The sequence below is a fragment of the Lampris incognitus genome, chromosome 7 (genome assembly GCF_029633865.1).
Source record: "Lampris incognitus isolate fLamInc1 chromosome 7, fLamInc1.hap2, whole genome shotgun sequence".
In the NCBI taxonomy this organism is placed as follows: Eukaryota; Metazoa; Chordata; class Actinopteri; order Lampriformes; family Lampridae; genus Lampris; species Lampris incognitus.
The window spans coordinates 13238576-13360471 of record NC_079217.1 but is presented as its reverse complement, the minus strand read 5'-3'; the positions used below and the strand labels follow the sequence as shown (position 1 = coordinate 13360471).

At 45.1% G+C, this 121896-nt stretch overlaps 1 protein-coding gene across 1 annotated transcript; it reads right to left on the bottom strand.

The window, feature by feature from the left end:
• Nucleotides 1-15931: 15931 nt before the first annotated feature.
• LOC130115916 (protocadherin-16-like) lies at nucleotides 15932-106010 on the bottom strand. Its single transcript, XM_056283775.1, has 20 exons — nucleotides 104211-106010; nucleotides 37404-37592; nucleotides 36473-36704; nucleotides 34937-35173; nucleotides 33108-34136; nucleotides 30958-31145; nucleotides 30766-30862; nucleotides 30495-30652; nucleotides 27017-27863; nucleotides 24565-24804; nucleotides 23750-23875; nucleotides 23354-23563; nucleotides 22328-23194; nucleotides 22092-22205; nucleotides 21799-22010; nucleotides 21367-21518; nucleotides 20941-21071; nucleotides 20290-20576; nucleotides 19582-19723; nucleotides 15932-19014 (listed from the first exon to the last, which is right to left on the bottom strand). Exons 1-20 carry the CDS (start codon nucleotides 106008-106010, stop codon nucleotides 16415-16417), a joined length of 9858 nt encoding a protein of 3285 aa, XP_056139750.1. The 3' UTR covers nucleotides 15932-16414.
• Nucleotides 106011-121896: the final 15886 nt, after the last annotated feature.

Here is a 121896-nt window from a genome sequence, read left to right as displayed (position 1 = left end):
TTCCTACGACATAAATTAAACGTAGATAAATGCACCGCCATGCCTTTTTTTTCAAAGTATATACCACTGTGAGGGCGGCACAGTGGTGCAGTGGTTAGCCCAGTCGACTGCCTTACAGCAAGAAGGTCCTGGGTTCGAGCCCCGGTGCAGTCCAACCTTGGTGGGTCGTCCCGGGTCATCCTCTGTGTGGAGTTTGCATGTTCTCCCCGTGTCTGTGTGGGTTTCCTCCGGGGGCTCTGGTTTCCTCCCACAGTCCAAACACATGTAAGTCAGGCGAATCGGCCATACTACATTGTCCCTAGGTATGAATGGCTGTGTGTGTGTGCGTGTGTGTGTGTGTGTGTGTGTGTGTGTGTGTGTGTGTGTGTGTGTGTGTGTGTGTGTGTGTGTGTGTGTGTGTGCGCGCGCGCGCGCGTGTGTGTGTCGGCCCTGTGATGGCCTGGCGGCGTGTCCAGGGTGTCTCCCCGCCTGCTGTCCAATGACTGCTGGGATAGGCTCCAGCATCCTTTGACCCTGAGAGCAGGACAAGTGGTTAAGATAACGGATGGATGGCTGGATGGTCTATGGGGAAAATGCGTTTTGGGCTGCAGGGGATTTTTCGCTGCAATACCGCGAGTTAGTATCGTTGCAATAATGGAACAAAATTGGCTGCAAAGCTAAGCGGCGGCGCCGTACCCAGTTAGACATCCTCACACTGCTATGACATCCGGAAGTCCACACATGACCATTTTATCTCTAATTAATAGTCATGGCAATTTGCATATGAAACCGCAATTGTGCCGGTTTCAGTCGTTATACAGCTGTGCTGTTTATAAGGGTGGGGATACCTGCAGTCAGCTTAGACTGATGTAGTCACTTAGATGAGTGATGAAACGTTTCTCCCACTGAACTTTGTGTCCAGATGAACTGATTCAACTTTCTAGGATTTGTCAAATATGTTAATAACAACAAACAACGCAAATTTAAGTGTCTTTAAAGTGGCATTGCTAAAGCAAGCATTTTAATCACTAACTTCTGTTTGACTGTGCCCAAATGCATATTTACTGTATGAACCAATATCCCCAAACAATGTCAGAGAGCTCACCACTATTTACATCTCTCTGAGGATGGTGTGCCTTAGAAAACAAAAAGAAAAAAGGTCTTGGCAGCTGAGATCTTCCATATGTTCTCAATTCATTGAGTGCAGCATAATAAATTCTGAAAGCAGTAGTGTGTGTATATGATATAAACATCATCTGGGATCATGATAAATTATTATTGTTTTTTTGGCAGTAAATCTATTATTGTACCACAGCTTTCCCCACAGCCAACTATAATATGCAAATGAGACAAACTGTACATTGACTGATGACTCAGTAATTATGTCAGCCTACCACTTAAACCCCAAGACTGGTAGCCTCCCTCATTTTGTCTGCTGAGCTCAGGCTGGTATCACAAACATACTGGTTTTTGGCTGGACCAGACAAGTGGACCAGCCCTACAAACAAACGTCGCTAACTGACTGACTGAGTGATCGTGTTTGGAGTTACTGACTGAGTGATCATGTTTGACACCATTGGGCCGCTGGATCAGGTGACCAACAATGTCACTGAAGTTACATGATTGGTCGGCCGAGTGCCGACAGGCGCGAGGCCTAGCGCACAGTTAAAGCACCCCAAATAACAATCAATCTGACAAAACACTCACTGGCGAATTAACAGAAGGATTGCGTGGTTTTTGTGGCCACTAAAACTGCACAAACAAGACAAAAAGAAACCGTGTAATTCTCAAAGTACCTGCAAAGGGTGAAATGCACCCCTAACTGCGCTGCCCAGCAAATAACGGCTCCGGTGCTATTTGCACGTATTTACATGAGGTAGTAAGTATACATTTGCTGCAAAATTGGCCCCAATGAGCCCCATTGCAAAACGCCAGTGCTAGCAGCCACACACAGTGAAAATGATTAGCATCCACTGAGAGTTGGTGCTAACTGACACCCAGACTCTGCAGTGGTCATGCAGCAGTGATTGTAGCCAGGCGAAGGCGTCATCATGCCAGACGTGCTCATGAGCGGATATTTTGAAGGAGAGTATCACTTATTGATTTAACTGAGACCGAAATCATTTGCAGATACAGGTTGCCAGGTCAAACAATTCATGCTATACTTGATGACATCAAGGAAGATATTGAACCTGCCTACTGTGTTCTTGGCACAGAGCCAGCATTTATACTTTACCACATGGATAATCGCAATCAGACGCAAAACAAGGGCAAATTGCACTCGGCTGCAAAACTTTATGGGCATGTGTGTGTTGTAATATCTTTTGTGAATCGGACCTAAGATGGGGCAGATAGCGGTTGCAAGTGATGCACAATTCATGGTGCTATCAGCGGCCGCAATCCATTCTTTGTAAATTCGCTTGTCAATACAGAGAGTCTTAGAAAAATTAGTCATCCACAAATTGAAACAGATGAAAGAGGAGGGGGAGTTAACAGATAAATAGGTATGATTGCAATTAAATTTAGTTCTCTTTCAAATCAAACATCCCAATATACATAAGTGGAAAGTAGCTTGCAACTGCATTTATAACCTTTTTTTTTTCTTCAAAAGTAGCTTAACCATGTCATGTGATATGCTACTTCAGTACATGTTAACAAAAAATATCACTGGGACCACAACAGAAAATTGCAGATGGATATTTGATATCCAGGAATTCACATTATAAAGACCACCACTGACTATCCCTGTAACAAATTGGCCACAGTTTTGAACACTGAGCATACATGGTCCAGCCATATACTAGGTTTTGACCTGGTCTTGTTACTCTACTATCCCATCTGCTTCATGCTATCACTTTATAAAGAGGAGCCGGGCATTAATATCCAGGTCTTAAAAGGCAATACGTTTAAACTAACATTTACTGGAGGTCTGCTCAGCAGTCCTCAGATTAGCTCTAAATTGAAAATTTGCTTCAAAGTCACTTCAATATTTTGGATTTTTCCCAGTAGCGTTCTTAGTTTAAGGAGCTATAATGAGATATTAAAGAAGTGAGTTAGTTGTGATAGTGTTCGATCCTAACAGAATAATGTAATACAATGGCTTCAGGAGTCAGACATGTCTCTCTCTCTTTATATAAACAGAAGTCATTCAGCTGTGCCGTGGCATTGGATCATATTGACTGTCTTCCTTGAAAGCTTTTCTCCCCCAATGTATTCAGAGGGTCATCATTGTAAAATGGAGGTGCGATAGTGGAAAACAACAAAGGGCTCATTTCTTTATCAATCTTAATCTCTTCAAGGTTTGGACACCTTTAAACCACCCCTACATACTGTCGTTCAAGCTGTACCAATACATATCATTGGTACAGCTTGAATGACAGTATGACATGGACTTTCATTTGAGTATTTCCAAGACCAGTTCAGTTAACATAAAATCCTGATATTCCTATTGTACAACACAATTTAGCATCCATCCATCCATCCATCCATTATCCAAACCGCTTATCCTGCTCTCAAGGTCGCGGGGACGCTGGAGCCTATCCCGCATACTATGATCTAACCTAATTTTAAGAGATGAAAATGATTGCATTATTCATGTTTCTTGGCTATTTGCTTACATCTGTCAGTGTGTGTGCTTTAAATCCAGATTTATGTCCCTTTTATGTCTAGTATTAAAATGGTGAGATGCATCTGAGTTACCTATAGAAGTGTAAAATGCCCAAAACATGGCGAGGCATGGAAAGTATAATTGGCCAGAAAAGGTTGCTTTTACCGTTTGCGCAGCACTCACAGTATATCCTAGCAAGATATGGAATCAGTTATCTGCAGGCTGACAATAGTGACAGCCCCCTGGGATGCCGGTGTATCTAATTTGTAGTCAAATATTCTCTCCCTGACCTTGTCTGTGCCCCCCCCCCAAAAAAAGCACCAATGCAAATAACAATCTCCCCATTTCTGCAACTTACAATGCTGCTGAGGTAACTGGAAGTCGTCCGCATTCACTCCATCAATCTGGTTGTCAAGGGCGTTGCCTTATGCAGAGTCAGAGTCCCATGGAGATAGAGAACTAAAGAAAATAACTCCAACCCTCACTGGCAAGGTTAGATCAACATGGTAACGTCTCAAGAAAAGCACTATGACAATAAAATTATTTCTCTCTTAAGATTTCAAAAGCCTTGTGTACCACCATGAAGTTAAAGATTTGATGAGGTAAATATATTTGAGCATTTGGTCAGTTATGTCTGATTTGTTTTGGCCTTCCTCTGGGCTTGATAAGTATACAGAAGAAGTACAGACAATACAGCTCAACTGTTTCCCTTAACGTAAGCAAAGGTTATTTACATGCTAAGCTGGAGATTGTAAGTGCTTTTCTCAAATGCTACACGTGTACTCTGTGTTTGGCCCTCGTTCGAGCATTTAAATAACCAGTAGGGTTCAGACAGGAAAGTTCCAGTAAACAGGGATGATATTCAGCAGCTTTGCATAGTGGAAGGCAAAGAAAAGCAGCACTGGACTAGATGTGTGTTTTATCCCTCTCTTTTCTTATTCTTTACTTGCTGCTCTTTATTGTGCATGTGTTATCTTGGCCAAACTATGACATATGAGACGTCTCTCTCCCAACTTAAAGTGGAACTATGGGTTTCTTTTGTTTCAATTTAACAAAATTATTTGAGAGCAAGTGGTTTTGCAGGGTCTCAGAAAGAAAGTGCCTCCCATAGTATCAGCAACGTGGTTCTCACATCAGGGGAAACACTTCGTCATCAGGGCTGCAGCACACTGCTGTGAATCATTATACTCCACAACCGCAAGGCTCTCCATTTTCATTCATGCCATAATATTTTGGCCCATCAGTCTGACTGACTGCAGTCTCTTTAGTCTGACCGAGCATAATAACAACTGGTGTCAGTGGAAGCATTAATTAGTTGTCTGTGTTAAAAGCCCTTAAGTAAAATCTTCATCATTTAATCTTTTTTTTTTCCAGTTAAAATGCCGTGCTATTTGCAGCCTTTCCGAGAGCATGTATGAGCTCAGCTTGCAACATAGGCACACAAAAAAGGACAACACATGGGCCTCAGCGAATGTATGATACTTTCTTGCTGACAAATAAATTCAGAGTTGTATATTTCTCCTTGAAATATGAATTTTCAGAGAACCGGGGACATACTTTCTAGAAGTTTTAAATTAAACATGTTGGAGATAACAGCTGGTTTAATACACAAATTCCATTTGAAGTTAACAAGCAATGCAGACCTCAGAAATGTCATAATCTATACTGTATATATATATGTATACATATATATCAATACAGATACAGGAAAAAAAAACGATATTTTTTTCCTGTATTGATATTCCGCTCAATAGTTGAGCACTTATAACAACACCATTGACGGTTTTGGGAAAAAAACATTATTCATATATATATATATATGTATATTATATGTATGTGTATATGTATATTTAAGTATATAATAATAATCATAAATTAAACCTATATAGTGCTTTTCTATTACTCAAAGTTGCTTTACAATAAACGGGGTGAAACAAGACGACAGATAAACATAACACAGACATACAGAGGTGGATGGGAAGGGGGGCTACGAGAGGGAGAAGCGGCAGCCACACACGACGCCAGCAGTACTTTCCGACTTGGACAGATACAAAAGGGAAAGAAAAACAAACATCATAAATCACATAAATCACAGATGAAGTCTGAAGAGGTGAGTCCCGACCAATGACCTGAATGTGGGCAGACCGCAGCAGTGTCCGGTGCGCTTGGGGAGGGAGTTGAGGGAGGGGGCAGGTCGAGAACTCGGTCCCCAGCCTGCCCCAGACCAGGGGTGGGCGAGAGGACGGGGGGGGGGGGGCACAAGAAGGCAATGGAGAAAAGGTGTGTCTTGAGATGGGATTAGAAGAGTGGGAGGGATTCTGAGTCTCTAATGATTTGGGGGAGTGAGTTCCAGAGCCTGGGAGCTGCCCTGGAGAAGGCTTGGTCACCAAAGCCACGGAGGTTGGACCTGGGGGTAGAGAGAAAGGAGGCTGAAGTGGATCTGAGGGACCGAGAGGGTTGGTAGGGGGAGAGGAGGTCGGTGAGGTATGGGGGAGCCAGTTTGTGAAGGAACCAGGATTTTGTAAGCCAGTGGAGGTCTTTTAGGACTGAGGTGCCAGGATTTGGTGAAAGTTAAAAGTCGGGCGGATGTGTTCTGGACCAATTTGATTCTCTTGATAGAGCTAGCACTGATGCCATAGAGGAGTGAGTTGCAGTAATCAAGGTGGGAGGAGATGAAGGCATGGATCAGTATCTCAACAGCAGGGCGTGTGAGAGAGGATCTTATTTTCGCAATGTTGTGAAGGTGGTAGAAGGAGGATTTGACCATTTGGCGGATATGTGGCTCAAGGGAGAGGGTGGGATCAAGGATCACACCAAGGTTACATGCCTGGGAGGAAGGGGAGACAGTAGTGCCATCAATGGTGAGTGCAAGGTTGTTGATTTGGCTGAGAGTGGACTTGGAGCCAGTGAAGAGGAGTTCAGTTTTGTCACTGTTGAGTTTGAGAAGGTTTTGCTGCATCCAGACTTTAATTGCAGACAGACTTAAGTCGATGTGAGAGAGGGGTGGATTGTGAGGGGATTTGGTGCTGAGATATATCTGGGTGTCATCAGCATAACAGTGGAAGTCCAAGTTGAAATGGTGGAGAATCTGACCAAGAGGGAGGTTGTAGATGATGAAAAGGAGTGGACCGAGTACAGAACCTTGGGGAACACCTTGTGTGACTGTGGACGGAACCGAAGAGTGGTTGTGAAGTGAGATGAAGTGTGACCTGTTGGAGAGGTAGGACAGGAGCCAGCTGAGTACGGTGCCTTAAATACTGACATCTTTCAATCTGGTGAGCAGGATGTTGTGGCTCACAGTATCGAAGCTTGCACTCAGGTCAAGGAGGATGAGGATGTTAAGGGCTCCAGTATCAGCAGAGGTGAGGAGGTTATTAAGTACTTTAAGGAGTGCAGTTTCAGTGCTGTGGAGTGGGCGAAAACCGGACTGGAGGGGTTCGAGTAGGTTGTTGGAGTGAAGGTAGGTTTGGAGTTGTGTGGCGACAATGCGTTCCAGGGTTTTTAAGAGGAAGGGGAGGTTGGAGATTGGCCAATAGTGGTTGAGGCAGGATGGATCAAGACCGGGTTTCTTGAGAATTGGGGTGACAGCGGCAGTTTTGTAGGCAGAGGGGACAATTCCATGGGACAGTGAGGAATTGAAAAGGTTGGTAGGGTAGGGGCATAGGGCAGGGAAGCATTTCTTCAGTAGGGGGGTGGGGAGGGGATCAAGGGAGCAGGTTGTGGATTTTCATGAGTTCAGAGATAGTGGTAGGGGCACTGGAACAAACCGGGAGAGGCAGCAGAGATATGGGACAGGCCACAGAGGTTGAAGGTTAATAACCTAACCTCCCACCCTACAGGAGCTCCTCAGGGCTGTACTGTCTCCCCCTGGGTCCTCTCACTTTTCACCACTCACTTTACAGCCACACAGTTCTGTGAAAATTAAAATATGCAGATGACACAACCTTTGTAGGCCTCACCTCCAACAATGATGAAACCCAGTACTGCGCTGAAGTAGACCAAGCTGTCACTTCGTACGCAAACAACGACCTTCTACTTAATACAGCCAAAACTCAAGAACTCATTATTGACTAACGATGCATGCCGAATCCCACAACACCTGTACAAATGAACGGTGACCCCATCACCACCACCGACTCCTTTAAATACATCAGCAATAAACTGAAGTGGAAAATTAACAACGAACAACGAAAAGCTCAACAACTACTTTACTTTAGGCAGCTTAAAAAATACTGGATCAAACATCAACTTCTCTTTATGTTTAACTCAGCGATTATCGAGTCCATCATCACATCTTCTCTTATGGCATGGTATGGCAGCATGGACAGTCAAACATGGAAAAAACTGCAGCGGATTGTAAACAAGGCATCCAAAATCATAGGCAACCCACTCCTCTTAGTTGAATCTCTACATACTCACCGGGCTGTAAAGCGAGCAAAGAAGATCATCTCTGACCCCTCACATCCTGCTCATCAACTCTTATAGCTCCTTCCCTCTGGGAGACGCCACAGGTCACTGTCCACTAAGACTAAACATTGCACAGATAGTTTTGTTCTCCAGCTATCAGGACTCTGAATTCCTCCCTATAGTCCCCTCCTTACACACTACTGGCATGCATACTACCCTTCCCCTAATTGTTATATGTACAAGGCTCAGTGTTTTCGGTTTTTACCGATTTTCACCGAAAATACCCAGATTTTTTAAAAGGATTTTCACCCGGATTTTGTTTCCACGGATCCAAAAGTTGTTCCTGTTTGTGTGAGGTTATGTAACAGTGTACTGTTATGGTGAAATTCAGCATGCTTGATGGCTTTGAAAAATAAAAACCGAAAACGCTGAGCCTTGTATATGTAATATGTTTGTTTATGCTATTGTATGACTGTATTGTTCGTGATAATATGTGGAGTGTCTGCTGTTGTCCATGGTTGTATTGTGCTGCAGAGTTTAACATGCTGTACCGAAAACAAACTCCACTGGCCTTGGTTGTGTCACTAATAAATCTATGTATGTATGTATGTATGTATGTATGTATGTATGTATGTATGTATGTATGTATGTATGTATGTATGTATGTATGTATGTATGTATGTATGTATGTATGTATGTATGTATGTATGTATGTATATGTATATGTATGTGTGTTTATGTATATGTATCTGTTGGAAATGAACAAACAATATATGAGAAAAACCTACCAAAAAGCAACAATTTCATCACAGTGAATGTGAATCAAAAGTTATCAAAGAGGAGAAAGAAATCAAAACACAGTTCAAGCTGAAGCAGAGGCAGCCAGCCGAGTAATGGGAAGCAGGTTTGGCTTGTTGCGAAGTGACAGGGGCTGAGATGAGTGTCCATAGTTTTGGCCGTGATTATGCAGGAAAAACACTCTTGCTCTTTTCTTGTCTGAGCCACCCTCTTTCCCTACTGCTGTGGTTGTTCTGACGCTGGTGGGGCAGGACAGGAGGCAGGGCTGACCAAATGAGAAACAGACCCCCTTCACCCCACTATTGCCTTTTTCTCCTTGTGGCTTTTTTTGTTTTCAAAGGGAAAAAAAAGGACTCTCCAAAAATAGATTTGGGGCTCGCGTGCCAGTGGGTTCTGATTTTTTTTTTCACTCCCTCTAGTCACGCAAGTATCCTGGCAAGACCTCGAGGAGAGAGCAGGAAAAACACACCAGTAAGAGACAAGAAGATGGGGGAGGAAAAAAAAGAAGTCTCTCTTGGGTGTTTGGAGAAAGGATCGTGGTAAGCTAAGGATGGAGCATCCCTGGAGCCGGGTCCTCTGCAGAGGGAATAAGAATGGGAGACTTCCGTGCAAGCAGCAGGTATGAAGGGTTTATGGGTAATCCTTGTATGTGCTGAAAAACCTCTCTCTAACTTTGGCCTACTTTAAACTGGATAGGAGCCCTCACTCCACATAGTGGTCTGATCCTTACCAAAGTGTCTATCCAGCCAAGGAAATCGTCGAGTCAAAATGGTAACCGCAAAGTCTCACATTCCCCCCTCATCACAAGCCAATCATCCAATCCAATCATCTCTTGACTGATCTCAATAGCTGTTGTTCATCTTTTCATCTGCCACATCTACAAGCGCTGATAATGAATTGATGAATGAGACCATTGGCTAGGCTGTTAAAGAGAAGACCTTATCGAACCCAAGTTGATTACAGTCAAAGCACTGCCCATTTGGGTAGAATCATTACAGAAAGTACCTTTGGACATGAGACAGTGAAAAGGACACGTGGCACACACTCCTCTGTAAGAGCCATGTTAAAACCATTACATCCCCCAGTCGTTACAGTCATTAGGCTTTCAAGGCGATGCAGGCCATCTCCTGCTAAACAGGGAAAAAAAACTTCTCTGGAACATCTAAAGGTCAATTTACGTGCGGCTAAACATTTCTGACAACTGCTGCATGACAGAAATAAAACAATTTCGCAACATCTAGCATTTAGGCTTTGGCTAAGTGTTCAGTGGTAACCAGATGCTAACCAGTGTGGCAGTGATTTTGGCAATCCAAATCGGCAATCCATTCATCTGTGCAACAACATGTAATGGTGCGCACAACTTGGCAAAATTCTGGAAGTGTGAGACATTGTCGAGAGGCGTCACGGTACCCTTTGTTATGTCAGAAATGTGGCATCTCTGGTTAGCAACCGTCATACTTGTTTCTACAGCTGATGACACTTAAACGCCTTTAAAGTACGGAGCAGTATAATATTGTCTCCATGTGTCAAACTGTGGGGTTTTATATCACATCCTTGTCTGACTTTTGCACAGCTAGTTAGCATACCAATAGATTAATGCTAACCAAATAATATTGCATGGTGACATTGAAAGATAAAGAGTATGAAAAAAGTACAACAAAATATGAATGGCCTGTGGTTCCTATACATAACTGTAAGTACTGAAAGCTTACATGGTGTGTAGTGGTCTATTTGTGTTTAGATACCCAGCTCATCCGACAATCAAATAATTGACATTTGTAGGGGATTATTTTAGTGTAGTGCTGCTGGTACATTGTGGTCTCTGATCTACTAAGGAAGGCTGCTGGTAGCCAGAGAGTCGTCCATCTCATCAGTCTCTAAGTCTTTAATACAGTGGTGTTTGAAGCTAAAAATGGTTGTAATGTCAGTGTATTATTGATACGGTGTAATACCGAGGGGTATGTTGTAGTTTCTGGTGTTAAGTGGGGATTTTGAAAACAGTGCTTTTGGACTCCCTCCACGACTCGATTTAGAGGCTTCCAGAGATGCTGTGGGCTTAATTCGGTGAAACCTCTATGATTGGTGATGCTCAATAAATAACTTCAATGACATACCCACATGCGCCCACCTCGATTTTTCTAACATCCAAACCATTTTAATGTCAGAAATAATCCTCCACCTACCTTGGACTTTTTTCAATCAACCATTCCCGAGTTCAAAGAAATGCAATAGTCCCCCCCCCCTTTTTGGCCAAGGACGAAAAAACCTTTAGAGATTCATAGAATGTACACTGTACATTGTTTTTACTTTGAAACGTTTTGAGTTGTGGAGGAATCCCACAGCTGAAATATGTCTGTAACATTCCTCCCCATGCAACATGCATGCAAGCACAGTAATGATGTGTCTGTTGACGGGACAACTCTTAAGGATGATTTGTGAGGACGCAGATAAAAATGTAGTTGACTTGTGCAACTTTTCCAGCGTGCCACTGTCAGCAAAATTAAGAATCTTGCAATAACTGCGAAGGAACTTTTGTTCAGTTATCCGGCGCAGTAACTGGATCAAGTTCGCAAGCCCTGAATCGACACTAACAAGAAATGTCGCAAAATTCTTTATATACAAAACAATAAATAATGCTGTTGGATGAGGTAATGATTAGATTTTTAGCGTTTTCAAGTATTGCAATTGCCACACAGAACAAGCACCTTTAACACAAGTGTGCTACAACTTGACAGGCAACAAAGGGGAAAGAAAATTAACTATGCATGAATGTCTTCATAAGTGCACTCTTGGATCAAAGCCTGAGGCTGATCAGAATGTGGAGAGGTGCATTTGTTCTCAAGCAGATTTCAGGATTTCAAAGCCGATGCTCCTTTTCCTGTGAAGAAGCAGATGCGAGCGGTCCAACATTAACACAGATATGTCAGCGTGTTCAAAGAAAGAGAAGATATGATTGAGCTTTTAGATGTTTTAAACTAAACATTAGTATTACTATACTATTCTATTTAAAGTGTAAAAAGAAGGGATTCCAGTACCGTGCAGGCAGCACAATATTCGCATGTCAGAGCTGGGAGATGAAAATGCTGGGAGTATAAAAGGATACCCTGGTACTAACAATGTCAGTACTGCATGTTAATTAAGAGAGAGGCCTACTACGCACTCTCATTTGAGCTGATGTAAAAATGATGTGTTTCACATTTGGTTTACTGAAAAGCTCTAATTTGGGCTTGGTGCAGCGACTTGGATATTGTCCTCTCTGACTCACATCCTCTGAGCTGTGTCGTATGCGTTCTGCAGCCCTTTAATCTAAAACGCCGTATTTTGGTTACTTCACTTTCCTTTTAACCTGCCATGTCTGGGATGAATCTGCCCTGACACTTGTGATGAGTTCACTTTCACCTGGCGTATCATCACTGGCCTGTCGAGCTCACCCCTCTCCCATCTTCTCAGCGCCGGGCCAGAAATAACACATCACCTCACTTCTGTGACTTTCTATCAGTGTGTGTTTAAGGGTGTGTGTGAGTATGTGCAATTACTTAGATTGCCACGAGGTTTGGTTACGGCTCCGTGGCCAGTCGGAGGCGGGCTTTGGAATATCCATATGGACCTGGTCCGGTTTCAGTCTCTTTCATCAGGCAGCAAAAGTGTTTTCCATCTTTGGGCTTATGTGAGTGTGATGCAACGTATACTCTCGACAGGTAAGGCTGAATACTGAGGAATTCCACCTTTAAATTGTGCATAACTCCAGTCCAGGTGAAAAAAAAAAAAAAGTTCAGAGACGATTTTAGCAATTGAGCTTCTATATATCAGAAATGTTGATCACAGCAGAACATGTCCAATGATTCCCAGTTTTAAAAGTAAAAATAAATAAAAGCTCAGATTGCCCCTCATCTGACTCCTCATATGTGTATGCGGTAGGAAACAAGAACAATTAACTGAAAGAGAGTTGGAATGATATTAAGATCGTTAAATGTTAAATGCATTGGAATTTTGGCAGGATAATGGACAGCAAAGTTAAGCATTAAGGTCGGTTATACAGTACAAGCCTGAAAATAAAATAAGAGGTATACTTTGGGACTGGGTGTGGTCTGCGTAAAATGGAAACAGACTGCTGTTGTGAGTGGCTTCAGTGCTCTATGCTGCAAGTCTGGATGCCTTTCCAGGGCCTAATGGGATGATAACATTGATTTGTTTGTCTCCAACATATTGAAACCACTAGTTCTCCTCAATCCTGCCAACTAGTACAAATCCCAAGTAGAAGTTCTGTGAATGCTGATCTACAAAATAAATAAATAAATAAAAAAGAACCCCACTTAAAAACAGTAACTGTTAGCAAATGAAGCATTGAAGTATTGAACTCTGCCTTACTTTTTTTTTTATAAGTCCAAAGGTTGGTGCGAGTGCGCAAAAGCAGAAGAAAAGGGGAAACCTTAAAGCATTAACAAATAGAGTAAGGCAGAATAAAGAGTTTTATGAGAAGCTATTTCAAGTTTGGGGCTTATTTTATATCATTCCCATGTACTGTTACCTCTTGCAAGCCTCGTGTTCTGCACATGTATTTGATGGCGAGAGTTTGGCAGGAACCGTTCACTGGGAAGGAAATTTTCCTTGTTTATAGCTGGTTGGAGAAGAAATTGAGATATTTGGAAAGGAATTTCTTCAAATGCCTTATAATAAACCCCTTGATACATGTTTACCTCCCTTTGTGATGATAGGATATTGAATGCCATTCCCTAGTGTGGATTAACAGTGCCTTCGAAGCACAGAACGACTACAATAGTCTAGTTACAGACCGTACTTGTTACTTCCAGTGAGAACAGTGGCCAGTTCCTGTATAGCGCTCCCTAGAGCGGCAAGTGGATGACGTTTTAATACATGACCGGTTGTCTTTACTTGCTGAAACAATTACAATGTCTGTGCTCAACGGAAGCTTAGATATGTTATGGAAACAGTATGTCTTGTATTCGCTCACAGAGGAAGTAAGTTTTGGACTGGTCGTGTCCCAAAACTTTGACTCGGTGCTCTGTGATGTTTCTCTATGCAGGGTCACACACCATACCAAAGAATAACTCCGATTTCCTATATCCACCAAGTACCAAATGATCCTCAAATCTTTATTGTCAAATCAGTTGAGGTACTTGGGGGAGGGTGTTTTTCTGCCTTTCTCTTGCTTCATCCAACAACATATAGGTGATATACTCGCTGATATTGTCTTTTTTTTTACCCCCCCCCCCCCCATTTTCTCCCCAACTGTACCCGGTCACTGCTCCACCCCGTCTTGCCAAGCCGGGGAGGGCTGCAGACTACCACATGCCTCCTCTGATACATGTGGAGTCCGCTTCTTTTCACCTGACAGTAAGGAGTTTCGCCAGGGAGACGTAGCACGTGGGTGGATCACGCTATTCCCCCCAGTAACCCCTCCCCCCTGAACAGTCGCCCCAACTGACCAGAGGAGGCGCTAATGCAGCGACCAGAACACATACCCACATCCAGCCTCCCACCCGCAGACACGGCCAATTATGTCTGTAGGGACGCCCGACCAAGCCGGAGGTAACACGGAGATTCGAACTGGCGATCACCGTGTTGGTGGGCAACGGAATAGACTGCTACACTACGATATTCAGAGTCTTGTTATATGTTGTGACCATTATCACTGCAACTTTCAATATATAATCATCTTTTGACAGTGAGAAGAAGATGGTAAAGGCAGACTTTAATTCACTTAAGTACTTTAATCAGGCACTTTGCTCAAAGCATCTTTCCGGACCTGTCTAGAATGATATGTGTGAGCATTATGAAGAGTTTCTCTGTGGCACAGAATGAGAACTAACATGAGAAAACAAAATAATGAACAGTAGGTAACACTGTTCAATATCCAACAATACAAACAACATGGTACCTTCAATTCCAGGAAATAGGTAGTGTTCATGTGTTTTTGGCCATAGTCAAAATAACACATACAATTCTAAATAATTTATCTAGCTTCTCACTTGTTGAGGTCTACCCATAAAATAAATACAAGCAGTGATTAGTGTCTTTTCAACTGGCATATTCAAATATTAAAAGTTGAATCATGGCTGTAAACTCTCAAGGAAGAAAACCTGTTTCATGACAAGTGGTTGAAAAGTGATATTTCCAGATTCAAGCCATCCAGGCTCTAGGTAGTAATAAATGCAAATTTACAAAGGGTGTATTTTGTTAAGGCTGCCAAAACCTCAAGTATAATCATAAAGATCTCTCTGGGCTGGGCATTTCTGTAATAGCCTTACAAAATATGTATTATGGCTTTAATTGTAAATGGCAAAACTATCAATGACTAGTAAAAATACAGTCTGGTAGTGTTTCAACATTCATAAGTGCACAGCTATTTTCATAATTCCTTACATATTTTGTACAGTCAAAAGCATTAAGTCATGTGGTATTCTGTATGGTGCTACTGCAGAAGGAGAGGACAAATTGGTCCAAAATAACATTCATGTTGTTGTGCGCAACACAGCCTCCCCCCACATGAAATAAGAAAACCTGTGGCAACTTTCCGTGATCCATGAGTCCAGATGCTGAAGCCTAGCCTATTGATCTCAGGCTTAGATCCTTCTACTTTATGTTTGTCCAAGCCAACAGAGGATCATTCAAAAAAGAAGAGATATAAGCAGGACCTGCTTGAATTTGCTGGAATGGTTAGCTCAGTGGGATAACAGCCTCAACAGAGTCGATTTCAGACTGAGCATGTAAAACTTCCTTCATTGTTAGCTACATAGCTTCTGTGCACTCTCCTTCATTTGAACTACATTTAAAATAAAGTGAATCGCAAACACTCTTATAATGGTAAGGCTCAACGTGACAAACCAAAGCCAGGTCCTCTGAAAGACGGGGCTACTATTGGATTTCATGTTCAAAATTCCTTCAGGAGGACACACGATCATGTGTTGAGGAGTATGAGATCATCTCCAAATATCACTGTCATGGTTAATACTGTAATGAAGGCTCCGACAATGGATTTGTAGAAAGTCAACACTTCGACCATACTTATTAATGGGAATAATATTTCATTTGTTCCAGCAAGGACTTCTTTTGTGATAAATATTTACAAGAATATGTGACAAAATCCCAGATGATAAAACAGTAAGATTCATTCAGAACCACAGGAGGTTATAATTACTGTACAGGAGACAGAACCAACTTACAGTATGCAGAAGTATACAGTACCAAATACAAATATACAAACAAATATTCTGAGGTTATAGCAACCTTTTGACACAGTAATGCCATTTCTTGTCAGAAACCACAAGTCAGTATAAAAATATAGACAAAAATGTTTTTGTACAAAATATTGACATCATGTATGAATCCCCTTTTGTATGTGCAAATTGACACTGATCAACCGGAGAGAAAGGCATCATCCATTTTGGCCTGTAAAATATGAAGTTAGTTTAGTTTTTCTTCGCTGAGCACCACACTCAACTATTTGGACTATTAACTACAATTGTCCATTAGTCCACTTTTGCCAGAGTGCATAAAATTGACACATTTGGGGTCAGAGCCCCTGTTGTCATACAGTAGATCAATCCTAGGACAAGACTGACTCGCCTATGCAGTCTGGAGTTCAACTCAGAGCTATAGGACTTAAATACTCATCTCTGCCTCCTCGCTGTGCTCTAGATTGTGTTCAGTTGTGCTTATCATGGAAGCTGAGGGGCCTTGGGAGACATTGAAGGGGGTGATAGCTGGTGACCGGGCAGCCAGCGGTGAGAGGGAGGGGGAGAAACTTGGAGACATGGCAGTGGAGGAGATGGATCCCTCACTGCTGATAGGAGATCTCCGCAGTGAAGCCAGGTGGGGGAGTGTCCTCCCCACAGCGGGTTTAGGGGGTACAGTTTTGGCCCCCGGATGGGCTACAGAGGTGATAAGGGGTGGGGGGTCAATTCTTGGTTCAGCCTTTGCTTTGTGATGAAATGGCCTGCGAGGGTTTGGAGGAGCAGTCTCATCTTTTAATCGTGCTATTTCTGTGAATACATTAGCTAGGGGCTGAAACTGAGGGCACCAGTTCAATAGGTAGTCCCAGTTGTAGCTGCCCCTCAGTTCCTCATCGCCGGCCACTATGGCTGTTAGGGATGCGTCCACAGAGGGCTTTCCATCTTCAGGGAAAGCATAGTCTTTAGGGTGGGAGAGGTTCAGCCCCCTTCCCACACCTAGATATCCTCCTCCCTCATCCCTGTACACTGGCACCTGTCCAGCTAATAGGGTGCTGCTCAAACTGCCCAGTTTTTTCCCTTTGAACCATTGGTTGGCATCAATGGACGGCTCACAAGACACATCTGAGAGCTGGTCTGCATCCTGCTGGATTCCCGAATCTGGACCTCGGGCTGAGATGCGCTCCTGCATGGAGGATGAGATGCTGGACACTCGTGGATATTCATTGATCATTCGGATCTCATCATCTTCTGCTGCCTCCGCTTCAGCTGAGCCTCGCCCACTGGAGTGAGAGGGATCCAGGGAACCCCCACGAGTGTATGGACCACTGCTGTTCCCTCTCTGATCAGGTGCATATCCGGGAAGGGCCTGGTGGTAGATCATGTTGTTTCCTGCCAATTTGGTTTCTTCAAACTTGTGTAGCATTGTGCCCAATGCAGGTGATCTGCCTTGGGCTTTTTGCTCCTTCCTCCGGCGCCTTCGTTTGACAAAGAAGAGTGCCACAGCAATTACAATTAGGATGACTATGATTCCAAGTGAAACTGCAATCACACTAATAAGCAGTGTGTTTATGTCAGTGGCCAGACCAAAGGAAGTATGCGTCACGTCTATTGTGACCTGAGCCGTTGCGACACGGGAGCTCTTCAGAGGGCTGTGGGCGGTCAAGTCCAGAGTCATCAGACGAACCTCTCTCTTTGAGCGGCTTACATGTCTGCTGTAACTGTCCATCTTCAGGGAAATCTCACCTGTTGACTTGTTGACTTCAAAGTAAGGCGAGGTGTTCACTAAAGAATAGAGGACAATGCCATCTACACCTTCGTCCTCATCTCTAGCCTGCACCTGGCCAATACTCTGCCCTTTCTCCGCTCCCTCAGGCACTTGGAAGAAGAACTCTGAGGAGGTAAAGACAGGATCATATTCATCCTCACCTGTCACATATACCTGCACTGTAACGGTGGCAGAATAGTTACCGACATCCACCGCGGCAGCTACAAAATGAAAAGAGTTCACTTTTTCAAAGTCAAAAGTGGAGCGTGTACGCACTTCACCCGAAGTTTGGTTGATCAGAAAAGCCTCTTTTCCCTCCCTGGAATTATCGAACATGTAATATCTCAACTGTCCAAATATACCTCTGTCATGGTCAATGGCATGCAGCATGGTGACTAAGGCATTCTGGGGTTGGTTTTCCCTGATGCTAGCAGTTAGCAGTTTGAGGGGGAAGTAGGGCTTGTGATCGTTGATGTCCTTCACCTCCACACGAACAGGAGCAAGGGCATAATGACCTTGACCATCTGAGGCCTGAACAACGATTACATGGGAGGACTGCCTCTCAGAGTCAAGGGGTCTCTGCAACCTCAAGGCCCCTGTCCACCGGTCCACCTGGAACAGGCTGGTGTCGTCTCCTGAGCTTATGGAGTACTGGACCTCTCCATTGGGGGCAGAGTCTGGGTCAGTGGCAGACAGGTGTAGGATCTCTGTCCCAGCTGCTGCTCCTTCATTCAGCATCACACTGTACTCTGCCCGACTGAAGGCTGGAGGGTTGTCATTGGCATCTATAATGCTGATGAGGATAGGCACACTGGAGCTACGCTGGGGTATGCCGCGATCTGACACTACAATGGTCAGATTATAGCTCGGCACTGTTTCAAAGTCCAGGCTGTCAACCAAGATCAGGCTACCCACTGTCTGGAAGCCCCGCCCCTCCAGAAAGCGCACACTGCTCTCAATCTGGAAGGCATTGCCTGTGTTGCCACTTGCAATGGCAAAATCAAAACCACTGTTGTCACGGGACAGGTCTCCATCTACAGCCTCCAAGGTAAGGATGGTGGATCCAGGAAGGCCATCTTCTGACACTGTGGCTCTGTACTCCGATTGATGGAAGATAGGTGCATTGTCATTGACGTCTGAGACCTGCACCTGAACTGTAGCAATAGAGGACAGGGATGGGGTGCCATGGTCCCGAGCTTCAATCATCACCAGAACTGAAGGGCTTTCAAAGTCAAACTCTGTCTTTTGGTTGATAAATAAGGTACCTGTTGGGAATCAGTGAGAGGTGTTGTTAAGCAATTTTATTGCAGGTCTTTACAGCAATTTCACAGAAATCCTCTTTTCAAAAAATAATCAACATTTCTGATATAAATCTACATTACATTAACTGGTCTACTATTAAGTAAATTATTGAAGATTATTCCATTAAAGCATTAAATGACACTTAAATTTTGCAATTACGTCTGTGTGTGTGTGTGTGTGTTAAGGAAGAGTTTAGAGGCTTAAGAAGAAAATCATTTGAAGCCAAGGCACCACGAAGGAGTATAAACAAGAACTTGAGATTATGGCCTGTAACATAATATTTTCTTTTAGATGTTATCTCTCTCCAACTATCTAATGTCAATAGCATTAAATCCAATTTTTAATAATTTTTCATCAAATAAATGATGAAATATTTTGAAATGCCCAGTGGGAAGATGTAGAACCCTAAAGTGCCTCTAACCTATTTGTGGAAGCACATTTCATAAGGTGTAATTAAGAGAAACCTTCACCACAAAACATTTTGCGGGCCCTTGCCGTTAACAAAAACAATGTATGTGCCATTATCTTACCATTGTTTGGATCGATGTAGAATATATTCCCACTTGATGGCACCACTCGATAGGTAATCTTTCCATTCTCTCCAGAGTCACGATCAGTGGCTGTTACTGTGATGACGGCACTACCCGCTGGGAGGTGCTCTGAAATGCTCACCTTAGGAAACGCCAGATTAACCTTTAAGTATAATTCATTGCAACAAGATATATCTCAAATACAATTCTCCGCTCCCCCCTTTTCTCCTCAGTTGTACCTGACCAATTACCACACTCTCTGAGCCATCCCGGTTGCTGCTCCACCCCGTCTGTTGATCCAGGGAGGGCTGCAGACTACCACATGCCTCCTCCAATACATGTGGAGTCGCCAGCCACTTCTTTTCACCTGACAGTGAGGAGTTTCACCAGGGGGACGTAGTGCATGGGAGGATCACGCTATTCCCTCCAGTTCCCCCTCCCCCTCGACAGGTGCCCCGACTGACCAGAGGAGGCGCTTAGTGCAGCGACCAGGACACATACCCACATCCGGCTTGCCACCCGCAAACACTGCCAATTGTGTCTGTAGGGATGCCTGACCAAGCCGAAGGTAACATGGGGATTCAAACCGGTGATCCCCATGTTGGTAGGCAATGGAATAGACTGCTAACCTACCCGGATGCCCCGTAAATACAATTCTAAACATGTGATGAGGTACGTAATAGAATTGAGGTGGCCTGGGGTCTGTACCTGATACAGGTCCTGGGTGAATGTTGGAGCATTATCATTCACGTCCTCCACCAACACAGTGAGGTTAGCCTCACTCTGATGTTTGGAGTCTGATGAGCGGACCGTCAGAGTGTACCAGGTCCGCTCCTCATAATCCAGCGGGCCAGTCAGTGATACGCCTCCCCCGTAGCTGAGGATGCCAAACATGCCTTGGCAATCTGCGTCCAGGTGCAGTGTGTAGGAGAGGGCTGGCCCAGAGTCCACGTCATTTCCTGTTACCCGGGTTATCACTGCGCCGATCATTGTATCTGTGCATGTTTTTGTGTGTCATGGGGAAGGGGGAAGGTTAGCGGGGACAAAAGAGAAGGTATTTAGGTTCTTGCTAAAACAAAGAACAAACACTTTTTCGTCTGGTATCACACTGCTACTTCAGAAAAAAACACAAGATTGTATAGAATTTGACTTTTCCTTATTTCATTTTTATTTATTCTGTTACCAAAACCCTTCACATCAAAGAGACAGGAAATGAACTCAAGAGAACTTGGCAATAGATTGTTTCATTAAAGGGTCAGTCTTTTTTCAATGAGCACTAGTGAGGGAGCTGCCAAGGAGTGTGATGGGAGGTTTGCTGATAGGATCGCTAGATTGACTTCCTCTGTGAAGTTGACTTACCCTCAGGCACTCGGATCTCCTGAGGCAGAGGAATTGTGGGACTGTTGTCATTGAGGTCGATGATGATAACGGTAAGGGTGGCAGAGCCGGCCAGCCGTGGGGTTCCCCGGTCCGTCGCTGTAACAACAAGCCTGGTGCCACAAAATGAATATTAACGTCTGGACCTTTTGGCCTTTTATGACTCAGGTTTCAAAATGTTTCATCCCCTGCAAAGCTCAGCTTTTCTTTTTTCTAGCTTAGCATTAAAAAAGAGATACATCATTTCAGTACAAGAAGACAAGGTGTTTTTGAGAGGATGTGAAAATGCACTATGGTGACAAAGATTATACTGCATAGAGCTGAGCTCAGGAAAACTACATGGCAGGCTACAAAATATACTCCCCTCAGAAAAAGGGTGTTGTACAGAAAATGTAGAGCAAAACTTACTTTGTTTGCGTCCAGATCTCTCTGTCCATGATGGCCGCCGTGGTGATGCTGCCGGTGAGCGGGTCAATCTTAAATAAACCACTCATGGATGATGATCTGATGGAGTAGGTCACTTGACCATTTTGACCCTGGTCCAGGTCATCCGCCACAACCTGAGAAAATTACCAGACCAAATTTCAGTGTAACATGAACTAGTGAGAAATGTTGGACGTAAAAGTTAACAGAGAATATATGGGTATATGGACCTTGTTTCATAGCACAACTAAATCTATATATTCAACAAGGACATTGAAAACAAACAAAATCACTTCTCAGCAGCAGCAAAACTTTCCAGACTCCTGTAGTCAGAAGCTGGATGCTTTCTATTCAACAGCTTCACACTTAAACAACAGCCAAAAACAATAAACATATGGGGGAGTCAGGCTACTGCACCTGGATAATGGGAAAATCATAACCCTGTGCCTCTCTAATGTAGGCTACATAATTCTGGAGCTGGAAGCGCGGCAAGTTGTCATTAACGTCCTGCAGGATCAAGTTGAGAGCCATGTATGAGCTTGAGGATGCTGTTTCGGCTTTCACCACTAGACGGAGTCTAGGGGTCTCCTCAAAGTCCAGCCCCTCAGAATCCTGGACCCAAATTTCACCTAGTTCAAAACAAATACTGAGTCAAACCATGTCACACTTTTATAATATAGAGATGTGCGTTTTACTATTACTGAACTTACCCGTCGTGGGGCTGATTCCAAAAGATTGCATCCGGTTTCCACTGAAGATACTATAGCTGATACCACTTCGGGAGCCATCTGGGTACTGGGCCTGAGTTTGTGTTACTGCTGTGCCTGAGAAAACAAAACAAAAATTCATACATGTTTTCACTCTGTATATGAGGCATTCTATATTCTGGATATACATTCATGTATTTCCAGTGAAAGGTATACTGTATGTCCATATCATACTGTACCTTTTGCAGCATTTTCCTGAAGGCTGACATCTCGTGCATTGCGGGAGAAGCGGATGCCACTGTAGCTTTGTTCTCTGATATAAATGACTACCACTCCAAGCGAGGACTGAGCCGGGCTACCTTGGTCCATCGCCTCCACTATCAGGGTCCTCTGGTTCTGAGTCAGAGCCTGCAGCTTCTCTGTGGCCTGGATGTCTCCAGTCAGGGAGTTGATGGTGAAGCCCCGCACAGGAATGGCAAAGCGATAAAACACAGAGCCGTTGGCCCCAAAGTCCTTGTCCTCTGCCCTCATGGTGGCCAGCACTCGGTGGTTGGACACGCTACTTGCAGAGATGTTTATGATAAGCGGATCTTGGATGAAGAAGGGAGCATTGTCATTCACATCCTGAATGTAGACAGTCACCTGAGCGGTGGAGTTGCGAGGGTTGGCTGGGGAGGAGTCAGTTGCACAGACCTCAAAGGTGTAGGAGGCAGTTTTCTCTCTATCTAGAGGTGCTGCTGTAATGATACGGCCCGTTTTCTGGTCTATGATGAACATGCTTTGGGATCCGCGGCTCAGGAAGTACAGCACCTGGCTGTTGGGGCCATAGTCCAGGTCTGTGGCCTTCACCTCTAGGACCAAAGAGCCAATGGGGACATCTTCAGACACGTCAGCTGTGTAGCTGCTGCTCTGAAATTGGGGGCTGTTGTCATTGATGTCCAGGATGGCCACCTCCACCGTAGCTGTGCTGCTGAGGGGAGGACTGCCCTGATCCTGGGCTGTGATTGTCAGCATGTACCTGGCCTTTTTCTCCCGATCCAGGCGCCTTGATGTTGACAGCCCACCAGAAAGCCTGTCCAAGTGAAAGTCTCCTGCTGGGTCCCCAGCTGCAAGGGCAGTAATAATAGATGACAGGAATAAGTGTAACATCAAGGACAGGGATGTTTCGAAGTCGGATATCAAGGCGATGTTTGAAATGTAAAAGCATGGTGGCAATCAAGATACCACATGCAAAACATGGATGGCACATCAAAATAAATGTTCACCTGTAATCCTGTAGTTTATCTCCCCGCTGTCACCTGTATCCTGGTCGGTGGCTCGAAGGGTAAAGAGAGCCAAAGGCTCCAGGTTCTCAGGCACCTCAATACTGTAGTACAGACGTCCAAAGGTGGGAGCATTGTCGTTTTCCTCCAGTACTCTGATCCTTACTGTGGCCTTAGCGTAGTTAGGTGGGAGGCCCCCATCCTTTGCATAGACTGTAAGAGGGAAGGAGAAAGACAGAGCAGCACTCAATTGTCTTTACTTAGAGACTGAAACCAACATGAGTGTGTTGTTGCTACAGGGCTCTTCACTGCTGGCATGTCATTTCGATGATTATGTGATGATACAGAGGTATTAAGTAATCATCAACATGACATGCCAGCAGTGGAAGAGGCCAGTACCTGTCAGAGTGTAGTACTCCTGGAGCTCCCTGTCCAGTATCTTCGTGTTTGTTATGACTCCTGTTGCTGGATTGATACTGAAACTCTCCTCTGAGATGATTCCATATGTCACATGACCATTGGTCCCTGCAGAAAGAGAAAGACCAAAAAAAGATAATGATGGTCCAGTTCAAAGGCGAACTGCAGAAAAAAGTTAACAAATGCACAGAAAAAACCCGTGTGTGAGTGGTAAAAGCTTGCATGAATTCACTATTTACCCTTCTCACGTAAACGCTGTAGTATTTATTTTTTCAAGCTGTTTGTAGTTTGTTCTGCTGTCTAAGCATTTGACAGCAGAACAATGGATGATGATGGCCCTCCCTCAGGTGTCTGGATGCCAGATTGCGTGCTAACGGAGAGCGCAGTCTGGCAACCTCACCTGTTTACTTGACTAATTGTGCTTGGAGAGAGAGTTTACAATCCTTCTGTTTTATGTGCTCCTGACTAAGACCAGGGGAATGTGCCCTTCCTCCACTCGCAACACACCCCTGTACAGTCCTCAATTAAAACCAACTGTTAATGTCTGTGGTGCGAACACGCATTCAGCACATGGGGCTGTGGAGATACCAGAAGAGAATTATAAACATTTGGCTAACACACTGTGGTAACTTAATTTCGTGAGTACCACAGTGATGTTTAACGGATAATGCATGTGGGTGTCAAAATGCACTGTTGATATAAATAGCCTGTTTACATGTAACATAAGAGGGCATCCGTTGCATACCATGGGACTGTGAATACTGTGGAAGTATTCCAGGTCACGTTGTATGACTCACCTTGGTCCAGATCAGAGGCGGAAACCGTCAACACAACGGATCCCGGGGGCTGGTTCTCCGCAATTTCGGCTTCGTAGTGGCTCTCCTCAAACCAGGGCACCTCATCGTTGACATCAATCACGTAAACACACAGCAGTTGGCTGGACGAGTGCTGAGGCATCCCGTGATCCTCGGCAATTATGGTGAGGTTAAAGACGTCTTGCTCCTCACGGTCCAGAGGTTTGAAAATAGACAGAGAGCCTGCAGAGAGACGAATTAAAGATGAAATATGAGTAGACATCTCCTCCATGTCTGTGCATTATGATGTCTCACGGGAGCGATTGCGCCGATGACAGATCTGCGAAAGCATTAGTAAATATCAAAGGCGATAACCGACGCCACTCTCTGCGGCACCATGTGCTTATGTGAGTATGAGTATGAACAAAAAAAAAAGTGTGAAGAGATGTCGTGTGAGCGCCAAATCAGAACTAATCTCCTCTGCGCAAAAGCTTTGCCTACCTGAGCGCTACCACCATGCAGTAACAGCCCAACGGTCTGGCCACAGTTTACGAGTTTTTCCATTGGAGAGCACCGCAGCCATCGAGAGCGAGGCAGTAAACACACGCTCTAGACACGCAACAGCCAGGCCTGCCGTGCACTGCAGAAATTAGGGGCACTCTTGCCTTTTCATTATCCTGCCCTAAGAGGGTAGAGCTCGCATTGATTCAATTTCAATTTCATGCTTTAAAATGAGCCGCAACTGCTGAGAAAAAAAAAGGGCCAGGACACTGGGACTGTTTTGGTTTTGTTTTAACTTTTTTTTTTTTTTTTTTGTCTCGTGTTTTCTTTTTGTATCTTGCTTGCTCTGAGATAACTTGCCCCTGAGCCTTTAATCTGGTAGGAGTTACTGGCTGGAATATTTTCAGCAAATCTGACTCCTCTGTGATCCTGCAGTAAGCCCGCTCACTGATAATATATGGGGGGGGGGGGCGGAAAATAAAAAAGAGAGGGAAATGTTTTTATTTTGGTTGTTTCCAATTTCAACATCTTCATCCTACGCGGGGGCTTCGGTCGGCAACACTTGGGTCCGAGGGTGAAATGAGGTGATCTCGCGAGCCGAAGATTCCTGTCAGAAGGAAAAAAAAAACTCATCTGTTTCTTCCCTCACATGTAGGAGTCGTTCATCAACACTTGATGTTTTAATCGGAGAATGGTGTTGCCTTTCGCGGAATAGTAATTCACCGTATCACAAACGAGGTTTTCCTTTTGCCCCCCTTCAGTGGAATTAAAAGCCTCCCCGCTGACGGTGAGTAATGGCAGCGTGTCGGTGACGGGGGGCAGAATAAAGACGGCAGAATTAAAGACGTCCATTCCTCGCGCAACGGCTTTGGGGAATCACCTTAATAACAGCTCTGCCGTTCCCTCTGTTGTGGTTGGGTGTAATGCCAAACTAATGAAAACAGAACAGGTAGCGAGGGTCCAAGTCCTCCTGTCGCTGACCCCGGAACGGGAGCAGACCAGGTGTTCAAAGGATTAACTCTGTCATTACGCTAACAAATGGCCAGTGTGGATAAAAACACTTCAAGATGGGCACATACTGTGAGCCGAAGCAGCAGTGACACGCATGACAGACTCTGACTGTTTCCATCCCCGTGCCGATGCAAGGTGGGAGCGGGGGTGGGGGGTGGGGTTGGGGGTGGGGGTGGGGGGATGGGCAAAGATCGACACGTGTCTCAAGTACCACAACAAAGCCCGCAGGACCAAATAGCCCGAGGTGGCCGCTGATTAAGTGACGGCGTCTCACGAAGGTACACAAGCATACAAAATGCATGCACATGCACTCTTGCGCACACGTATCCCTGCACACGTACACACATATGTGCTCACACACATAAACACACGTAACCGATCCTTTCTCTAATGGTTCCCAGAAGCCCGAGCAAGAGGTTCTTTGGTCTTCCATGGGAATAGATCCACAATAACAGATGATGGGCTGTATGTATGTATGTATGTATGTGTGTGTGTGTGTGTATGCATTAGCATGTATGTGTGTATGCATTAGCATGTATGTGTGTGTGTGTGTGTGTGTGTGTGTGTGTGCATTAGCATGTATGTGTGTGTGTGTGTGTGCATTAGCATGTATGTGTGTATGCATTAGCATGTATGTGTGTGTGTGTGTGTGCATTAGCATGTGTGTGTGTGTGTGTGTGTGTGTGTGTGTGTAACTTTTGGCAGGCTGATATGTCTGTCTAGCCTCCAACTGAGAGAAATAATTCAGGAAAGGTGAAGTGAGAGTTCTGCTGAGCTCAAATAAAAAAAGATACACATACATACTACATGACGTAGTATGTGTGTGTGTGTGTGTGTGTGTGTGCGTATGTATGGATGCGTGTAAGTGTAGAGGATATGGGATATTCTTGAAGAAGTTGCGTGTGCCGTTTGCCGGTGAACTCCTGGAGACGTGACGACTTACCGGTGTTTGGGTTAAGGTTGAACATCCCACCAGCATTGCCTGACTGGATGTGGTAAGTCACCCGGCTGTTCTCCCCTTGGTCAGCGTCTCTGGCCATGACGTACAACGCTACAAACCCCACCGGCTGGTCCTCCATCACACTAACCGCTGTGGGTGAGCTGAACACCGGGGCATTGTCATTCTCGTCTGTCACATACACCCTTGCTGTGACAGAACCCCAATGCCTCTGGCTGGCATTGAGGGCGGAGTCTGTTGCCTGGACAACTAGGATAATGGAGGAAGTGACCTCATGGTCGACTTCCTGTTCCAAAGAGAGAACCCCAGTGCCGGGGTCGAGGCTCAAAAGGCCAGGGGTGTTGGGCCACTGGTGTACAATGGAGTACTCCAGCTCACTGTTGGGCCCGCTGCCATCCTTGTCTATGGCCTGGAATGTATAGATGGACGACCCAGACTGCATGCTCTCAGGGATGACGATGGTGATGGGGTCCTCGGGGAATTCGGGGGCATGGTCATTACTGTCCTCCACATCAATCTCCAGCTGGACCAGGGTGCTGCTGGGAAGGGCCTGAGAGAAGTCATCCACCTCGATCTCCAGCGTGTACCTCGCATCTCGCTCGTAATCCAGAGCTCGAGCGAGGTACACGTCTCCAGTCAGACGGTCCACTACAAAGGTGCCGTCGCGGTCTGTACCGCCAACCACCGTGTAGATGATCTCCCCTGGGTCTGGGACTTCTCTGTCGTGGAGCCGCACAGAGCCAACGATGGAGCCGGGTTTGGTCTCCTCCACAGAGTTGAAGGATACGGAGAGCGAGTTGATCTGTGAGGTGGGTTTATTCAAACTGAGGACCTGTGGCGAAACAGAAACCGTTTTGTTATTCTCTCACATTCATAGAGGACGGGTAAAAACAACATGGCGGAGTATCTAATCCTGTTAACAAACAGCGGTGGGTTTTTTTTCCTTTTTTCGGGGTTTTGCCATGGCACGGATGCTTGATGTTTGTACAGTGCACATGCCTCATGGCAACTTCAGTTTACAATTTCCAATACAAAGAAGAAAAAAAAATCATTCGGTGCAATTTAACAAAGCAGAAACAGATTACAGTGACTCTGTGTGTGCACGCTGGTAATGAAAGAAACCCGTTTTGCCCGGGATGAAGTTTTTATAGATTCCCATAGCGGGCCCACTAGCATTAATCGGGGGGTAATAAGAAAAGGCTGTCACTGCCAGGGAAGGTAAGAGAATATAAATGTACCCTAATCAGTGAAGGAAATGGTAAAAAATGTTCGACTTTTTCACTGGGACGTTGTCCTGTATCGCATGCGGTTTAACACCGCCCTCGATGACCGGCACAGATCCCTTCAAAGACCCCGACTTTAATGTTTCTCCCCTTTCAGTGAGAGGGGGCGCCGTAAGTAACACATGACACATTGTTCTAATAAAGTGTTTCTCAGCTTTCTCTGTCAAGAGAGGCATGAAGTCTGAACATTCAAGTGGGAGTATGAAAGAGAGCAAGAGAGAGAGAGAGAGAGAGAGAGAGAGAGAGAGAGAGAGAGAGAGAGAAAGAGCGAAAGAATGTGCTGATTAATTCAGCAGTGTTTCCGAGTGTTTTTAAGCGTACAGGATGTTCATGATGTTGGGCATTACATCCAACGGCACACTACCAACACTTCAGCGGGCGGCCCGAAAATAAGCCACAGATTTGTTCCGTGTTCGGATGGAAAACTGCGGTTCCAGAAATTGAATCAAATCAAATAAATCAGTGTGGTCCCACATCCTATCACACATTTTGGAAGATCGGTCTGAAAAGGTGAACTTTTAGCGAAACGTGCCAAAGCGCATCTCACAGACAAGAGCGACACCGCTCTGCTTAATCCGATTAATCACTAATCATGGCATTTTTCCCTGTCGTTGGAACATAAAATAAGGAGGAAAGAACTCAGTGGAAGTTGTTGCTTGAGTCCTGCACAAATGAGCTCCGTTTTCCTGGAACCCAGAAGTCTGATTTCTGGACAACATTCCTCTTTTATGCGCACCCCACCCCTTGCATGTTGGTTTGTCGTATTAAATATTAATTACGTTAACTTCGTCGGCGTTCTCCGTGAGCACACTTCCATCCCCGGCTCTGATTGCACACGGGGCTACTGTATTAATAGCGCTAAAGCCAGCGACGATGACATTGATCAAGAGGGTCTGCAGCTGGCCTTCATCACTAGCCAGCTGGGAGCGTTTGATTCGGCCCTCCTTTTCCATTTCATGTAGAAATTTTTTCCTTTTGAAAAGTCGCAGAGGGAGAGAGCGGAGGGGAAGGGAGGGAAGCTTGTCAGACACCGGGGCTGATATGTCTGCAGCTAAAATGAAAGGCGTGAGACATGGATCGTTTCAAGCCCGGTAAAAGGCTCTCCACTAAGACGGCCAGCCGCCCCACTTTACATTGTACTGCAAAGCATTTTGACCTTTTATTCCACCCGTCCGACGGATTGAGACCGCGGCCTGCATTTGGAAGAGAAACGAGGGACGAACACATTTCTCTATTTAAAAATGAATAGCTCACTTTTGATTATTATCCGCTTATAATCTCTGGCGTTCTCTACTATGATGTCTTCATTCTTTCATATCGCAGTTTGACGTGTTGTAAATTAATGAGCAGTCAAAAAAACTGCAGTACAAAAAATACCAAGAAGGAACACAGTCAACAACTGCTCTCATGTATTATTTACTAGTGATTATGCCGACAGCAATTTGTGCTCGAATCCATTATCTCCGCATATTAAATAGTATTGTTATGGGCAAGAGGGTGGCCATAGACGGGATATAGAATTATCTATCCATCCATTATCCAAACCGCTTATCCTTGCCCAGGGTCGCGGGGATGCTGGAGCCTATCCCAGCAGTCATTGGGAGGCAGGCGGGGAGACACCCTGGACAGGCCGCCAGGCCATCACAGGGCTGACACACACACATTCACACCTAGCGACAATTTTAGCACAGCTGATTCACCTGACCCACATGTCTTTGGACTGTGGGAGGAAACCGGAGCACTCAGAGGAAACCCACGCGGACACGGGGAGAACGTGCAAGCTCAACACAGAGGACGACCCCAAAGGTTGGACTACCCCGGGGCTCGAACCCAGGACCTTCTTGCTGGGAGGCGACCGTGCTAACCACTACGCCACTGTGTCGCCCGTTATTCCAGCATATTATGTAGTATTGTTATGGACAAGAGTGTGGCCATAGATGGGATATAGATTTGTCTAATGAAGCCCAATACACATTATATCAAAGTTCAGTAGTTTTTTTTTTGCATTAGTAACCTATAAAATGTAGATATTAAAAATGTAGATCCCACACTGCCCTGCAACAATGTACTTTCTGACCAGCATTTGGACTGTTTACCCCTCGTCATCATATTATCTGCTGATATGAAACAGGAAAGTATGTTCACAGTTTGTTCTGGTGATAGTCCCAGTGAACTCTGACCTGTACGCTCAGGAAGCAGATGGAGCTTTTAGGTGGCTGTCCTCTGTCTGTGGCCGTCACAGTCAGGCTGTACTCGGCTCGCTCGGAGTTGCTAAGCGGAGAGGACGAGCACAGTTCACCTGTGTTAGGGTTGATGGAGAAACGCTCTGCCCTGGGGCCTGGGGGGAGACAAGGTGAGAAAACCTTAAACATGGCTGAATACTGGAAATCTTTCACAAACTGACGCACACACACACCATCTCATCCTTTGTTCTTGCTGAGGTTGGTGTACCTGACAAAGAGTAGAATATGGTGCCGTTCTCGCCCTCATCTGGGTCTTTGGCTTGTAATGTGCCAAGAAGATACCCGGAGGCCTGGCCTTCCTGTATCTGAGGGTGAAAGCCACAGAGATGTCAGTGAAGTCTTTAAATATACTTTTTTCCCCTGCTTGTTTGGATGATAATTCAGGGTTGTGTTGCATCACCTGCATGACAAGGACTTTTCCGGGTTGGCTGTGGGTGAAAGCGGGGGCATTGTCGTTCTCATCCAGAACGGTGATGAAGGCTGTGCCGGTGGCGCTGCGTGGGGGCGATCCTCCGTCCTGCACCACCACCACCAGCTGGTAGCTTGACTGCTGCTCTCTGTCAAGGGACGTTCTTGTGCTGATCTCACCTGGAAGCGGGAAGATGAGATGGACTTTACAATGAGGTGGACTTTACAAGGAGGGACTCATCCCAAGCACTGAAGAAGTGATGAGAGATTAAAGAGCCAGCCGGCTTTGATCAGACACAAACACCCGCACATACACGGCGAGCATCCACGACGCACACAGACACAGACACACACACACAGGAGAGGAACACAGAGACAGAGAGCAAGAGGGGGAACCACAGCAGATGCTGCAGAGACATACATTTTTAGGCTGGTCCAGGAGTCTCTACCCACACACGAAAAGGCTCAGCAGGCCTATTAAAGCCCAGCCAGACATTTACCACTGCAATCGCCACCAACTCACTTATTCATAGCAGTGGGGGGGGGGGGGTGCAGTCCAAATCTCAGTCAGTAAATGAATAACTTGAAGAGCTAAATGATCTATTTCTGACACAAGGAAATTAACGTTTAATGGACCTAAAAGGGCATCTGATTTTTTTTCCCTAACCATCGCAAAAACTGATTTTTTTAACGACAAAGCTTGAATAATGAAAAGATGAGCAAATAAGTACTTTAGACAGCTCCACCCTCACTCCTGACACCGTGTAAGCTTTACGGACTCTTGCAAGGGGATCGATGTAGGCATATGGCTATGAATCCCAAAACCAACCGAGTGCACAAACCTAACAGAGCTACAAATAATAACATCACCACAGCAGATCTGAATGACAGACTTCTGTCAAACCAGTTTTGTTATTCTAGTTTCATAGTTGTTGTTGTTTGGGAGGGGGGGGGGGTTCTCTTCCTTTTTCTCCCAAACTGTATCCAGCCAATTACCCCACTTTTCCGAGTTGTCCCAGTCGCTGCTCAATCCCCTCTGCCGATCCGGGGAGGGCTGCAGACTACTACATGCCTCCTCCTATACACGTGGAGTTGCCAGCCGCTTCTTTTCATCTGACAGTGAGGAGTTTCACCAGGGGGACGTAGTGCGTGGGAGGATCACGCTATTCCCCCAAGTCCCCCCCGAACAGTCGCCCCCAACCAACCAGAGGAGGCACTAGTGCAGCGATCAGGACACATACCCACATCCGGCTTCCCACCAGCAGACACGGCCAATTGTGTCTATAGGGATGCCCGACCAAGCCGGAGGTAACATGGGGATTCGAACCGGCGATCCCCGTGTGGGTAGGCAATGGAATAGACCGCCACACTACCGGGACGCCCCGAGGGCACCTCTTTTTAAAATGTAGTTTGATGTCGGTCTTGGATAATTACACTGCTTTAAAAGATTGAAGTTGTGAAGAGGCCTTCTATTTTTTTTCTTATTATTTTTCATGTGACTTTCTGCATGGAGACTTGCTTACATGCCATCTTTATATTTTCAATTGCTCTGGAGCCTACACGAGGACTAGCTTCACTTTATATATACTAAATATTTAAAGCTGCTATGAGGATTCTAGGATTCTGGTTGACTTGTTGAGCAACCCTATTAAAAAAAAACGGTTGTGTTTCATGGATGAACAATTTCATCTCTCATAAGCATTTCTTCTTGTTGCAAAAATCCACATTTGCCTGCTGGCTGCTCATGCATTTGTTCTGAAGAGAAGAGTGAGAGATGTAGGGATGTTTGCAAACAGATAATTGCAAAATGCACAGCTATAGAGTACTATATCTCTGACTGTGGCTCTGTATCTCTGTGTGTTGTGCAAGGTTTCATCAGATTTTGTGGGGAATCTAATCTGAGGCGTGCAATTGGAATCATGATATAAAAATATCTAATCTTCCCACTGATGGTCTCATTTGCATATGTTGGTCATATCAAAATTAAATTGAGAGTGAAAATTAATCAGTGAAAAAAAAACACAGAGAAGCCTTAAGACATTCGTTGGCACAAAATATTTTCCCCAACAGCCCAAACTGATATTCTAACACTCAGCCCAGCTATGATTCATGTCCCAACCGGTCATCCTGTTGTCTATTAACCTGTGAAGGAATTGATCTGGAAGTGTCGGTCAGGGTGGAGGAGGCGGTAGCTGAGGCGTCCGTTGTGGCCGCTATCCCGGTCCGTGGCCAACACACGACCAAATCCTGTTCCTGCTGGCAGGTTTTCTCTCACTGCCAGGAAGACCCTCTCTTGTGTGAGCCGGGGTGAGTTGTCGTTCTCGTCAGTTACGGATATCCGCACCGTGGCGCTGCCGGTCTTCTTCAGCTGCCCGTGGCCTGCACTGGCAAGAACCGTCAGGAGATACATATCCTTAACTTCTCTATCGAGGGCGCTCTTCACAAATAGCCAGCCACTGTCTGCAGCAATGCCAAACCCTGTCGCATCGCCATCTGGGCGCAGGTGATACGCTAGCGGACTGGAAGAACCAGAGCTTGGCGTCTCTCGATTGAGGGCCCTGACCTGCAGGAAGCGAGTGTTTAGGGGAGTACCCTCCTTCAGCTCGACTCGGTAGGTGAGGGTATCGAACACCGGTCCATGGTCATTTTCTGCTTGGACATGAACCACCAGCATGAGTGTGGCACTTAGCTGGGGTACTCCCCCATCTTTGGCTATCACTTGAAGGTCATAGCGGGGCATGCTCTCATAAGACAGGCTCCCCACCAGTCGGATCTCTCCACTAGCGCGCTCTATGCTGAAGGTCCTCTGGGCCCCAGTGGGCGATGACAGGTCAAAGGTCAGCTGGCCGTTAGCTCCCGAGTCACTATCCTCGGAGTGAATGCGGTACACCACCGTGCCCATTTCAGTGTGCTCTGGCAACAGCACGGACTCGGAAGACGAGGGCAGAAAAACCGGCGCGTTGTCGTTAACGTCCGCAATTGTGATGTGAACACGTGTCTGACCGAATGCTGGGGGTCTTCCGCTGCGGGCCTGGACCTCTAGTTCTAGAGTCGACTGGGCTTCATGATCAAGTGGCAGACTGGTCCTCAGGGCGCCGGTCTCAGGATTCACTGTAAAATAGCCTGCTGGGTCCCCAGAGCTGATGGTATAGGAGATATCCTTTGGGAAGCCTGCAGAGACAGAGGGATGACAAAAACCAGAGGCAGGTCAACACAGCCCAGACGACTATTCTGAAAGCACTTAAGAAACACGTAATATACTCAGAAGAGGCAATTTTTCAATTCTCAAGACTAAACTATAGTTCTAAATATCCATAGTAAAGGCTTATATAAACAGAAGTTTTGAAATGGTATTTTTTGATTAATGCGATTTCGGTTAGGTGTGTATTGTGGCCCAACGGCTATTTGTACAAGTGGTGCAGAAAAAAAAACCCATTTTCAGCACATTCTGTGTTGTGATCCTGTGTGACTGATAAATGTAGAGTATGATGAATGATTAAGTCTGGACCACAGCACTGAGGTGTGTGTGTGAGTGAGTGAGTGTGTGTGTGTGAGAGAGAGCGAGAGAGAGAGAGAGAGAGAGAGAGAGAGAGAGAGAGAGAGAGAGAGAGAGAGAGAGAGAGAGAGAGAGAGAGAGAGAGAGAGAGAGAGAGAGAGAGTACAATGGATCATTGCAGCAGCAGATGACAGGATACGGACCAGATAAAACAAAATATGGTATAACCATAAACAGAGCAAAGGGAACACAAAGTGCCACACATCCAACAAGCAACTCGAGAAACATGGTACAAAGATTATGTGAGTATATCAGTTGATATATATGGAGTGAAAATGCAAGCGGTAAGACCGCCAACATCCCGACACTGGAACATGTTATCCAAAACACAAGTAAACAGCAGACAAGAGCTTGCTTCTGCGTGAGTTTGTGGACATTTGTCAGTGAGGCAATGTTCTCAACAGAGTCCACCCACCGTTCTTACTGGTAGCACGGACGACGCCAACCACGGTCCCCCGCAAGACGTCCTCTGACACAGTGAAGAAGTACTGAGTCTGTTCAAAGACGGGCGGTGCCACCAGCCCCGCCACGATACTGATGTTGACCTTGGCGTTGACCGGGGCAACCAGGCCACCGCCGTCCTGGGCGGAAATCTCCATTGGGATGACAGAGTTGGCCTTCCCGTGAAGAGATCGAGACAGGGAGATCACACCTACGAGCACAGCCACAAACCAGAATTAATTTGCAGACAAAAAAAAAGACAACTGTATTTGCCCATGACCTTGTTTCGGAGATGAAAACAAGCTGGAAATTAAATCAAATAATTCATCTTTCATTCAAACTAGGATGCAGACAAAATGATGTTCAGCCGGGCACAATTTCCCTTTCCGTTTAATCAATGGCCACACAATAACTAAATCAACCCCCCCCCCCCCACCCATTTTTCTCCCCAGTTGTACTTGGCCAATCACCCAACTCTTCCGAGCCTTTCCGGTTGCTGCTCCACCCCCTCTGCTGATCCGGGGAGGGCTGCAGACTACCACATGCCTCCTCCGACACATGTGGCGTCGCCAGCCGCTTCTTTTCACCTGACAGTGAGGAGTTTCACCAGGGGGGCGTAGCACGTGGGAGGATCATGCTATTCCCCCCAGTTTCCCCTCCCCCACGAACAGGCGCCCCGACCGACCAGAGGAGGCGCTGCTAGTGAAGCGACCAGGACACATACCCAAATCCTGCTTCCCACCTGCAGACACGGCCAATTGTGTCTGTAGGGACGGCCGACCAAGCTGGAGGTAACACGGAGATTCGAACCTGCAACCCCCGTGTTAACATGGTACACAGTAAAATCCTGAGTGTTAATTTAACTTCCTGAGTATTAATTTAACTCTGACAGTGTACAAATGGACCCGACAGGATCCATTTGTACACTCGGAGTTAAATTAACACTCAGTTTTTTACTGTGTAGGCAACGGAATAGACCACTATCCTACCCGGACGCCCAATCAAAACTAATCTAAAGATACATTTTTATTTAGCTCTCTTATTTTTGGCACGGTCATTGCTGAATATGTTCCAGTATATTTTTTTCCCCCGACAAAATTATATCAGACAAACAAAAACATCACTCGGTAAGCGCTCACATACAACTATACCTCAAACAGCTACGTACATGACCGAAATGTGGAAAAATAATATTCACGGTAGCAACTGTTTATAAAAATAATAACATCACCAGACAAACCATTAGTGTTTATAGAGCATTTATCACAAGGAAGTCACAAAATCCCTTACAGGGTAAAAGCAAAACGTTAGCAAAGTTAAAAATGTGAACGATAAATCGAGAAGAATAACACTAAAATACACGAGGGGAGATGGTTGAGAACGAGCGAAGCAAGACTACATCAACACAAGCCGGGGGGTTCTTCAGGCAGACATTTTGATCACTATCAGATCTATAAGACGAGTAGTGCACAGCCGCACGGGGCGAGCTCTTCTAAGCGGCAATACCCACCGGTGTCTTTGTTGAGAGTGAAGTACGGGGAGGCTCCTCCGGGGACCGTGCGGTATGTAACTCTGCCGTTCTTCCCTGAATCGGGGTCATAGGCCATCACTCTGACAACCGATGTCCCAGGTGCGCTCTGTGTGCTCAAGCTGACGGCGTAGCTCACGGGGTAGAAGGTGGGTCGGTTGTCATTGATGTCGACCAGATCGACCTTCACGTAGGCTACTGAGCTGAGTCCGCCCTGAAGAAGGAAACAAAAAGCCCTTTTGTTGTATTATAACCTTCACGGAGACTGCAGTAAATCATGATCAACTTGTCGGGAGGGGAAAAAAAAATAATCTCAAAGCAAGTTTTAAGCCACATTTATGGCGCTAGTAAAAAACAGCAGTAACTCTGTTAAAATTGGATGTATGGTGAGGCCTTTACATTATGGTCCCTGCGGGTTTTTGTGGAGGGATACAGAGCGATAGATTCCCGAGGGAAACAGCAGTATGTCAGGACCTGTGGAGGGAGAATGGGCTTGCCACAGCCTAACAGTCTGTTTCCTAGGCCTTTCATTTGGAGAGAATACAGTGAAAGCTTTTCATTTGGACCAGGTGGCAAAAAGGAGGGAGGCGGCAGTCCAACTTGTTAAATATTACTGCCTGACAGCTGAAGCATTTCTCCATTTGATTACTTTAACATGGCTAAGGTAATTTCCTTTCATTTTTAACCTTTTACTTTCAAGTATTATTTGGCTCTCGGTGCAGGGGATGCTATACTAACTAGTGGCTAAGCCTGCCACGGAGAGCCATTCAACCTTTTATTATTATTTGGCTGAGCAAATAAAGGTCCGTCAGCACTGTTGGCCATGTCTTTGCTCTCCTGTCTCTGCGAAAAGCACTGCTGCTGTGTTTACGGGATTATACTTTGGGCATAGTGTCAAAACGCGGCAGCTCACCCCATCCACTGCAGTGACAGTGAAATCGTAGCTGGCTGGCCCCTGGTCTCTGTCTAATGCAACGCTAGTGCAGATTTGGCCCGTCTCCTTGCCAATGGTGAACTGAGAGGGAACAGCACTGCTAATGCCAGAGCCCAAGGAGTAGGAAACGGATCCAAAGGAGCCCCCGTCCACATCAGTCGCAGTCACCTGCAGAGAGGAAGACAACATCCAATTAGTTATTCAATTCCGAGCATGCATGCATTTCAAAAGAGACTGTGTAAAACAGGACTAGAAATCCCCACTTTTCAATTAATGCGATAATTCACACACACCCGTGATGTACACATTTTACTCCGAAATTTTATAACATGGCAGACGAAGTCTAAATTCTATTACAGGGAAGTGCAAGTCAGGCAGAACCTCCAAGCTGAAACCAGAGCACCATACCAGGTGGTGTTTAAAAGCATCTTTGGACCCCTTCTTTCTTGTTTATCTGAGCAAGAGCATGGGCCAAGCAGGCCCTTTGGCAGTAAGAGGCTCTGAGGGAGTGAAAGGGAGGGGAGATGAGAGAAGGAAAGGATGTCTTCTACAGGCTCTGGGAGGGCTGCCAGCGGAGAAAACGGCCAGCTTCAGGAGTGGCGTCTGTCTGCACGAGACAGTGACAAGGATGGCTGCAAGTAGAGTGGGATACCACACAGTATGCTTCAGCGCTGAACAGTATATACACTCTAATGTAAAGTCCCCCTTGTGGTCTGGTTTTAATAATGCCACACATCTACAGAGGGCTGCAACTGGTGGAGCTATAAAAGCAGCTCGCAAGCCATCAGCCAGGGAGCCGACTCAATTACTGAAGGAGCTCCCAAGACAGCACAAGGCAAACAGGCCAATCAGTTCGGGCCCATGGGTACCAGTGGGATAATTGTTTGCAAGTGTTGGCTCTGGATTGCAGCTTGAGAGAGATTACAGTGGGGTTAAGCCTCACAAGTTGATTAGTATTCTCCTTCCTTCCGTCTCTTTTATAAATGGGTCTTTTTAAGAAAATAGATATTGAAGGAAAAGGAGCTGGAGGCATGCTCTGAAGCACCAGAGCTCGGTGGAGGGTAGCCTTGTTCTGCGAATGAGAAGGGGTAGCCATCAGGAAGACTGCCAAAAAAAAAAAAGGGAAGAAGGAAAAACAAAAGGCAAGTCATGGTTATCATCAAAAGCAGACTATTTTTAAAGATGGCACTGGTATGAGTGTGTGTAGATGGAAATCATTCATTCGAGGTGATGAAGATTTGGCTGCGGTAATAGGGCCTCCACTTTCTGCGAGAGCAGATGGCAGACAGTGAGCGGGCCCCACACTTTTAACTGTAACTCCTACCAGAGGCTGAACGGTGTGTAGGAGTTGGGGAGCGCTGAAACTGGCAGAGACACAAGCCAAAGAGAATAATAATAAACCACATGAGGAAAGGGTAAACCAAGAGCAATACATGTGAGCTACTCAATCTTTAACAGTGCCTGTAGCTTGCTGTAATATTTTATCATCTTGCAGGGGACAAGTTATTTATTAATAACTACCGAACTGCTTTATGTGCTTGTTTTCTCCTTGGTGGTATGACAAAAATGTGGAAATATACTGTCCATATCCCCTTTGAGTATCAGTTTGACGGAATGTAAAAGGTTGTGAATGAGAGATTTAGGGGCAATATACTGCAATTAGAGATCTTTTTAGTGGACGGGAACGTTTTAGCATGAATACCAAGGGCATTTAAAGAAAGCACAGGGGCTTTTTAGGGGTCCAACATATTTCAGGAAGCTCAAAGGGAAGCATTAAGCAGCACTCAAAAAGCAGCACTGAGCACAGAATTCCCTGTTTTCTGACTGACTCAAATGTGGTAGGCACTGGATGTGCAAGCAATTTAAGGTAAGTCACTGTCACTTTCCATTTATGCCCCAACCAGCCATCACAGGGGTGATTTTGAAGGTATTTACGCAGACAAGAAACATCTTACCTGCATAGGAGGAAAAATGCAGCCAAAGTTTTCAAAAGGTCATTCCAGTTATTTTCAGGGTTGACGTAAAAGCTCTTTCACTGACTTACAATTGAAAACCTACGAGAACTTTTTATGAAAAAAAAGTTTTGTTTTGTTTTATTCCCCCCTCATTTTTTTCTCCCCAGTTGTACTTGGCCAATTACCCCACTCTTCCGAGCCACCCCGGCCGTTGCTTCACCCCTTCTGCCAATCCGGGGAGGGCTGCAGACTACCACATGTCTCCTCTGATACATGTGGAGTCGCCAGTCACTTCTTTTCACCTCACAGTGAGGAGTTTCACCAGGGGGACATAGCGCATGGGAGGATCACGCTATCCCCCCCCCCCCCGCAACAGGCGCCCCGACTGACCAGAGGAGGCGCTAGTGCAGCGACCAGGACACATACCCACATCCGGCTTCCCACCCGCAGACACGGCCAATTGTGTCTGTAGGGATGCCTGACCAAGCTGGAGGTAACACGGGGATTCGAACCGACGATCCACGTGTTGGTAGGCTACGGAATAGACCGCTATGCCCCCCGCACGCCCCCGTTTTATGAAACGTTGAAAAATAAGTTACCAGTGGTACTAAACAGAAATGGGGCACAGACAGAATTAAGGCTCGGGGACTCAGGCCAAATCTAAGAATATGGATCGATGACAACTCCTGGGAGGGCACGCAAAAGCAGAAAAATCGCCGCAATATGACATCGAGGACAAAAGGAGAAAGCACCTTTTTTTGGCAGATGAGCAGGATAATACATCACATGTTAAGAACATACCTCTCTTCTTGAGAAGAGGTACTGTAAAGGCAAGGGATTCAGCTATTTAGTCATGCACTGTATGGGAAGAAATCTGATTGACAGAAGAAAAGAGAAGGAGGCTGTTTTTTTTCTCTCTCGAGTAGGTTCAACCAAAGTTCAGCAGGGTTTTCAGCACCCTATTAGTGTTACAGTAGATGATCGGTTCGTCTCGAGCTAAGACAAACTTAAACATAAACTTCACACATTGGTTTATGTCCGTTGGAGAGCGCAAGCTCACACATTGGCAAACCTCAGACTAACTGCACACAGCTATAAAGCTCGGCGACGTGACGTGGATATCCTATGTATTACTACGCTGTGATTACGCAGCTCCCAGTGCATCCAAACCCGGCCATAAAGCGCACATAGAGGAGGGTACTTTCAGACCTGCGGTCTGAGAGTCCGTGAGTTATATTCTTAGTTAAAGGCAAAGCTATGTAAAGGAATATACCGCACGATCAATTTTGCGCAAATCCCAACCATTCAAAGTGGTATACCTGAAGCAATCAGTCTATTTTCAAACCGGCAGAGACGGAGATTTCGATTCCACTCTCATTTATAGGCTTAATGACAGCCTATCTGGAGCGCCGGCTGGAGCGGAGGGCGCGCTCAATGCGGGAGACTACCCTTCACCAGTCACCCATACGAAATACCGTCCTCACCGAAGCCTGATGAATAAAAAACGAGAGCAGGACAATTAGCCAAACCGCAAACCAGGAATCCTAAGAGATGAGGAAAGACGAATAAAGCCTGGCCTCTGGCATTAAAACATCTTCTATAAAAAAAAGAAGTCAGATGGAGAAGATTTGCAAAAATAAAAAAATCAACCTTAGAGGCAGGAAAGGACTTAAATCTCTCAGAATGTGACAAGACTCTAGCGAGGCCAATAATGAAGATCAACGCACATTGAGGATATTACATAATGGTATATAGTTCAGCAGCCGCGAGGAGACGGTTCATCATTTCACAGAAAGCTTGGCACTGGTCAGGTTTTCTTTTTCCGTTTCACGATGTATTTGCCTCAACTTTATTTCTCTCATTAAGACATTCTAGTGTACCTATGCGCCGTTATTAAGCAAGAATACTAAAATATGTTTTAATGACACAACGTGGACCACATTATATCAAAAATGATTTTAGTAAGAAGTTGCTTTATTGTCCGCCATTCGATTTGGAAAGTTTTCCTCTGGCCAGTTGTTTAACAAATGTGCTAAGAATTATGGGGCGGTTTTGGTTGATTGATACTAATTGCTTTTTGTCTATTCAGTATGCATATACATACTTTTCACATACAAAATTTGCATGTTAACATTACACATACTACAGTTTGCATACTATTAGTATGTAGTATGAACACCCCCCCCTCCCTTTCTCCCCAATTGTACCCATCCAAATACTCGACTTTTCCGAGCCATCCCGGTCACTCCTTCACCCCCTTTGCCGATCCGGGGAGGACATGTGGAGTCACCAGCCGCTTCTTTTCACTTGACGGTGAAGAGTTTCGCCAGGGGGATGTAACACATGGGAGGATCACGCTATTCCCCCCCAGTTCTCCCCCCTTCCCCTCCCCTCTGAACAGGCGCCCTGACTGACCGACTAGAGGAGGCGCTAGTGCAGCGACTAGGACACATACCCATACATACTACATCCGGCTTCCCACCCGCAGACACGACCCATTGTGTCTGTAGTGACACCCAACCAAGCTGGAGGTAACACAGGGATTCGAACCGGCAATCCCCGTGTTGGTAGGCAACGGAATAGACTGCTATGCTACCCAGATGCCCAGTATGAACAACTCTGACACAGCTTTAATCACATCAGATTTGGCACACCCAACATAAGTAAGTGCTATAGTATGATCAGCTCAGTTAGTATTAACAGGTCTACCTATGCAAGGTTAGAAAGGAAATCTGCAGGACAGGGGGTACAGGGTTGGGTAACACACATCAATCAACTTATTAGCAAGTAAGACAACCAAACAAGAAATGACAGTCAGAAACAGCACTTCTCTGCTCTGCAGCAGGAGGAAATTTACACTCACCACTCGCTCCTATGCATCTCCTAAAGTATCTCCTACGGGCCTCTTTGTCTCCTGCAGAGTCTTGACTCTGCCCACTAAACCGCGTAGATGTTATGCAAACTTTCTTTCTTTTTTTTTATTAGATTAAAAGTTCAAAAGGAGGAGGACTCTCAGATCATCATCGGCAGCCAGCAGTATTCTCGCTACACTCAGTGTGTGTGAGTGAGGCATGATGGAAACTGTCTTATCAGCAGGGTAAAGAGGACGTTTGGCTGAGCCCTTAGTAAAACAAGCTGGGGGAATCCAAAGATAACTGGGGCACTCTGTGGGTCTCCCATCAGATTCCAGGAGCCCTTCAGACGAGCGCTTTTGTCTGGCTCTCCAATGCAGAGGATGGGATTCATGACAGAGAGCATGTGCTTGTATTTTTTATTTTTTTCCACGGTGTATGTTCAGTCGGAGTAACGTTTTGGGAGTTTCGTGTGTGAGACAGTGTTCTGGCTGAGGTACTGACCATGCTCTGTGGGGTCTGAGCGAGCGAGAGAGAGAGAGACGAAGGAGGGGGAGAAGAAGGACAGGCTTTGATTTTCTTCTATTTTTGAGTCTTAATTCTTGAGACAGGTTTCCAGAGGAGACTGATTGAATCCTTATATAGGACTGACTATCAGATACTCATACATGTGCGTCAAATCATGAAAATGTTTGTGGATGCTAATCCAAAAGGACTGACATAAAGTCGTGCATAGCTTATATTTTTCCCACATTCACCGCGACAAAAAAGCTCAATTACTGTCATAATAAAACGGGGTTTCTATGTTTAGACAACACTGCTGACTCCAAAACTGTACACCAACTTGTCCGATGACTTTATTCCTACCTATGAGAGAATGTAATACGGCTTTGAATGTTTCCGATAGTCACTGGGCGGCAGGCGGGGAGACACCCTGAACACCCTGGACCCTGGCCCAATGACTGCTGGGATATGCTCCAGCATCCCTGCGACCCTGAGAGCAGGATAAGCGGTTTGGATAATGGATGGATGGATGGATGTTTCCGATATTCAGTGCACACAAATTACACTATTAACAGCCGGCGGCCTGATGTTTCTCACAATTTTTATGCAAAAAGTTGTAGGTAGCCTACAGCTTTGGACAAAGAAACGTATTTGGGGGGGAAAAAAAATAAAGTTCATGCATCGTATGTGTCTGATTTATTTCATTTGACGGCTGGTAACACAGCCAATCTCATTCGAATTCATGACAGACACCCGCATATTCAGCAGTGCCTTTTTCAGTTGGCTAAGCATATTCATTTTTTGTTTTGTTTCATTTTTGGAGGCCAGGATGGGTGGAGGGGGGCAATATTGGGGGGGGGGTTCTCAAGCTCGTCAGCACCCACAGAGCTGGCATGGTTTTCTTGTTCTTGTTCTTAGATTCATGACAGCGACCTTATTTACCCCGGCTTCTGCTTTACTCATTGCACGGCTGTGCTCAGAGCTCCGGTGCGAAGAGGGGCTGGGGCAAAAACCTGTGTGTAAATAAATAATGGAGACCTGGAATTGCCAAAGCCATCAAGGGGCTGAAATAAAGCCATCGGACTCCTTGTGTTTCAGAATGCCTGCTCCAAGAAATCTCTCTCACGCAGTCCACGCTGGAACCATCTAATCAGGGCTACACCTTTGCCAATCCAAACAGGCCACAAATGAGGGGGTGTGAGGGAACACACTAGCCAACTGGGAAATTATTAGCCAGATCAGTGAAGCGCTCCATGCATAAAATCTTTTGAGTATATAGTAGATGTGTAGATATTTTGTGTGTGTGTGTGTGTGTGTGTGTATATATATATATATATATATATATATATATATATATAGCCTCTTTTTTACAAAACCGTCAATGGTGTTGAGTGCTCGACTAATGAGGAGCGGGATATCAACACGGATACAGGAAGAAAGATACACAAACACACAGATGCACAAACAACCAAACAAACATACATATATAGACTTGCCAATGTGCCAATATATACAGACATCAAGGATATAATGAATTACACATCACAAGCTCGTGATGCGTGTGGAGCAAAAAGGGTGAGGCCAAGTCAATGCCGCACTGAGATCACTACAGAAATGCTGTTTGTAGTACATCTCTGGAAACAAACCAAGCACAGTTGGGCATGCAGCAACAGCAGCCTCAAGCTCGGGCAGCTGAGGTCCAAATGAAACACTGTTGCCGTCTTCCCGGCATCAAGATGTGCTAAGAGAGCGCGGGATGACATTTCTAAATCTCTTAAACTCAAATTTATGCCTGACCTCGTCGTTTCCACTTCAGCCCCCTTTTATCCGAGAGCTGTTTTGTTGTTGTTGTTGCTGTTGTTGTTTTGAAATAGCATATGTAAAACACTGGCCGGTAGATGTTTTGTGTGGCACAGATGGGTCTGGAATCGTGCCAAAATATCAGCGGATTGAATGTGGATGCTGGACCAGGGACAAGGCCCCCAATCTCTGGGGCTTCAGCTGAAAGAGTACTTAGTTTACAATGGAGTGGGGACAAAGTAAAAATAGTGGAAAGAGACAAGGATGCTGCCTATCACCACTCAGCATGTTTTGAACTGCGATAATGGACTCTTTCCTGACAGTTTGCTCCCCACAACGCATTCTTGATATTCCGTGTAATCTTAATGAGACAGTTTTAAGCGATGCAATCAATTAAGAATTGGACAACTCCCCGCGAGAACAATTCAAAACAGCGGTTGATGGATTGACGGATTGACACGGGGACCGCTGAGAGGTGGAGGAGGGGGAAAAGGAAAGCGTAGGCTCAAAGAAATTAAATGAGGGGGTGTGATGGAGAAATCTGGACTGAGAATTGCTATGAGCTTTTACAGCTGGTGTGAAGCCATGCACACTCCTCTCCCTAAATTGTCCTGGCATCACATCTGAGGAGAGAGGAGACGAGGGGAGAGAGGCGGAGACTTCGCAAAGGCCTCTCTTACTCAGCCCTCTGTGCAGAAGAGCAGGTCTCAGGTCAGGGGCTCTTTGACGTACCCACCACCACACTAAAGCCCCAAACAGAGACCACACCAGCCGGCTGGAAGGAAGAAGCCCACACACTGTTTGACGGATATCAAAACACAAAACATTTGCCACACAGGGCGCCCTGTTTGAAATCTATCCAACCATATGTGAAAGATTTGGATAGTTACAGCACCGGGGGAGACAAGAAAAATCAAAATCTTTGTTGCATAGTGGCAACAAGGCATGACTAAGGAACAATAAACGGTGACCAAAAAAAACAAAAAAAAACAACATACTAAGCTGTAGCCTGTAATGTCTGTCTGCTTCCTGCGACTGTACTGTAAGTGTGAAAAGAGCAACGTCTTGGCCGCCTCTCTGCTCCCCAGACGCCTCTCAGATAGGTGAACGAGGACGGGAATGAGAAAGACAGATAAGGAAGTTTCCCTGGTCAGATAGTAACGTGGCTGAAAAGCAAAACGACTCCCTCGTGTCCCCACAGGAAAAGCTCTGAGCATCACACGCAGTGCAGGGGCCCTGCGTCACTCACAGATCTGCAGGCCGGTAACGTGGCCGCTGTACTCCACTGCAGCACAGACCCGGCAGAACAATTTAAACGATTTCTTTCATTTTAGAAATAACTCAGTATGAATGACTGCAACCATTCAAGCACGCATTGTTTCTCTAGATATCAAACAACGCACACTCGGTCTCATATGATTGATGGATGATCCATATGATTTCTTCTGAAACACTGAGATTAATGTTACGCAAGCATCACTGGCACATCCACATATTGCTATTTAGATATATAAGATAAATAGCTATTGGGAGCTGTAGTCATTATTAGCAATAAACTCTCCTTGAGTAGCTCTGCGAGAGATTGAAAGGGCAATCTTTTCCAGATTGGTGAAGAGGATTTCTCTAACCAGATGTCCATTAAACATGGATTTGCTGTATTAGGCTATCCCTGTAAAACATCATATACATGTCAAAATCGGTAACCATCTTTACTTGGCCTCAATGCAGTGACATCTCCGTACCAAAAATATGTATTTTATCTTCCGCTAACCATAACACTATCACCAGAGATGGTCTTTTCGGTATGAAACTATTTCCAACTGTCCTTGCCAGTCTGGGAACAAAACCAGGTGAGAATTGTAGATAGATACTGAGGAACAACAACACAAAAAAAGCATTTTCTGCTATAGAGCAATTATGGTAACAGATAATATGTCACTGAAAAATGCATTGTATGATTCGATTTTAACAATATCCACTGGCCCGTTTTAAGCAAGCATGCATTCTTGGCTGCCAGAACACTACTAACAAGAGAGCAACAATTTGCCAAGTTAAGAGATCCTAGTTGGCTCAGTACACAGTTTGTGGGGATGGGGTTGTCTTCAACTTCTTCAGTGCATAAAAGAAACTAAAATTTCTGGCATCCACAGACAAAGCTAGGGGCATCTGGGTAGCACAGCAGTCTATTCTGTTGCCTACCAACACGGGGATCGCCGGTTCGAATGTCCGTGTTACCTCCGGCTTGGTCGGGCGTCCCTACAGACACAATTGGCCGTGTCTGCGAGTGGGAAGCCGGATGTGGGTATGTGTCCTGCTCGCTGCACTAGCGCCTCCTCTGGTCAGTCGGGGCACCTTTTTGGGGCAGAGGGGGAACTGGTGGGAAATGGCGTGATCCTACCATGTGCTATGTCCTCCTGGTGAAACTCCTCACTGTCAGGTGAAAAGAAGCAGCTGGCGACTCCACATGTATCAAAGGACACATGTGGTAGTCTGCAGCCCTCCCCGGATCAACAGAGGGGGTTGGAGCAGCGACCAGGACGGCTCAGAAAAATTGGGTGATTGGCCAAGTACAATTGGGGAGAAAAAGGGGGGAAAACCAAAAAGAAAGAAAAGACAAAGATGCATTCATTACCTAAACAACAGTTGTTTCAAGATCTGGACTTTCTCACCCTGCTCTGTGGAGCACTCGTGCACTGACACAACATTGGAGGGGCTGAGTTGAGGACAGAGGGTAGAGCGAGTATGGTCTAAGGTCCACATATTTGGCAATGGAAGAAAGAAGAGGATAGCAGAGGATATAATGATACCGGGAGCTGGAGTGCGGACACAACAGAGAATAATATTTCTGCACCACCCTAAACCCTACAACCACCAGAGAACACACAAACTCACAGCATTCATTAGCCAAGAATAGCTTCGACGGTCCTAATAAGTTTCACGGTCCGCCAAAAAGATGTAACGAAAACAAGGTTTTCTCATTGTATACAAATGCTGCTGCTCTGAAATGAACCAGCTATGTTGACCGACCAGTCAGAAATTAATCTAGTTTAGCAATCTTGTAGAATCAGTGACGCAAACCAAAAAAAAAGAGCGATTGTGTGTTTAATACTCTATCAAATCATAAGTTAGTGTTTCATTACATTCATTAATGATAAAGCTGCCCAAAGCGTAAGTACCCTCAACAACCCAGCTTCCTTGATCTCCTCTTGCTGGGGTCCAAATACTCTGCACGTGTTTCACAAGATTTCATGTTTTATTACCCAATTAAAACATCCCAACACACTCGGCGTACAATATCTGCTGACACTTGTTTGTTGTTGTGAACGCCGGCGATGTTGCATTGCTGTGACCACCTTCAGCTGTTGGACGTTAGCTTTGAGGAGTTTTTGCATTTCAGAATACATTTTTTTTAAAAAATGAAGTGTCTGTCTTTCATCTAGACCCTGCAGCTGGCAGTCATTATGCATCAAACCATTTAAGGAGAAAGGGGGCTCCAGGGAGGGCAAAACGAGTGCAGAGGAGGCACTGTGGAGCTAATAAGAAAGGTATTATGAGCACTGCAAGGCTAGAGGCTAGGCTATGTCAACTATACGTTTGAGATGTGACTCACGTTGTTGCTCTTCAATCCTTACATTTACCAAGAAGGTCAGTTAAGTACAGAGGTGGAAAGTAACAAATCTCTCATCACAGTAATCGAGTAAGTTTTTCCCTGTAACAGTACTCTTTTGAGTACCATAAATGTAATCAAAGTACTTTTACTTTAAGTTAATTTACAATAAAATGTTCTATTTCAGTATTCTTATTTTAACAACCATTGCAGAGTAAAAAAAAAGACTAAATGAAGAATTTGTTTGCATAAAGCTTCAGTTAGAAACTCATTTACTCTTTCTGAGGTGTCTTGATGCATGCTCAATAATCCAGGTAAGGAAATCAAAGAAGGTTGAATCATTTCACCTGGATACAATGTTTACTGACAGATAAATTTCATCACTCAACTAAGTGACCTCGTCAGTCTCTAAACGTTGTATCCAGATGAACCGATTCAACCTTCTTTGATCTGACTGAGGTAATTTGCTTAATCAATACCTTTACTTGTACTCAAGTAATATTAAGTGCAAATCCTTACAACAATTCTGTTCTGGCAAAAACAAAATGTTGGGAGCGAAAAACGTTGGATTTAGACACAACACCACAATTTTTCCTGCTTTAAAAAAAAATACAATAAAATAAACATCACAGAAGTTTGAATCAGTTCATCTGGACACAACGTTTATTGACCGATACATTTCATCACTCATCTAAGTGACATCTTCAGTCTCAACTGACTGCAGGTATCCCCACCCTTAAAATCTAGTTAATGGTCACGCCTATATTTGCATATGAAACTGATCCTTGGTTTCGGGTGTTATGCCACTGTATTGTTTATAAGGGTGGGGATGCCTGCAGTCAGTTGAAGATGTCCCTTAGTTGAGCGATGAAACGTATCTGTCAGTAAACGTTGGGTCCAGATGAACTGATTAAACCTTTGATTTTCTTGCCTGGATTATTCAGCATGCATAAAGACAAAAAACAAACAGCGTAGATTCAATATACAATCCTGCAGTTTTGTCTTTAATGGTAAAACTTCATAATCAAGGGGGAATTAAAAACAACACATTGAAAACAGCTTAAAAGTGTTTATAATGTTCCTGCAGTGAAAGCTAACCTGGTCACCACTTGATATGAGCCCTAATCCCAGAAGGTAAAGTTAGACTATTTGATTTGTAGCACTTACTTAAAATGTAATTTAGATGGATGAAATAAAATCTTTTGCAATTTTACTGAGAAAAGGGCATGAGTAGAAAGGCTGGCAGGGGGTCCTGGGAAAGACCTGAATACCAAACACGAAATGTGGAGCACTTAGCCACTGCCAACAAGGTCTTTGCAGATATTAAGACTACTTCTCAAGGAAGGTTTTACTTTGGCTAGACAAATAAATATGACCAAAACTCCAATGGAAAGGAAAGCATGCTGGTGTGCGGCGTTAACCCCTGCCCAGCTGGAGTGACAGAGACGGCTCAGTAACCCGACTGATGGTCCTCTGCTCCAGGCATTTAGTCTGTTTATTTTCCAAGGGTCATATGGGAGAGACAAACTTGCCACTATTTTCTTATGCATGCTGCTCACTGGCTGAGTCAATGGAAAGAAAACAAAGAAAATTACTATCTGGAGTTATTAGCATTGAAGGCCAGTCATTTTGAATGACACACCTTCAACAAGATATGGAGGTTGGGATTCAAAACAAACACGGGGTCTATGGGAGCTTGTCTTCTACCAAGGTTTATTATTTGCACTGGTTGTAGACCTTTACATTTGGTATAAGTTATCCATCTCAAAGTTTATCTCTGAAATATAAAGGGAGATCTGAAGCGTATGTACTTTTCAGCGTAGGTTTTATTATAAGATATTATATTTTGATCATACTTGAAACATTATAAAGAAAAGTGAAGTAAATGAGATGGATGGACTTCTGACTTCCACTTAAAATTGACACACGATACAGCTAATTTTACCATCAGACATAGAACAATTGTAACAAAATCAGGACATGGAACAATCCCCATGCAGAGACATAAGCCTGACATGGTCTTTCCTCTTACATCTTCCAGCATAACAATGCAATGAGGGGTGTAGACAGAAAGCTGGCGTGATTTTGCATCATTGCAGACGGCTGATGTTTGCAACACACCTATTAAGTAACGTCCCCCAAAGCTAAACCACCAAAATCACTAGCAGACCCTGTGAGAAGCCTCGAAGGCCAGCCCCAGGTCCATTGTGGGAGATGAACCGATGACGGAGGGCTTGCTGAGTAGACCCACACGGTCTGGACATTTCCTGGGGGATATGGCCTGGCCATGGCTCCCCAGAAGGCAGGTCCTGAGCTCGGCCATATCTTGGCTTAGTTTCAGCCTGTCGTCCCCCTCACCTCACACGACCGTCCAATAGCTGTGCTGGACCCTGATCAGCCGAGGCAGGCTAGGATGTGGATTCTGGGGTCAGGATGGGTGGGAGGGGAGCTAATGTGAACCATACACAGCGTGTGGGGGTGCAGAAGCCCTGATGTGGCCTAGCGTAGCACTACAGCTGCCTGCAGTGGGTGGGAGAGTGCCCACTGAGCATGGCATGCACAAACATAGCACAGATGCAATACCGGGCCAGATAGGATCCTGGTTCCCACAGATCCACAAGCCTGTTTGATGAGGTTGAGGAGAGGCAGCCACAGAGAAAGACGCCGACAACGCCAGGGTTTTTCCTCTCACCTCTCCCGGAGCCAGTCCTAGCATACAAACTGGAGGAGATAAAGTCTTGTGATCTAGTAATAATCCTCACTGCTGACAACAGCAGGGTACTGCCTTCACCAAAAAAAACAAAACAAAAAAAAAGTGGCGTGCCATCTATGCTGTCACTTAAAGAGACTAAACACACTGGGCATCGTCAGTATGAATTATTTTTTTCCAACAGGATCATGCAAAGCAAGCACCTTGAAATCAGATGCTAGTTTTATCTTCTGGTTGTCGACTACAAGCAGGACACATAACCTGTGGTCATATATGAAGCATCGCAGATTTCAATGATAATTTGACTCATCAAAAGAACAAATTTTTCAACTCCATCACAACAAATTACTTTTGCCCCTAATGATTTTAAAGAGTTAGGGTTAGGTTTAGCAGAGTTATGGTTAGAAAACTCTCCTCTACACACAGATTTACGGCACTGTGTGTGCAGCATCCCCCAGAGATAGACAACAGACACCAATAAACACAAATATAGACACACTGCATTTAAACTGTACATTTAGTATCCCCAAAATGTGAGATCAGCGGTGCGAGTAATGGGGTGGCTTGATCAGGTTCCCTAACACAGTAGAGGGAGCCAGATCTGTGGTGTGGCAGGGACCCTGTTCTCACAAAGCTTCCACTCCAACACTTGAGGCACCAGACAGGGCCTAATGAAATACTATTGCTCCATCTCTCAGCTGCCTTCATTTTTCAGAGGGGCGGAAACAAGAAAATCTTACTGCGGCTTCGAATAAACATTAACATTTTTGGAGGGTTTAGTTTTAGGAGAGCGAGCTGCACGCTTTGAGGGATGCGTTGATTGACAGTCATGCAGCCATTGCGATGTCATTCCAGTTTGAAGGAAAACAGCAATTAAAGAGGACATTTTGAAAGCCACGCAGACTATTGTTTTGTCATTGTGATTCATGGGTTGCCGCTTGTGCTACAGTGTCTGAGCCTCAAAGGACGATTACAACAACCAACAGCAGTGAAGAGGAAGGGCCATTTGACACAAGCCAACCTTGATTTATTTTAACCACACACTTCACGAGTTAATATGCAGGATTTTTTTTTAAATTTCCCCCCCAATTCCGGCTAATTACCCCCCACTCTTCCGGGCCGTCCCGATCTCTGCTCCACCCCCTCCGCCGATCCGGGGAGGGCTGCAGACTACCACATGCCTCCTCCGATACACGTGGAGTCGCCGGCCACTTCTTTTCACCTGACAATGAGGAGTTTCGCCAGGGGGACGTAGCGCGTGGGAGGATCATGCTATTCCCCGCAGTCCCCCCTTCCCCGCGAATAGGCGCCCCGACCGACCAGAGGAGGTGCCAGTGCAGCGACCAGGACACATACCCACATCCGGCTTCCCACCCGCAGACACGGCCCATTGTGTCTGTAGGGTCGCCCGACTAAGCCGGAGGCAACACGGGGGCTCAAAGCGGCGATCCCCGTGTTGATAGGCAACGGCATGGACCGCTACGCAACGTGGTCGTCCCCAGTGTGCATTGATTTTTGATAAAATGTATGACTTGCATGGGAAGTAAAAAATGTCCTACATATCTTTGTTTCAAGCTGGCAGGGAGAACCACAAACAAGACGTGGCAGCCATTGCTGCCTGTGTGCCGTCAGCTCAGCGGTAAACACTTCCCGCCCTTGTCCTCAGACCAAAGCTAACATGGCCAACCCAATGTATCACAAACCACACCGAACTGTATGGGAGTTGTTCTGCCGTGATACTGACCGTAGAACCGGTGCGTTGTCGGTCCAACAGACGCGCTGGCAGATCGCCATCACATTTCAGTCCTTTTCCCTGTTTGAGTGGGAACGTGTTTGCCGCTGCACCAGTGTTCGTCACATCCGGTCAAATATGGCGTATCGCGCGACCTGACTCCATGGCGCAGAAGGATAAACTAACTATTAATCCCAGATTTCAGCTTTAAATGGTATTCAAAACTGAACTTTGAAGTTGAGCCTTGCAGCCCGGTGCCCACAGTTAAACCATACTGCTGTAAAATGTGAATAAATCTGAGGATCCTCGGTATGCGCACTGACAATAATGGCATAATGTCCTGGTTCCTCTGGTAGACTGCTGAAGTCATTACTCTGCTTGCTGTCTTACTCCAGGCACTGCAGGCTTTACAAGGGGGCAACTAATGAAAAGTGGGAGAGCTTACTGCTATTATGGGGGGCGTTGAGACAGAATAATTTGAGCACACGTCTGCTACAATGCTTTAAGAGCTTTTCAATCAGTGTATAATTGCTGTCTTAGCAGCTCCAGGGCTTCTTTTTAACCTAATGGTTAAATGGCTCCTTCTCTCTCTGAAAAGAGAGAGAAGGAGCCCCCCCCCTCCCATTTTTTTGTGTTTGCTTTTTTTTGGGAGGGGGGGTGGATTTTCCCCCCTTTTTCTCCCCAATTGTATTCGGCCAATTACCCCACCCTTTCGAGCCGTCCCGGTCTGCCGACTACCACATGCCTCTTCCAATACACGTGGAGTCGCAAGCCGCTTCTTTTCACCTGACAGTGAGGAGTTTCGCCAGGCGGACGTAGCGCGTGGGAGGATCACGCTACCCCCCCCCGTTCCCCCTCCCCCCGAACAGGCGTTCTGACCGACCAGAGGAGGCGCTAGTGCAGCGAGCAGGACACATACCCACATCCGGCTTCCCATCCGCAGACACGGCCCATTGTGTCTGTAGGGACGCCCGACCAAGCTGGAGGTAACGCGGGGATTCGAACCGGCGATCCCCGTGTTGGTAGGCAACGGAATAGACTGCTATACATGCTACCCGGACGCCCAAGAGGAGCTCTTTTATGTGCAAAAAAAAGCACAAACTACATGTGATCTATGTTATATATGGTTTAGCTATAACATTAAAAAGAATCGGTTACCCCAATCATCATAATCAGTTTATCTCAAGAAAAAAGAAAACATTATGGGAGGGAATCAATTCTGAAGAGATGGCCATCAAATCCGAAAACTTAACATGGACTGTCCAAAATACTGTCCACAATAACTTTACTAGATTATGTGCTTGGGAAATGCATGGAAATATTGACAGCTAAAAGGTCAGTGTTTAGTCGTCATCATCGGCGATCACTCGTGGTTGAGTATGACCGTCCTCCCTCTGGGTCCCTCTGGGTCCTCAAGTGGGTGTAGAGGCCAATTTCAGGGCCATATAATGGCAGGACGCCTGCATGTGACAGCTTTTTCCATGGAGTGGCTGATGCGCCTGCAGCCACCAGACGGCCGTTGGCAGGCGGTGGCCAGAGTCCAACGGCATGGAGAACAAAGAGGATTGGGGACCACCCTCTGTCACAGCCTTCATCCGCCTTCACTGGCACCGTGACCTGGAGACATCTTCCGCCAGTCCCGCCGTTGAGGTCTTTGTCGGATCGTGCTTCGTCTGGAATCTCTCCCTTGACCTATCCACCTTGGGCGACCCTGCCAGGAGCCAAGCTCTTGGTACATGCAAGCCTCCCCGCCACGGCAAGGTGGCGATCCAGGAGAAGTCAGTCTAGGCCTTTTCAGCGAACTGATGTTGGAGAAAACCACCCAGGATGATGAAACAAGATTAACAAATTACCGAAAATTAACAGAGCACCGAAAATAAAAACAACGTGACATGAGATTTACATCTGTGATTTGGCCTCGATATAGCTGTAATTTCCTTCGTACCACACACACTTTATTAACGCATCTTAACAGTATACACAACAGTTAATCCTGGCTGGTCTTGCTTCAGGCTAGCGTATGTACCCGGGAGTTTTCCGACAAAGCGGCTCTCATTCAGACTCTGAATGAATTTCCTCTGTAAAGACTGCAGCCCGTTGGGCGCTCGGATGAGGTGGTGACAATTACAGTCCACCCCTACTACCACAGCAGCACGAGAGCCGTGCAGCCTCAGCTCCACTGCCCCGGTCTCTGGGCTGTAATCAGTCCTGAGGGGAGGGAACTTAATCACACCGTAATGTCTGCCTTCGCATCCTGCCGTGAGGACTCGCCTTCTTTAGCAAGGAAGGGAGAGAGAAGGTAGGCGGGAGGGATCGGGGCACCGGGGCTTAGGAAGGCCTACTGGAGCCGCACTCATAAACACACCCTGTCACTAGTTGATAAACACTACAAAGGGGGAGAAAAAATGGCTGCCTGGGCGGGTTTGCTGGCAGGCACACGGCTGCTCTTGTGAGTTTTGTTTAGCTGTGTAGGCCCGGCCCCAGAGGAGGTTCTTCCATCCCCCCGGTTCAGACCTGGAAAAACAGCACACTCTGGCAAGAGACAATATCGGAGACCCGAGTGTGTGTTTAGATCTCTTTCTTTTGTTTCACTGAGTCGCATAATTGCAACACAACAAACGTTAATTCTGACCTGACAGGGAAAAAACACGCACACACACACACACACACACACACACACACACACACACACACACACACACACACACACACATGCAAAAGATAGAAACAATATTGAACTTTCCAAGCGGTGCCTTGCAACAAGCAACAGCTGGACCTTCATATTAAATAAAGATTTCTCTCTCGCACATTTCATCATTAAACAAAAGTAAGACTACTCGGGCTCATCGGTTGTGATACTTTACGCCGAAGCGGCTTTTGAGCCATCATGGGAGTGTCCAGTGTTTACTACACTATCTGGCATTTCCACCGGTTATTATCTGATGTTTGCCATCTGTCAGCCATCTGAAATCTTTCCTCCGATTCACAAGCGCTCTTTTTTTTTTCTTCTTCTTTCACACAACTTCTTTTAAGCCTCCACGGAAATAAGCAGGCCTCATTTCCTCGCGAGAGTATTTATTTAGTTCTCGGCAAAATATTTAGGTGAGAGGATAATTTCATTTTATCTTGTATACATGTCTAGTCCCCTCCTTCAAGTGATTCATTTCAAACAAAGCCCTCAGAGTATACATAAGGTAGTCAGTGAGCACTTCAGATGGGGTTTTTTTTTGGGGGGGGGGGTTTTCGGAGCAAGAGGGGACTACGTCAGTTGTTCCTCGGCGAGGTCACACTCCGCCTCACCCAAAGTTTTAAGAGGAACATAAAACTCGGAATCAAACGCATCGAGGCTAATCTGTTTGAGAGCTAAAAACCTGCTACACATGGGGGGCTGCACACATGCGGGGCATCAGCCGGGACTTCCTGCTGATGATCCCATTGTACGCTCACGTCCACCTTAAATTCACTTCACACACTCTCCGAGAGCACTTAGGCCCGAGCCGGAGCGGGTTTAGTGATTACATTTCCTGCTTCTGCGAGGCAAAGGGAGTAAAAAAAAAGAAGAAGAATGAAGTTGTTATTATCTCCTGTCTGGTCCTGCAATATGCCGCAGTATTAATTGCTTGCCCAGCTGTGGCAGAGGAGCGCCCCGTGTGTGTGACTCTGCATCCAGAGAGGAGATGCCGGACCGGACAGTGTTAACACAATCGATACCTTGCGACTCGCATGCTGCCCCTCCTTGATACAAAGGGTCATGTCAGGTCAGTTTTTGCATTAATACAAGGCACATTTTTCTGAGGTTTAATGAGAAATCCATTTAAAACCCAATTATATTCAGCTTTAGGATACTGCCCCCATCTCCCCCCCCCCTTTTCTTCCAGTTGTACCTGGCCAATTACCCACACACTTCTGAGCCGTCCCGGTCGCTGCTCCACCCCCTCTGCCGATCCGGGGAGGGCTGCAGACTACCACACGTGCCTTCTCCGATACATGTGGAGTCTCCAGCCGCTTCTTTCCAGCTGACAGTGAGGAGTTTCGCCAGGGGGACGTAGCGTGTGTGTGTTCTGTGGTGGTTGTAGGGTTTAGGGTGGTGCAGAAATATTATTCTCTGTTTTGTCCACACTCCAGCTCCCTCCCAGTATCATTATATCCACTGCTGTCCTCTTCTTTCTTCCATTGCCAAATATGTGACCTTAAACCACACTAGCTCTACCCTCTGTCCTCAGCTCAGCCCCTCCAATGTTGTGTCAGTGCACGAGTGCTACACAGAGCAGGGTGAGGAGCTCCACATCTTGAAACAACTGTTGTTTAGGTAATCAATGTATCTTTGTCTTTTTTTCTCCCCTTTTTCTCCCCAATTGTACTTGGCCAATCACCCAATTTTTCCGAGCCATCCCGGTCGCTGCTCCACCCCCTCTGCCGATCTGATCCGGGGAGGGCTGCTGCCTACCACGTCTCCTCCGATACATGTGGAGTCTCCAGCCGCTTCTTTTCACCTGACAGTGAGGAGTTTCGCCAGGGGGTCGTAGCACATGGGAGGATCATGCTATTTCCCCCAGTCCCCCCCCCAACTGACAGGCACCCTGACCGACCAGAGGAGGCGCTAGTGCAGCGACCAGGACACATACCCACATCCGGCTTCCCACCCGCAGACACGGCTAATTGTGTCTGTAAGGACGTCCGACCAAGCTGGAGGTAACACGAGGATTCAAACCGGCCATCCCAGTGTTGGTAGGCAATGGACTAGACCACTATGCCACCCGGACACCCCTATATTACCCCATCTTTGTTACAGTTGCAACAATTCTGAAGAAAGTGTGTTTTGATAGGATCCCTGTATAGGATTACAAAAAAAAGGAAGTTGCCTGTGTGGAGTCTGAAGTGGGCAGGTGTAATAATAATGTCACACACCCAACACGTGAAGGCACGGCTCATAGTTTTCTCTCTGTTCATACGGATAAAGGTCTGCAGTCCATATTTGTTTTGCTGTTTAATGTTGTTTTCATAAAATTTTGATCTTGCTCACTCATGAGAAACACCCATCTATCCATTTCTTAGACTTGCATACTTTTTTTCCAAAGTCATGGGGGGCTGGTGCTTATCCAGCATATTATGAACAGAAGTCAATTTTACTTGTATAGCCCAATATCACCAATTATTTTTTATCTGGGCATTGAAGGCATGGAGACACCATGGGCAGGTTGCCAGATTATTGCAGGGCCAGCACACAGACCTTCAGTAACTCACGTTCTTATCCATTCCAAATTTAGAGTCTCCAATTCACCTGGCACACATGTCTTGGACTGTGAGAGGAAACCAGCACATACAAACGCCACACTGAAAGCTGGGGATTGAACCCACGAACCTCTTGCTGTACCAAAAATTGACTGGGCAAAGTTTTTACTTATGAAAGGTCAAGAGCACACTGCAGAGTTTTTGCCAACTGCCAACTTCAACATTGCATCCACTTGCCTGAGAATAACAACGAACAGTCCTGTGCTTCAGTGGGTTTCCCCTTAAATTTGCCCACAAGGTTTGTAAATTTCCAGCTTTGCTACATTCCCTTAATTTCCATCCAAAGGATTTCACTTATATATGCCCAAATGTAGTGAATTTAATTTAAGTCCAAGTGTGTTTTAATGATGCTAGCTGTTCGCTTGGGGAAAATGGTCGCTGGCTTCAGTAGTTGTTAAATCATTTTACATCATGTTCTTTCAAACATATTTTGCAGATCAAAAGTAAGTTTTGCAAAAATGTTTATTGCATTATTTTTGCAAAAACAAAAAACAAACGACCTCATGGATAAAAGACCACATGAGATTGGAAAAGACTAATCAGTATTCAAGTTTAATTTCAAGTTTAATTCAAGTTTAGATGGGAAATTGCACTCTTATAGTCAGGAGAATGCAATGGACACCCTTACCCACATCCATAAATACTCAGCAAAAACACGTTATGTCTCTGTGTGTGTTCATGTATTCTGTGTGTGTGTGTGTGTGTGTGTGTGTGTGTACACCCCAAGAAAAGCGAACGAAACCTACCTAATCTAATCCAATCAACCAGTGAGCTCTGACAAACATGCGAGGTCCTGGTTCATAGGTCAGCCAAATGTCCAGCTGCCCCTCTGCAACCTTTGACCTGACCACAATCTATTCTCTCTTTCATCTCACAGCCAGCCAGAGACCACTTGTGTACGAGAACAACATGTGAGGTGCTTCTACCATCATCAATAACCCTAACTCCGAGGCAAGAGGGTGAATTATAGTACAGGGAAAATGAAGGGTATTATATATCACAGATAAAATGGCACCTAAGCTCTCCCCAGAGCCTATTTGGTGTTTTTTTCTGTGATCAAACAAACTGCTGTTGTGACTTTGTAATTAAAGGCTGCTCTGATGTTCTGAGGTATGGTATTATAGAGGCTCCCGGACCAGCAAATGATCTTCAAATAAGCCACAGAGAGTAACCCATTTCTCAAACCGGCAACTCGAGCCAAAAAGACAACATTTAGTCTAATGCTTTAATACGCTGTGATACAACTTGCTGCTATTCAAAGTCTATCATTTAGACGTTAAAAGCCAACGATCCAACAGTTACACTGAAGCTCTTCCATATGCGCGCGGCTCCGTAACGACCGCTGCCGAGGCGTCCATTTTGTGACGCAACACTTCCGCTGCGCGGGAGTTCCGGTTTTACTGCGGTGACGGGTAGGCAGACGCTCGTGTGAGCCGTCGTCGCCAGCACGTGTAGTAATAATCCTCTTGGCGGTGCTGAGACCGTGACCTGTCTCACAGCAACGCCTGGCCTCCATAAAACTACTGCTGAGCTGTGGAGGTTCTTTGCCCGGTGTTCATCCATTATTCCAGTCTGCTGACTCCGCGGAGATCACCCCCCCCCCACCCCCCCAGTCTCCACAAGCCGTGCCGATAGTGTCCACATTTGAATCGTCTTAATTTGCGCAGCAGCTGCTGGCGCGGCTGTCGCAGTAATGAACATTGGATACCGGGAGAAGAAAATGAAGCGCCGAGCTCACGGCTGAACCGCTGCTGCCATTTGCCGTTTAGCAAACGTTTCCCCGAAATTGAACGCACTCATCACGGACGCGCGAGAGGTAAAGGAGTCCTCCCCCATCGTCCTCTTATCTGCAAACAGGCACCACGTTCAACCGGTGAACTCTTGCTATTATTTTGGTACTTGCAGAATAGTGTAACGTGCATGGATAAGTAGACACGTTGGTCCTTGGCTAACGGGTCTGACCCTTTAGTCTAGCGGTTAGCGATGTCTCCTGCGGTGCGGGCGATACGGGTTCGCTTCCCGGCCGCGGCAGTTCCTGTGGTTGCGTTGTCCCCCGAATTCGCTACATTGGTGTCAGAAGTGGGATGGAGCGACCGTAAGGCCATTGGAAGCGTAGGCGCCCTGAGGCGTGAAGGAGCTGATATGCTTAAGCGCAGGGACGCGCTTCCCGAAGGAGGGGGGGTAGTTTAACGTCCATGGATAAGTAGACACGTTGGTCCTTGACTAACGGGTCGGACTCTTTAGTCGACTGGTTAACGTTGTCGCTTGCGGTGCGGAAGATACGGGTTCGCGTCCCGGCTGTGGCGACGGTATCTCGGACTGCCCCCCGAATTCGCTACAATACTGTAGCGTGCATGGATAAGTAGACACGATGGCCCTTGGCGAACGGGTCGGACCCTTTAGTCGACTGGTTAACGTTGTCGCTTGCGGTGAGGGAGCCACGGGTTCGCGTCCCAGATGCGGCGTCCCGAGCTGCCCCCTGAATTCGCTGCAATACGTTCAAACAGAAACACACGAATCTTAATCTTCTGTGTAATGCTGGACCGGATGACCAACCGCATTGCTTAGCGTCATTTCTCAGTGGATTTCTCTGGGAATCGTACATCTTCGGTCGGGCACCGAGAGATTTCTGGCTGCTGATGTCAATTGATGCATCTCTTCACCCTTCTCTTATTCAGCCCGCCGGAGAATACTCTAGACCAGTGTTTCTCAACCGGGGGTCCGCGGACCCCTAGTGGTCCGTGGTGTAATTGCAAGGGGTCCGTGAAAATAAAATATCTTTTTAAAAAAAAAGATCCTATGACATTTATAGAAATAGGATTATTTTACTCAAATGTGACTGAGACCTTTATCTACCTAAACTATAAAGGGTAACATGACTTTTTTCTCTAATTACATCTGTTTCACAAGTGTAATTTATTGTACACTGCTCAAAAAAATAAAGGGAACACATAAGCAATGCAATGTAGCTCCAAGTCAATCACACTTTTGAGATATCAACCTGTCCAGTTAGGAAGCAACACTGATTTGTGACTCAATTTCACCTGTTGGTAAATTGTCTAATTTCCACCTGGTGGAAATTAGACAATTTGCAAGACAACCCCTATAAAAGGAATGGATTTGCAGGTGGTGGCCACAGACCATTTGCCTGTCCTCATCTTTTCTGGCCGATCTTTGGTTAGTTTTTCATTTTGCTAGTGCCCTCACCACTAGAGGTGGCATGAGGCGGTATCTGCAACCTACAGAAGTTGCTCAGGTAGTGCAGCTCATCCAGGATGGCACATCAATGCGTGCTGTGGCAAGAAGATTTGATGTGTCTCCCAGCACAGTGTCCAGAGCATGGAGGAGGTACCAGGAGACAGGCCAGTACACCAGGAGACGTCGAGGGGGCCGCAGGAGGACAACAACCCCGCAGCAGGACCGCTATCTGGTCCTTTGTGCAAGGAGGAACAGGAGGAGCACTGCCGGAGCCCTACAAAACGACCTTCAACAGGCCACTAATGTGCAGGTTTCTGCTCAAACAGTGAGAATCAGAATGCATGAGGATGGTATGAGGGCCCGACGTCCACAATTGGGGCCTGTGCTCACAGCCCAACACCGTGCAGCCCGATTGACCTTTGCCAGAGAACATCTTGGTTGGCAGATTCGCCATTGGCGCCCTGTGCTCTTCACAGATGAGAGCAGGTTCACACTGAACACATGTGACAGACGTGAGAGAGTCTGGAGAAGCTGTGGAGAACGTTCTGCTGCCTGCAACATCCTCCAGCATGACCGGTTTGGCGGTGGGTCAGTGATGGTCTGGGGAGGCATATCCTTGGAGGGCCGCACAGACCTCTACGTGCTAGCCAGAGGTACCATGACTGCCATTAGGTACCGGGATGAGATCCTCAGACCCATTGTCAGACCATATGCTGGTGCAGTGGGCCCTGGGTTCCTGCTCATGCATGACAATGCTCGTCCTCATGTGGCCAGAGTGTGTCAGCAGTTCCTGTATGTCGAGGGCATTGATGCTATGGACTGGCCTGCACGTTCCCCAGACCTGAATCCAATCGAGCACCTCTGGGACATCATGTCTCGTACCATCCGCCAACGCGATGTCGCACCACAGACTGTCCAGGAGTTGACTGATGCCCTGATCCAGGTCTGGGAGGAGATCCCTCAGGAGACCATCCGTCGTCTCATCAGGAGCATGCCCAGACGTTGTAGGGAGTGCATACAGGCACGTGGAGGCCACACACACTACTGAGCCTCATTTTGAATCGTCTTGAAGAATTTCCACAGAAGTTGGATCAGCCTATGTTCTCATTTTCCACTTTGATTTTGAGTATGATTCCGAATCCAGACCTTAATGGGCTAATGATTTTGATTTCCATTGATCATTCTTAGGTTATTTTGCTCTAAACACATTCCTCTGTCTAATAAATAAAGATTTTCAGCTGAAATATTTCATTCATCGAGGTCTATATTGTGTTTTTAGGTGTTCCCTTTATTTTTTTGAGCAGTGTATTTTAATAAGAGATCTCGCTCCCGTTTGCATTGTTAAAAGTTACTGCATAAAAATTCTGTTGTTACATATATCTGAAAGTTACTGAATAAGAATTCTGTTTTGTTAACTATATCTAAGTTACAACTGAAAGCTCTTATTTTTGCCCCAAAGAGTGAATAAATGCTATAATGCAATTTAAAATGCAGTTTCTACTGTTTCTATCAAATTGCAACCCCCCTCCCCCAAGATCAGGTGGAGGGGTCCTCAGGGTAGATCAAAAATACGCAGGGGGTCCAGGACCCCAAAAAGGTTGAGAACCACTGCTCTAGACCTCTTCCAGCTCCGCGGATGCTGACAGACTCAAACCCCAGAGTTCGAGAACGCCTTTGAAGCGGCAAGTAACAACTGCTTCTTTCACGCCAAACACTCTGACAATTTGTTTTTGCATGGAAATAAAGAAGATGAAGCAGGCGTGAAAATGACTGCAGTGCAATTATCACAGATTCTCTATGCGTGAACTGCAGAGCTGAACCACCAGCCCGGGTTTGCTTTGGAGGACATTTACATTTATGAGGCCAAAGATTGAAAAAAAAAAGAGAAAAAGATTTAGCACATAAAAAAATGTCTGTATTTCTTGAAGATTTTGGTTAACATGGTTTACAGGTAATCCTATTTAAGGATCTACACGCACCTTGTCTTAGAAAGGCGAGAGTAGAGGTACAAAACGCTTTATGAATTTAAAGTCGATATCCTGCAATAGGAGTGGAGTTCATCAGCTGTTTGTTAATCAGTGTGCGTTCAACAAAGCCTTATTTATAGGATACTTTGTCCATATTATTGGCTGGCTTTGCTTTGTTTCAGTTCTGATTGCTACACAGTCATGACATTGTATTTTTAAAATATCAAATCAAACACACACACTTGCACACATGCACGCACACACGCATGCATGCACGCACACTTCCAAAGGACTTAGTCGACCGTACATGATGCCCTCCCTCAGCATCACCAATCTGTCTAATGGTATCTTTATTTAATTACAGAGCCAACATGAGGCCAAGACTGTTAATAACCATTCCACAATGGTGTCAGGCCCAGCGGAGAGAAAAAGACAAAAATAATAAAAAGGATCTGTCTTGCGAAGGGAAATTGTTCCATTTAACAAATTATCCATTGTGATGCATATCAGTCATTCAAATGTCCACGTAGCAGTTTAACAAACGAGCCCTTTAAAGCATTGTTAGAGGTCATTACATGATTGTTGAATGGGTTAATGTAAAATATCCCACTGAGCGACTCTGAGGCACAACCTCTGACTTTCTGCCGGGCACTTAAACACTAGACCTGTGGGACAATAGCATAAATAAGCCAAAGTTTGTGTCCAGAGGAAGGATTTATCAGTGGGAAGGGAAAGTGTCTGGGCAGTTTGTAAAGGTCACATGACCCCGCAGACACGCTGACAGTCAAAGGTCACCGTATTTCAACCCAGGATATCTGACACGGGAGAGGCTGAAGGCCAGTATTGTCATCACGGTGTAGTCAATGTTTTAGAGATGAGGGATTGAACACAACTGATGATTTTTTGACTTTTATGATGTTGTTTACCCATCCGGTGTATCTCGTGGGAGAAACACCCTCAAGTCAAGCTTCGTGCTTTGGAAAGAAAAACAGACTGATCCTGATTCTGAGCTGTCCAGGCTTTATATTCTGTGTCACACAGTTGCAGTGTTACCTTGAGTGATGCTCACTCTTCTTCTATTATGAAATGACTAATGGGTAGCACGGTGGCCCAGTGGTTAGCACTGTTGCCTCACAGCAATAAGGTCCTGGGTTCGAACCCAAGGCTGTCCCAGGTCCTTTCTGTGTGAGTTTGCATGTCCTCCCCATGTCTGCGGTGGGTTTCCTCCGGGTGCTCCGGTTTCCTCCCACCATCAAAAAGACATGCATGTTCGGTTTAATACTCCTGTCTGTGCCCCTGAGCACATTGGAAAGAAGAGCTGGAGTTGGTCCCCGGGCGCTGCAGCAGCTCACTGCTGCTATACAATAAGATGGGTTAAATGCAGAGAACACATTCATTGTATGTGTATACAATGACAAATAACAGTGCCTTCTTTACACTCCTGTTCGAGCTTCCACATGTGCAAATGGGACTTCATATGGTCTTCATGTTAAAGGTGGAAATATGAAGAGATCCTCCGAGGCACCTGTTGCATGGAAAATGCTTTGTACTATGGACTTTGGAGGGCCTTTTCAGAGCTCTATTCCTAGTATAAAACTGTCAGTAAGTTTCTTAAAGCCGGATGGTAGCGACACAGCCAAGGACACTCCTCCATTTGGAGATACTATCAAAGCAGCCGTGCAGATCTTTCATTATGAGCACAGGGCAGAGGTCGGAGCAGTTGTGCGGTGAAAACCGAAGACGTAGACAGACCTTGACCAGATCAAAGAGGAGTGAAGGCGGCGCAACGCAGAGGGCTAATAAGTACGTTAAGTCCTGTAGTGGCCAGGATAAGCCCCATGACAGACACTTACCCCCGTTCTCCTCGTACGTTTCTTGTGCCAGTCTTATCTAAAGTGGGAAAGGTGCCAAGACAAACACGGCGAGGCTGCGCGGGGGTCACTGGTTTCGGGGCAGCAGATGAGTGGCTGCAAGTGGGAGAGCTGCTCTGATTCAGTCAGGCAAAAGAAGAGGTGCTGAAGGATTAACTAAATAAACAGCCGCATGAAAATAAACACCCCGCAGAGATTTTGCTGAAACGAAAATAAGTATAGTCCCCCCCCCCCCATTTTGACACCAAAGGGACAAGGTCATTAAGACGTTTTTCGACATACACCTTTTTCCAGCAAACTGAATCGGGCATTATTTTACGTCTCTATCTCGAGTGCGTTTTTTTTTTTTGGGAAGAAAAGCAAAGCCTGGTCGGGTACCAGAGATCAAATGTGTAGGGAGAACAGATTGAAATAGATGGTACTGATTATCCACGCCGTATAATGCAACCGTCGTCCTAAACTGATTAACAGCATCTTATAACGTAGCTGTCATCGTAAACACATTAAGACAAATCCCCCCCCTGATTGATTACATCTTGTAGAATATTGTTGGGGGTATCAAAGCTGCAGCATTAGCCCCATCTGATGTTATTGTGCTCCCCGCTGTCGGTTTTCACCAGGAAATCATCAAATTGGGCCACGGGCAATGCCGGATTACATGTGGCATGGAAAAATTCCACGATTCTCTCAAATTGAAGGCCTCAAAACTCATAAGGCTTTTGCTCACTGGCAGCATAGCAATATTATGGTTTGAGCCCTATTATAGTTTTGAAAAAAAAACTGCTGATGCATTCTCTTTATTGGAAGCACTAGCAATAGAAAAAACAAAACAAAACCCACATTAAAGAACACCAACAACACCCGGGAAAATAACATTACCATTACTTGGCTAACGCTTGTGTTTTCAGGCTGCCTGATTTTGACATTTGAGTTTACTTACTGTGGCTTTGTGTGCTGCTGATGGCGTCCTTCTCTACGTGTGTTGCATTGACACGGGTACGGAAAGCGCACAGCGAAAGCCGAGTGAAGTCAAACCCGCGACGTCTAAACCTGATCTTAACGCGAATTCAGGATAGAAGCACAACTCATCCCTGAAAATCGCTAAACCGGGTTGTATGATGGGGGGGGGGGGGGTGATTGCCTTTCGCAATGCAGGTAAAAACGGGAAGGACAAAGAATAGTTTGAAGAAAAGCAGAATTCAGGGGAAAATCCTGTCCTTGTACCCCCCCCCCCCCATGCTCCATCTTTCCTGAGATGCTGCGGCCTTCCCGGACTCATTCAGCAGCAGCAGCAGCTATACGATGTTTCCCTTCCCTTTAACAGACTACATCAGTACACCAGTCTCTGTTCCCTTCACAGAAATACACATCACCCACCGTTGCCGTGAGGGGCTCAGACCGAGAAGGATGAGCATGGCAGCAGTGACATACTGGGATCTGAAACGCTGTATAGATTAATGAAACTCGGCATCCGGGTGGCGTTGCGGTCTATTCCGTTGCCCGCTAACACGGGGGATCGCCGGTTTGAATCCCCGTGTTGCCTATGGCTTGGCCTGGCATCCCTACAGACACAATCGGCCGTGTCTGCGGGTGGGAAGCCGGATGAGGGTGTGTGTCCTGGTCACTGCACTAGCGTTTCCTCTGGTCGGTCGGGGCGCCTGTTTGGGGGGGGGGGACTGGGGGGAATAGCGTGATCCTCACACATGCTAACTCCCCCTGGTGAAACGCCTCACTGTCAGGTGAAAAGAAGCGGCTGGCGACTCCACATGTATCAGAGGAGGCATGTGGTAGTCTGCAGCCCTCCCCGGATCGGCAGAGGGGGTGGAGCAGCGACCAGGACGGCTCGAAAGGGTGGGGTAATTGGCCGGGTGCAAGTGAGGAGAAAAAGGGGAGGGGGGATTAATAAAACTAAATCTATACAAAGAACTGCCGAACGACACGTTATACGATCATTGCATCTGAAAAGTGCAGCCATTGTGCCGAGTCCACTAATCTAGTGGGGCCACATGCAAGGCCAGCAAACATTACAATAAATGGCAACATGTGGGCTAATGAGGGATTAGGCCTTTCAGAAAGAAACTGAAGGTTTGTTTGGGCTGTGTGAGTGTTAATAGCAGGAACGCAAAACGGCACAGTGAAAACACGCCGTAATCCAACAGGCTAGTGGGAAAGGGGGATTGCGGATTATTGGCAAGTCATGGGATCTCCAAAAAACTTTGCTTCGCCAGTAAGCTTAAGCTCATTTGACGGGTTAAACATCGAACATTCAGATGTCACATGACAGATTCTTCGGGGAGCGAGCCGGTCCTGATTGTGTGTAGTGAAATTATAAGTAGATCAGCAGTCCCTCGAAGGGATTTCGTTAAAAAAAAAAAAAGGCTGGTGAAGGGGACCTTGTCAAATCGAGATTACCAGGTGCGCGGCCTGACTCCGAATGGGCGATTTTCGGCTGCACATTATATACAAAAGGCGGCAGAGTACGTCAGTGCCCCTTTGACATGATTACGAGTGTGATGAGGAAAACTGTGGCACGATGTCAAATTACTATGCGGTATGAACGCAGGGCAACGGGGTTTTTTCCCCTAATCTGCGAGGATAAGGATAGAAAAGAGATATCATGAAATATTCAAACAGGGCCTTGATCTTTCATCTGGCTACTCGCTGATCAAAACCACTCATAGCAGCAACATCTCCCCTGTCTCCGAACATCCCAGTGCCGGAAAGTGCAAATGATGACCCAGAAATATCAACTCTGTGGAACTTCTCCGATATGTAATCAATAATTAATCGGAGACGCTGATAGCAGCCTACACTCCATCCACGTGATTTCAACACAACGCAATATTGTGTAATATTTAATTATGGGTGATGACTGTCTTTTCGTTAGACCCGTCAATCGGACACATTTGTTGTTCTCTGCAAACTGTGGAGCGTTAATGCATGAGAGAGAGAGAAAAAAAGCCCATTTTGGGGACATTCTACCATATTCTTCACGCTGTGTGGCCTTCTTCCACAAGTTGGAAAACACATCTCACAAACTCTTCTCCAATCGTATTATTTCGAGTTGACTTAAGTCCTTTCAGCTGACCAGAGACAGATTTCTTTGTGGGCTTTTTTTCTTTGTCGGATATTCAAATGGTGCTTTTTGGCGAAGGCGGGATTGTGCTTCGACATTCCAGGAAATCTTTAATGACAGAATTAATCTCCATTTGTCTGCATAGCGCTGCCTGGTACCTAGGAGTCCCGAGCTAGAATACCAGGGCAGTCGGTTGTGATTTATGTGGAAGTGACGGGTGAACAGATAGTACAGAGCCCTTCAAGCAAAGTTTCAGGGGGAAAACTAATTTTATAATCTCCTCATACATTTTCCATCTTATGCTCATCACTCATGTTCCCCTATACGCCGTAAACCCCGAGACAATGCAGGGGAGGGTGGAGGGGGTGTCTATAAGCTTCCCCAGCCCCGACCTCAGCCGATGACTACGCGTTTATTAGGTGCCTTTGAAACGTCATGATGTCACGCACCGGCTGTGAAAACACGTTAGCCTGGAATTCCACAGGCCCTAATGAGAATATTAGCAATGAACTAGTTTAAGGGTGGAGGGCAGGGAGGAAATGTGCTGCAGGAGCAGGCGGTGGGGATCTACGTGCATGGCCTGTTATCACTTCCCCTCTGCACAGATGCACAGTGGTGCCAGACACTTTCGGTCCCAGTCCAAGACTGAACGTGAGCAATTTGATTTAGTGAACAAATCAGGCGATGATGGTGCTCTCCACATCCATGCACACAACTCTAACACTGCAGACAAGACACATTAAGGATGTCCTGTTGGTTTGCTAAAGCAATCAATCATCTATTCACAAATTTTAATGTCCCAAATCCAGTCCAAATGGGCTTGTTGTCTGCAAGTTTGAAACAAAGGCTAACAGCCATTTACTGTTGATTGGAAATAATCAGGAATCAGGAACATTTATGAAATGAAATATCGTTTCCCCCAGCCCATATCAGTGCAACACAAAGACAAAAACACATATCCAAACTACATGAACACATATATCAAAACTACAAAAACACATATATCCAACATATAAACAACAACAAAAAAATTCACTGCCCTAGAGAGCGAACGCCAGCCAGGATGGCTGTCAGAACCGCCGGTCTGCACGGGCTAGCAGTTAGCTTAGCCCGCCCCGCTTCTGCGTCCTGTCAGACTCCGGGTGCCCTGCTGTCTACCGACGGAAAAAAATACAACATCCACTGCAGTTCACACACCTCTGGCTGATCTCACTGCTGTTTGCAAGAGACAAAGAGTAGAAGCACCCCCTCCCTGCTGGAACTGCATGGCAGTTCATTAGGCGAGAGTGGGCCTTTAACTCAAATAAAGCCCCAAAATAACAGAAAATAAATATACTGACTGAAGGTAGACATGGCATTTCCTTTAATAAATTCCACGGTTGAGTCCATGAGAGAATAACAAGAGAGTTTGTTGAATCTGGGTCCGACAAGGGAAGTGAAGAGTAAGAAATATTTCTGTTAATCCTTACGCTACCCTTTGTCAGTGATAAAGGATGAGGATGTGAGAGGATCAGATGAAAAGGGAGATGAGGGGAAACTAATGATCCCGGCAGGGAAACTGGGTTTCACCCCAAATATTATATAGTTCATATACCAAACGGTGAAGTATGGACTATGTTGGATCCATATAAGATACACAACAGGTTCATTTATGTTGGCAAAAAAAAAAGTTCATGTATACAGCATTTGGACGGCTTACGTGATGATTACAGATAGGTAAAGTTTACATTCGGCCTGTTCTGTTTAGAAAAGTGCAGTAAACCAGACATACTGCTTGCTGAATTGAACCTACGACTGTTTATGTTCAAATGACTTTGACGCATCACAATGAGGAAAAGTGTTCACGCTGAATTTGACCCGGCAAGTTTACAGGATGTTGTCTTAAACTCCTAATTCGAGCGGGATCCGTTTTACTGGGGGGGGGGTAATATCATAACTACAGAGTTTGTAATTTTAGTTCTGTTTGGGTTTGTCTTGTCAGAAAGATTTATAGATTGTGCGGCTATCTTGATCATCTTTGCAGACGAATACATAATCGTTTTGGAACTTTTTTTTTTTTTTTTGCACATCCTCCTGAGGGACTGAAGCTATCACGGCCATGTCACGCAGCTCTCACCTTATCGCGCTGGAGTTATTCTCCTGGACCGGTTACAGTTGTGCAACAAAGAATTACAAGACCGGCTCTCGAGCATCCATCTAACCAACATGTGAACAATGGCCTTGAACCAAGCCTGCCCTGTGAATACTTGCTGGAAAGCAAAGAAAAAAAAAAGCTTCATCCATATAAGCTTCACAACATCAGGAGATACCTCCCGGTGATTAATGCGAGTTTAATACACAGCTTATGAATAGTCAGACGCATGAGGATGAGGATGAGAAAGATGCTAAGCTCCAGTGATCCTGTTAAAAAGCACAAGGCATGACCTAGGAACCACACACTTCCTGACCATATGGTCACAAACCATTCTCCCCCAAAACAGACCTTTTGCTGCGCCCGGGGGGGATTAGGACCCGGCCCATCACCTAACGACAGTAGGGGAAGACCAAAGAAGGAAGAAGTCTCCCTGACCCACCAATCAAAGGGAAAATAAAGGACATTCCAGTATTAATGCTGACTTATCACAAGGTCAGATAGAGACGGAAAGAACCGTTCCAAGTTACGTATTGTTTTCCGACCTTTTCCTCTATTACTCACTCTCTCGGCCTCCGTGAATACAGAAAAAAGGTATTTGTATGCTCTTAATTGTTGAATTAAAAGACCTAAAAACTCTAATTCTTGAAGTTATTATTGTTTTTGGACACGCACATAATGTGTTGATGTGCAAATCCCCCGACCACCGCACTGACTCCAAATCCTGGACGTATAAACACACATAGACGCACACACAGAGATACAGACAAGTTACGAAACACATGTGTGCACACGTGCGCACACACACACACGCATGCACACACGCACACACGCACACACACCGAGCGCCTTGGAGCTGCTTGCACTGGGGGAACTAGACATTCACTTGTACGGGCAGGCTGCCCAGGAATCCTGGTCATAGTACTGTGGAGATCATTTGTCTTTGGGCTGTTGTTCACCTCCCCATAGAAAGTGAGAGGCCCAACTACACAAGTGGCTTCAGATTCAGAGTCTAAAGTCTAAAACAAAGAGCGCCAAAAATCCCCAACACAGCCAGAATGAGCACAGGGGGGGTTTCTAATTCATTTATTGCTACTGAGTAACTTCTCTTTCCTGTAAACGGGAATGCTACACTCTTTGTCTATGAAGCTGTAAATAAACCCTTTGTCCCGTTGCCTTGAGCTTAGCATCACTCCCCCCTCCCCCCATATCCTCATTCTCCCAAGAAAATGTTCGATCAAAAAATAGAATTTGAGGATAAAAGATGAAAAATATATATAAGATTTAATCAGTGTCAGCGCTGTGTGGTTAATGGACCGGGACCAGCTGTGATGACGCCATCATTAAGTTGGTCAAATCAAAACCCTCGTGCCAGACTGCACCAGCTACGACCGATGCGATCGTACGGAGACGCCGAGAGCCGAGAAATCTGACGCCGCGAAAAGAGGAATAACAAAAGGTCTGTGTGGAGAAGCGATGAAAAAGTTGGTTCTCGGGCTTTGCCAAAATTCAACTCGAGATTCTAAAACCTCAAATAGGCACTTTAAACACAAATTTATACATTAAGGGGCCTTTTTAAGAGTTCACGGGCCACAGTGTGGTCATAAGTGATTACGTTTACTTTGGCCGGCCACTTATTTGCACTTTACCTCTGTGATAACATAGAGAGACCACAGCTGGGCTGAGAACTGCAGGCACTAAAGTGATAATCACATCTGTTTATGGTGATACGGAATCGAGGGCATCCTCAACAAAGCACAGGACCCTCTCTACATCCACGTTCATAACTACAAGGGGGCCCCCCATCAATGCATCTTTCACTTAGACCCCTTGCCTCAGATCTTAATTGAGCCATTGCTCTGAAATAAGCCAGCCTTTCATGTAATAGCCGTCCTTTCAGAGGGAGTATTTCGTGCACACGTCCGTGCACAGGCACTGGACACAAAGCCCACCACTGTCTGCATCACATCTTTATAGACACGATGAGTGGGTCTACCGTTGGGGATATTTAGCCGCCGTCGGTAGGCGGTAGGGGCTGCTGAAACACGAGGCCGTGCGGAAAGACTGACAGGTGGGCCGTGGCGGTCGGCAGGGTGGACGAGGCGTCCACACAGGTAAATGTGTGTTGTTTAGAGAGGGCTTGCCCTGATTAAACAAAAACAGACGATTGCGTTATTATCTTTCGTCAAGATTACATCACACTGATGAAAGCAATCGACGCTCACTGCAACTACTTCTGAAATATATAGACAAAAATAATAATAAATAAACAAATTAAATACATGACGCTTCTTCAAGGTAAAGCGAACCAGTTTGATACCCATGCTTCTTATTTTCCCCTCAGCAAAACCATTTCTTAGAAATTATTCAGAACGAATTCTCGCCAGGATCGGCAATGTTATCTGGATTTGTAGGCCGGCGAATTGTTTTTGGCCGACTAATCCGCATGGAAAAAGACATTGGTTGTCTTGGAAATAGGTTTGTGGTGTTGTTATTCTAACATCCTAGCTGGCGATCACGATGCGGTTTTGCGTTTTCGACTGATCACAGCGAGATAATAAGATGAAGTCTTTGATTTGAGGTAATTCCAGGTAATAGTTTCCAGAGAGAGGCCTTCAGCGCCGTGGAATGCAAAGAGATCCTGGTCACATTGGTTATGCTGCACCCCTCGCAATACGCCGCGGGGTCTTCACCCTCACAAGGCCAGACCGAATCTACATCCCTCTTCTAAAGAGAATATAAAAATGAAGGGAAACGAAAGAGCGGGCGGGGGGGGGGCTGGAGGGGAGGGAGAGACTCACACATCATCAAGTAACCCATGACTACTGTTTTCATGCATGATAAACGCGCCGTGCTGTGCCATAATCTGCAGGTGTCCGTTTTTGGCCGCGCGGATGGAAATGGAGATTAAATCCCTGTACACAGAGTCCAAAGAAAAGGCAATGCCACTGACTAGTGAAAAGGCCCCACGACTGCTTGACCAAATCCAAACACGCCGCATCGACCGTGAATCCCTTTTGTTTTTGGTCCCATAATTCAACTCCCGTTTTATGATCCCGAATTAAGGCACTTGTGTTTGAGATTTTGCCATTGCAAATCGGAGGGAACGCCGCAGCCTGACTGCCAACATACCTCTGCGGCGTCCTGAGCCAAAGAGTTAAGAGCTCATTGGTAGAATTTGTGAAATCCTGTTAGGGATATTGTTGATGGGCAGGCACTTTGTCGCCGCGGATACAATGGCTTCACTCTCCGCTTCAGGGTCATTTTCATTAATTAAGCGACGAGGCGCTCAAAAGGCTAATCCAATCACACGGCAATCCTTTTCTCACGGTTCCGGCCGTGGCTTCTGGGATGGCTTTGACTCCACACAGGAGATGCCACGGTGTGTACTGCCAGAACGAGACAGAAGACAAGGATCTGAGGAGAGCCAAGGAGGCAGCCGAGGCAACAAGCCACTCGGCAAACCTACATACCTAAGTCAGAAATGTTGCCAAAACCTACTGTTGGTTGCAAATCCCGTTTAATGCTTCACATGACCGACTTTGGACTCGAGAGCAGAGATGAAAGTCTGCTATTAATCTGTTCTTTATTTATATTGTATCACCTATGTCATACAAAGTTATGAGTCAACGGGTTCACAAATGCCATTTATTGTGTTGGAAAGAACATCTCCCAAAGATCATTTCAATTTTATTGTAGTTTCTTTACCGCCTTCTTTCTTCTGTTTCTGGTAGAATCATTTGGACATCCAGGAATGCCTCTGGGTCAGTCAATTAATCTGCCATCCTCTCTCTCAGAACTGACTTCATGAACAGCGCACACGCTCCATGTATGACCTTGTCTGTAGCTATTTCAGTCCTCCATAAGGTTCCTCAACTCATCCACTGTGCACCGAAAACTTGAGTTTAGACCCCCATCTCCCATTTTAAAAGTTTACTTTTTTCTCTTTTTAAATAAACTGTAATTCATTGTAATTAGACAACTATGTTATTTTCATTGATTACTGATAGATCTAATAGTTATTTCATGGCACATTATTGTCGTGACCCAGTCTTGCGAAGAGATTCTGATGTTTCCCAGGCACTCGTCTCCCCGCTAAGTAAATTACCTTATTGATTTGCTGTTCTTTTAAACACTTAAGCTCTACCCGACGACTTATATAAACTCCCCTCTCATTTGCAAGTTTACATTTAGCCGTGTCTTTCTCTGTGAAGCTGTCCGGACTAAATAGCCACGCTGTGGGAAATACAATCTGCATGGTTGCTGGCTCGTGGAGAGTATTTTCCCCTGCCTTTCAGATGCCTTGTAAGGGTTTTCTTCATTGAAGTCCACGGCGAGCACCCCATCCCTGTTCTCCGTGTGCTGTTGTATGCCAATGCACCGGCCACTGCCAGAAGTTTGACATATCCCTTGAGATTAAGACCCAGACCTCCTCTGACTGATGGAGAAAACACACCAGGCCGGAGTTGGAGGGAAAGAAAGTGAGTAAGCGAGTGCAGTAGTGAGACAGTACAACAGCAGGCAAAGAGAGGAGCGACATGACCACCCTTATGTCATATCCTTTCTTCCTTTCGGTCAGAAAAAACTTGACAATTGTCATATAATGATTACTTAAACCTTTGAATAATGAATAACGCTCTAATTTACTGGGATTTCCGGACACCTACAGGGTCCTCGGACCTACTGCTGGCCGTTGTGTGACCCCTGACCTTTGGCCTTATCTATCCTGATAATCTATGGCAGAGATACTCAATCATGTGTCACGCAGGGCCATATGTTTGTGGGTTTTCTTACCAACCAAACAAAGCTCATCTCACTAACTCATCTCCCCCTCATCTCAATGAAGCTGGGCTAATTTGTGAAATCAACCAGTGTGTGGTGTCTGCTTGCAAAGAAAACCCGCATACACATAGCCCTTCGTGGTACACAATCAAGTAGCACTCTTCTACGGCGTGGATATTCAAAGCAACGTTTCTCTATCTTGACCCATGGCGCTCCGGCGGCTATCCACTACCAGCGACTTCTCTGGTCTGGCGAGGTGCAAAATGATTTCCGTCTCAACGGCGATTGTAATAAACACATTTTCTCACTCAAATTCGTGCATTGTGTGTGCGCCCTTAAACTATGGTGCACAAAAGGCTATCCAACACCAACGACCTCGCCATTTTAGTATGTTTCAAAACCATTTTACTAAATCTATGTAATGCATCTGGGATTTTCATCTAATTAGTAATTAGATAAATAAGAGTATAGATAAATAAGATACGATAATTATCCATCCATCCATCCATTATCTTGACCGCTTATCCTGCTCTCGGGGTCGCGGGGATGCTGGAGCCTAGCCCAGCAGTCATTGGGCGGCAGGCGGGGAGACACCCTGGACAGGCCGCCAGGCCATCACAGGGCATAAGATAATTAGTAATTAGATAAATAAGAGTATAGATACATATGATTAATTTATTAGTTTAAGATTAATTAATTATGACTTATTTGCCTAATTAATCAATTAATTATATAAGTAATTGCGAGAAGTACAGGTTTTCTCCCAGTGTGCCCTTGATTTACTTTGTCATTCGAGGCGGTCAGTGGTATCGAATTCATACGTTAGCGATGTCCACACAGGTAAGAGAATGGATCAATAGAACTGCCGAATAAAAAGCTTTGTTAACCGGTAGGGTTTTATGACAACAGTGATGAGGGATGCATTTGCTTTCAATCAAGGAAAACAACTGCCAGATTAGCCCAAGGGCCCCCCGGTCGGGATTGAGCTAGCGCAGGGGCGACCCACAATCCAATAGCTGGACCTATTTTTGCAACTGTTGCTTGAAACGAGTCCAGCTGACAGAGGAGGTGAGGGTGTTGATGGAATTTCTGCTAAAGCTGGAAAACCAAGTGTGCCAGGCACGCCACCCCCTGGTCACTGACACTCCAACAGCAGACAGCTGGTTGGGGAAACCCCACTGGCCAAACCGGCCCTGTAAACCAATGGGGACGTGTTTCATTGCCCGCAACGCCCTGCAGATACAAACCCAGAACTGAAGAATAAATTCATGAATTAAAAGATAAAAACTAATTTAACAAGTATGGGAGTTATTGGATTCCATCGCATGGCTGTGCAAATAAGTCGTCCTTCTTGCCACCTACTAATTTCGCATTCATTGTTTGTGCATGCCATTGTGTTCAATAAGGCAAGATGTTGGACATCCCAGATCTTTTGTGGGAACAAATTAGGCAGGGAAATTTCACTTGAATGAAACATTGCCTCATGCCTCGTCCAGGAAACTGTTTGGTTTATTATTATAAATGGACCCTTAATTTCTTCCAGAAAAGTGAAGCTGCTTCTATTTTTGATGAGCTCAAACAAGCCTGAGAAGCACTGGAGGCTCAGGACAGGGGGAGGAAAACTCAAATAGGGTGTAATATGAGAAACCTGAAGCACAACTGAAATCTATTACAAATCGTACCACAGAACTTATAGACACACCCAACCCATGGTGAACGTACTGCAGTCAAACCTTGTATTCCAGCAAGGTCTGACTGGTGCATCCTGCAGATAAGTGATAACAGTGTGCAAGTCCCACAGCAATTGACTGTGTTTAAAGGCTAAAGTGAAGGGATTATAGTCCACCACTGTTGATTTGTCCTTCAAGACGAGAGCGCGGTTTTATCTTTATTTTCAAACTCTGATGTATGGTTATAGGAAAGGATCAAATAGAGAACGTTACATTTAGGCACACATGGGGAACGCTCAGGAGCTCAGACAGCAGGATCTGTTCATTGTGGCTAGCCCACCAGGGCAATCTTGGAAAAATATTGTTCTGCAGTCTAGCCCGACGTGGTCAGATTGCTGGACTAACTCAATGTGACATCTACCTCTCGTGCAAAAAAAAAAAGCCAACCCTCAGCATCCACATGTGTTGACTTCTGTCTCTCTTTCCTGCATACTCTCTCTATGTCTCTCTTTCTTTCGCTTTCTGTTTCACTCTCTCCCTCTCTAAGACACACAAACACACATGCATGCATGCATGCAAGCGCACACACACACACACGCTCGCACACAGACACACACACACAAATACATGCAAGCCTAACTGACTAGTTTAGGAAAGTAAGCCCGCTGTTCGGTGAGCCTTTGGGGGATCCTGCAGCGTTGAGGCTGGCCGGAGTTGGGTGGTTGGGGAGGGGGTGGGGGGTGCAGACCTTCCCTTCTCTGTTACCTCCCAGAGGAGATCCCACTCTCCTTCCATTTCACAAACAACCTAAGGACTGTCGTGCAGGATGTGGGAATTGGGGGAGCGCAGACATACAGCGGCCAAAGCTGTGGCAAATCGAAGCCAAAATAAAGGGAGAGAGTTATCTTTAAAAAAAACGGGGGGGGGGAGGGGAGATCTAAACCTCTGGTTTGAAAGATATTAAACCTTTGAGCTTTTCAGTGACCTGGGATCACAGTATACTAACACATCACATTGAATGGTAGTTAAACAGTAGCATCTAACTTTACCTACAAATCTATCTAGCTAGCTATCTAGCTATCTGGACTGAGCACACTGTGAACACCATGCAGTTACATATCTAACTGCCTTTCAATGAAGCAACATGCTTCTTGACACATTTACCAGATACTGGATACAGATCAGGCAAGCATATGTATTTGTAAGTAAGTATTTTGGCCTTGTTTGAGATGCTGACACGTGCATGGCACAACAATGAAGCAGCCAATGTCGAGACCTTAGCCTCAACAGACTCTGAAAATCCAGGGGAGTTATCCGATACCCTACAAGAGCAGCCTACCATAACACACACGCCTGTTGAGAGAGATGAGAAGCAGCTGCGTGCTGCTGCCTACTTACTGGGCCTCACCTTACCCTGGTAAAACCACTCACAGTTATGTAAACGGTCAAACAAATGTATTGGGGGATAGGTTTAGGGGGTCAACCAGTTTCATTGGCATTAAAATACCTCTTAAGAGAACCCTTAGAGTTCTCTGCGAACACGCACCTCCCTCTGGTGACATGCGGCACTAATTGGACTGGTGCATGTAGAAGATGCTGGAGACCCGAGAGACCAGCTAAATCCAGCCGCTGTTCGACAGCATAGTGACAATCTTATGAGTCCAACAGCAAAGCACACTTGTAAATCCGTGTGGCTTGCAGAAATCAATATTAATGTAACACATAGGATCTGTCATGTATCTGTCAAATCTATCACAGGGGTGTACGTTCTCTCCTCCACAGGAAATATTCATTGACTTAAAGCAAACAGCCATTTGACTTCTGGTCCTGTCACTTAAAGCTCTCATCTGTAGCTCTATTCTCTCTCTCTCTCTCTCTCTCGCTCTCTCTCTCGCTCTCTCTCTCTCTCTCTCTCTCTCTCTCTCTCTCTCTCTCTCTCTCTCTCTCTCTCATCTCATCTCATGCTTGAGTGAGTGGATCGTTCGCTTTCTTTTTTCTTTTTCTTTTTTCTGATTCATTTTGACTGGCTTTATTTAGAAACTTCTCATTTCCTTCTCTCAGTCTAGAAAGGGCCGACATCCTGCATCCCATAATCCCAAGAGGCTGACCTCCGCCGACCTTCCTGACGGGACACGCCGCAACGCTGACCGCACGCTCGAGGCTCCGGGTTCCACAGAGTGAGGAAGCCGCATGCCTTAAAAGACTGCTTTTCATCTGTTTAGACAGACTGTTAATATTACCTTCAATCCCGAGTCTTTACATACTTTCTTTCCCCCCAGATATGATTTGTTTTGTGTGTGAGACACAGCCGAAGGGCATCTTGTCCTTCTTTGACCCGCTATCACCTATCCGTGCGCTCAGAGACAGAAAAGCATGGAACCGGTTAGCCAGGTGAGTAAATATGGCTGCATTGTGTGATGAATTCGGGGGACATTCAGAGGGAGGAAAAAAACCACTCCTATTTTCTTGAAGAGGTACGTATGGTGTGTGTAATTTGGCAACGGTCACCTATATTTCATGCACACAGCACCTATTTTCCCTGTTTGCATTGGGCCCTCGGCAATCTGCGGCTCATTTTCTCTTGCAAACCCAAACATTCTGTGGTGACAGTCTCATGAAACATGAAAGGGCAACCAATTAAAACCAGTCTTCAGTGTATGGATGAAATCAACATGTTTAACAGTAATCCCAGTGTTATCTTAGGAATAATGAGCAGGCAGCAATTTTGAAAGGAGAAATCATGTTTCGTTTAAAGGTCTGTGTTCATCTTAAAATAAATATGGGGAATTTTTCAAATTGATTTCCTTATTTTCTTGTTACTCCAAAAAGCAATTACTCGCAAATGAAGTTTGAACTGGTATTTTCCATTTTAAAAGAACATTATTCCTCACTGCGTTTACAATCCCCTTCACATTTCATTGCAGCAGATGACAGTAGCTGATGGATTGGGCTTTTGGTGGCTGAAACTGCTCACGGGGAGATTGCTACCAGATGAGGAGGTCTGAGAGTGCAAGCTGGGCGGTTCTGAATGAAGCTGTTACTCTTTACTCACTAGGAGCATTATCAAGGACCATACTAAATGAAGAACACGGGCGTCACATGGTCATAAATGAATCTTAATTTGCTCGAAAATGGTCCAGCGGGGATTGTTTTGACAGCAGGTACAGAACATTTTGGAGAGAGGAAAACCTCGGTCCTCTTTCCATCTGCCTACAAGGACACATTTTGTGATATATGAGCTGTTTCGAGATTGAGGCATGTGTGAAGAATTGAAAATTTAAGCCCAAGTATTGCAAAAACTGAATATCGGGACCGGCTTGACACTCACATTTGGTCGTAGTAGGAACGGGAAATATAATAGTAAGAGTTATTGCTTTTCAGTGCTAGCCTATAAAACACGCAAAGTCTGTTTTGTTTTGTGGCTCAGAAGCTGGGTGGATATTGAATAGCACCAACAGTAACGAGGTTTGGACCGCCGCTCCTGATGGAGCCACCTATGCTAAACTGCAAAGCATTTCTGCTGCTGTTTTATACTCTCTGAAGGCCCCAGTACTGAAGCACAGGTCTGAAGCACGAGTCACCTCTCACCTTTTACTGGCGTCGCCTCCTACTCCTCTGTCACTAAAAAAACTTGACACCTGAATCCATCAGTTTCAGTTATCGGTGAAGCGAGTTTCAACTTTCGATTGTTGCAGTGCTGGAAGCACGAAAGAGTCCAATTCATGCGTTGTAGGGGAAGAGGGCCGTTGAAGGACAAAAGCAGATATGGAGCAAAAATGAAAGAAGAATGCATGAGGTGTGAAGCAGAATTCGTGCTTCAAGTGGCATAGCTTTTGCTTGGGGGAAGTAGGTTCATTTGAGCATTGCAAATAATTTCACTGGTTTCAGTGCGTGGACCTTTTTGCACCACACCATTCGCCTTCCTCCAAATGAACAATAATACAGATGTTTTCATTTCTGTTGGCCACCTCAAACCTATCACTCACATCTACGGCAGCCTGTCCAGTAAGGGGATTTTTTTTTCTCTTACTACGATCATTTCAGATGATGCGAGAAACATTTTTAAAGTGTGTGTGTTCTTCCCTCACAATGAAAAAAAGCTAAAAAAAAAAGCCTTGACAGACTATAAAAAAATGCAATTTTACCTTGATGTCTCACAGTGAGTCAGTTTTTACTCTAACGTTTGCCAGTTGTTTCGGAGGAATGGGGAGGAGGGCAGAAGAAATCCCACTTGGGCTCAAAGAAGAAGAAGAAAAAAAAGAGGCTTCAATCCCTCGGCGCTTTAGTAACAATGAAAAGACTCAACTTACAAATCTCTGATATAGAGTAACCAAGAAATGTAATTACTCAGCAAATTTTCGAACCCTTGGTTGGTTTGAAAACTATAGGTTGCGTTTCCCGGCTGTCTAATTATACGTGCTGCCTTATTTCTTCGGGGAAGGGGAGATGCAGAAAACAATAAAATAACCCATCTTTGCACACGTTCTCAGTACACCACAAACTTTGATTCCAAAATGACAAATGCAGAAAAAAAACCCCGCTGTTCATAAAAAACTAACACAAGCCAGATGTTGTGTTTTTTTTCTCATTTCAATTGAAAGGAGGGAAGGAGCTGTGTACAGTTTCCTTAATCCACTTAATATATAAAAATTTAAACTGTTATCAAAATATTGTTTTTTTTTAAATACCCTGCAGAAAAAGACATGCAAGGGCTGTCTCGATCTCCTCCCTCCTCTCTTCAAATGTTTTCCCAGATGACGGTGCGTTCGTCCTGATTAACCAGACTCCCGCAGCAGCGTTCATATATAGAGCAAAAAAAGGTGTTTCTTCCCACTGAAACTGCAGGGTTGTTGTGAGCGATAGTATTTCTGAAGTGTGACAGCGATGACTGTGATGGCGTTGTAGTCGAGTCACGAAACCTCGAGTCCGAGTCGAGTCTCGGGTCCCCAGTGTTCCGAGTCCAAGTCTGAGTCCCCAAAGAAGAGTCCGAGTTGAGTCCGAGTCGAGTCGAGTCCCCAATACCTTAGTCCAAGTCATCAAGGTTGAGTCCGAGTCGAGTCCCAAGATGGGCTCCAGTGCTCCACTCTGGCACTGTAAAAAAGCTGACATACAAATAAAAAAGGTCAACATGAAACAAGATGACACAGCTGTCACCACTTCAAAGGGAGGTTAGTTACCTTTTAACACAACAGCCAAACAAAAAAACTATCAAAAACAAAAAAAGTCTTTATCAATTAACAAGTCCGAGTCCTCATCTCCAACGTCCGAGTCCGAATGCAGTCAATGCTCGAAGTCCGAGTCATCAGTGCTCAAGTCTAAGGCGAATCACGAGTCCTGAAAATCAGGACTCGAGTCGGACTCGAGTCCGAGTCCTGGACTTGAGTACCACAACACTGGACTGTGATACTGCCATGTGGTAAAATCCAGCTAATCTGCAATCCCCCACAACTCATGTCACTATTTGTGATCTACCTGTTGCACACTTACACTAAATGCACTCTTGGTTATGATTTGGATTTTTTTTTGGACCCCCCCCTTTCCTCCCCAATTGTATCGGGCCAATTACTCCACTCTTCCGAGCCTTCCCGGTCGTTGGTCCACCCCCCTCTGTCGATCTGGGGAGGGCTGCAGACTACCATATGCCTCCTCTGATATGTGGAGTCACCAGCCGCTTCTTTTCACCTGACAATGAGGAGTTTCGCCAGAGGGACGTAGCGTGTGGGAGGATCACGCCATTCCCCCCTCCCCAGTCCCCCCCCCCGCCCGAACAGGTGCCCCGACTGACCAGAGGAGGCGCTAGTGCAGCGACCACGACACATACCCACATCCGACTTCCCACTTGCACCGGCGATCCCCGTGTTGCTAGGCAACGGAATAAAGGATGGTGATTTGATTATTACTAAGCGATAAGATGCCTGCAGGTTGACACACAAACATATCTTCTAATTGCCAACGCTTTGATAAGTCAATTTGGATAATTCTGCTAAATGAGAATATGCCGAAAATATAAATGACTGAGGGCCGTCTCTGGCTGCATCAGGGGTTTGTTAACTTCTAAGAGGATAAAGTTTAACAGTAAAATATACTAATCACAGACACAGACCTACGCGTGATGTGATATAGGAGCAAGAGGCTAGACTGTGCTTTCATTTTTCAAAATGCAAAAATAAAATAGAATAAAAAAAAAAAACTTAAATGGCCAGGTGCATTACCCTTTTAAATTGTCAACAAGGTTTTATTCCCGCTCTCGTTTTCAGCTGCAATCTCTCTGCAAAACACGGAAAGACAGGAAGTGATGGTGATACTGTGGTATTCCACTCCCAGGTCAGTGATCTCCTGCCAGCTTTGTGTCTGCATCACTGGCTCCCACTTGCTGTGATTGATGTGACCTACACTGCAGTCCGCAGTAATACAAACCACACAGTTCAAATGTCAGCCTTCTGAGTCAGTAGCAACCGGCTCCAATGCTGGGTTAGTGGCTTTATTCGACCAACCAACACATTTGCTGTAGTTAAGACATTCGAACCGAGCGAAAACTGCAGGTATTTCGTGACAACCGGCAGCCGAGTGGTCACTGCAGTTTCATTGTCTGCTGGGGACGGCCTGCTCGCCAGGTGACGTGTGAGGGGTTGTCCTGCCTTCCAAGCGAACCAACATTTTGTCACCTTCCAGTGTCATTGATGCTTGCCCTCCCTTGTGACCACCGAGAAGGTTAGCCTGCCCAGTGCTGGGGCCCCTGGCAGACAGAGGGATCTGTGGTGTGGCCCCTCCTCACTAGGCTGGGATAAGCCAGGGAGTGTGGCGCCTCTGAGGTTAGCGGGCTGCCTCATTGAGACGCTAGCTCCATCATGAGCCTATTTTTATTCCATTCTCTCTCTCTCTCTCTCTCTCTCTCTCTCTCTCTCTCTCTCTCTCTCTCTCTTTCTCTCTCTCTCTCTCTCGCTCTCTCTCTCTCTCGCGCTCTCTCTCTCTCTCTCTCTCTCTCTCTCTCTCTCTCTCTCTCTCTTTCTCCTCCACTACTTAAACCTCTTTGACTCTTTTTTTCAACTCTATTTTTCCCTTCTGTCTTTAACACTCCCCCACCTTCTCTCTCTCTCTCTCTCTCTCTCTCTCTCTCTCTCTCTCTCTCTCTCTCTCTCTCTCTCTCTCTCTCTCTCTCTCTCTCTCTCTCTCTCTCTCTCTCTCCCCTGCTGTCATTTTCCTCCATGCTCATGAGATGTGTTTTAGTCTCTATGCGTGACAGAGGAAAATGAAAAAAAAAATCCTACAGCACTCGGTTTCTGGTTTGGATCCCAATATTCACTCTTTTTTCCCCCCTTTCTTTTAGCTGTATTTACTTTGCAGAAACGCTTGCCAAGACGGCGAGGGCTCCCTGTCACTGGTTTGGCAGCGTCCATTAAGTAAATGCACTCTTACTTCTTTGACCCTTATGCACACAAATGATTTTGCAATTTATTAGGATCACTGACAATGGCACTGTAAATCAAATAACCGTCCCGCTTCTCCGGTTAATCTCCTCCAAAACCCTGTTTTAATCTCAGCATGTAATCTTTCCCATGTAATGTAAGGGAGCGTAATTAACATGCAGGCTCCTCACCGTTTGCCTAAAGCACACAACAACAAAAAAAAAGAAGAGGAGAAAGCCCTGAGAAAGACTGAAAGGGTTTTGTTGGTATTCTAACACCCTAAATGTCATGACAGTACGTTTAAGAGAGAGCAGCACTGCATTTAACCAGATAATCCAACATGTTAAGTCAATTCACGTACAATGCAGTTGTGTTGGTGAGCTAGCAGGGGGTCCTCGGCTCTCGGGGGAAGGTGTTTACCATCATAAAGCAGCTGCCCCGCATCAACAGTCCACACAGACGCAGACAGTGCCGTGCTTGTGGCATAAGCCATTCTATGGAAGCGCATAGTGGTCACTCCTTCGGCATTTTAACAGCCTGGCAACAACAGCGTGAAAGGGGTCTAGACTGGTTCACGAAAGAGACCCTTGCATCACATTAGCAACTGGGGCCAAAAACAGCGAAACAATGGTCGTGACCTACTGTATCTTTGTGGCATGAAGATTGATTACCAGGACGCTGGGATTTGTAAACCAAATGTATTTGTGGACGTCCGCCACTATATGTTGATAGGTTTAAGAGGGTGCATAAGATGCCAGGCAATGGAAATATGATTATAAGTTTTGAGGTTCATCAATAAAAACAGAATTGAGAGTCATGATAAAATTGAAGTGGTTATAACAATATAGCTATACACTTTATTGTTGGCATTTGATTAAAAGACAAAGCCAGAGCGAGAGAAAGTCGTTTTGACCATCGGAGCAGGATTTTACATTTTGTTGAGGATTAATCGGCTATGCTCTCAGCATCACCCATCGCCCCTCCAACAGCCGCTGCTGAATGAGCTCTGCATCTTAAAAAGAGAATTCAGCTCAATGTATTCTGGGAGGTATCCTGTCTGAGCTGACTTCATTTGAATAATTTATTCTGTAGAAATGCATGAATATGGGAAATGGTTTATCCATCCATCTACCCTGGCATTTGGCTAAAGGAAATCACTTTGTCCTTCAACTCTATGTTATTGTAGATCTAAAGAGCAGATATTTTCAATAACCCGAAAACAAAGGTAGTAAATTCTTTTGTTAAAAAAAAAAGGATATCTATCAAAGAGCTTAGGAACAAGCTGAAACCGTGCATTAGATTGGTGCTGTAGGAGCTAGCAATTTCCTCTGTCATCCACAGCACACACCGCTGCCACAGTGCCTATTTCCACTGGCTTCCTGCAGTGCCCACATCAGAGGAGCCCCAGAATTCAGCAGGGATCGGAGAACCAACTTACTGTCCAGTCTGAGCACAGCTCTGGGAGCACATCGCGCAGCTCTTTCCAGTCGAGGACTCTGACGTCACACAGCTAATCCCTTTTACCATACCACCCAGACCTTGGGGAGACCACACCAAATCCCGCATGCCCCCCTTGAGCAGCGGTGCTCAAGAACCAATGGGCTCCCTTTAATGAGGATCATTACATAAACCAGCAATGAACTTTACAGACAGCAAAGCGGTGGAAAATAGGCATTCCTCCCTAAAGAGCCAAAGCAGTGCAGGAGAAATCATATCATAAGCCTCACTAAGACAGCTGCTGCTAAGGGGAGCTCACAAAAATCACTCGACTATCGCAAACAATTGGAAGAGTGAAAATAGTGGAAAGCACCTACAGAAAGCACCTACTGAAAAATGTTTTGATTCATAATCAGTGGTAAATCCCAACGCCCCAGTGCAGTGACGGGGACACTGTGCTGTAGGAGACGCCGTCCTTCAGATGAGATGTTAAACTGAGGTCCTGACTCACTGTGGTCATTAAAGATCCTGTGGCACTTATTGCAAAGAGTGGGGGGTTCCCTGCTGTCCTGGCAAAATTCCCAACCTGGCTGTCTCCATCTGGCCACCTAATCTTCCCCCCCATGCAATTCGCTCTATGATTCCTCCCTTTCCACCACAAGCGGATGTGTGGTGAGCGTTCTGGTGCAAAATGGCTGTCGTGCATCACCCAGGTGGGGTGCTACACATCGGTGGTAGGTGAAGTGCTTTGGGTGTAGAGATAAAGTGCTATATAAATGTAGTCCATTTTGACATCATTATCACTTTAAATATCAAGGAAAGTCTCACAGGAGTTACAAGACCACTGTAAGCTTCTTCTTTACGCAAAGTAAAGCCTTTTTTGAGGACCACTCAACAGTATCAGATCAAAGCAGGCTGTTAAAAGCATTACGAGCACGCTACAAGATGCCTTAAAGAAAGGTTTATCACTTCATCGTGGTTTATTACATTGCAAGAACCATTATTACAAAGTGGTATCTCGAGCACTTTCACATTACAAAGGTACAATTATGCATCAGCTCCTGCAGTTGAGGTCCACATCAACTATTGATTATGTTTAACTGTATGTTCACACCGAATGCACCATCACATCTGGTGTCGCTCTGATCACGTGAACAAAACAAGATTAGCATGAATATTGCAAAAGACACAGTTTGCTGACGTCAGTGGCTAAGTAAATATATACTACAGCACAACGTTTGATGCATGTATCTTTACTTGATGTTTGCAAAACAACGGCATGTCGACATTTTCAAAGTGAACATACGGAACTTACCGTAAACCCCACCTTCGTCTGCACTAGCTGTTTTGTTTCCATCCCGGCTGGACGTTAATGTTGCTTTGTGGGCTACAGTTTAGGGAAGGGGCTACAGTTTAGGGAAGGAGCACAGCAACAATTAATTCACCCTCAGTTTCTTAACAGCTCATGTTAACTTGGAGTGGGAGAGACTTTCTAGTGGCAATGCTGTAAAGCTGCGTTCAACGGTATATTTTTTTATATTTACAACGAATCAAATGACTCCATGTAATGTGAAAAGGGTTGCTAGTATTTCGGATCCCCAGTTTAGTTTCCCTTAAAACCCAAAATCACATACTAGCATACTATTTAGTACACCAAGATAGAATGTGGGTGTTTTTAGCATGACTGAAACCAAAGTATGCATCAAATAGTATGTGAAAAAATATACAGATGTTATACTGGCCTACACAAACAATGGACACTACCCTGGCATGATAATGCATTGCGATACCTGACAACAACCAACAATGGTGGAGGGCAATTCAAACCCAACTGGTAGGATCATTAAATTTTAAGCATCAACTTTCACTGTGCTAAGGGGAAAGTAGTTAAAATCAATGGCTATTTTTATGTTTTAAAAAAAGTTGTGGATCGCCCCACTGGTAAAAGTTTATACACAGTGTATCGCACGCAAAGCTCTAGACAAGCGGCACAAGTGCCACAGCTTTATGAGGAAGTATGTCCTAACGGCCATTGAACGTTTTACTCACATTATGTACAGGAGAAGATAGTACACACACACACGCACACGTTATATGTGATTTCAGACACAGCCCACGTGATAACTTGCCACAACAGCGACACCCTGGTCAGAAATGACAACTGCAGTCGCACTTGTGATGACGTCACATTTCCTGTTTCATCATTTCGAGAGGATCGTTGCATAAATCAAATTCACTTAAAAGTCTGAAAACATGGTTTGGGTTTTCCATCTTCTCTCCGGCTGGACATCTTTCAGCTCAAGTGAGTGAACGTTTCCCACATTTTGCATAGCCCAGGGGAAAGAAAGGGGGGGGGCAGCTACTTGCGGCTCCTTATCAACTTGTTCTATTGACTTATCATCGCGTCGCGTCGCGTTCGGGGTGAATGCGCAGTAAAAGCGCAGCTCTCTGCGCATCTCACAAAAGCCTCGCCGATAAACGATGAAATAAACGAAATTGAATGGATCCAAATGTTTTCGGGGAAAGCCTTAAAGCTGCAAAGCTAACGCCACGCCGGCTTCCATAACGACGAGAATCTACAAATTCTCTGGTCACATTCTAGAGCAGTGTTTCTCAACTGGGGGTCCGCGGACCCCTAGTGGTCCGTGGTGTAATTGCAAGGGGTCCGTGAAAATAAAATATCTTTAAAAAAAAAGATCCTATGACATTTATAGAAATAGGATTATTTTACTCAAATGTGACTGAGACCTTTATCTACCTAAACTATAAAGGGTAACAGGACTTTTTTCTCTAATTACATCTGTTTCACAAGTGTAATTTATTGTATTTTAATAAGAGATCTCGCTCCTGTTTGCATTGTTAAAAGTTACTGCATAAAAATTCTGTTTTGTTACATATATCTGAAAGTTACTGCATAAGAATTCTGTTTTGTTAACTATATCTAAGTTACAACTGAAAGCTCTTATTTTTGCCCCAAAGAGTGAATAAATTCTATAATGCAATTTAAAATGCAGTTTCTACTGTTTCTATCAAATTGCAACCCCCCTCCCCCAAGATCAGGTGGAGGGGTCCTCAGGGTAGATCAAAAATACGCAGGGGGTCCAGGACCCCAAAAAGGTTGAGAACCACTGTTCTAGAGGTCGTGCTTCTTTCCTCAACTATTTACTGCCGTCATCATGGTCTGCAATCTAAAGGAGGTCACCCCTCATTTCCCCTCCCCCAGAGCCCAGGCCAACCAGGAAGTGGACGGCACAAACCCTAAAGGACACAACCTCAACTCGTCTACCAGCAAACAGCCACTACAGCTGAATCACTTGGCAGGTTGGGTGAATGAAAATTCAGCTGTTTCGAGGATCCTTGGATCAGCGTGGCCAAATGAATGAAGTCATTATTCATCCGCTTATTTTTTCCTAAAATCTACTGTAACCTCTTTATTTCTTCCTGTCAAGATTTCTGCTATTGATTGATTACCCTGTGGTAAATACCTGTTTCAAAGAATTTCTGGAGAATATCTGAGTCTTAATTTTGGCACCGACAACTCTGATTTCAGCTGAGTTACTTCAAAAAATAACAACATTAAAAAAAGAAAGAAAAAACAATTAAGAAAGGATAGCGCTCAGATACTGTTGGCCCGCATTTATAGTTTTTTGCCATGGCCGAAGTAACATCCTTTGTAAGCCTGCGCCAAAAAATCTCAGCTTGTGTGCTTTGGCCCCATCCTGATGCACCCTTCTCCTGCAAAAACTCTTTTGCAGCGTTGTCCCACCTTCTCCAAAAAGGAGGGAAAAAAACACACACACTGGCACGCAAGCTGTTGCACAATCCAATCTCTCTCTCATCCCCTCCTAAGACGCCCTATCACTACAGATTTCACCGTCATTTCAAATTCATCACACCGATTTCCCTTGGCTGCTTTGTTTCAGCTGCCCACAGGATGAGTGACTACTGAAGGGGGAAAAAAATCAAGGCAAACACAACCTCTTTTCCTCAGAGACAATACTGAGAATAGGGTCAGCTCTCTTCTTGAGTGTTTACATCGTTGTCCACGATGCCCATACAGCCTTTGTCTGGTGTAAGATAATGGATATATATTTGTTGCTTTACGCAATCTGAGGGGCGGGTGACAAAGGGTGAATAGTAGCGGGAGTCAGGCAGCTCCAGGCAAAAGGGGGATATAGGTGTGGGATAAGGCTGTTTCTGGAGGGAAGTGTTTTTGGGATAGATAGCTCTTCCCTCTCTGATGGAAAATGGAGGGTAAATTGACTCTAATCATGCTCGCACTTTGTGACGATTCCCTGATTTCTTATCGGGACCCAAGAGAGATAGGATGGCGGAGTGAAGGGAAATCCCAACAGCCAGACACAACATAGGGAAAGGGACGACTGAACAGGATTGGAGGCTGGGAGAACATGGTGCTGGTGAACTCCTTTTCCATGTAATGCCCCTCCTGACAGATGCAGAGCCCAGGCCCCAGGCCCCTGACAGCATGGTGGAGGGGAGGGGAGGGGGGGGGGATCAGGCATGTTGAATAAACATCTTTAGTCCCCTGCTATCCTGACAACCGCCTTCAAATAAAAACCTCAGTTGAGATACAATATACAGGAGTCATCTGATAACTTAGTTTACATGGTATGTTTACACACCAGGATGAATGTGCCTTCTCGGGTACGGACATCCTGATGTGCGTATTTCCAAACAAACATCCACAGAGTCTGCTAAATGTTCCCGCTGTACTTAGGATGTGTTGATAGTGCTATAGCCCCAGAGACAGACCAGCAGAAGACAGCGATGAACTTTAAAACAAAACACACAAACAAAAAAAAGTGCCATCTCAGCTTTTTAACTTTCCAGTTTCCTTAGGATAGTCATAGAACTGCCTTTCCATGGGTGTTGCAGGAAGACAGGTGGTCGATGTGCATTCGAAGTTTCATGAGTTCACCTCTCTTAAGATCTAACATTGAACCTATCCAAAGCAGAGAACTCTTGGGGTGATTTATTTGTGTAGCTGGTCTACTGCAAGAATACTCCACCACATTTCCAACAGAAAATAAGGCACATTGGGACGCTGACTTGTCCTTGAAAATTGATGGAGTTTCTCTTCCGCACAGGTCCACTCCTCCCTCCGCTCTTGTCGCCCCCCCCACCTTCTTCCCCATCTCGCCATTGTAAGCAACCACCATTTCAGCTTCATCCACACACCACATGAGGTAAAATCTCCCCCTTTCTTCCTCTCTCCATCTGCTACCTCTATTTGTCTCAATCATTTTCCATTCTCATCATTGAGTCTTCATAAGAATCAATCCCCTCTCCGCTCTTTGTTCTCTTTGTTCCAGTTTTCCATATTGCATCTTCACTAGTCATTTTCCTCCTTTCTCTTTGGCCCAATTCACCCGAACATTCAAAGCCTTATCCTCCTTTTATTGAGAAATTGTGGATGTTTTAAAGGACACGCTACAGATCACACATTGCAGTACCATCTAGTCTGGCTGGAAAAATGTTCCCATTCACTTATTGTATTTCTTTCTTTTGTCCATCCTCACAAATACAAGTTACGAGCTCGTATTTGTACTTTCGGAGCGAGAGTAAGCCCTGTCCAATAAGAGCCGTGGCGCCCCCCCCCCCACACCCCCTCCCCCCAGCTCTTCAGAAACTACATTCAATATACATTGATGCATGTGTGTTAGCGTGATGAATAAAGAGCGGAAGCAACAGGGCACGGGGTGACTTCACACTTAAACAGCCTGTTTACAAGCCATTTGCAGAGCTGCAGGAGGTAGGGAGACGGAGAGAAGTCTCCGGCCCCGAAAGAAAGCCTCCCTTTCAGAAACACCGTGGAAGCAAAATACAGCTGTAGAAAACTCGAACTGACTTAATCTACAGGGAAGAGGGATTTCTTGGAAAACGCAACATTGTGTCTTGTTAGAACGGCGTAGAGGAACTAGTGGAGCCGAGAGTTTCTTCAAAAGTTATTTCAAATGGAGGGGAATGATCATCCTCAAATCCTCCTTGGTGAAAAGAGAATGAAAAATGTGTAGATCCTGCTAAGCCTATTGGAGACAGTAAAAGTAGTATGTTTGAGGTAATAAAAAAAAAGAAACGTGGAAAGGAAAACCCTTAAATAATAAATTGCGTTGTAGTAGTGACAGGAGCGATCACAGAGGAAGAGAGCCGGCCAAACCAATCTAAGACTCGAAGCAAACTGATTGGAGTAAAGAGAGACCGCCCCATTCTCTCGGCTTTCTCTGACATGTAATGCAACATGTGCATGTTCACGCAATCATATGTCACTACCAAGTCATGTGACCATGCCTTCGCATTACTGGCAGCTGCTGCCCAAAAGAGATGGTGGTAAAGTGACGGGATTGTATATTGGGTTGGATATCACAGTTTCTTTCTATATATCTTATACATCCATAAATCCATATAATTTTGTTATTCTGTTCCAATTTTATATCCTTCTCTCACTAAGATGTCACTTATTTATTTATTTATTTTTACATGGTGATGGTGGTTGCGTGGCTTGGGTCCTGGGCTGTTCCGGTGGTGTCTGGACACTGCTTGGCATCCTCTTCATCATATTCTTCATAAATTTTATAATTCCAGTATGATTCTGTTATCCTCTTTCAATGTTGTATTCTGTAAATTGTGTAAACACAACATCCATTGCATGTTGTCTGTCTTGGGAGAGAGATCCCTCCTTTGTTGCTGTCCTTGAGGTTTCTTCCTATTTTTCCTCCCTGTGAAAGGGTTTTTTTTTTCAGTGAGTTGTCCCTTATCCGATGTGAGGGTCTAAGGACAGGATGTTGTGTTACTGTAAAGCCCCTTGAGGCAAATTTGTAGTTGTGATATTGGGCTATATATATTGTATATTGTGTGTGTGTGTGTGTGTGTGTGTGTGTGTGTGTGTGTGTGTGTGTGTGTGTGTGTGTGTGTGTGTGTGTGTGTGTGTAAATATATATATAGTATGTGATATTGGGCAGCACAGTGGCACAGTGGTTAGCACAGTCGCCTCACAGCAAGAAGGTCCTGGGTTCAAGCCCTGGGGTAGTTCAACCTTGGGGGTCATCCCGGGTCGTCCTCTGTATGGAGTTTGCATATTCTCCCCGTGTCTGTGTGGGTTTCCTCCGGGGGCTCCAGTTTCCTCCCACAGTCCAGAGACATGTAGGTCAGGTGACTCGGCCATACTAACTTGTCCCTAGGTGTGTGTGTGTGTGTGTGTGAGATGGCCTGGCGGCCTGTCCAGGGTGTCTCCCCACCTACCGCCCAATGACTGCTGGAATAGGCTCCAGCATCCCCGCGGACCCTGAGAGCAGGATAAGCAGTTCGGATAATGGATGGGATATTGGGCTACACAAATAAAATTGACTTGACTTGACTTGATACCACCCATGGGGTCATATGGTAATACACACAACCATATTAGATATGATTTTGCATATAAAGAAGCATATAAAACCTGTAAAATCCAGATTATATTTTTTATCCAGTGCACACCAACGCCTCAAATAACCAACAAAGGAAAACTAGCGGAAAAAGAGACTATTGCTATGCAAGGGTCAACGCTCATGTTCAGAACAGTTAGACACACATGTCAGTCCTCTTCACTGGGAAGACAAGGCGAGGAATTGCTTCATGGATAATGCTGAAAATGTGTCCCAGTTCATAACTAACAACCCATAACTCTTCCGATGTTCACACCAAAACGCAATGTTTTCCGTCTTTGAGTTTCTTCAAGGCACTCATATGTGACACTTCTAAACTAGCAGAGTAAAGGAATATGCTCCCCATGATGACGGTCCCATTGGACTTTGGCAGCACTGATCTTGTTTTAAAGGTGTATTACAATCATGTTCAATATGAAAATCCTGTATGTAACAGTCTTAACTCCACTGTGACAACCAGCGTAGTATCTGCTCAAGACTACCAACACCCCGGCATCACAAGAAACCCAACACTCTACTTCTTTCTTCTCGAATATGTCATTAAATATGCCAGTCTCTCTGCAGACATTACATAAATACTATTCAGTAGACTTTGGAGATCTTTTTAAAACACATTAAAGTTTAAATGTTATTGAATGACATCCCCTGGCTTGAAAATACAATTTATATTTAATCAAAGCCCTTGCCGTATTGAGGGTAATGAAACTGGTTTTGTCCTGTTTCAACAATGCTGGCCTAGTTGTCAGCCAGTCAAATTCATTTCTTCTCCTTCGAATGACCCATTACTCCCACGTACATATTGATTTCAAACGCACAAGGAAAATTACAGCACTCATTAGTCTTCCTATCTGCTGTCTGGCCCAATCAGGGAGCCTGATGTTGACTGTGAAAATTGTCTCTTAGGGACTACTTAGTCTAACTACAGGGTCGTCTGACCAAAGATCTGGATGGGTCTGCAGGCTAAGTTCCTTCAGAGTGAGACCCCGTACTGCAGTCCCCCACTGGATAGTGAGTCTGTATGCCAGCCCCAATCTAAAACCATCATGCAAAAAAAAAAAAAAATAACACTGCTTTGGAAAGTGTGCTCAACCAGAGCCGCTGGGTGACTGAACTAAGCATCTGAGATGCATCTTGTGGGCTGCTTTATGGTGGAAAAATGTAAACAGATCTGAAATTACAGAATTTCAAATAACCAATGCAAGTGATTGATGCTGCACAGGGACTTGAGGGTCTTGTGATTCCATCAGACAAGAATATATCAGGCGTACGGGTAGTGTAGTGGTCTGTTCCATTGCCTACCAACCTGGGGATCGCCGGTTCGAATCCCTGCGTTACCTTCGGCTTGGGCAGGCGTTCCTACGGACACAATTGGCCGTGTCCGCAGGTGGGAAGCCGAATGTGGGTATGTCTCCCGGTCTCTGCACTAGTGACTCCTCTGGTCGGTCGGTGCACCTGTTCAGGGGGGGGGGAATAGCGTGATCCTCCCACGCGCTACGTCCCCCTGGTGAAACTCTTCACTGTCAGGTGAAAAGGAGCGGCTGGCGACTCCACGTGTATCGCAGGAGGCATGTGGTAGTTTGCAGCCCTGCCCCGGATCGGCAGAGGGGGTGGAGCAGCGACTGGGATGATTCAGAAAAGTGGGGTAATTGGCCGAATACAACTGGAGGTCGGTAAAAATAAATAATTAAATAGCACTTGTATGGAAAACGTGCTAAACCGGTGCTGCTGGGTGAACGAAATAAGCGTTTTGAGATGCATCCTGTGGGCTGATTTACGGTGAAAAGGTGTAAACGGATATGACATTACAGGATTTCAAATAACCATTAATGCAAGTGATTAATACCACACATGGACTTGAGGGTCTTGTAAGTCCATCAGACGAGACTATATCAAACATTGTGTCATGTGCACTTCACAGCAGTCAAACACATTAAGCTGTGATGAGAGATAGCCCCCTGGAACAAGCTTTCCCGGCTTTTCTTTGCGGGTCTTTTGTGGCCTGGAGAGTTCCAGTGAGTAAGATCCGATGATGTTGAGAAAGCCGAGTAATAGTTTTTATTACCCAATGCCCAGAAATGTCCCGTTTGAACATTATTCAAAACAACTTGACGGTGCAAAGTTCAGGCGACTCCACGTGGTCTGAGCCAAACAACATATTCAATACACTCTGATGTGTGTGAAGGGAAGGGCTCATAAAAAATAATCACATTTTAAACAGGCAGACGAGTGACTGAATGACATGCGGAATTTGATCTGAGAGGGAACTCTGGTCTGATGTAAGAGAGCACTGTGCCCTTGTTGCAGACTACGTGTTTAGACTACACTCCTTCGGCTTTGAAAGATAAGCCCAAGTGTTGGTGGAGTCAGACAGTATACAAGAACAAGCCTAAAAATGCAAAGTGGACGGAAAACCAAAAAAAAAAAAGGCGTTGATGAGCAGGTGATGGCGGTTTCGTTTCGGAGTCGACCGTCGTGATTGAGTCTGCGCTGTGAGTTTTCTTGCCCCGAATTGATTCCTCGGGTTTTACAAATGCACTCGAGTCAACCCAAACCTCTTCTCAAACACACACACACACACTCATAGACACTCACACGCACACAGAGTTCCCCTGCTGATACCACATCACACATCCAGAGGCCTGCACTCCTGCATACCGGCTCTGCCTAATTACAGCAGAGAGTCCCACTGCTCCCCACACAGCCTCCAGGCTCCTCGTAGCACCAGGCTCATACACAACAATCTAAACAAAGATTGGGTCTTTCAACACGCTAGTTAAAAGAAGCAGCACACCACTCTCAACGTAAACTCTGCAGCACCAGACCAAATGAACCCTATTGATGAAGCATGCCGAGGCCCGGGATAATTAGCTCCTCCTCGGCAAAGTAAATCTTTAAATCACCTCCGACAATTTACAGGAAATCAGTGTCGAGCCAAGCAGATGTCTGTCCGCATTAAAACAGATCTATAATGTACACAGATTACCTCCAAGCAGATAAAGCATGATATAGTTAGCTGGCGTCCAACATGACACATGAGGGAGCCTTACTGATGTATACCGGAAAGGCTTCAGTAAGATAGTGAACCAACAGTGTGATGTCGGACCACCATGGTGTAACTCTACACACAGACTGGGAGTGTGCAGAGACTGAGGGCTGGATCAGGCCAGGGTGCCTCTCTGTCTGAGGCCAAGAGAGACAGTGTTTGCTAGCCACAATGTAAAAGGGAGCGTCTCTTCCCACAGACCTCCCTCTCCGTCTGTCTCTCTCTCTCTCTCGCTCTCTCACACTCTCTCTATCTATCTCTCTCGCTCTCCCCAAATGCTGAAAAGACTGGAAAAATACAGTATCCCAGTACGGTGATAATAATAAACCAGAATGTGGTCTTCAGAAGCTGAGAGATTTCATGGCATCATTAATGTTAAGTAGCATCTACAAGAGGTCCCACTGTATAACGTTGTCCACAAACGGTACCACTTTACCATGACCACACAGAGAGGCGGCCTTGAATATAGACAGTTTACTAACTCCACATCTGACCTTGTTTGTAACTTTGCTCCCTCTCTTCATCCCATGTTTACCCTTTCCTTCCCAAAACCATGTCTCGCATCATGGAGGTCCAGGTTATTGACCAATTCCATTGTTCTCAGCCACCTTTACAGGCCTAATTAGAGCCAGTAGTAAACCCCCAGCTGATCTAATTGAGTGCAGAAACAGGATGATCTATGCACACTCCCTCTGGATAAATGGTCTGCTCTTTCCGTGGGCTCGTTGGACTCAGCAACATTCTCAGTCTTTATTTCAACTGGCAGTTTCTGCAGCCAGGCTGGAGCAAAGGGGGTTGAGGTTGCTGGCAGGGTAAAGGGATGCATTCTTTTTAACAGTCAAATTCTGGATGTGGAGACAATTTGCTCAGCGGTCAAGATATTTTAGGACTGTGTAAATATAGTGCTTTTCTAGGAAGGGGCAGGTTTTTTTTTTCTTCGTGAATGTAAAATAACAATATGCCACTGGCTGAGTTATATTACATGATACCCTTATGATACATGCTCCTCATCAACATCCCTAAAATGATTTGCTGTCATTTTGTGTACCTGGCAAGCAGTCAACCGGTATCTGTTTTCCAGTCTGGTGGACACTGATGGACAGCAGGGAACTGGATGGATGGTTTTGCACAGATTTGCCTTCGAGTGAATATCATGAGCAGATGATGCTTCCTCATGCCCAGCTTGCAGTGCCAACTGACATGTACATGTGCGAGGGGACCACGGACTGTGAAAACAGAAGGCGCAGCAGCCCACATCACAGCAAGACTCAGTCTGCTCTGTTACACACACTCGCTTGCTCTCTCTCTCCCTTTCTCCTCTTTTCCCTCTCATTCGAAGGAAAGCAAAGTAAATAATTGTCTCTATTTATCAAGGTTAAGCAAACATGCTCCTCTCTTTGAGTTTGGACACAGTACTGTGGGAAAGTGTTCCTGATCGCCGCTGAGGACATACACACCTGCGGTCTGATCTCACTCTGCATGTAATTTACACTCATATCTTCCCTGCATCATTTAATTGACTAAGCCTGGACCTGGCCTTATTGGGACCCACAGGGCAGCATGTGCTCTTCGTTCTGGGGAGGCCGGAGGGTCCCCGGGTCTGCAGATGTGCTGCTCTCACCTTCTCCAGTCCACATGTCGCCACTCGGGAGGGAAATGGAGGAAGTGAAGCGCTGTAACTAGATCATGGAGCAGACAGGACGATGGTGTGGGAAAAGGAAGTAAGTGGAAAGTGATAAGGAGCCCCACTGAGGAGAAGAGGAATGAGGATAAAGAGACAAAGAGTGAAGAGACATAACGGAGGTCTGTCTTCGGTACCGAGTCAAAGGATAGACGTAAAGGAAGGGAGAGTCTCACAGCTGGACCCAGCTGCTAAGTCGGAGCTTTGTCGCAGCTGCCAGAGGTTTACCAGCCCTCAACTGTTTTCTTCCTTTCCTCTGCCTCTTTTTCTCCTTTCAAAGTGCTCACACCCTTCCGTAGAAGTTCTGGCGGGAGTGCCGAGAGGCTCGCTTCACCTGTAGCAGACAGTTTGGCAGACAGACAGTTCTGTCTAATGAAATTCCTTGTCCCACGAGAGAAGTGTGAGGCCATCTTGCTTCCGTGCCAGATGTGAGCGGGGACGCCCAGCTGCCCCAACAGACCTCTGTGCCTCACATGGCTTCTCTTCACAGCTAGGCATTAGCATGACTGCACCATGGTCAACACTGACCCTTTGCAGCCTATGTACTAACTTTACACGTTGAACCTTAATATCAACAGCTACCAACATCAACTCTGATAGCAAGTAAACTCTTACGGTAAGTCCTCACTGTGGAATGAACGCTCTATTGATACAATTGGAAATAATGTAGTAATGTTTTTTTTATTATCAGCAAGTGATAAACTAAGCAGTTGACAGATGTAAAAATTGAGTTGTTTTTTTGCTTTAAAAAATGTTGCAAAAATATTGGCTCAAATTTTATGATTACACCGTTAACACTATATGTTGTTTCGCCCTTACTTTGCCGTAGTCTACCGTCTGAGGAGGACATCCACGAAGGCTTCAGTTTTCTGCTAATGAACGGCACTTTTCCGAGCTCTCAGCTAAGTAAACATTTTTCGATCAAAACTTTCTTCTCTTCTTGGATTGTTGGACAGCGGGCTGTAGGATTCACTGATGGACATCTAAGCACAATAAAAAGCACTCGGCCATCTCCATCCAGCACTGCAGATTTGACCTGCACACCCACACCCTATCCAGATGTACATCAGTGTTTATGTTCACTTCAGTGCCCCTGCTAAACCCAAGAGTAAGTGTTCGAGGAAGTATTACATTTGCGAACACTTTTAGTAGCACATCCCGTTTCCTGCAATTTTGCCATTCCCAGTAAATATTGTGTTAAAAACCACAGAGCCACAGAAAAGCTGGGTAGTTACCGAGGGAGAAGGAAACAGGCGAGACAAAAAGCAGAGTCAGCTAGCTAACCTCAGCTAGCCTCAAGCTAACCCCATCTCACATGGAGACAAGCAAGCTCGGTATTAAAACAGGCCAGAGAACATGTTGCTGGTCACAAACCCCCTTCAGAGAACGACCTGGTGAAAATGGATTACATGGTTTCCTATGAAAATGTCAGTCCAAAAACCTGGCCATTTCATTGGTCTCAGCAGTCAGCGTCACTGTATAATAAGTTAAAACGAACCCATTTTGGATCCCCTTAAAGTGAATTACTACAGTCGCTGGAAGTTAGCAAGGTTCACTGCAGAGAAAAACAAGAGGCTACAGAGCGGCAGAAGGACAGAGCAACCAGGTGTCCTTTTCAGTCACCAAGTCATTGCATTTTGCATGGTTGCTTTGAAGCACTGCCGTGTTTTGATGGGAAGTGAGGCGCTTTGTTTTGCACAATATGCTGGGAGCCAGCTGGGGAAATGCTTACCATTTGTCTACACTTGAGAGGCGTAACGTAGACCAAGAGTAATAGCGAGCTTGTGAAGGATCAGAAAGCTGCAAAAATCATAAAATCCGGGAAATGTTGCTTGATCAGATCTGACGAGGAACAAATTTGTTCGATCATGTCACTCTGCTTTCTACCGAGGAACCTATGAACACTTGAAAGATTGTTCCCTTTTTGTGTGTTTGTTTGTTTTTGTTTTGTTCTTTTGTTCTTATTTTGTAAAACTTCTCTACTAAATGTTACGATGCAAGCTTATTTTATAATGAGGATATTAATGCATTCTTAAATCTAATACATGATTTTGCATTCAACATGGGATTATTGATTGGTTGACTGATTGACTGACTGATTCATTCATTCATTCATTAATGAATCAACCTGTTCATTAGTGAACATCCCTGCTCAAACCTTACAGAATAAAAACATGAAACATTAACAGCAATTTTTATTTGAGCTGTGTTGGCTATCACAGGAGCTCTGCCATGTACATGGAAACTGCCCCAACAAAATATACTCCTTGGATACAAGAGGGCACCTCCAAGGGGTTTATCCTGACCCCATAACATGAAGCATTGTGGGCCTTTGAATGCTTGTCATGGGAAAGTATTAGCTTACACCACCTCTGCAGGCTCAAGCCCATGCTATGGTTTAAGGTGGATGAATCAAGGTTAGCATACATATGCCTGGTGGTTACCAGCAGTTATACAACAGTTAGTTCTGACCAAGTCATTTGATTGGACAAGAGGCATTCCATGAGTGCTGATTTCAGCATAACAGCACTGGGACTTTTAACTATATGTATCACTCCGCAGCACAGGTGTTCTATTAATAATCGTTAATTAGGCTACCCCTAACGCACATGCCACCCAAGTGACTGTCAGTGTCAACAGTGACTGTCAGTGTCAACAGACTCTTATTTCACTGGTTGCACAATAAATGGAAACGTCCAGATTAATGTGCATGATACAAAGTAGCTAGCCAGCGGTAACGTGTGTAGCCCTATACAGAGTAGCAAGCTGTGCAGGGAAATGTTTGTGTTCAGGTTGCCTGGCAACGATCCAAGTTCAAGAGCACAGTTGTGGAACTATTTGCTGGCGGAGCTAAATAAAGGATTAGATAAACAAACAAATCATAATCTGTTGTCGCTTATTACTGTTAACTAATAAACGGCGATTGTAGAACTGTTGTATAAAAGCAATACCACACTCGAGGTCGTGCTGTTATACTGAATATCAGCACGGCTGGGATTATCTTCGGTACAGCACTCCCTCTCGTGTGATATTGCTTAAATATGGTTACTATCAAACAGAAAGACCATGGAAACACTGGGAGAGAAGCATGACAGAGTTGTTGTTTTTCAATCATTCACGTTTTCTCCTCTCAGAGCAATCATGAGTACTCCTTTTCTCCCACAGGCTTTCTACTTTAATGTTGATAGGCATGGAGAAATGATTCGGAGCTCCAGCACACTGAAGTGCTATTCACATGCAAGTCTACCATTAAACATTTTCTGCAAAATAATGAAAGTTTTAGTTGCAGAGGGGATCCTGACAAAAATCTATTGGGTATTTTGTCCTTTTATACCACATAATATAGTCTGGCTAAACCATGAAAGACCCTACACATTGTTACATATGTTATTGTTCAAGGGCAATGATGTGTTCTTTCGAAAAGTTGCCAAGGCATGGCACAGACAGGACACATTATTGGCTGCAAAGGGACTGTAAATATGACCTTTGAGTTACAGCTTCAAGAAACAAAACGCCAAAAAAATGTTTGTTCTTTCTCTCACAGCAATCAGTGCTCTTCTCATGTTGCTAAGGGGGCTCCAGTGATGACAGGCTGTCTATTCTGCCCTAAATGAGGGGGTGGCAGGCTTAACTATGCTGTCCATGGAGTCCTCGCACCCAGCTAATGAGAAATGAAGTGAGATCAGATAAGAGTTTGGAGAGAGACAGACCAACAGACAGACGCGGAAGCCCCCCTACCCATGTCACCTCCGCCACCCATGCCAGTGCTTGATGGGTCTCATTTCCCCCTCAGCTGCTTGGAGACCCCCTCTCGCCTTTCCACCGGAGCCAGACCAACTGGCCAAAACAGACAGAGGGACAATTCTTAGCCCTAAAAAAAAGAGTCCCACTGTGGACCCACAAGATCAGCACAGTGAAGTGGCATTTCAACTACTCTCCGATGCAAGACAAGATGTGCAAGAAGATGCAAGAAGTGCAAATAAAAAATATGCCTAAAACCAAATACTGTTCTTTGGTGCTGAACTTTGAGATTCAAAGGAAGCCTCTTAAGTTTTGTCATGTGGACAAGACGCCTCGTTCCGTCGCTCTTGATCATTTACTGGGAGAGGGAACTGTAACTTGCTGCAACTTCCTCTGTTTGATCCTCAGAGAAAAATCCTACATGTATTTATTATCAGGCAGTGTATCAAAAATCTGTAGTTTAATGAGGACACCTTGTAGTTATGAATTACTACTCACGTTTTGAGGTCATCAAATTGTGGTCAGGTTTACACTCTTGTATAAAAATTAGAGAGCACGGTGGAGGTTGCAGTACATTCTTGTCAAAAAAAATTACACAACATGATGTAGCGTTCACTTATCCGGCTACAATCAGTCAGTGAATATGCAGGCTCTCATCCCAGATTGTGAATGGGAGGAATAGGCTAGATTTGTACAACAGAAAACTACGTCTGTCAAGGCCCATAATACAAATTATGGATTAAATCGGTGTTATGTAAAAAAGGTAGTATTATAAGGCTCTGTTTCCAGCATAACGCTAAAGCCTGTCGTGATTATGCATGAATTATTTTCACACTTTCCAACAGACTTGTAAAATTGGATATAGTATAGACAATAACCCTAATAAATGAAAAAACTATGATAGGAGTATAAAATTTGCAGTGAATTATATAAACCACACCAAAGTGCATCTTATGTTGTAATGAGATATTTTTCATATCATTTTTTGATTTCTCCACTTAAGGATGACCTATTTTCTTTTTTTTTTGAAGATCACATCTATTAGATTATAAGATTGTGTGCTGCTAAGCTCAAGGCCGTATTTTGAGTTTTGCTTTTTTCCATAATATATATATATCCATCCATCCATCCACCCATTATCTTAACCGCTTATCCTGCTCTCAGGGTTGCGGGGATGCTGGAGCCTATCCCAGCAGTCATATATATATATAACCCCCCCCCCCCCGACAAACCAATAGGGCAGTGACAAACTGTCACATGCAGAGAAGTGCAGCGTCAGACTGCATCAGAATACAGTGAACCACTGCGCAAGTGGCTTGGGGAGAAAAGAAAATGTAGCCTCCTCAAAGTTTGAAATAATGATCACAATCCCCATACTGTTATTGCTTTTTGGACAGTACTGTATCTCGGGGGGGGGGGAGCAGTGGGATTTTCATTTGCAGTGTGAAAAAGTCTGTCCTCAGATGTCTTGCTGAGATGATTGGATGTAGAACTGGCACCCTGAGCAACAGCAGTCTGTTCTCACGTGGCCCGCCAAGCAAATGTCTGCAGACCCAAGAGAGGCCAGAGAACACTGGCTTTGAAGAAATACCTCATGCTTGGAAGCTGTCGGTCAACTGGTGAATCGTAGTATATTGCAAGAAATGTATGAAGGCCGGTAGAAATGCATCAATAGCACAGCAGAGCAAAGAAAAAGACTTCCCAAGTTAATATTTACATATAGTTGGCTAATTTCTTAAGGTGAACTTCCGCACATTGGAAAGTAGGATAGAAAGGATTAATGTGCTCCAGAAACATGCACTTTTAAAACCTGTCTTCCTGTTTTGACTTCCTTTGCCGTACTCCACATATTTTCAGCAAACTCCCCTTCAGTTTATCCTATGTTGTTTACCAGTTGTAAATTGGAGGGCCAATTACAAAAGAAGTGCACATAGTTTCTATTTCCGCAGTCAAGCCGAGAGCCACGGCGAGCCCCGCATCCCTCTTCACCCCTCCCTTTTCCTAAGGGCCAAAACCATGGGCCAAGAACTCTGGGGCCTGCTGTCAGGACGACACCATTCATTCAAGCCCTTGATCCATGCAATCCTGCTGCAGACACTTGTGAGACAGGGATTATATGAACCCATCGCCTTACGAAATACCTGTGTCTAGAAACTGATCTCCCAAAGCGCGGGCTAGCGCAGCTGACTGGAAATATGCAAATGAACATTTCAAAATCAGCGAGAGAAAAATTAGCAGAAATGAAAACAAGCCCTGTTTTCAAACAGGACAAGCCAAAAACAACTTGAGAAAACAGCGTCGTTTAATGAAATGTGACACCAGTCTAATGCGGCGCAGACTGGAGGGAGCTGCAGTTTGTCTGAACTTCGGTTCCTCTTGTCGTCTGTAGGCATTTTTTTTTCTCACGCTAAACTAGCCTAATTAAAGTGCCTTTTGTTGGGTGAAGTGACATCTATGTCTTTAGATAAAGCCCTGAATTTGTCTCTGCCTGTGAATATGTGGAAAAAAACCTTTTGTGCCTGGGCTGACAGAAGACTTAACACTGGCTGTTACCCTGGAAACCTTTGAGAGGTGAAGGGAAGGACAGCCAAAAAAAGAAATCCTCTTGGCTGTAAAAACTGCAGGTGAAGACCCCTCTACGGCTGTCCAATTTAAACAGCTTTACAATTTAAAAGGTTGACTCTTGATACCATAATGAGAGAAAACAGCGAAATGTAACAAATTTCTCCTTTGTTTACGCAATAAATCTCCATAGGCAACAGTCTCCCCTGTTTCCTCAGGAGGAGTTCGAAACCTTTGCATAAGAATTATAGGGGTGAATACGTACATAAAACTAATCCATTTCGCCAACTTTTAGTGGAGTAATAAATCTCAGAGAGAATGTCCTACCTCAAGAATGCACGTTCCTGCAGCTGTGTTCTCCTTGATCGATACGTTATAGAAGTTCCTTTCAAAAACAGGCTCGTTGTCATTTACATCCTGCAGTATGATGTTTACCACGACAGTGGAGGACAGGGGGGGTTTCCCTCCATCAGTGGCCACTACAGTCACACTGGGCACGGGATCCTTTTCATAATCCAGTTGGGATAGTGTGGTGATGATCCCCGTCACAGAGTCTATGCTGAACCAGTCCGAGTGGGTCCCTCGATCCTGCAAGATGCTGTAGCTGATGTCCCCATTTGGCCCCTGGTCTTTGTCTCTGGCTGTCACCTGCAGCACAAAGCTCCCCGGAAACACCACTTCAGGGATGACCTGTCTATACACTGGCTGGTCAAACAAAGGAGGGTTATCGTTGACGTCAATCACCTGGATAGTAAAGGAGGACTCTGCCCTGAGAGGAGGTGTGCCTGAGTCAGTCGCCATCACTCTCAGCTCATAAGTGTCCCTCTCCTCCCTGTCCAGAATTTGGTCCACGCAGATTAAATAAATAATGTTATCCTTGGTGGTGAGGGCAAACTTCCCATCGCCTCCCTCCAGTGACACATTGACATTGGCATATTCTCCATAGTCTGGGTCAGTGACTGAGATCCTGGCTACGTACTGGCCTGGCTGGGCCCCCTCAGAGATACGGGGAGAGCCATCCTCACTGAGGAAGATGATGGTCATGGTTGGCTGGTTGTCATTGTAGTCTCTTACATGAATGGTGACAAAGGCGTTGGTGACCTCTGGCTGAGTCGAGTTGTCTTGGGCTTGAATCACCAGCTCATGGACTCTCCTCATTTCAAAGTCCAATGGCTTATTAAGAGTGATGATCCCTGTGCGAGAATCAATGACAAAGTAGCGGTCAGGGTCACTCTGTCTCCTGTTGATCTCATACAGCACCAGCCCATTGTCTCCTTCATCAGCGTCAGTGGCAAACACCTGCAGGATATTGCTTCCCGGTTGAAGGTTCTCAGATATTATGGCGTGATAGCGACTCTGGTTGAAAACAGGAGCGTTGTCATTGATATCCTGTACAGTAATATCCAATGTCATCTGATCTGTCCTTTTAGGAGAACCACCATCAAAGGCCTCCAAAGATAAAGTGTAGGTGGATCGTTTCTCTCTGTCTAGAATGGCATTGATCACCAGGTCCAGATAGAGAACTTCATTGCTTCCCCTTCTGGTCTCCAAAGTGAAGGCCTGTCCAACATTACCATCCTTGATAAGGTAGCCCTGGGTAGTCAGATGGTCTTTATCGGCATCCACTGCTGGCTCCAGAGGAAACCTGGTGCCAATGGCTGTCTGCTCAGGTATTTTAAATGTGGCCCATTTTTTAGGAAACTTTGGGGCGTGATCATTTATGTCATTCACCTTTATGGTCACCTCCACTGTCACACCTGTCATGGTGACGGCAATGAAGTTGTATCTGTCTCTTAGTTCCCTGTCTAGAACTTTAGCGGTCTTAATAATGCCTGTGCTCTCGTCTATGTCCAGATCACTGCCCACGCCTGTACCCTCGTGGTCAGAGATGAAGTAGAGGGATGCTGTGATGCCAGGGGGCAGTCCAGCACTGATGTCACCCACAATTGTTCCAGCTGGCTGTTCCTCATCTAGCTGTAGCTCAAGAGTGCCCAGCACCATGGATGAATGGATGGTTAGGAGTTCCAAGGCCACATACACCATCAACATAATCCTTCTGTTCCTGTGGCCCTCACGCTGCAACGGGTCCATTACCGAGTATCCCAAACCAGCTGCCACTGTCTTCATTTTGACTCTTTCTTTTTAAACCTAGAAACATACAAAGAGGCAAAGTGTGTGTCAAAGTGCAAAGCAATGTCAAAACCTGACAGCGGCTGAAACACACACACAAAAAAGCATGATTTCTGTGCAAAATACAGTAAGCTAGTTGAAGCAAAAATAAGTAAAATGTCTAAAGACTTTCCCAAATGTTTTGTAGGCTCCATTCCAAACCACAGTTCTTACAAAAGGTCTTTGCACATAACATTTTCCTACATTTCTTTCACCTAATAAGTCAACACCTTTTTCTTTAGACATACCAGAAAGCCCTCTTTTGCAAAGTAAAATCATAACCACAGAGCCGAGCATACTACTTCAGAGGTGGGGGTAGTGTGAGCATTTGAGAAGGCTTTCTTTTTCTTTCTTGAGAGGGGGGGGGGGGTGGGTGTCCTTAAAAGTTTTTCCATTCAATTCTGATTAAAAAGACATAAGTTGCACCAATGCAGGCGGTCCTGTGTGCTGACCCTGTAAACGAACCCCCTGATGTCTGGGTATATGTCTGGGAAGAGTGCAGATTGTGGAATGAATATTGATGCACACACTACCATAAGTGTTTTAAGCTCCGTTGGAGAGAACAGTTTAAAAAAAAAAAGATCCATTGGAAGACTCTGTTATGGTTAGTACTCCCTAACCACATATTTCTATTATTTGTGAGAGTGTTGAGTTCTCATTTTACACAAATGAAAATAACAACATTCTAATATGCATATTTAAAACTGCTGAGTGGGTTGTATGTGTTCTGCATAAAATCGAGATTGCTCTGTCTGGCAATCGACTCGCTCAACTGCAGAGAATTTGTCTTTAGTAGTGAAATAATGTGGGAGTTGTTGAACAAGCTTGCCACCATCTGCAATATAAACCAAAACCACAAAGAATCTGGCACATGAGAGATGATTGTCTTATTCATTGTAAAAGAAGAATGGCTTCCAATTGTCCGTGGTTTTGTCTAAGTAAGTTTAACTCACATGTAATTTGTTTCCTTTATTTAAATTCCATCTCATTTCATTTTTTTTTCTCTTTTCTGTAGAGACCATGAACACAGCCTCGTTTATTAAATATTCAAGAATTGGACTTCTGCAGATCTCGTCAATGCTCCCCCTAGTGGCCTAACCGATAACTGCAGGGACGCATTAACTCAGCATCTGTGTTTATATGTGTGGACGTGTGCGAATATGGGCAGTACATGTGTGCTTACTATCTCTTCAGTCCCCTGAAACACTGTGTGGTGGTGTGTCTGGGCCATGGTGGTGACAGTGAGTTTGAGTGACAGAGCAGGAGAGAGCAGCACTGCAGAGTTAAAGGGCTCCATGCAGTCTACCGCTCTCTCTTTTTCTGGCTCTGCAGCATTGTAATTGAGGTCTGCTGGAAGACGGCCATAAGTATAAGGGATTCCAAGGCTAATTTCAGACAGCTATGATTCCGACCCAAAAGCAGTGAAGATGCTAACTTTTACAGTGACAAATTGGCTCGAGCTGGACTTAGTATGAGCAGTTAAACCCGGAGCAATTCTGCTTCACTTATGAAACCGTTCACAATACGACAATCAGAATGGTGTCATCCACATAAAGGTCTTCGCTCAGTATTTATATCATTTCCCTGCCTGTTATTAAAACTGCTGGGCTGGGTTCTGCCTACTAAAGGTGAACATTAGGTTAACTTTCTGTATTTGTCCCCAAGTTCAGTTGATTATATGGAGGCCATAGTGGTTAGGATGCCCGTAAGAGTGGCCAAGAAAACTACTAATTCATCAGAAATTATTGTTTTTTGGGTTCCTTTTAAGTTTTGTTCTCTGATACAAATGTCCATATATCCACGACAGTGTAAAACGTAAAACCTTGAGAATAGGTACATTATCCAAGCTCAAAAATGGAATAACTGTACTTAACTGTAAAATGACACTCAAATACAAGAGAAAGCTTGTATTTGAGTGTCATTTAAGTATGCAAAAATAGTTCTTTATGCATTAAATACACTATTAAACTACAGTGCATTATTATGACACACACTGTCACATATTACCATAAACCTACCCCCCCCCCCATATTATTCATGGCTTATGGGTAGAAAAGGCTAAATTGTCGAATCAAAAACTATTTTATCTCTATTCAGGTACATAGAAGTGAACAATCTACGCTGTTGCTAGGAAATGTAAATGTGCCAGCTGGGATTACAGAACGTTTTAAGGTGTCAAGAAAGGGCCATCTGTACAGCAGAGCTGTTGATGGCTGAAAACTTTTGAGTTCAGCAAGCCAATCCTATTGTGCATGGAAGTTAAAGATGTCCCTCTGGCACCATTGTCCTACATTGTGATAATTCTCCCTCACTGGTAGTTATTCATCTATGAAAAGCGTCTTTTTTTAAGATAATATAGCATGCACAAAGCCCCGTGCACCATTAACAAATATCACAACATGTTTTAACTTAAGCACAATCTTTAGGAGGGTTGTATTTCCAAAGATTCTTGTACACATTTGGTGCATAATGTATGCATGATTGTTACCAGTAAGGACAGGAATGACCCAGTTTCCCTCGAATCCTTTAAACTAAGTCAAGCGACTACGTTCGAGGCTTCCAGGATTTACATGCAGAATGAAACCTCTGTTTGAATTCAGCGGTGATCATTTCAGGTACTTAGCAAGCATGACTGGAATCAGCAGCAAAATCCCTGGCAGCAGGGAATGCTGTCATCACACGAGGACAGCACAAATAGAACTGTAATCCAGTTCACGCTCCACATGAGCAGCCATCAGTTTTAAATCGAAGGATGACGTTCATTTATTCACTTATTTTGAGTTGGGCTTTGTTGATTTGTTATGTGTTGGGCTTTGTTGGTTTGCTATCTTTTTTCTTTTTCTTTCTGGGACGAAGCATTTGGTTTTAGTTGTGCAGCTAGCAAGTTGAGCGGGCCTTCGTGTTCGCAGATCCTTAGATACACAATACCTCTGAACGAATGCTGCTGCCATCTTGCATTAGCCAGCTCTTAAATTATACGAAGGGTTGCCAAAGTTCTTACATATTAGAAATGTGAATTAACAAACTGCAATAAAGCATATTGTCAAACATTATAACCATTACACTGCGTTTGAGATGGATCAAACACAAGGAAGGCCAACTCGGGATGTTTCATTGGTGAGGTCATATTCTGGAACTGTCCCCCCCGTATCAGGTGGTCATCAATGCCTTAATCATCTCAAGCTATCATAACACACTGCAAGTTAGATTCTCCTGTGTGAATTAGAAATTAGGCCTGGAACATTTATTCCAATTTAGTCAATGTGATTCTAACCATATTTCTTTTATTGTGGGACAGCGAAACATTAAGAATGACTTTGCTTCACGGATCCAAATCAATATCAATACTTAAATGAAAATACGTGCGTCCTTCCAAATGATTTTTACCACCAAAAAGCACAAGAGGGAGGTCTAGGGTGTCCGGGTAGCGTGGCGGACTATTCCGATGCCTACTAACACGGGGATCGCTGGTTCGAATCCCTGTGTTACCTCCGGCTTGGGCGGGCATCCCTACATACATAATTGGCTGTGTCTGCGGGTGGGAAGCTGGATGTGGGTATGTGGGTATGGCACCTGTTCAGGGGGAGGGGGGATAGCGTGATCCTCCCATGTGCTATGTCCCCCTGGGGAAACTCCTCACTGCCAGGTGAAAAGAAGCAGCTGGCAACTCCACATGTATCGGAGGAGGCATCTGGTAGTCTGCAGCCCTCCCCGGATCGACAGAGGGGGTGGAGCAGTAACTGGAACAGCTCGGAAGAGTGGGGTAGTGGGCCATGTACAATTGGGGAGGGGGAAAAAAATCCAATAAATAAATAAAAAGAGGGGAAGTCTAGACTTTAGTTGACGCAAGTACCCAAAGCTAGTGACTGACTTGGCGCTTTAACCGCAGAGCTTGAAAATGAGCTACAAACGCGATGTCATGATTCACACTAATTCAAATAAAACTTCTGAGTTTTGCAGCAATGCAGTCACTTAGACCAGAGAACATGCCAGGCGGCCTGAGACTCAATAATGGAAAAAAAAGAAAAAAGATTGAATTTCAGACTGCCTGGACATGAGGACGACAAGCATAGCACAAACTGAAATAAAAGCCGCTAAATATTTGGCCCACCGTTACTTCTTCTTCTAAGTGCTGCATTTCTGTGCCCTGCATTAGGACTTTGGGAGCTTCAGTCGCTGGGTATGTTAAGGGCCAGGAAAAGCCATTACAGATTTCAGATGTGCATGCCCTGCGAGACCATAACAAACAGCATATTGGGAAAACACACCGTCTCTTCTTTAGAGTGAGCTGATGGCTTTTGAGGGTCCCGGACAAGCTGGATCATCCATTTCCCATACCACGACCAGCGTGGGTTAGTTCAGCTGTTTGTGTAAGATGTTCCGGATTAAAAAAAAGAAAAGAAATCGCACACCTTTCGCCTTTGAAGATGACACCATCTGATAGTGGGTTGGCCGTACTAGCGGTTGCATCATTAAAAACACATGTGCATTAGGTTACAGTAACAGGGGAGGTGAAGAATGTTTTGACAGCGTGGTTATAAGTGAGGTCAACACTGAACTTCTAAGGTGCACAATCCCACACGCTCTCCTACACAGGGCAGTGTGTAGCGTTATAACTTCTCAAATTATAGTGTGTTTCAAAGAGGTTTCTGCTTTGGGCAGTTATTTTCGAGTTAGTGTCGTCTTCTATGTGAAGAGAAAGTCATTTCCGGGCGGTATATAGGATATTTCTGGCGTTGAATTGGCAGGACAGAAGGGGGGGTATTGGGATCATATGCCACAGTCCTACATGCAGCATGCAAGCAAACGCTCTGCTTTGCTCTTTAGTGTTCATTCTTTTCTCTGAAACGCTAGCTTCATCAACAGCATATGCAAACTACAAAGACAAGACTAGTCAAATGATTACTTCATCACACACTGTGCCAAGGCCTTATGAAATAATCCTTGGACTGTCATAAAAGCTCCAGGGGCCAGACTATGGTTCCATCCATCAATTTTGCATTACTCTCTCTTGTTGTTTTTTTTCTTGGTGAATTATAAGGGACTCTATACTCTACCCGAGAGTGAACATTATGACATACTCTGGAGCGACACTTTGGATCAGAGCTGATTTTATTCGGTGTCTTAATCCGTACCGGTGTCGTGCAAATTAGTGGCAATACCATCCAAATAAACATCTAATCAGTTTGTTGTACTCAAAGCAGCACTTATGAAGACTGTAGTGTTTGTATAACTTATAGATAACTATGATGATTCTGGTAATTGCGCTGGTATTCGGCCATTCTTAATTCCATTTGAAGTGAGCAGAGTCAACAGTGCTGCACTTTAACCACCACTGGACAAAAAAAAACCCCAAAAAAAACCCATGATTAAACCTGAGTTTTGGCTACTGATGTTCTTCCATCTTGCTGCCACCGGCCTCATTTATATTCATTGCATGGATGGATTGATAGCTCACCGTGCACTCAATTTCTTTTACTTTTTAAAAACCTTTCAAAACTTTTTCTTTTCAAGTCCGGCAACAAATGATTGTGTACCAATTTTGGCAGCATTTTAACCCAAATCAGGAGAATATCTGGAGTTAATTAATTTTGCACATTATGAAATGAAGTGATGGACTTCCTAGTTTACCACAGGCGGTGAGGCAAAGTTTCTTCACTTACTGATGTTTTTTTTTAATTCAACTCTCTTTGATTTTAATGCGGAGAGCTATCTGTGTGATGAACCTCACCTGCTTTCACTGCAACCAAATTTTGTGAGTTGACTTGAAAACTAACCTCAAGAATATATGTTAAATGAATCATACAAATCTTTATGGTGAGGGTCAATTACAAGACATAAACTGTGCACTTGTAGCCTCCCCTGGGGGTAGAATGCAAAGCACTCTTGTGAGTGTCCTCAACACAGCTGCTAAAAGAGTTTTTCACTGAGTATTTGTCATTCTTATTTTCATCTTGATGCCTCTTTACGATCAACATAAGTAAATGAGACCAACAGCAAGAAGATTAGATATTGCTATAAAAGATTCTAAATGCTTCTCTCCTGGTCAGATTTCCCACAAAATCTGGCGACATATTTCATGGCACTCAGACAGGATAAATAGCCACAATTAGAGGCTGCATGGCTCTTTATGGCTGTATATTCTGAAAACATCTGTTTAAAAAAAACCCAAAAATAACAGCTGCATTACAAACTAAATCTCTCACTCTTCTCTTGGCAATGCTTATGCAAATTTTGGTCATTCTTCGACGAAACACTACCGCTTTTGTCCACAGGGGGGGCATGTTTACTTATCAACGATCCAAAACTCCTCGTAGGAACGTTAAAATACTGGTTTGATTGGATGAATGGTCAGTATGTTGTAGTCAGTGAGCATTAGTGTTAGACTGTGTTTTGCTAAAAGTTCAGAGGTTGATAACACTGGTCAACACAATTTTTCTTGCATGGGGTTTTTCAACGGATTCTAGCTCACTTTTGGGTGCTGAATCCAAATCTGGCATTAGTTTTTGCCTATCACATCAGGGTTTTGAACTATGAAAAATAATTATTTTTGAGAAAACAGCAATTTTACACTCGGAAGTTAAAAAACACTGTTACATTAGAAGATCGATAGATGCAAAATGATTACAATGAATAAATAAACTCAGCCAAGCGTGAAATTACTTAGGAAATTAATAGGGGTCATTTTTATCCCCACCAAGATTGCCAGGCTAGATGGTCAACTTTTGTAAAATTCTGAATAAGGAGCATACAGATAGCACAAAAACTTGATGTGATAGAGCAAATCTGAGCTCAGATTTGGATTCAGCAGCCCAAAATTAGCCAAAAACAGTTTCCAAAAAAAAAACGATATTTTTGTAGACCAGTGTAATAACCCATTCTCCTATCAATTATCTACTGACACCTTTTGCGGAGATCAGTCCCAAAATGGTCCACACCAAGGTTTGGGTAAATCGAACCAATGGCTCAACACCAAAAAAAAACAAAAACAAAAAAACAGCTGATTTAAATAAAAAAAAGTCAATTTGACAGAACCTCAAACATACGAGAAACTGAAAGGGACATATGGTCAGAAGGTATTAGCCAAAACATAACAATTCTTGTTATAGCGCCATTATGTGGCTGATCGAGCAAACATCGGCTTTGTCACCTGAGTCGAGGGTGGCGCTTAAAGCCAACGTATCCTTTCGCGTAGCGTCTACGCCATAGGTATGACGTTTGTGTGGCGTAGCCGCGAACGCTACGCCGTAGGCTAGGCGTGACGCGCACCTCCCCCGGAAATGCAACTACGCGTCGCGGTGACGTAGACCGCAACAAACTGTGATTGGTCCGCTTGGTCGCATGGCATTTCCTTCTACGTGTTTCCAGCCGCTTCTTCTCTTCGCCTACTCCAGGGGTGGCTAACCGTGGTGCGGAGTCGGTTCTGAATGAAAACGTGCATACGCATGGCTCTCCATGGCAGATGGTTAGCCACCGCTGGTCTGCTCCAATATGATCTGCTCAGTTTCAGTCGCCATTGTTTGAAGTACACGAAGAAACTCTTTCTACTGTCTTCGAGAAACCTCACCGCCAATTCGCATTTTGGCGGTTAATTGCAGAGCGACGCAGGCACACCAGCGCACAAGTATGGACGCTCACAGCGGCGTAAGCCACTTGCGTAGATTCTACGCAGAAGGATAACTCGAGCTTTACAACCCATCTGTCAAGTTTAGCTGCTGTAGCTCTTCCTGTTTCTGAGATCTCTGCACTTTGGGGGCAGGAGGAGGAGAAGAAGAAGAAGAGGAATCCTACCAATTCCAAGTAGGTTACTGCTCATCGTGCTTGTTGGGCCCTAATAATTGGGAACTTTACTGGTGTAATGATTCACATATTGGTTGACTCATAAAACAACAAAACACAATTAATGAAACGATTGTTGGATGGGGCGCACAGATGTGGCTCTTTTCAAGAGAGCGAAGAAGAATAGAGGGGCCTCTGCTGTGTGTAAAGTGGAACCTGCTGGAAGCTGCGTAATTACGCTGTGGTATCATGGCAACCATCAAACTCCTGCTAGAAGGACCCCGGTGGAGGAGTCTAAATCAATTCATTAGGATGAAGGAAAGGGACACATTCACGGTCATTGAACACACTTTTACCACCACAATGAAAATCGAATAGACTCTCACAAGTGCGTTTGGTATGTCAGAGGGAAAGTAAATTCCTGTCACAAAGGCGCACAGTGGAATGCCATAGACCACCAATTTAACAGGAATGTTACGGAGGGGCCAAGGTGTGACATGACATTAGATCAGAAAAGAAAAAAAACTTACTGCGGAATTCCTTCCACAAATTATTCCCATTGCCGAAGCACTGCTCCTTCAAAGGATCAACTTTTAATGTGCACGGGGAACGTTTAAGATTAGTGACGTTTCGTGTCTTTTAAAGGGTGCTGATAATGGAGCCGTTTACCGAAATGATCAACAGCGTTACCCTGCATCTATAGCACCATGCGAGAGACTGGCAGATTGTGGGATTCATGAAAGACTTGCACGATGTTTTCTGTGCCAGAGCATCCAGCGTCAATATAAGCGGAGGGTGGACAATCCAGTACTGGTCACAAAGATGTTAGGGTTTGATTTTGTTTGTTTTTTAGGGTCCTACCCTGTTATGTAGCAGACATAAGTGCATGTTTACTTTGATATAAAATACTACTCTGTGAAGTGTGCAGCAAAACGGCAACGTGTGATCCTGCGTGCATGTGAATGTTGTGAGTGAAGCTCTATAAGTGCGTGCGTGCGTGCGTGCGTGCGTGTGCATGCAGGCAAAGAGTGAAATGGAAAAGCAGCGGTTGAGCGTAATAACCCTCCTCTCTTTGCATGCATTTGCACCGGCGCTTAACTTTAGCGCATCAAGTGAGAGTACTTCTGACACGCTGCCGTGTAGTATGCACCATACTTACATTCATCTGTTCGTTCTTTGTTTGGGAGTCGACAAGCCGCGCAGCAGATATCAGTATTTTACCTGTTAGTCCTTTTCACAGTCCCATGCAACCCGCGTAACACAAGGCAGTTAAATCGTATCCGTGACATCCATAGCGAATGTTTTGCAGGGGTTTTTGTTTTTTGTTTTTGTTTTTTGGTTTGAAAATCTCCCACGTTACACCGAAACTTTTCTCCTGGCAAATCCCGGTTCCAGTGCTGAGTCCGGCTCCGGCTCCCTCCCGCGCGGCTGATGGGGACGGGGGGGAAAAGTTGAGTCAAAACTTGCGACTTCTGTGAACTTGCGCCTTCACTGACTGACGTCGTCCTCCTCGGCCAGACGGTATCAACCGCTCGGCATCACCAGGCGCATCCACTGTGTCTGCACGCACACGCACACGCACGCCTGCGCGCGCAAACACACACACGTAAACACACACCGCACTGCCGCACGCGGAGTGAAATCTAACGCTGAGGGCTACGAGATGGACGTCCCTCTTGCAGATTTGACTAATTTATTCAAAACGGAGGGAAAAAAAGGAAAGAAAGAAAACGCGAAGCCTCCTCTCAGGAAGAAAAAAAAGAAAAAGAAATCTTCCTCGGGCTGTGCAGGAGAGAGCCATTGAGGAGAGTGCATTATTTTTGAACTTTGGTGCCACCATCCTCTGCAAACGGGAAGTGAAAGAAGGTGGACCATATAAGAATTCATACTTTCTTATACTTCTTATAAGTTCCTCAACTTTAACACACTAGGATAAGGTGTCCTCTCTGACTTTGTCACACTATGGCGTGAATATGTGTGAAACCTAAACACTGTAGTCTTTAAGTGTTTACTTAATAGTGCATTACTGTTAACATTATCATTCAGAACAGATAATCCGCATCACTTTTCAGGTGTTCTTATTTGGTACTTGTTTGCCTTACTGCTACTGTCGTTGGTCGGGACTGGACTGGCGTAGAGGTGCGTGTGGGTCAATATAAAGGCAGATAAAGCAGATTTTATTATATCTTATTCTAATGCAACATCTAAATTTTTCTCCAAAAACAATCCAAAATGCAGCCGCACGGAGGTCTCCCCCCCCCCCCCCCCCGCATTTCAAAACCATCCCTCCACAGAAAACCAGAGCGTCAGCCGGATTCTCAGTGTGAGTCTGGATATGACTGGATAGGTAATGTGATTTTACATTCAGAGCCAGTCCAGATCATATCTCACCTCATGAAAATAGGAATTTTCACTAATGCAAACATAGGCCTGTGTGATGTACACACAGGAATAAATCCCCCCCTCCCCCGTGTCAACTTTATAGGGTGGGCTACCTCATCATCTGGCCCACCCAAGCCCCTCTTACAATCAGGCCAGAGTATAGATATGGAAGAATGAAAGCCCCTTTGACCTTGTATTCTTACAATGAAGTGTGTTCTCTGCATTTAACTCATCCTATTGTATAGGAGCAGTGGGCAGCTGCAGCGCCCGGGGACCAACTCCAGTTCTTCCTTCCATTGCCTTGCTCAGGGACACAGACAGGAGGATTAACCGGAGCACCTGGAGGACACCCACGCAGACACGGGGAGAACATGCAAACTCCACACACAAAGGACCTGGGACGGCCTGGGGTTCAAACCCAGGACCTTCTTGCTGCGAGGCGATAGTGCTAACCACTTTTACTGCCTTATATGGTGCTTATTTGCAGGTATGTTGGTTTATTGCGTGTTGGTTGGCCTGGCGCTATGTGAGTGTATTCTGTTCTCCGTCTCCTTGCGCTAATCAGAGTCCGTATCATTATCCCATTCACCCGCCTTACCTGGACCTCAATGTGCATCCTTCAACCCGACCCACGCTCTGGAACTGAGGCTCATACGCCCACTCTTGTGTCTGCAGCCTTGTTCGTTGACGCATTCGACGTGTAACATTAATCCTTAGTCTTCTCTATAGATTTTGAAACGCTCCCTCCCTGTTAACTTTTGTTTCAAAACGTGCCATAGAAAGAATGATGACTGCTATCTCTATTACTAGTTGTACTAGAAGTACTTGTAAAAGTAGTAGTTGTGGAGTATATCCTATACCCTTCCACTCTTGGCCTAGATTTCATATATAAAAGGTTTTATGTCAAACATTGGAAGGAAAGAAACCCCTACAGGATAGTTTTTATCTCAGTCAAGAAAAAAACAGACAACGCTCTGGAAGCGAAGCGCGGGGCCTCAGACAGTAAACAGCACAGCCCCCTCTTGCTTGCATCTTGTGGCTCTTTGTAGGAATATGTTACATCTCCAGTCGAGTCCCAGGGGGGAGCCTTGCTTTTATCTCCAACAAGGATGCATCCCATGTCCTTGTTTCGCTTCCCTGTGCAATCAATCATCAGCAGCTCGGTTATGAGTTACCAAGCTCTTGTCATGTTGCATTAAACACTGGTAAAGGACAACGGCAGAAGAGACGTGCATGCATTTTACCAGTCACATCCGTCCATAAAGACAAGAGCAATGGTGATAAGAGTAAAACTACCACGGTGAGACGAGGCACTAAAAAGGCGACTCAGAACTTTGCAGAGCCATTGGTTAGGAGCCTAATGTCTTTCGGTCGTATGCACATACAGCATGAACGCCACTGCTGTGATGATGACATCGTCCCCTTTTTTTTTCCTGTTAAAGTATAATATAGCCTTGCAAAAACTTTGGTCAAAGTTTCATTCCTTCCAGAGTTAAAATTTTTGTTAGGTGTACCAGGATTTCCACTCCAAACAACCAGGTTATACCTTTCATGCTTCACCATGTGAATTGCTGTACCGCCAGTGGGATGAGTTCTGGCACTGGCAGCAATTCATTATTATTTTGACAGTGTAGCAACCACTCTCTCTCTCTCTCTCCCTCTCTCAACCTCCCCCCCCCCTCTCTCACACACACACAGACACACACATCCTGTATGAAAACTTCACTGTGGGGATTGATAACTGTACGCTATCATAGTCATAGTGTTAAAAGGCTTGACGTTGTTTTTGACCGCTCCCTGCCTCTGGAGTCCCATTTTAAGGCCATCACCAAGGCAACATTTTCCCCACCTTTGCAACGTCGCCAAACTCTGTCCCCAGCAATGGTTAATGCCAAAACAGTCCTTTGCTTCATCTTGGCTGGACTACAGTAATGTTCCACCTAACTCACCCATTAAAACTCATCTCGTACAGAATATGGTGGTCCGAATCTTAATAATAATAATAATGATAGTGCCCGGGATTTGAGGGTCTTGTAATTCCATCAGACGAGAATATATCGGGCGTACGGGTAGTGTAGTGGTCTATTCCGTTGCCTACCAACACGGGGATTGCCAGTTCGAATCCCTGTGTTACCTACGGCTTGGTTGGGTGTCCCTACAGACACAATTGGCCATGTCTGCGGGTGGGAAGCCGGATGTGGGTATGTGTTCTGGTCCCTGCACTAGCGCCTCCTTTGGTGGGTCCGGGCACCTGTTCGGGGGGGGGGGGTAGTATGATCCTCCCACGCGCTACGTCCCCCTGGCGAGACTCCTCACTGTCAGGTGAAAAGAAGCAGCTGGTGACTCCACATGTATCGGGGGAGGCATGTGGTAGTCTGCAGCCCTCCCTGGATCGGCAGAGGGGGTGGGGCAGAGGCCGGGACGGCTCGAAAGAGTGGGGTAATTGGTTGGATAGAATTGGTGAGAAAATGGGGGAAAAAATACAAAATAATAATAATAGCACTTTTCTTAACAGTGTTACAAAGTGCTTTACAAAGAAATAAAACCAGACAAGGCAAAAAATGAGAATAAGACCAATTCAATCTCCTAACTTCTATTCCAGCCTACCTGCCCTGACGCCCAGTTCAAGATACTAGCTCTGATGTGGAAGCGATTCGGTTAACATACAAATGAGTGTTGAGTGATCTGTCATCATCCTACCTTTCTATTATCATGCCATTCACAGGGCCGTGCACCGTAACTACAAAGTCGCAGGTTATTGATAAATCCCGAGAGTTAACAAAATCTCTGCCTGGAGCAGGGCAATCTCATACCACACCCTCTACTTTCCCAATCAATTAGAGGAGAAAACTCAGCTGACAGTTTTAAACCCAGACTTAAAGCTCCCCCATCACCCTGAATTGGATTAAGCGGCTGTAAGTAATGGATTGAACGGATGGAGGAATGAATGGGTTTAAAGCTCATCTTTTCACACACTTTAATAGCCTGCCCTAATTCAACTCTCAATTTGGCTGGACCAGCAATTTGGCTCATTGTGCTGTTGCTGTTTTTTTCTTCTTCTTTTAACGGCTGTTTTCTTTTTCTCTTTCTTCTTTATTGGTGCCATGTGTGTGTTGAGACATTTCATGTGATGACGCATTTTGAATGAACACCGATTTGACTCGACACGTGCAGGCAATGTTAAACTGAAGCTCTACTCTTCATCATGGGACCGGAGTCCACAGCTCTTCTTCTGGTGCAGGGACGAGCTCCCCTGTTAGTGTGTCTCGTATACATTTGAATGACAATCATTATGATTGTGTTGGAACCGGACAGCACCAATCAAACTCGCTTTGTGGCTCACCATATCCTGATGGCGTCTTTATGCATGCTCAGTGATCCAGGTAAGGAAATACCAGAAAGTTGAATCGGTTCATCTGGACACAACGTTTATTGGGACTGCTCTATTTGACGAGGAAACTGTGTATTGACCATGAAACTGAGTATTAAACACAGTGTCCAGATGAACCGATTCAACTTTCTGGTAAGTCCTGTTGGTATATCTGCATATGCTTCACAGTGCAAAAGATTTTTTTTTATTTTGATATACTTTATTAATGCCGGCCTGTGGGGAAAGTCTTCTCTGCATTTAACCCATCCTAGCTGTGTAGCTAGGAGCAGTGGGTAGCTGCAGCGCCCGGGGACCAACTCCAGTTCTTCTTTCCATTGCTTTGGTCAGGGGCACAGACAGGCGTATTAACCCTTGACATGCACATCTATTTGATGGTGGGAGGAAACCGGAGCAACCCCACAGCAGACACGGGGAGAACATGCAAACTCCACACAGAGGATGACCTGGGATGACCCCACAAGGTTGGACAACCCCGGAGTTCGAACCCAAGACCTTCTTGCTGTGAGGCAACAGTGCAAGCCACTGGGCCACCGTGCTGCCCAAAATCAATTGCATATTAAGGTAAAGAGTGGTATATTATGAAAAGGCAGTGCAGGTTATTTATAAAATAAAATTTATGCTTAAACAAACCAAGTAAGCGGAATAGGAAGGGCTACATGAACGAGGGGTTTATCCGCCAAATTAGTCAGGGTGAATGTAAACCTAACTTTTAAAATGACTTGTTGTAAAAGGGCTTGTGGGTCATACATTTAGAGGAAGATTTCTTGTGTTCTGCGAGAGCTTTATTATTTCAGGCTATTTCATATTCTTATCAAGTTAGGAAATTGATTTTTCAAAGCTACTACATTGCATTTGATTAAACAAGAGAAGGACCAATATCTTATGTTTTATGAAACTGCATATATATATATACACTACCGTTCAAAAGTTTGGGATCACCCAAACAATTTCGTGTTTTCCATGAAAAGTCACACTTATTCACCACCATATGTTGTGAAATGAATAGAAAATAGAGTCAAGACATTGACAAGGTTAGAAATAATGATTTTTATTTGAAATAAGATTTTTTTTACATCAAACTTTGCTTTCGTTAAAGAATCCTCCATTTGCAGCAATTACAGCATTGCAGACCTTTGGCATTCTAGCTGTTAATTTGTTGAGGTAATCTGGAGAAATTGCACCCCACGCTTCCAGAAGCAGCTCCCACAAGTTGGATTGGTTGGATGGGCACTTCTTTGAGCAGATTGAGTTTCTGGAGCATCACATTTGTGGGGTCAATTAAACGCTCAAAATGGCCAGAAAAAGAGAACTTTCATCTGAAACTCGACAGTCTATTCTTGTTCTTAGAAATGAAGGCTATTCCATGCGAGAAATTGCTAAGAAATTGAAGATTTCCTACACCGGTGTGTACTACTCCCTTCAGAGGACAGCACAAACAGGCTCTAACAGGTACTATTTAATGAAGATGCCAGTTGGGGACCTGTGAGGCGTCTGTTTCTCAAACTAGAGACTCTAATGTACTTATCTTCTTGCTCAGTTGTGCAACGCGGCCTCCCACTTCTTTTTCTACTCTGGTTAGAGCCTGTTTGTGCTGTCCTCTGAAGGGAGTAGTACACACCGGTGTAGGAAATCAAGCCTATCGATTGTGTACTGTGTTGAGAGCCCAGAGAAAGAAAGTGTCGCAAACCGCCTTGTGTCTCCATACCCCGTCTTCTGTCCAAAAAGGCAGAAACTACTCGAATGCTGGCTTTATATTCTGATCTTGCTTACTCACTCCAATTTTCAAACTCATTGTTTGTTGAGTTTACCCATTGTCCCATCAAATTTTAATTTGCCTTTTCTCCATGTCTGCACATTTTGTACGTGGATAATAACCCACCATGGATAATGCCTCCTCTAACTGTTTGTATGAGTCATAGAGGATCTTGAATTGAAATGCAAGGTGCTGTGCTGCTGCAGAACTCTGCAGTTTGGCTTTGGGGCTCGATGATGTCCACATAAAAAGTTTGTGGTCTCGGTGAAGTTTCTCTGATGGCTATTTTAGTGACATTTGACCATGGATTAGGGTGGAACACACAGAGTCGGGTTCCCTTCGCCTGCCCAAGTCGAGGGCAGAAATAATAAACAGATCAAGTTTGATTAAGATTTAAATTAAGTGTGAGACATGCTTGTTGGCAGAAGAATCCATATCAAATAGAGGAAGAGAAAAAAAAGAAGAAACATTTCACTCGAAATGATTTTACACAATGCAATTAAGATGCGTTTGGGTCAGTGAATTTTCTATTACTAACT

Bases quoted from the DNA above. Each gene is read 5' to 3' on its own strand.
- LOC130115916 (XM_056283775.1), bottom strand. From the start codon at position 106,010: ATGAAGACAGTGGCAGCTGGTTTGGGATACTCGGTAATGGACCCGTTG. The intron at 27,864-30,494 runs GTCAGAGTTCAC...GTTTCGCCACAG, and splicing joins TCTGCTTCCTGAGCGTACAG to GTCCTCAGTTTGAATAAACC. The intron at 21,072-21,366 runs GTAAGTTTTGCT...TTGTGGCACCAG, and splicing joins GAGATCTGGACGCAAACAAA to GCTTGTTGTTACAGCGACGG.